Source organism: Pituophis catenifer, unplaced genomic scaffold, assembly GCF_029215685.1.
Source record: "Pituophis catenifer annectens isolate HBS135680 unplaced genomic scaffold, rPitCat1.0.hap2 SCAF_2, whole genome shotgun sequence".
NCBI classification, from domain to species: domain Eukaryota; kingdom Metazoa; phylum Chordata; class Lepidosauria; order Squamata; family Colubridae; genus Pituophis; species Pituophis catenifer.
Window position 1 is genome coordinate 40121944 of NW_027256882.1, and position 144179 is coordinate 40266122.

At 40.9% G+C, this 144179-nt stretch overlaps 5 protein-coding genes across 6 annotated transcripts; 1 reads left to right on the forward strand and 4 right to left on the reverse strand.

The window, feature by feature from the left end:
• Positions 1 to 13761: 13761 nt before the first annotated feature.
• On the reverse strand, positions 13762 to 24788 carry LOC139309403 (cholinesterase-like). The gene is made up of 4 exons (XM_070933464.1): positions 24721 to 24788; positions 20067 to 21594; positions 18295 to 18449; positions 13762 to 14149 (listed from the first exon to the last, which is right to left on the reverse strand). Coding segments are annotated over exons 2-4 (1659 nt in total). The 5' UTR covers positions 21569 to 21594; positions 24721 to 24788; the 3' UTR covers positions 13762 to 14147.
• A 3701-nt stretch (positions 24789 to 28489) lies between these two features.
• Positions 28490 to 42152, reverse strand: LOC139309404 (acetylcholinesterase-like). 2 transcript variants are annotated; one of them, XM_070933465.1, is made up of 4 exons: positions 42098 to 42152; positions 37075 to 38602; positions 35267 to 35421; positions 28490 to 28602 (listed from the first exon to the last, which is right to left on the reverse strand). In XM_070933465.1, the coding sequence occupies exons 2-4, from the start codon at positions 38574 to 38576 to the stop codon at positions 28568 to 28570; spliced, it is 1692 nt and encodes a 563-aa protein (XP_070789566.1). In that variant the 5' UTR covers positions 38577 to 38602; positions 42098 to 42152; the 3' UTR covers positions 28490 to 28567. The 2 variants fall into 2 exon arrangements, with proteins under 2 accessions (XP_070789566.1, XP_070789568.1); XM_070933467.1 differs by lacking the exon at positions 35267 to 35421 and having other exon boundaries at positions 28554 to 28602.
• Positions 42153 to 43895: 1743 nt separating this feature from the next.
• On the reverse strand, positions 43896 to 58472 carry LOC139312133 (cholinesterase-like). Its single transcript, XM_070936684.1, has 5 exons — positions 58414 to 58472; positions 54901 to 56422; positions 47527 to 47681; positions 46778 to 46826; positions 43896 to 45016 (listed from the first exon to the last, which is right to left on the reverse strand). Exons 2-4 carry the CDS (start codon positions 56394 to 56396, stop codon positions 46792 to 46794), a joined length of 1686 nt encoding a protein of 561 aa, XP_070792785.1. The 5' UTR covers positions 56397 to 56422; positions 58414 to 58472; the 3' UTR covers positions 43896 to 45016; positions 46778 to 46791.
• A 3742-nt stretch (positions 58473 to 62214) lies between these two features.
• Positions 62215 to 81084, reverse strand: GTF2H4 (general transcription factor IIH subunit 4). The gene is made up of 14 exons (XM_070936686.1): positions 81007 to 81084; positions 78141 to 78315; positions 75434 to 75538; positions 74712 to 74843; positions 73840 to 73936; positions 72640 to 72728; positions 70664 to 70775; positions 70488 to 70556; positions 68460 to 68543; positions 68126 to 68258; positions 66815 to 66945; positions 66642 to 66689; positions 65683 to 65761; positions 62215 to 63849 (listed from the first exon to the last, which is right to left on the reverse strand). Exons 2-14 carry the CDS (start codon positions 78272 to 78274, stop codon positions 63677 to 63679), a joined length of 1386 nt encoding a protein of 461 aa, XP_070792787.1. The 5' UTR covers positions 78275 to 78315; positions 81007 to 81084; the 3' UTR covers positions 62215 to 63676.
• Positions 81085 to 81164: 80 nt separating this feature from the next.
• Positions 81165 to 115640, forward strand: VARS2 (valyl-tRNA synthetase 2, mitochondrial). Its single transcript, XM_070936685.1, has 30 exons — positions 81165 to 81191; positions 82733 to 83110; positions 84800 to 84881; positions 86377 to 86477; positions 87625 to 87746; positions 88504 to 88570; positions 89244 to 89341; positions 90415 to 90496; positions 93651 to 93770; positions 93853 to 93964; positions 94686 to 94774; positions 95636 to 95726; positions 95829 to 95956; positions 96122 to 96225; positions 96741 to 96822; positions 97866 to 97942; positions 98327 to 98414; positions 98523 to 98631; positions 100872 to 100942; positions 103064 to 103189; positions 105150 to 105254; positions 106662 to 106730; positions 106827 to 106905; positions 107696 to 107823; positions 109874 to 110026; positions 111939 to 112148; positions 112298 to 112409; positions 113925 to 114106; positions 114751 to 114885; positions 115042 to 115640. The coding sequence occupies exons 2-30, from the start codon at positions 82862 to 82864 to the stop codon at positions 115111 to 115113; spliced, it is 3243 nt and encodes a 1080-aa protein (XP_070792786.1). The 5' UTR covers positions 81165 to 81191; positions 82733 to 82861; the 3' UTR covers positions 115114 to 115640.
• Positions 115641 to 144179: the final 28539 nt, after the last annotated feature.

Consider the following 144179-nt stretch of genomic DNA (forward strand, 5'->3'; position numbering starts at 1 on the left):
CTACTGAAGTTCGAATATCTAGAATAATTATTTCCTTAACTAGGGACAGGAAATATTTTTTAAAGAAATATGTATTACTTATCATTATTACATTGGTTCTCCTTGCTGGAGTTTAATGTTACTTTATGCATTTTTTTGTTTTTTTTTAATAAATAGTTTATAAAACTTACAATTTTAAAAGTTATAGTTTTCTGAAACACTATTATATTTAGCGAGCCAGCCAGTAAGTAGGTGGCATTTGAATATGTAAGATCTGGATGTTGTGGAGCTTTTTAAAGTTATGCCTTTTAAGGTGGCACATATATAAAATAACATTAAACTACAACAAGAAGTACCATTGTAATAATGCCAAATAATATTTGTTTCTTAGAATTTTTCCCTATCCCTGGTTAAGGAAGGAACTATTCTAGTTAGCTTTAGTTGTTGTGTAATTAAGCATTCATGAAATATGCAGGCAGCTTTTTGTAATATGCATACAACCTCCATATGCTTCACTAATAATTGAACTAAGGTGAGCCCACATGTAGTCCTTGACATACAACCATCATTGAGCCAAAAATTTCTGTTGCTAAGTGAGACAGTTGTTAAGTGAGTTCAACCAGCCAAATCCTGTGTGGCGGCCCTGGTGCTGTTCAAGGAGAAGAAAGATGGGTCATTGTGGCTGTGCATGGACTTTAGGGGAATGAATAGAGTTTGTGTAGAAAACGTACCCTCTTCCCCTGATGAAGGACGTGTTGAGCCACTTGACCAAGGGAAAAGATCTTCACAAAACTAGACTTGAGGGAGACATACTACAGAATGAGGATCAAAGAGGGCGATGAATGGAAAACAGTCTTCAACAGCTCATTAGGAAGCTTCCAGTTCAACGTGATGCCGTTTGGGCTCCAAAGGGCCCTCGCAGTATTCATGCAACTAATTAACAAGGTGCTGTATGACCACCTGTACAAAGGGGTTGTAGTGTACCTGTAAGACATCCTCATTTACACAGAGACAATGGAGGAGCATGTAAAATTTGTGTGCCATTTGCTGAAGTTGCCTACAATAATGCAGTATATAGCAGCATGGGGCTCACCCCATTCAAAGTAGCCATGAGGATGGAGTTTGTCTCCATGCCAGAATGCCCTCAGGAACTCCCTTCCTCAGTGAGTTTAACTGAATGGGTGGGTTCTTTGCAAAATTCATGGGGGAATGTAAAACAAGTGCTAGCTAAGGCAACAGAGACTCAGAAAAGTGCAGACAAAAAAGAGGCAGTCACCCCAGAAACTGTTTCACATAGGGGAGAAAGTGTATTTGTCTACAAAGTACACGAAATTAAAGTTATCCTGCCGAAAGCTGGGTCCAAAATTTATAGGACCTTTCCCCATAGTGAAAATCATAAACCAGTATAATCATAAACCTTGCCAGTAGCAAGGATAACTCCAGGCCTGATCATAGTGAGGTGGGAGAAACGCTACAAAGTAAAAAGGATCCTGGATTCTAGACTGTACAAGGGGAAACTCCAATACCTAGTCCAGTGGAAGGGATACCCAATGTCAGAAGCTAGATGGGTAAAAGCACATGATAGGAAGGCAGATAGATTGATAAAGAAGTTTCACAAGAAATACCCCCAGAAACCAAAAGGGCCTCCCTAGGGACTTAAGGAACCTCTGAACTCTATTAGTGTGTGTGTGTGTGTGTGTGTGCGTGTGTGTGTTTAATGTTTTCCAGATGCTTCTCACTTTCTAAGCCGGTCCAACTGTTAACTTCGAAATGGACCCATACTGCCACAGCCACCTTTTCATTTCTCAACTTGCCACATAGTGTGTGTATGTGTGGGGAACTTTGAAATGTCAGACCAGACAATAACAGATCATCCTGTGGGAACCAAGGTCATCTGAACAGGTGCTGGCCAGAGATTTGAAGGAATTACCTGGGAGACACCAGAACACCTAATTGGACAACGTGACCTGTGACAAGGAGGGAGGGGAATATCTATTCTTTAATTGTATGAAAACTGCAGGAAATAGCTAAAGTTGGTTTTGCTTTCATGCGTGCCAAAATGATGCACTCAATAAAGCTGTTCTTAGATCTGATCGTCTCGGAGTGCTGACTTGGTTGGGTTTGTCAGTCAGAACCTTGAGAGTTTATTTAAGCTGATATACTTTAGGAACAGATACAAGAAAAGCATCACACTTAATAATTCATAATTATTGTTAAGAGAAAGAACAAAGATTATACTGTGGATAGTTTGATGATAACACTCCCTCTCCACCAAATGATTAAACTGTTTGTAGCCATTCCCTGAGAATGTAACTTTGCTTTAATGAATAGTTTCATTACTACTTCACTCTTCCCCCAACATCTCTATTCTAACAACAGAACTTTGGAGTATAGTATCCAAAGTAGCATTTTAGCACAATCCAAAAGAGTATTTATATTCAGAGCTTCTGTCCAGCAAAACCACATGGAGAGAGCAGGCTTCAGCAACAACCTTTGGCCCGGACAGGAACCCCCAGCTGTTTGCTAAAACGGCCCCCAATTCTTGCAGCCTGAAGAATAAAAGAAAAAATTATGTTTTTTAGAAAGAGCAGTCCATCTTCCTGCCATTTCCTTCTCTTCTCTTTTCTATTCCCCATAATAAATCTTCCAATATTTATATTTATACTGTATATTGATCAGACACAATATATAGTACATCTTTTAACGTTCCTCCAGGGACACAGATAAAAAATTGCTGTTGCAATACTAAGATTTGGGTGAAGTTTCACTCTCTGAGCTTGTGGATGGTTTCTGAATGTTTCATTACCAGGCGAGGTAACATCTTCAGCAGAGTTGGGGGAATGTCAGTGATCTTCTGTTTAAAAGGGCTTCAGGTGTGGGTGTATCAAGTCAGGGTCTTGCAATGAGTCTTGGTGTGAGTCATCAGTGAGTCTTGTGATGGATCTTGTGATAAGGAGATTATCTCAGCCGGGGTCGATGAAGGGCTGGTGGTGTAGGAGGCCTGCGTGAGTTGGCTGAGAATACATGCTATCTCTGGCTGGCTGATTGGAATCTGGGGGCTTCTGAGGTGTTATATTTCTGCAGCTTCCTATCTAGTGTTGTCATTAATACTTTAGCATTCATGTTATGCATAGTTACTGATCTACAACTTGGCATGTTTGGTGGAGCCTTTTTTTTATTGTTAACCTTTAATAATATAGAGTTCAATATATCTATAAAAGTTCTGTATCTTTCTACTGGAACTCCATCGTGTCCAGGGTCTTCCCCTACTTTTATACAGAGATTGTACTGGGTTTTTGAGTGCTAATAAAGCTATAAAAATATTCCTCCTAGAGCAGAAGTGTCAAACTCAATTTCATTGAGGGTCACATCAGGGTTATGTTTGACTTTGGGGGGGGGGTGCGTGGCCAAGGTGGGCATGGCCAGCTCAATGTCACTTGTGTCAGGGACTCCTGTGGTGGCCTGAGTACTCTGCCAACAAAAATGGGCTCCCAAGCTGCATTCTCGGCTGCAACTGTCTCCTGCAACCCTCTGCCAGTGAAAACGGAGGTTGCAAGGGCTGCCCACGGCCCTACTGAGCTCTGTTTTTGCTGGCAGATGCACCGCGGGCCACTCCTTCACTGTTTCCAGAGTGGCCCCACGGGCCAGATCTAAGCATCCTGTGGGCTTTGAGTTTGACACCCCTGTCCTAGAGGATTAACTCAGTGATAAAGTATTATCACTGATAATATATCAGTGATCACTGATAAGATATATATATAAAGTAATATATCAATAAATATTTTTAGAAACAAATATCCCTTTTGATATATTTCACAGAATAAGAATTGCTTATTAGAAAAGCTATTGAATATTATATAACTTAGAATGTTTAAATTTGAGAGCAACTGGAACCTGGTCCAAGATTATAATGAAATGGAGATCACAAGTGAATCTACCAAAGCAAGAAAAATAATAGTCTAATTTAAAACAATTTTCAAGTACATGGTAAAAAAAAGGATATTGCTTACATTTTGTGTTTTAAAAATGTCAGTTTGTTAACTTACATTCCAATATGTGTGTTTGTAACACAGTACTAATACATTGTGGAAAAAAAGACAAGTGGATTTATTTGTTTGTTTGTTTGTTTTAAATGTCTAACTGAGAATCCTGGATTAAGTGAACATCAGCACAGATTACATATTGATAGTTTGCATAATATAGTTATGGAAAACATCTATAAAGTATTTCAGCAATGTTCTTAATGAGGCCATAAAAGGACCATAATCTGGGGCAATAGAGACTTTAGTTGTTTTTACTATCAAGAAAATTATATATCCCTCAATATCCCAAAGCTCATATTCCCATCATTTGTGGAAAGGCAAGTGATGGTTACATTTCAGATCTTCCCAATATCCGCATAAGATGGAATTTTCTCAAAATGTTCCCCATTCTTACCTCACAGGGAGAGAATATTGGCATTACCTGTTGAGTTAACCGGGACTTGTTTACACAAAAATGTCTGCAAGCGTGAGGCAACATTCTCCAATCTCTGCTTAATTTCTGTGCCATTGCTGGTGTCCTGAGAGTCAAGAGATTTGTCAAAAGCCTCCTTGTATTGTCTTCTCTGAAAAGCTTGGAATTCAAACAGGGAATAAATAAATTGAGGAAAGGAAGATATTATTATCCTGTATTCCTTTTCCTAACCCATCCTCCATACTTTCTTATTTAGTCATCTGATCATGATTTAATTCAGAACATTTTGTTCTTCTGAAGAATAGAATGGAACGTTTGAAATATATAAATAATAAGATAAAGAAGAGGTAACACTATTATATCCAGACTTAGGTGAGGAAGAAGAAGCAAGCACAAGAATGATTTGGATTTAATAATATAATTTGAAAGCACAGATGATGTCAAATTCCAACTGTGGCAACTGTTAACATTCACAGTCCCTTCCCTTTTCTGTGTGAATCAGTCAAATAGTTTCAACCACCATCTTGGCTTTTATAATATATACACATGGAGGCAAGTAATATCATGTCTACCATAAGATCACACAAATGTATGCACTGACTTAGTGGCAGGGGTGAAATCCAGCAGGTTCTGACAGGTTCTGGAGAACCGGTAGCGGAAATTTTGAGCAGTTCGGAGAACCGGCAAATACTACCTCTGGCTGGCCCCAGAGTGGGGTGGGAATGGGGATTTTGCAGTATCCTTCCCCTGGAGTGGGTGGGGGGAAATGGAGTTTTTGCAGTATTCTTCCCCTGTCATGCCCACCAAGCCACGCCCACCAAGTCACACCACGCCCACCAAGTCACGCCCACAGAACCGATAGTAAAAAAAATTGGATTTCACCACTGCTTTGTGGTATATATTTGGTCTAGTAGTCAAGACATCAGGCCAGAAACCAGAGACTGTGAATTGTAGTTCTGCCTTAGGCATGAAAGTTGGCTAGGTGACTCTGGGCCAGTCACTCTCTCTCACCCCAACCCACCTCACTGGGTTGTCGTGAGGAAAATAGGAGAAGGGTTTATTAAGCATGTTCACTGCCTTGAGTAATATATAGAAATAATAAAGGTGGGATGCTAACTTACTAATTAACTATGGCTTTTAGCTAATATCTATGATTCCTGGCATGATTTTCTAAAAAAAATTCTCTGAGGGAATGAGTGAAGACATTGTAAAATATAATAACTATAATGCCTTAATAGTGAGCAAAAATTACAAAGAAGAGAAGCTTAATGTGGTTCGGAAGAGTTATCTTCTATCTATGCCATTAAACCCTGGCATTTTGTAAGCCCCACTGGATGAATGACAGTAGGAAATCAACACCATGGGAAAGCTAAAATTATTTTGATTGAAATTGGTTATAATAACGGAATCTTGCAATTCTGATTTGGCTGAACAACCTCCTCCTCCTTATAGTTCAGTGAAGTAAGGAATTGTCTGAGTTGCTTCCAAATGTTATCTACCTATTCTTACCTTATCTGCCTGTTGCAGACTTTAAAACTATTTTAGTCCTCTTTTTTTGCGTAGGCAATATCTCTTGCATATTCTCATCAAAGTAATCTTCCTTACTTTAGATAAATTTCAAAATATTCAGAGGTTCAGGGCAGAAGGTGTTGAATTTATAGCAACTCACCACAGATACGCAATGCTATCACAGCTCCTACTAATAGGCTGATCACAAGACATCCAGCCCCAGTAATGATCCAACGATAACAACGGTATCTCAGCGGACGATCTACAAAACAACCCAAAGTTAGTGAAAGAAGTTCATTTTGTAATGATGATCAAAATTTTCTCCACACATGAAACAGTAACAATTTCCATATCTTCACTGAATTAACAAGGAGATTATCACCTTTTCTCATAACTGCGAGATATCAAAACTGACCATCTTAATAAAACAGAATAATTTATCTAGTTTTGGTTTCATTTGGAAACAGCTCCTGGACTCTGTGCTCTTAATGCAAAAAAAATGAATGTTAAGTTTTGAGGACTAGATTTAATTTTTCTATAAAAATAAATTGAAATAATTACAAATGTAAAGCAAAGGGATGGTTGTAACTTTTCTTGTACTCTACTGCACTGAAAAATTGGAAATCACTATCTTGTTTCTTTTTCCTTTTGCACTGGTCTTTATTCTATCTTTCTTGACTTTTATTTCTATTTGTATTTTATCTCAAAATCAACTTTATATACTGTGTATATATATGCATATGTATATGTATATATGTGTGTGTGTGTATATGTGTGTGTGTCGGGTGGGTTCGACTTACCTTTATTACTGGTTTGCAACGGGACCGCGTGTGCATGCTTGTTTCGCGTGCATGCATGTGCTCTTCTGCGCATGCGCAGAAGCATTTTGATGTCATCATGGTCAGTGGGCGGGGCCTCCCGCCAGTTTTACTACCGGTTCTATAGAACCAGTTCGAACCAGGGGCAACCCACCACTGGTGTGTATATAGTGTATTTTACATACTTAATTTTGAGTAGTTTAGAGAACCGGTAAATACCACCTCTGACTGGCCCGCCCCCATCTATTCTTTGCCTCCCAAGTCCCAGCTGATCAGGAGGAAATGGGGATTTTGCAGAAATCTTCCCCTGAGTGGGGAGGGAATGGAGATTTTACAGTATCCTTCCCCTGCCACAGCCACCAAGCCATGCCCACAGAACCGGTAGTAAATTTTTTTGAATCCTGTCACTGTACTGTAGATGATGATAGATAGATAGATAGATAGACAGACAGACAGACAGACAGACAGACAGACAGACAGACAGACAGACAGACAGACAGACAGAGAGATGCATAGATATAGATGATGGATGATATAATTTGACCTTTTCTCAGAATCAAGGACAAAATCTTTCATTGCTCATTGTATTTCACATTGTCAGTTTGTAACTATTTGTCTAATTTATGACACACCTTTGATCCAAGAAGCTGAGAGGTGGCTACCTGGAATTTCTTTGTGATTTTACAATCCTGTAAATCCTTCTCCAATCCCTCCATTACTCTCAGATCAGAGAATGAGAAATGAGAATTTATTATAGGCAAATTTGTGAGTCTGCCAAAAGGCCAGAATCTCCCAGTTCTTCCTTTATGCTCCTTTTATATCGTCCTGTGTTGTGCTTTTATAGCATCACCAAAATAGTCCAGATGTTTCTCAATTTCAGCAACTTTAAGGTGTGTACACTTCAACTCCTGGAATTCCCCATGCTGGCTTAAATTTGCTGAGGTTGATAAACACTGTTCTAGCAGCTCCATATTTATTTTCTGCCATCAGAACATTATCCACAACTATAATTTATTTGTTGATTTCTTGGTGTTCATTTTGCTGGCTGTTTATATGGTTTGGCAGTCTTAGGGGATTTGGGTGGGCTATTTGAGAAGAGAAAAGCCAGAGGCATTGCAGGGTGGTAGGGTAAAAAAAAATCCAGGGTAGTGTCTGCAACTATTTCAACACACACAAAAATGACAAGGCTTTGATCACTTATTTGTGCCCATTATCTTGCTTAATGACACCTTCTCTGTGGACATTCCTGAACCAAAATAAATCAGGCTAGTAATTAGTATATACTAAAATACAAAATGAAAACGTACCTTTATGGATCAGTAAACCCTTAATTCCAATTTGCATGTTTGGAAATTCATCCTGACTTGGACCCAGATATCTTATTCAGTGATCAAATATTTTCTGTCTCCTCAACCATATCCAACAATATTTTGATTTGTGAAATTGGGACCTAACTGCTTCACTGACTTTCAAATTAAAAGCTGAGATAGGCAAACATCAGATTTGCATTTCCTTCAACAGTATAATCCTGGTTGCTATCAAATTGAAGCTACTCATATCAGAGGAAGACTGCCAGCCTGTTTCCTTTGTGAATGTCCATAAAGTATCAGATACTCTCTAAAGTATCAAACAAAGGATGGACAAATGTGCTGAACTAGAAAAGCTGGCCATATTTATTTACGTGTTTTGGATGTCTTCTCAAAAGTCCTTCCAGGAGGGCAAATATTGACTGGTCTAAAATTAGCCATTCAGCCTCATAGCTGGGTGGATTGGAGTCCAGCATCTCTCAGTCCATTTAATCTAACATTCTTCGCAATGCTTCCCTCATTGCAGCAATCAAAAATATTTAGCACATGTGGCAATCAAACTAATAGACAAACAAATAGCAGAAGGAAGAACGTAGAGAGGAAGCGTGCTGTTAACCTACAGACCCAACCTTCCACATATGATTAGAGCTCTCATGAAGTCATAGTTCTTAATCTAGTTCAGATAAAATGTTATTTTACCTGGTTCCCGAGACACAGAGATTGGACTTTGCTGTTTTCTGGCTTGTATGTTAAGCGCCAAGTAGCCTTCCTCATCCTCCATTTGACGAGATGTTCTTCAGAGTGCCCTTTGAAGAATGTGGTGTGTGTGTGTGTGTGTGTGTGTGTGTGTGTGTGTGTGTGTGTGTGTGTGTTTCTGAGCCTGCAGTTCTGTGGGAGAAGCAGCAGAACAGGCCACTTGTGGTAGAGAAGCAACAGAGGGAATGAGGCCTCCGGCTTGATCATCTCTCAGCACCTCTGCTCCACTCTTGATGGCTCAATGGTGCCAATGAATTTATTTCCAAAAAAGGCTGTAAAGAAAGGTCACAGGCCAGCTCTGGTTCACTTAGCCGTTCACTTCATTTTTTTTCCCTTGGTGAGAAAACAGCCAATAAATACTGTATCAACTGGCTACAAAAATGTGCAGGCCTTTCCATTAATGCCCAAGCCTATCTGTCTGAAGAATGCAAGGTGAAAGGTGGAACTGTTAAATGCTTGCTATGCTTCAACCAAGATTAAATTATCTCAGGGTGGAAGTACCCATAAAGGGAGGAAATCCAGACATCTGCCATTCTGCCTCAAGGCTCAAACCCTCACCGTGCTGGTTCTAAAGAAAAAGAAGTGTTTGTCAAGCCAATCAATGCTTCTAATGATGCAGCCGCAACATTTATTTAATATGCTTATATTTTATGTATTTTTAAATTTATATACTACCCATTTCACTCTGAAAAAGCAACTCTGGACTTCAGATTTTAATACCTTTTTTCATTTTCCTTTTTCCTATCCACCTTCTGATCAATTATAATGACAAGATCCTTAAAGGCAAGAGAATTGCAATGTAAATTAAAAAAATGATCAAAAACACATTAAAATTGAGGCTATTTCAAATGCTAGCTATAATAAGCCTAATAAGCCTGGAGCTTTCTTAAGCCTTCTATGCATTAAGAATTAGGATTTTTATGTAGAAAAAATACATTACACCACTAAGTAAATCTTTGCTTCTCCCTCACCACCATTCTTCTTCTTCTTCTTTTTTTTTGAACAACCCCATAGGAAAAGAGAATATTTCTCTATCATGAAATTGCAAATTAGATATAAAGCCTGGAGATGTTGTTCCGTATTTCCCACATAATTTGTACTTTAGCTTTCATGGTTTTTTAGACAGTACAAAGCTCAGTTTACAAGTCTCAGTAACTGAAGCAAAACCATACAAATCACATCATGATTTACAGCTTTGTGTTAATCGTGCTGTCATATGTACAAACGTACATAATGTAGTTGTTTTGTCTTCGCATGCATTATCTTTTTATGAGAACCCACTTTACAGTTTATCTTACTATAAAATCAGGGGTGGGCTGCTGGGGGTTCGCAGGGGTTCAGGAGAAGTCCGGAAATGGGCCCGTTTCTGGCCTCCAGAGGGCCTCCGGAGCCTGGGGAGGCTGTTTTCGCCCTCCCGGAGGCTCAAAGAAAAATATCCCTCCCCCCGCCATGGTGCAGGAGGCCAACTAGGCCATGCCCACCATGGCCACGCCCACCCAGCAACTGGGCAGAGAACCCCTTGCTAAAATTTTTGAAGCCCACCCCTGTATAAAATGCTATATTGTATTAAAAGGATCCTGTTTGCTGTCTTCAGGGGTTTTTAAAGTTGCTTTGATAAAGCTATCATTAGCTTTATACAGGTAGCCTTTGACTTATGACCACAATAAAGTCCAAAATGTCCATTGCTAAGCAAGACAGTGGTTACGTGAGTTGTGCCCCATTTTATGAGCATTTTTGCTACAGTTGGTAAGTGAATCATGCAGTTGGTAAGTGAATCTGGCTTCCTCCCATCGACTTTGCTTGTCGGAAGCCAGCTGGGAAGGTTACAAATGGTGATCATGTGACCCTGGGATAATGCAATCATCATAAATAACATGCCAGTTTCCAAACACTCAAATTCTGATCACATGACTATAGGGATGCTGCAGTGGTGATAAGTGTGAAAAACAGTGCTAAGTCACTTTTGTCAGGGCCATTATATCTTTGAACAGTCACTAAACAAATGGTTGTTAAGTCAAGGACCAACTGTACATTTTTAATTCCAGGTGTCCATTCCAGTGGTGGGTTGCCCCTGGTAAATCAGTGGGAGGCTCCGCCCACCGACCCTGACGTCATCAAAATGCTTCTGCGCATGCCCCACTGTGAACAGGTAGAAAAGGTAAGTGGAACCCACCCCTGATCCATTCATATGCAAAACCCTGTAGGCATACTCAAGGAAAGGAGGGATATGGGTGAAATACAATAAACGTTTAACACATTTAATATAATAAAGTGCAATTTCAAGAGGTTTTTTCAACTAGATTAACTAAATTTTTGCTTATATGTTGGCTGCAGAAAATATGATGGTGATAGTCGTAATGATGATCCTTTATTTAAGTAAACAGAATACTGTGTTGGAAGAAATATCCATCTGGTTCAGTTCCAAGTTGGGAGAAAGGCACTGGAGACAAAATGGAGGCTGATTGGAAAGAGAGTCCTATTTATTGATGAAGCAGAACCACCAAGCACATGGTTCTGGGCAGCTGACCACATGGAGTTGAGGGTGGGGGGGTATTTATACCTTCTCTTGGGCTTTGCACTTGAACTTCCTGTTTTTGTGCAAGAACATGTATCCTATTGGCTGTTGTCAGACTCCCATGGGGCCATGTACAAATCGTAGGAGTTTGAGCTAAGCTTGGTTGAAGTTTGCTCGATACAATGAAAGGGCTTGTTGGGCAATTCCTGTTGTGGCTGAGGGATAATCCTACCTTTGTTCAGACCCTGCTGCAGGGAAATTGCTTATGAATAGAGCTACTAGGTATCTCTTTATCTCTTAAGTGCTGGCATCTGCAGTTTGCTATTAAGAAAGATGGGGGCTGCTTTTCAAGAGAATGTTTCTCCATTTCTCATCCAGGGAAATATAATATTCTGCCTTTTTAATATTTCCTAAAATATTTCATTCTTCTAGGAGAGGGGTGGGTGCTAAATTTCTACAACTGAAAACTGGAAAAGACAAAACTGGTTTGACATGTTATCTTTGATTGAATTGGCATATAACAACCTGTGCTCTTACTCAGACTTTCTGACTGCCAATGGCTTTTGTCTCATCTCTCCTTTCCCACTTTGATTCTATGAACACTCACTTTTTCACAAGTACTTCAAACAGTGCAGCTATTTCCTCAAAGAATAGAATAGGATAACTGGGTTGGAAGGGACTTTAGAGGTCTTCTAGTCCAACCCCCTGCTTAGGCAGGAAACCCTACACCACTTCAGAGAAATGGTTATCTAATCTCTTCTTAAAAACTTCCAGTGTTGGAACATTCACAACTTCTGGAGGCAAGTTGTTCCACTGATTAATTGTTCTAACTTTGTTCCACTGATTAATTGTTCTAACTGTCAGGAAATTTCTCCTTAGTTCTAAGTTGTTTCTCTCCTTGATTAGTTTCCACCCATTGCTTCTTGTTCTATCCTTAGGTGCTTTGGAGAATAGTTTTATTAATTAAATTAAATTAAAATTAATTAAGTAAATAGTTTTATTAATTAATTTAAGAAATTAAAATGTATGTAGCTTTGTGGATTGGCATTAGTTCTAAGGGGCCCAAGTGCCTCACTCTGGTAATTTGCAGGCTTTGAGATTAATAGAACGATAGTTTCAAACTTCTGCAGTTGCTGGAAATGTCTTTGGAGAGTTTTCCACCATTTACCTGATAGTCACAGAGGGGTAGAATAATGTTGAGGCACGGGAAGTCCTCCCAGGTCAGTCCCATAAGGGCAAAATTGTGACGTTGTTGAAAACACAGATTATGTGATAGGGCTTTTCCTCTGGCCTGACTAGCTGGCCAATCACATTGACTTTAATAATGCAAAGGCTGGAGGTAGAAGCCCACCTGATGAACTTACTAGGGCATGAAAGCTTATTCTTGTATAATATTCTCTCCTGTATGTGTGCAGAGCCTGTGCTGACCCCTAGCGACTGCCTCAAAATTCCTGCACTTTTCTCTGCAAGACTTTTTCACTAGAAGATGGGAACCCACTGGTCACAGTAAAAAACAACAATTTTAAATAAAAACTAAACAAGGCGTCAAGAGTATAGGAGGTGAAGACTGCAGTGTTTTTTTTATAAAAGCAGATTAACTTCATTAGAAATGAATATCAAATTATGAGGAGACATGGACATAGCAATAGCACTTACACTTATATTCCGCTTCACAGTGCTTTAAAGCCCTCTCTAAGCAGTTTACGGAGTCAGCCTATTGCCCCCAAACAATCTGGGTCCTCATTTTACCAACCTCGGAAGGATAGAAGGCTGAATCAAGCCAGTGACACTTGAATTGCCAAACTGCTGGCAGCCGGCAATCAGCAGAATTAGTCTGCAGTACTGCATTCTAACCACTGCGCCACCATGCCTCCTAATCCAATATAGTAGAGTCTACAGATTAATCTAGTATAGTATGTATGGTATGGTGTGGTGTGGTGTGTGGTATGTGTGTGGTGTGTGGTTGTATGGTGAGATGTATGTGTGGTGTGTGGTGTATGATGTGTGGTGGGTATAGTGTGGTGAGGTGTCAGTGTGGCATGTGTGGTGAGGTGTGTATATGGTGAGTATGTGGAGTAGTGCGATGTGTGGATAAACATTGGGAGTTTGGGATATGGGAATGTAATGGAGGTGGTTTCAGTAGACAGTAGCTAAGGGGAAAAAAAGTTGAAAAGCTCAACTCTTAATGCTATGAATTTCTGCTGGTGGGGCAACAGGTGGACCTATTTTTCCAAAGTATCTGGAACTGTCTGAGATCGAAACTGTTTTTACAGCACACGAGAAAACATCTCTAATTAAATGGATCATGTCCTAATTTAAGCATCCTGCTAAACTGGTTTCTCCATATCAGGATATATTAAAATGATTTTGACACCCAGAATACCAAACCTGTCCGTTTATTAGATTTAAGGATCTCAGTCCTATGAAAAAGATATGTGAGTCATTAGGTTATAGCAAAATTTGGCAGAATTCTTGTTTCCTTTATTTGTTTTTCCATATTGCGTCATGTTCTGGCATTGTTGTGAAAATAAAGGGATTTTTATCCTAAGAATTCAGACAGTATTTATTAAGAGGTACTTTTTGAGGGAGCTGGATTCACTAAAAGCCTGTCTCAAATCAAGATGTAACAAATTACTCCTAGCAATTTATTATTTTAACAGCAAAAGTGATGTGGGTTTTAGTTGTTTCCTTATTTGTCTCCCAAGTTCCCACCAGTCAGTCTCTGAAAGGACAATGGATGCTTCTGGAAGATTCTCTGGTGCAGCTTGTCATCATTTGCCCAGGCTTTAAAGATAAGTCTTGATTGATTCCTGAGAGAAATAAACACACAACCGTTATTCTGAAGCCAACAAAATGGTAGCTAGGTTTTCAAATGGTGCCTTTGAGATATGGATGCCATTTTCAAAGAGGTTCAACCTAAGTGGCAGCCCTTCATAGTAGGCCAGTTCAAGACACAGGCAAAGCAGAGATTCCAGGATGCTCTTCTGTGTAGTAAGGTAGAATAAGAGAATTTTATTTATTTTTGTTTATTATATGTATCTCGCCTTTATTATTTTTACAAATAATCCAATCCAAGGTGGAGAACATTCCCCACACACCTTCCTCCTCCTATTTTCCCCAAAACAACAATCCTGTGAGGTGAGTTTGGCTGAGAGAGAGTGACTAGTCTAAAATCTGCCTATTTATTATAAAGGTAACACAGAGTACCTTAGATGGGTTCTTGAGATTAAGGCGCCAGGCTAAAAGTTACAAGACTGTGAATTCTATTCGTAACTTTCTGGCTTTCATGGCTTAGGTAGGATTAGAACTCACAGTCTCCTGATGTCTAGCCTGGTGCCATAATCTTAACCTTAAAGGTCCACCTAAGGCAGTGGTTCTCAACCTTCCTAATGCCGCAACCCTTTAATACAGTTCCTCATGTTGTGGTGACCCCCAACCAGGGGTGGGTTCTAATTTTTTTTACTACCGGTTCTGTGGGCGTGGCTTATTTTGTGGGTGTGGCTTGGAGGTCATGTGACTGGGTGGGCGAGGCTAGCTGGTCATGTGACCGGGTGGCCATGGCTATGTGTATAGGGACTACTCAGAGGGCTGAAAAAAGTCATTTCTGACAGGTCCTCGCACTTTTGACTGGTCCTCACATTTATGACCATCCTCACATTTATGCCCGTGCAGCATTCTTAACAACCATGTCACTCATTTCACAACTGCTTCTTTTCACCATGGTGATAAGATAGGGCAAAAAACGTAAAATGTGAGGACAGTCGTAAATTCGAGAACTGGTCAAAAGTGCGAGGACCAGTCAAAAATAACTTTTTCAGCCTCTGAGTAGTCCATGTGCACAAAAGGACTACCCAGAGGGCTGAAAAAAGTGATTTCTGACAGGTCATCGCACTTTTGACTGGTCTTCGCACTTATGACTGGTCATCATTTATGCCCATTGTAGCATTCTTAACAACCGTGTCACTCATTTCACAACTGCTTCTCTTCACCATGGTGACAAGATAGGGCAAAAACATAAAATGTGAGGACAGTCGTAAGTTCGAGGACTGGTCAAAAGTGCGAGGACCGGTCAAAAATAACTTTTTCAGCCCTCTGAGTAGTCCATATGCATAAAAGGATACAGCAATAGAGCGGGATGAAGGAAGGGAAGGGAAGTTAGAGTAGGAGTGAGGGTAAGAGAGGGAGGAAGAGAGGAGGAGAGGGAGAAAGGAAGAGGAAGTAGGGAGGAGTTTGTTCTGTTTCCAACAGTATATTCAGTATCTTCAATTACCATCTGCCCCCATCAGTAATAAATGTTGTCGTATATAAAAAAACCACCCGAGTGACTTTATATTTATATTCCATATAATATCTTCTGTAGTGTCTTTCATCTAGATTATTAATTCCAACTACCGTGTTAGGGTAACAACCAGATCTTCTGCATGCCCCACCATAATTCTCGTGCCTTATAGCTCAACATATACGTAATCCGTTTTACAAAGAGTACAAAATAGAAAGTTCCAATCCACTCAGTTAGAGGCCTTCTTCCACATCCCTAAGGCACAGCACTGCAGAGATCTGTCATTCTTCTCAAAATAGTACAAGTCAATAATTTACCTCAGCTATATTTTCATTTTAATCGTCTCTTAAGTAACTGGCATTAGACTGTTGTTTAGTCTAAGATTTTTTAGTTTTGTAGGACCTGCTTCTTCTTTTCTTAACTTTTTGTGGTTTAGATCTCCATCCTGGATGCCTTTCTAGAACTTGTATATCAGCTGATTGATTTTCATGCTGGTCTGTAGCTTGATGAAACATCGCATTAAAATCCAAAGCCGCCTCTCTTGTATTTGTAAGTAATCCAGCTATAACCTTTAAAGGAGAATCCAAAAGCGACTGGTCCAAAGGAGCCTCTGTGACTTGTTGTTTTTCCATTATCTCCATCTCCATCTGCTTAGCCTGGGTTTCAGTCTCTTGTTCATTTTGCATTTCTTTATTCCCCTCCTGTGTTCCTAACACTGATGGCATACATGGAGATGTTAAATCCATTTTAAGAACCTTGTAGTAAAATTCTTCCACTTTTTCAACAGTATTTAATTGATATCTTTCTCCTTGGTATCTCAATATTATACCAACTGGAGCATCCCACCTAAATGGGATGTTTTGTTTCTTTAGCTCAGTCACCAAAAATCCAAATTGCTTTCTATCTTTTAACATCTTGGACGGCAGCTCTTTATATATCCAAATCTTCCTTCCATTCAGTTCTAAAGTAGAGTTAAAAGATTTTTGCACAATATCATTTCTTGTTCCTTTATCTGTAAAGTAAATCACCACATCTCTAGGCAACTGCCTTTGCTTTGCAATCCAAGAATTTATTCTGTAGGCCTTATCAATCTTACAGGATATCTCTTCAGGACGAACCTTTAAAATTACAGCCAGAACTTCAGCAGACTTCTTTCTCAAATCATCTCTATTATTTTCCTGTAATCCCCTCATTCTGACTGCAAATTCCATGGACCTGTATTGCATCATTGTAACTTCTTTTTCAATCCTTTGTTTTATATTATCTGCATTGTAAGTCTCGTGATCAGCTTCCTTTTTAGACTTTACTTCTGAGCTTTTGTCCTGAATATTTATCAAATCATTTTCAATTCTTTGTATTTTATTGTCCAAATTATAAATCAACTTCCTCCATTTTAGACTCTAGTTCTAAATTAGTATCTTTATCCATCTTTATAACTATTTCTGAAAAAGTTTTCAAAGCTGTTACAAACTGTTGTTTCAAATTGGCATATTTTTGTTGTACCAACTCTTTAATTTCCTGCCTGAATTTTTCAAGATTCTGGTTCACAATCTCATCATCTCTTGCCATCTCCTCCAAGACAAATTCTTTTAGATTAAAACCATTCTTCTGAGTCTGCAAATTCAAAACTTGTTCATATGGTTTGTAAATGGGGGAAAACCCCCCCCCCCGCTGCTTGTTTGTCTGGCTTTGTCAGTTTTAACGCCATCCTGCCACACAGACAGACTCTTTTTAAAGAAAAAGACTTCTCTCCAAACAATATCAATATCAAATCTCCAAGAAGAAAGAAACATAAAGTAGAAATTTTTCTTTTCAATTCTAGCCAGCGCTATTATTTCTGCTACTTTGTAGCTTGTTAAACTATTCAGGCGGAAGGACTTTCGCTTTCAGCTTTCTTCTTCTCAAGCCTCAGCCAGTCGCCATTTTAAACTTTTTTTCCTTCGCTTTTAAGATCGCTTATAAAATTGTTAGAAATACTTGCGATTTAGGGTCCAAAGTCCAGATCTCATCCTATTTGTTTAAACAATCTGTTGATTTTCATTGAATGGATTGGTCCCGTCGCCTGGCTCTGCAAAAAGCAGAGTTCTCCTGAATTCCGGAGCAGCGGTGAGCAGAATAGGGAGCCTCATCCTGCTTCGTCCCCAAGAGTAAGACAAAAACACTGGGGACTTTGCAGAGGGCTCTACCTGCCCTCGCCGGCTCTATCTCACATTTCCTTAAGGAAATGGAGTTTTTCGAGCCGTCTTTCAGCTGTAAAGGCGGCTCTTTACAGGCCACGGGGCTGGTGGTCTCGAAAGACCGTCTGACGGCGACGGAAGCCAAACCGGAAGCCCCAGGGGATTCATTATTGTTGTTGTTATTATAATTGTTGTTATCTTTATGTGAGCAACTAAGGCTTACTTAGAGGACATTACTAGAGACCCAAGTTTTGGGACGTCATGAAATATGTTTGCTCTTCAAAATTTATCATTAGCATTACAAAATTGCCCAGTGTAAAAATCAAATGAATATGTTTCAGCAAAGAGTGGCAATAAAATCAATTTTTAGAAATTGCTCTATGAATGAGATGGGCGATCTCTATATTTGATATATAAATGATATTTAAAAAAATATTAAAAACATATTTTTCATCAACCACTACTCCCTTCCAAAGGCAGAACTAATAGCTGAACTTACATGTCTCTTCAGCAGTTGAAAAAAGGCTCTTTAAAAAATCACAGTGCTCTATCACCCTTTCCTGGAATGGCTCAGTATTAAGAAGGAAGAAATTCTGCTCTGTGGCATTATAGAGTGGCCACTCATCCTTGCTGGCTGCTAACCCAGTGGGATTCCTAAGGAGGAAGAAAAGGACATTGATGGAAACTAATCAAGGTCTGACTTAAGCGGAGTACACAAAATTATCTGCTTCAACCGCAATAATATACGAGCACATAATAGACACAAACTTAAGGTAAACTGCTCCAAACTCGATTGCAGAAAATGCAACTTCAGCAACAGAGTGGTCAATGCCTGGAATGCACTAGCTGACTCTGTGGTTTCTTCCCCAAACCCCCAAAACTTTAACCTTAGACTGTCTACTGTTGACCTCACCCCATTTCTAAGAGGTCTGTAAGGGGCGTGCGTAAGGGCACCAGCGTGCCTACCATCCCTGATTTACTGTCCCCATTTATTTGTATCCTTATCCTGTATTTATAATCATGTTTATACTTATATCTGTTATCTTATACGTGTATGACAAATAAATAAATAAATATAAATAAATAAATAAAGAACCAACCTAGAAATAAGGAGAAATTTCCCGACAGTGAGAACAATTGATCAGTGGAACAGCTTGCCTTCAGAAGCTATGAGTGCTTCATCGCTGGAGGTTTTTAAGAAGAGATTAGGCAGCCACTTGTCCAGAATGGAATAGGGTCTCCTGCTGGAGCAGGAGGTTGGATTAGAAGACCTCCAAGGTCCCTTCTGTAGCTCTTTTCCAAAGAGACTGGTTTTGACTTGAGAAACTACAGCCAAGGGGAACTCCCAAAGGGGACATTGAGGGAGGGGTGGAGTTTGGTTTGGTGAAATCTCTTGTGTCTCCTCCTTGCTGATCCAAACCCAGGTAAGCTCCTCATAGACTCTTGGAACTGCCAGTCTCAATCCATTCCCCCATTCCTCACACCCTGGGCACCCTCCAACTTGTGAGTTTCCCCTTCACTACTTACTCCCTTGCAAGCCTTTGCTCTTTCTCTTAATGGTAGAGTAATACTCTGTTTCTTATCTCCCTTTTGCCTCCTTTATTCCACTTGGAGAAATAATGTACCCGGAATATGTGTGATACCACTGAACTCATAAAAGAACAATTATCTATAAATGACATTATTAAGAATCCTTAAAAATGTCAGGGCTCTTTCCAGTACAGGTAGTCCTTGACTTACAACTATTCATTTAACATCCATTCAAGGCTACAATGGAACTGAAAAAAGTGACTTAAAACTGGTCCTTGCACTTACAACTATTCCAGCATCCTCACGGTCACGTGATAAAAATTTGGCTGCTTGGCAACTAGCATGTATTTCCAATGGCTGCAATGTCCCAGGGTCACATGATCACCATTTGCAACCTTCCCAGCTGATTTTCAACAAGCAAAGTCAGTGGAGGAAACTGGATTCACATAATCATATATTGTATAAAAATTGCAGTGATTTGCTTAGTAACTGTGATAAGAAAGATTTAAAAATTGGGTATGATTCACTTAACAACTGTCTTGCTTAGCAACAGAAATTCTAGTCCCAACTGTTGTTGTAAATCATGAACTATTTGTATTAACACAACCTGTAAACATAGGCAAAGGAAGAGTGTGCATTACTTTATGGCTTCGTTGCTTTAGATATAAGGTGCATTTGTTGAATGGAAAGACTTTCTTTGGATTTAAAATACAAATTTTTGAAGTAAAGTGAACCACTTACCCAGTTCTGGCAAACTCTGCCCAGTAGTGCATCATCTTACGGCTCAGCCTGGCTTCAGCCTCTGTGTATGTTTGACTGAAAGGCAGCGTTGATTCAAGGGTTCCAAAAACGTAAGAAACCTCAACACCGTGAGTTGCCCCAATCCATTCAGGCCAAACTGACCCTGAATGGCGATGTGCGAATAAATAGGCATATACAGGACTCCCAGTTTTCCTGATATTTCCTGCAGCTTCCCTCAATGGGCATGCAATGATCCGATCTGTATAGAAGTGGGACAGAGCAGAGCGGTATTGTGCTAGGCCGTGATTTCCTTCACTGTACCTCAGTGCAATAGTCCGAATAAAATCTTCAGTTGCATTTGGCACCAACATTCTTATCCCTTTCAGAAGCTGCTCCTGGTTGATGAGATTGTGGGTGGTGTTAGGGAAAACATAGTGGACAAATGAAGCTGCTTCATCAGAGGTTTCACCTATGAGGACTGGTTTGGCCTGAATTTGCCCCTCCTCCATGAACTTTTCTGGATCACCAAGCAAAAACTCCCCATCTGTGGTTGGCCTGAAGGGAAAACTGACAAGGAAGCCACCTTTGAAGAACAGAGATATTTCATGCCGAATAAATTCAGAAATATTTTTTGTTTGCAGGCAATGCACTATGCTGACAGTATTGTCCTTGGAACAACCTAGTAGATGAATAAATTCCAGTGATTTTTGTTTGGCTTCCTCAGGAGACCTCCAAGCCCAGAAGGCATTGGCTGTTCCACTCTGGATCACCGCTTGGGCAAAAAGGTCCTGGCTTTTTGGTGCGAGAAGATGGAGATTCACACAAGATCCTCCAGCACTGTGGCCAAAAATGGTCACCCGAGAAGGATCTCCCCCAAAGGCAGCCGCATTCTCTTTTACCCACTTCAGGGCCAGCTGTTGGTCCCATAAGCCTAGGTTCCCTGGAGCAGCTGGTGGCAAGTACAGAAAGCCCAGGGCTCCCAAGCGATAATTGATGGTGACCACAATGACGTTCTCAGCAGCAGCCAAGGATGCCCCGTTGAACAACTCCAGAGAAGATGTGCCCATTAAATATCCCCCTCCGTGTATCCAGACCAAAACAGGGACTGGTGAAGAAGGTTGTGGGTGTGGCACCCAGATGTTGAGGGAAAGGCAATCTTCTGACAGTGGTGTTTTAGGAGACCATATATCTGCTTCAGGGACATCCTGGAAAATAAATTGAGGACAGGAATCGCCAAAACTGGTGGCTTCCAATGTTTGCTTCCATGGCGGATGTGGAAGAGGTTTCTGGAAACGCAACTTCCCCAGGGGAGGCTCAGCATAAGGAATGCCTAGATAGGCTGTCACAGACCCAAGGCCAGACAGGACCTGCTTGCCCTTAATAGGGCCACTGCTGGTTATGACCTCTGTATCCCCATTAGACGCAGAACTGGAGCCTAATGGAAAGGGAAGGAGGAGGAGGAGGAGGCAGCACAAGAGAGACGGGCATAGCAGACAAGGCATTGCAACAGTAGGACGAGTCGGTGGACCTGGAAAAAGTTACAACCAATATGAAATTATTTCACTTACTGTATAAGCCCACTTAATGACAATTCATAATTGATTTACTGTGATGTGGGACTCTGTTCTTGTTGAGGACACCAATGATGAGCAGGCACTGAGTTAGTCACCTTTGCCCTTCTCCATGATGTGTCTCCAAGGTTCCAGAAGAACCACTTAGAACTCATGGTTACCAATCCCTTTGCTCAGCGAATGGACAGTTTTGACACAGAATTGCTAGTAGAATTTCTCCAGGGTTCCCAATACAATTTTGTTATATATTATTTTTGTTATGGATATTATATCTCTCTAATTTATTTCGAAATCCTGTTCTGGAACTTAGTGTACCAATCCCTATCTAGTAGATAATGGCTAAGATTTAACTGAAATAAATAACAATGTAAAACGACCTGAAATCAACATTTTTATTGCTCCAATCCTGTTTTAAATCAACAAATGTACAGTTGCATCTCTCTCACAAACACACATCCTTTTTTTTTTTTAGTTCGGTATGAGATGTGATTTTTATCTGGGACCAGCCTAATTGTAGACCATCATAGTTTTGGGCAGTATTCTTTAGTTTTCCTAATCTGAAGAAATTTCCAGATTTTTTTTTTTTACTGAGCCATAAAACTGAAGTTGTTCATTTGTAAACATTCCCAAAACCCTGTTAGCCTTTCAGAGGGCCTTGAAAATATGGTTTTCCCAACAACCTTGGGAGCCTTGAGTAATGGTTATATTGTGTTTAGATTTTTCTCCCATCAGGTGGCTTTTATTTATTTCTTAAGCTTTTAATAGCTGTGTTGTACACATCATGTTCAGTGAGATGGATGGCCATATAAATCTGTTATTAAAGAAATTTTATTTTTATTTCTCACCTTTAAAAAGCCACCCATCTCACAAAAAGTGACTCTGGGTGGCATACATCCATCAATAAAAATAAGTGAAATAATTTCCACAGTACTGTAGTCCAGTGGTGAAATCTAAAATTTGTTACTACCGGTTCTGTGGGCGTGGTGGTGGTGGTAATGTGACTGGGTGTGCATGGCCAACTTTTTTTTTTTTACTTTTAAAACCATTTTTTCTACAACCTCTTTGGCTGAAGAGGTTGTAAAAAAAATGCTTTGAAAAGCCTACGATGATCCCAGCTGAGCTGTGTGATCATCAGAGGCTTTTTTTTTAACTTTTAAAAGCATTTTTTCGGCCAAAGAGGTTGTAGAAAAAATGCTTTTAAAAATAATTTTAAAAAAGCCTCTGATGATTGCGCAGCTCAGCTGGGCATGGGGGGGTGGCAGGGATTTTTGCTACCGGTTCTCCGAACCACCCGCCTCTATCGCTATTGGATCAGGCGATCCGGTCCGAACCAGGAACATTTCACCCCTGCTATAGTCCCTTCATACATAAATGCTAACCTTGATTTGTCTGAGATTCCCTTTTCTTGCCAGAGTTGGTCAAACCACTGAAAATGAATAAACTTTGGATATTTCCCCTCTTAAATTTGCCCACAGTACAGGGAGTCCTCAACTTATGACCCATAATTAACTCCAAAATTTCCACTACTAAGCAAGACAATTGTTAAATGAGTTTTGCCCCATTTTATGACCTTTCTTGCTACAGTTCTTAAGTGAATCACTGCAGTTGTTAACTTAGTTAAATGATTGTTGAGTGAATCTGGCTTCCCCATTGACTTTGCTTGTCAGAAGGTTGCAAAAGGTGATCACATAACCTTGGGACACTGCAACCGTCATAACTACATGCCAGTTGCCAAGCATCCAACACTTAAGAAGAAGGCAGACAGAAGAAAATCGGACTCTTGCAAATTATTGGACTGGAGACCACTAATGCGCATATCTTGGAGGGCAAAAATAACAACCCAGGAGATTTGAGGCCCTGTCAAACTGAAACCTAGAATTATGAAGGTAAACCTGCCCACTTTTGGTTATGTTGTGCAATAAAATTCTTTAGGAAAAAACAGTTATGCTAAGAATGATTGGATACACTTATAAAAGAGACCAGCAAAAACCTAGAAACATTAAACAAAGTTGTAAAGCATCAGAAATAAAATGGAGAGTGCTAATCTATGAAGGTTATAAAGCAATATTTCTCAGTCTTAGCAACTTTATGTTGTGTGGACTTCAACTCCCAGAATTTTGGCAGTTAAAGTCCACACGTCTTAAAGTCACCAAGGTTGAGAAATAATGTTATAAAAAGTCAGGTACAACTGAAAAGATAAAGAGTAAACTTTCAACTTCTCCTCTGAACCCAGTAACTCAGGTTTTCTAATCACCGTGGGATTTCCTATTTTCTTTCACACAAAGGCTAGCCTCAGATATATTTTTTTAGAACAGCTACATTCCCCAATCCAGAGGTGCCCAACCGCTGGGCTGTGATCCACTACCTTGAGCCTTTCGAACCGGGCCATGGAGATGGCACTCAAGCGAGCAGCATTCGTGTATGCCTACCGCACACACGGATTGTTCCTCTCTACACACACACATGCCGATCCACAACTGAAAAGGTTGAGGAACTCTGCCCTAACCTTAATATTTTCCCATCCACACTTTCCTCAGCAGGCACTCTAGGCTGCCTAACAAACATTTCTGTAGGTTTCCTGAAGAAGGCCTAACATTATTTGTCCTCGAGGAGCAAAATTCCAAAACTGAACGAATTGTCAGCTGTATAGCCAGCAATATTAGAGCAAAGCAAAGTAGAAATAAATACCTCCCGTGATGTATCCAGTACATTTACACAAGTGCTTTAGGAAATGCAATTCTATCAGCAACTACCTAGAAAAATATCCCACTGATTTTTAATGGGTCTTATTACTAGTTAAAGATGGTGGAAATTTGCAAGCATATATCTGAACCTAGACGAAATGGCAGCCCAGTATGGGCTTTCTCTTCACTGCTTTTCTTTCCCACTCTTCTTCTCTGTGTCTCAAACTCTAGCTGGCATTTCCCATTATGGCTGAAGAAATTGTTGTCTCTTTATGTATGTTTATCCTAGAATAGAACTAACTAGCCTAAATAGAATTAACCAGCTAGAAAAAAACAAGAAATTCTAGTCCCTTTTCTGAAAAAAACTGTTTTTTTAAAAAATTCTGTAGACTTACTCACTTGTCAGATTTAACGGGACTATTTGTTATTCGAAAGAAGAAAGCAGCTTCCGAGATGACCAGGCTGTATCCTGCTCACACAAAAAAATGATCATGAAAAGAGCAACTTTATATATTGCAGGAAGGTGCATTGACCAACTGGATTCTGTCCACCAAGGGGGAGGAAGTTGCAAGTATTGGCAAAAGGCTCCAATATCAAAGAAATGGAAAAGCAGAAAACGTCCTTCAAATGGGGTGAGAGAACTCTAGAGCAAAGGACAGTCACTATCTCTGGTATGCAACCTGCAGCCTTGAAAAGAGCCATTACAACATCTGTCCATATTTCAAAGCAACTAAAGAACCTGAAAGGAAATAACCGAAACCTGAGGTGACCCTAAATTGAATGATTCTAAAAATGTAGGACAGACAGCATCACCACCAGATAGATTTGCAATTGGCTGACCAACTGCACTCAGCAGGTATCATGAAAAATTGTGGGAGCTAGGTAGGTCTAGTGGCTAGCCTATTAAAAAGTAGGATTACAGGGGACATGATAGCTATCTTCCAATACTTGAGTTTCTTTCACAAAGAAAAGGGGATTGATTCATTCTCCAAGGCACCAGAGTTTTTGAATAGAATAGAATATAGAATAGAATAGAATAGAATAGAATAGAATAGAATAGAATAGAATAGAATAGAATAGAATAGAATAGAATAGAATAGAATAGAATAAAGAGAGTTGGAAGGGACCTTGGAGGTCTTCTGAACCAATCCACTGTGTCAGCCCTGAAGCCATTTTGGGAGCATCTTCAGGGCTGCCACAGTGAGGCTGGTCAGAGCTGTGGGAACCAGAGGGGGGAGATAGAGATAGCTGGGGGAATATGTAGCTATGTAGCCAAAATAACATTCTTTCCTATGGGAGCCAAGGACATCTTCAGCATGTGTTTGGAAGGCATGGACTAAAGGCAGCCAGAGTGGGGACCGTCCGTGGTCTGATTGGACCATGTGATGGACGTATGACCTGGGGGCAAGAACTTTGGATTTTGATTTGGGTGGGGAAAACCTCGGGTCCTTCAGAGTCTGGTTTTCCCCAGATGTGCCAATATGACATTCCTAATAAATTCTTACTTTGAGGAGCCTCCAGGCCTCAGAGTTTTGATTGCATTGGGTTTGTTACTTGGATCCCCGACACTTTGTTCAGGCAGGAAACCCTATACCATTTCAACAAATGGTTGTCCAATCTCTTCTTAAAAACATCCAGTGTTGGAGCATTCACAACTTCTGGAGGCAAGTTGTTCCACTGATTAATTGTTCTAAGTGTCAGGAAATTTCTCCTTAGTTCTAGGTTGCTTCTCTCCTTCATTAGTTTCCTTCCATTGCGTCTTGTCTTGCCCTCAGGTGCTTTGGAGTATAGCTTGATTCCCTCTTCTTTGGCAACCCCTGAGATATTTTTATTTTATTTTTTATTTTATATTAAATTTATATACTGCCCTTCTCCCAGGTGGACATGCCAATTGCCAAGCACTCAAATTCTGATCACATGGCCATGGGGATGCTGCAATGGTCATAAGGGTGAAAAACAGTGATAAGTCATTTTTTCAGCGCCGTTATATCTTTGAACAGTCACTAAACAAATGGTTGCTAAGTCAAGGACTATTTGTACTTTTTAAATTCCATTGATATGCAAACACCCTGTAGCCATATTCAAGGAAAGGAAAGGAGGGATATAGGTGAAATACAATAAGTCTTTAACACATTTAATATAATAAAATCCAATTTCAAAAGTTTTTTTTCAACTAGATTAACCAAATTTTTGTATATATGTTGGCTGAAGAAAATATGTTGGTGATAGTGATAATGATGATCCTTTATTTAAGTAAACAGAATACTGTGTTGGAAGAAATATCCATCTGGTTCAGCTCCAAGTTGGGAGAAAGGCACTGGAGACAAAATGGAGGCTGGAGGCTGATCGGAAAGAGAGTCCATTTATTGATGAAGCAGAACTACCAAGCATATTGTTCTGGGCAGCTGACCACATGGAGTTGAGAGTGGGGGTATTTATACCTTCTCTTGGGCTTTGCACTTGAACTTCCTATTCCTGTTCAAGAACATGTATTCTATTGGCTTTTGTCAGACTCCCATGAGGCCATGGACAAATCCTAGGAGTTTGTCTGAGCTAAGCATGGTTAAAGTTTGGTTGATACAATGAAGGGGCTTGTTGGGGAATTCCTATTGTGGCTGAGGGATAATCCTACCTTTGTTCAGACTTTGCTGCAGGGAATTTGCTTATGAATAGAGCTACTAGGTATCTCTTTATCTCTTAAGTGCTGATATCTGCTGTTTGCTATTAAGAAAGGTGGGGGCTGCTTTCCAAAAGAATTGTTTCTCCATTTCTCATCCAGGGAAATATAATATTCTGCCTTTTTAATATTTCCTAAAATCTTTCATTCTTCTAAGAGAGGAGTGGGTGCTAACTTTCTACAACTGGAAACTGGAAAAGACAAAACTGGTTTGATATGTTATCTTTGATGGAATAAACCTGTCCGTTTATTACATTTAAGGATCTCAGCTCTAAGAAAAAGATATGTGAGTCATTAGGTTATAGCAAAATTTGGCAGAATTCTTGTTTCCTTTATTTGTTTTTTTCATATTGCGTCAAGTTCTGACATTGTTGTGAAAATAAAGGGATTTTTATCCTAAGAATTCAAACAGTATTTATTAAGAGGTTCTTTATTGAGGGAGCTGGATTAATTAAAAGCCTGTCTCAAATCAAGATGTAACAAATTACTCCTAGCAATTTATTATTTTAACAGCAAAAGTGATGTGGGTTTTAGTTGTTTCCTTATTTGTCTCCCAAGTTCCCACCAGTCAGTCTCTGAAAGAACAATGGATGCTTCTGGAAGATTCTCTGGTGCAGCTTGTCATCATTTGCCCAGGCTTTAAAGAGAAGTCTTGATTGATTCCTGAGAGAAATAAACATACAACTGTTATTCTGAAGCCACCAAAACTGTAGCTAGGGTTTCAAATGGTGCCTTTGAGATATGGATGCCATTTTCAAAGAGGTTCAACCTAAGTGGCAGCCTTCGTAGTAGGCCAGTTCAAGACACAGGCAAAGCAGAGATTCCAGGATGCTCTTCTGTGTAGTAAGGTAGAATAAGAGAATTTTATTTATTTTTGTTTATTATATGTATCTCGCCTTTATTATTTTTACAAATTACCCAAGGTGGAGAACATATCCCACACTCCATTCTCCTCCTATTTTCTCCAAAACAACAACCCTGTGAGGTGAGGTGAGTTGGGCTGAGAGAGAGTGATTAGTCTAAAGTCAGCGGATTTAGTATAGGGGGAACACAGAATACCTCAGATGGGTTTTTGAGATTAAGGCACCAGAGTTAAACGTTATGAGACTGTGAGTTCTAATTCTACCTTTCTGGCTTTCATGGCTAAGGTAGGACTGGAACTCACAGTCTCCTGATATCTAGCCTTGTGCCTTAAATCTTAACCTTAAAAGTCCAACTAAGGTGCTCTGTATTCCCCTTATACTAAACATGGAGGGGTTTGTGGAATCAAAATGCAGGACCCAAAGCATGGAATCAAGGTTTGCTGCAGTATTTACTGTTTTTGTTTATGTGCACTGGAGAAATTCCCTTGAGAAAATAGTGGGAGGAACTTTTGCAGAGAAAAGGATGCTGTCAGGCTTGCCCCAACTTGGATGTTTAGGAAAGAAAGACCCTCAAATCCATTTGTAGCAAAAGGGACACTTTTATTAAAGTCAAGTCAAAGTTAACAGCTCAAGAAAAGTTGGATCTGAGTATTCCTACTTGATCCCATTTGAACGCTGTTACTATAACCAAGCTGCTGTCTTCTTCCTAGTCCGATGAAACAGAATCACCTTCGGACTTGTCTGCAGAACAAAGAAAAATGAAATATCAATATAAGGTGTACGTCTTATCACTAAAGAATCTGAATCTAGAAGTAGGATTCTGAGGATTCCATGATTCATGGCATAACATATATTTATTAAATTTTTAATATATTATTTGATATATTAAATGTTGTCACAAGTAAATGCCTTATTCTCAAATGATGGAAATGTATATTCACAGAATATCAGGGGTTAATTTATATCTCCTTCTTAATGTATTCATATGTAACCACTCCCATCCATTACTCCGCCTCACTGATATAAAAGGGGACGTATGGACCTCCCACTAGCTTCTATCTGTGATCATTCAGAGAATATAGAATGCCTATTGTAAATAAATAGTACTTTGTTTGAATACTTTGTTCCTGAATTATTTATTGAGTCTGATCCTCAAAATATTGCAACAAGCTGGTAGCAGAGGATGGTTAAACTGACTCAATAAAAATAGACATGCCTAAGAAAGGAAACTTCAAAAACAAAAGAGAAAGACCCAACACCAGGGCACACGATAAAGAGATGGAAACGGATCAAGAAATGATCGATGAAACAATGGCTATAATAACTAAAGAATCTGAAGACTGCATTACAGACAACGAAGAGGTAATCAATGAAACTGATGACCAAGAAGAGAACGAGATAGAGGGCTACGATCTCAGATCGGAGATATTGAGGCTACTGAAAAGCCAAAAAGATGACTGTAACCTCATCGCGAACCTCCGAGACATCATAAAAGACAGCGGAGCAGCGAGAGAAAACCAGATCGTGACAGCTGAATCTAAAGACCTAAAAATGGTAAGCGAATTACCTATAGATGAAAATGTAACAAAAAAAAAAGACTAACGGTCCCGCACAAAATTTTGAATGGCAGCCATCTTAGTTTCAACCGACGGCAAAAACACCAGCGCCTGAACCCAGAGGACCCTGCAAATACTCCCCCACGCCACAGACGCTTCCGGGAGCCAGAGACTACAACCAGGACAGCTTCAGCGAAAGGAAGCGAGCACCGGCCATCTCCTGGACACCCAAGGTCGAACCGGAGACCGAGTCGTCGGAAGAAGAGCTCTACGAGGGAGCTACAGCGATGAGAACCTCTCCCAACAGCTTCAGAAGTGAAATGAGCAACGCGCATGCGCAAACACACACAGACAACTACGGAAGATATGAAGAACAAAGAGAACCATTCAGACTCATTGCGAGCATACCCACACCATTCTGCAACTATCAACATTTACAAGACCATGGACAACCTCCAGTTGTAAGTAATGGAACAAATAACATTGGGAACTTGCCCAATGATTTCCCAAAACTGAGAATAGATGGTATTAATTTACAGGAATGGTGTCAACAACTTCAGGTTGTTTTTCTAAAAGAGAACTTATTATTTTTTATAACTAACCCCCCCAAAAGGCCTTGGACTCTAAAATTGGACTGCCTGCACCACAGAGCATTCTACTTATTAATATCTAGTATATCTCCTGCTATGTATCATAGTATTAAGCATAACTTGACTGTCTCAGAGATTATTCACTGCATGTTTAAATTGTTTCATAGTGAAAGTGTAGCGACCACTACAAGAATGTCTAAAGATTTCTTCTCAGCTAGGATAAAACCTGGGGTTACTGTAAGTGAACATTTAATATCTCTAAACAAAATCAGAGCAGAGCTACATTTAAGGGGAGAGATAATTTCAGATCAAACAATGAAAAGTGTTATCATTAATTCATTAGACCCATCGTGGGATAACTACATATCACATTTAGACACAATTAATTTGGGATACTTATCCATAGAAAATTTATCAAATAAGCTAATAGCTGAAGATAATTTAAGAAGAAGCCGCTGTAATACACACATAGAACATAGACAAAGTAAGAGAGTAGTATTTCAAGAAAAATATCGAGAATCAATTGAATGTTATAATTGTGGATCCAAAGAACATTGTAGAAGAGATTGTCCTAAATTTCTTAGAGAAAGACAAAAACACGACTATAGAAGCAGATATCATAACAGACAATCGTCTATTGATAGACATAGATATAGAAACTCACCTAATTTTAGAGAGCGTAGAGGGGGCAGAGATAATTCAAGAGATAGAAGGTCTGGATTATTAAATGGATTAGATAAACATAATATAACTAACATACAGGATTCAAGGGATAATGCTTGGCTCATTGATTCTGGGGCAACTAATCACACAACACATGACAAAAAAATACTATCTTCCTTTATAGAAGATAAATTTGTAATTAAGGTAGCCAATCAACAAAAAGTCCAAGTTATTGGTAGAGGAAATGTAAACTTACCCGGTCTAGGGAAAATAGAGGGGGTATTATTAATACCAGAAATACCTCATAACATACTTAGTGCAATAAAACTAAGTAGAGATTCTGACATAAATATAGTATTCTCAAAAGGAAAAGCAACACTAGAGAAAAACAAAACAAATTTGGGTAGTGTGGTAATCAAAGGGGGTCTACCATATTTAGTCATAGAAGAAAAATGGCTACACAATATTGATTCAAACATGGAAGATGACACTAACATAGAGAATGAAGACAATAGCAATAGTGATAACGAGGAACATGAAACAAATCATAATCACAAAAATACATCTATTAATGACACAATCAATAACAAAAAACCTACGATTGGAAAACCAATCCACAATGAATGTGCACATATATTACATAGAAAATTGGGACATGCTAGTTTTCCTGTAGTACAGAAAATGATTGAACATGCTGAAGGTGTTAAAATAAAAAATTGTAAAAATTATTTGGAATGCTCAGTATGTAAATCCTCAAAACTCAGAACTAATCCCAAGCCAAAAAAGGCAACAAGATCAACTAATCACATTTTTGATCTGGTACATATGGATCTAGTTGGTCCATTAACACCATCAATCACATATAGAAAACGATATTTTCTAACTATTGTAGATGACTATAGTCGTTATGGATTTGTCTATACTTTGAAACACAAAGATGAAACATTTCAAAAATTTAAAGAATTTTACAAACGTGTAGAAACACAGCATAATATTAAAATAAAACAAATCATGACAGACAGGGGATCTGAATTCATGTCAAAAGAATTCTCCCAATGGCTAAAAAACAAAGGAATGCTACACTTCACATCTAGCCCTTTCTCTGCATTCCAAAATGGAGTGGTAGAACGAAAGAACTCGACACTACAAACCATGATTAGATGTACATTAGAAGATGCTGGCTTAGGAAAACAATTCTGGTCAGAAGCATTACTATATTCCAATTATACTCAAAACAGAACTTGGTCCAGCATCGTAAACAAAACGCCATATGAACTAATGTATAATAGAAAACCCAAGATAACACACATGCACATATTTGGAGTCACAGCGGATGTACACATACCAAAACAATTGAGGCGTAAAGGAGAGAACGTATCCAGAAGACTTAGATTCATGGGATACGAAACAGGCACAAAAGGGTACAGATTTATTGATAATAACAACAAATTCATAATTTCTAGAACAGCTGTATTTCATGAACAGGCCAATTGGTCTAAAATACATCTTAATGAGATATTCCCAACTACAAAAACAGACACTGAACATCAAGACAAAATAGATAGAGAAGAACTCAATCACAATGCACATGAAAACAAAAATAAAACATGGACAAATAGTCACCCCAGAATAAAAACAGATTCATTAACAAAAAAGGAGGCAATATATCTACACGATAACGATAGCAAACCAGAAAAAACAATCAGATGTAACAGAAATCAGGTGCCAAGTAAATACAAGGATTACATAATGTGCATGAATAAGGAAACATCAACACCCAACACATACGAGGAAGTATTAAAGCTCCCCATTGAAGAAAGAAAAAAATGGGAATTAGCCATGGCCAAAGAGATGGACAGTTTGCGAGAATTAAATGTATTTACACCTACTCCTGCACCTAAGGACAAAACTATTATAGGTACCAGGTGGATATTCAAAATTAAAAATCTGGAAGAAGGCAACACATTATATAAAGCTAGATTAGTTGCACAAGGTTATGCTCAAAAGTATCCTGAGGATTACACAGACACATACTCTCCCACAGTAAGGACTGAGAGTGTTAAGACAGTTTTAGTTATAGCATCTGCACTTAATCTTGATGTCTTTCAATATGACATACAGACCGCGTATTTACACGCAAAGCTTGATAAAGAGATATATGTAAGAGCACCTCATAGCCAATACACAAACAAAAATGAAACTTGGTTATTGAATAAAAGTTTGTACGGACTAAAGCAATCTGGCAAACGTTGGTATGAATGTTTAGTCAACGTACTCAAAACTATGAATTTCAATGCCACAACTGCAGACAATTGTTTCTTTGTTAAAAAAGAAGGTGACTCATTAGAATTTGTATTAATTTATGTGGATGATATTTTATATATCGGTAAACATAAAGAGAAAAAAGATACATTTGTAACAAAACTAAATGAACATTTTTCTTTAAAATCATTGGGAAAAGTAAACAAATATCTTGGAGTTCAAATCAGTAAAACCAAAAAAGGATTTAAACTTTCTCAAAAGGATAAAATTATAGAACTCCTGAACAAATGTAATTTGAATGATGCCAAAACTTGTGATACTCCAATGCAGGCCGATTTTTTAAGAAACATGGATGAATCATCCCCTGAATTTAAAGATAATACACTTTACAGATCAGTTATTGGTTCCCTTTTGTATATATCTAATTGGACTAGACCTGATATTGCTTTACCCCTCAATCTGTTATCCAGATATGTTGGTAAACCCTTAATGTATCATTGGGAAGCCATTAAACGAATATTAAGGTATTTAAAGCACAGCTTAGACTTCTGCCTACTACTGGAACCCAATAATATTAAAGAGCCCATCCTCACTTGTTACGCTGATGTGGATTGGGCAGGTGATACTAAATGCAGAAAAAGCACCTCAGGTTATATATTTTTTCTTAACAATTGTCCGGTCTACTGGTATACTGGAAAACAAGATTTAGTAGCCACATCAACAACCGAGGCAGAATATGTTTGTTTGTCTAAAGCCTCCAATAATCTTGTATGGTTTAATGATTTATTATCAGATGTTTGGAAAAATCCTTCATTACCATTTATCATACATGAAGATAACAAAGCTGCTATTGAGATATCTAGATCTGATGCTATTGGTCAAAGATCCAGGCATATAGATATCAAATTCAAACACGTAAGACAATTATCTCAAGATGGATTTATTAAAGCCGTTCACTGCGAAACATCAGAACAAATAGCTGACATATTGACTAAGCCTTTGCCATCTAAACAACACAAATATTTAACTTCTAAACTACAAGTTTTATATTGTTCTGAATCTGAATGTAATTATTGTATATCGAATCGGCATTTAGAGGGGGATTTGTCACAAGTAAATGCCTTATTCTCAAATGATGGAAATATATATTCACAGAATATCAGGGGTTAATTTATATCTCCTTCTTAATGTATTCATATGTAACCACTCCCATCCATTACTCCGCCTCACTGATATAAAAGGGGACGTATGGACCTCCCACTAGCTTCTATCTGTGATCATTCAGAGAATATAGAATGCCTATTGTAAATAAATAGTACTTTGTTTGAATACTTTGTTCCTGAATTATTTATTGAGTCTGATCCTCAAAATATTGCAACAAATATATATATATATATATATATATATATATATATATATATATATATATATATATATTTGTTTTCTCAGGTTTTCGCGGGTGTTTGTATGTAGCTCTTTGGTTATTCGGGTCTTCTCCCACGTAAAATTGGAAGTGTCTTGGCGACGTTTCGACGAAGTCTCATTCGTCATCTTCAGGCTGGTGTTCTCGGCTTCGTGCTTCGTGCTCCTGGAAGCACGAAGCCGAGAACACCAGCCTGAAGATGACGAATGAGACTTCGTCGAAACGTCGCCAAGACACTTCCAATTTTACGTGGGAGAAGACCCGAATAACCAAAGAGCTACATATATATATATATATATATATATATATATATATATATATATATATATATATATATTATTTGATATATTTATCAAAACATTATTGTTCATCACATGGTCAGCCAGATGTTTAGACCGGATTTGACATTTTTGTCCACATACTCAGTTCTTCCCAAAAAACTGGAATGGATAGATATTTTTTGATGGTATTAAAGTTATCATTGCAGGATGCAATCTGTTCCAAATAAAGCTGCCTTTTGCAATTGACCAAGAGGGATTTTGTCAATGCCGATCGTAGTCAAGAGGTGATCCAGATGTTTTGGGATTCATTATATTGTTTTTGTTATTATTGTTGTTGTTATCTTTATGTGAGCAACTAAGGCTTACTTAGAGGACATTACTAGAATCCCAAGTTTTGGGACGTCATGAAATATGCTTGCTCTACAAAATTTATCACTAGCATTACAAAATTGCCCAGTGTAAAATCAAATGAATATGTTTCAGCAAAGAGTGGCAATAAAATCAATTTTTAGAAATTGCTCTATGAATGAGGTGGGCGATCTCTATATTTGATATATAAATGATTTTTAAAAACATCTTTTTCATCAACCACTACTCCCTTCCAAAGGCAGAACTAATAGCCTAACTTACGTGTCTCTTCAGTCTTTGAAAAAAGGCTCTTTAAAAAATCACAGTGCTCTATCACCCTTTCCTGGAATGGCTCAGTATTAAGAAGGAAGAAATTCTGCTCTGTGGCATTATAGAGTGCCCACTCATCCTTGCTGGCTGCTAACCCAGTGGGATTCCTAAGGAGGAAGAAAAGGACATTGATGGAAACTAATCAAGGTCTGACTTAAGCGGAGTACACAAAATTAGCTGCTTCAACCGCAATAATACACGAGCACATAATAGATACAAACTTAAGGTAAACTGCTCCAAACTCGATTGCAGAAAATATAACTTCAGCAACAGAGTGGTCAATGCCTGGAATGCACTAGCTGACTCTGTGGTTTCTTCCCCAAACCCCCAAAACTTTAACCTTAGACTGTCTACTGGTGACCTCACCCCATTTCTAAGAGGTCTGTAAGGGGCGTGCGTAAGGGCACCAGCGTGCCTACTATCCCTGTCCTACTGTCCCCATTTAATTGTATCCTTATCCTGTATTCATAATCATGTTTATACTTATATCTGTTATCTTATACGTGTTTGACAGATAAAAATAAATAAATAAATAAATAAATAAATAAATAAATAAATAAATAAATAACCAACCTAGAAATAAGGAGAAATTTCCTGACAGTGAGAACAATTGATCAGAGGAACAGCTTTGACTTCAGAAGCTATGAGTGCTTCATCGCTGGAGGTTTTTAAGAAGAGATTGGACAGCCACTTGTCCAGAATGGAATAGGGTCTCCTGCTTGAGCAGGAGGTTGGACTAGCAGACCTCCGAAGTCCCTTCCAACTCTGTTATTCTGATGTAGCTCTTTTCCAAAGAGACTGGTTTTGACTTGAGAAACTACAACCAAGGGGAACTCCCAAAGGGGACTGTGAGGGAGGGGTGGAGTTTGGTTTGGTGAAATCTCTTGTGTCTCCTCCTTGCTGATCCAAACCCAGGTAAGCTCCTCATAGACTCTTGGATCTCAATCCATTCCCCCATTCCTCACACCCTGGGCACCCTCCATCTTGTGAGTTTCCCCTTCACTACTTACTCCCTTGCAAGCCTTTGCTCGTTCTCTTAATGGTAGGGTAATACTCTGTTTCTTATCTCCCTTTTGCCTCCTTTATTCCACTTGGAGAAATAATGTACCCGGAATATGTGTGATACCACTGAACTCATAAAAGAACAATTATCTATAAGTGACATTATTAAGAATCCTTAAAAATGTCAGGGCTGTTTCCAATACAGGTAGTCCTTGACTTACAACTATTCATTTAACATCCATTCAAGGCTACAATGGAACTGAAAAAAGTGACTTAAAACTGGTCCTTGCACTTACAACTATTCCAGCATCCTCACAGTCACGTGATCAAAATTTGGCTGCTTGGCAACTGGCATGTATTTCCAATGGCTGCAATGTCCCAGGTCACATGATCACCATTTGCAACCTTCCCAGCTGATTTTCAACAAGCAAAGTCAGTGGAGGAAACTGGATTCACATAATCATATATTGTACTTAAAAATTGCAGTGATTTGCTTAATAACTGTGGTAAGAAAGATTTAAAAATTGGGTATGATTCACTTAACAACTGTTTTGCTTAGCCACAGAAATTCTAGTTTCAACTGTGGTTGTAAATCATGAACTACTTGTATTAACACAACCTGTAAACATACACAAAGGAATAGCATGCATTACTTTATAGCTTCATGCTTTAGATATAAAGTAATTCGTTGAATGTTGGGGTGGGGGTTCCCTTTGGATTTAAAATACAAATTTATAGAAATAAAGTGAACCACTTACCCAGTTCTGGCAAACTCTGCCCAGTAGTACATCATCTTACGTCTTAGCCTGGCTTCAGCCTCTGTGTATGTTTGATTGGCAGGCAGCATTGATTCAAGGGTTCCAAAAACAAAAGGAATCTCAGCATCGTGAATTGCCCCAATCCATTCAGGCCAAACTGACCCTGAATGGCGATGTGCGAATAAATAGGCATATACAGGACTCCCAGTTTTCCTGATATTTCCTGCAGCTTCCCTCAATGGACATGCAATGATCCGATCTGTATAGAAATGGGACATAGCGGAACGGTATTGTGCTGGGCCGTGATTTCCTTCAATGTACTTCAGTGCAATAGTCCGAATAAAATCTTCAGTTGCATTTGGCACCAACATTCTTATCCCTTTCAAAAGCTGCTCCTGATTGATGAGATTGTGGGTGATGTTAGGGAAAACATAGGGGACAAATAAAGCTGCTTCATCAGAGGTTTCACCTATGAGGACTGGTTTGGCCTGAATTTGCCCCTCCTCCATGAGCTTTTCTGGATCACCAAGCAAAAACTCCCCATCTGTGGTTGGCTTGGAGAGAAAATTGACAAGGAAGCCACCTTTGAAGTACAGAGATATTTCATGCCGAATAAATTCAGAAATATTTTTTGTTTGCAGACAATGCACTATGCTGATATTATTGTCCTTGGAACAACCTAGTAGATGAATAAATTCCAGTGATTTTTGTTTGGCTTCCTCAGGAGACCTCCAAGCCCAGAAGGCATTGGCTGTACCGCTCTGGATCACGGCTTGGGCAAAAAGGTCCTGGCTTTTTGGTGCGAGAAGATGGAGATTCACACAAGATCCTCCAGCACTGTGGCCAAAAATGGTCACCCGAGAAGGATCTCCCCCAAAGGCAGCCACATTCTCTTTTACCCACTTCAGGGCCAGCTGTTGGTCCCATAAGCCTAGGTTCCCTGGAGCAGCTGGTGGCAAGTACAGAAAGCCCAGGGCTCCCAAGCGATAATTGATGGTGACCACAATGACGTTCTCAGCAGCAGCCAAGGATGCCCCGTTGAACAACTCCAGAGAAGATGTGCCCATTAAATATCCCCCTCCGTGTATCCAGACCAAAACAGGGACTGGTGAAGAAGGTTGTGGGTGTGGCACCCAGATGTTGAGGGAAAGGCAATCTTCTGACAGTGGTGTTTTAGGAAACCATATCTCTGCTTCAGGGACATCCCGGAAAATAAATTGAGGACAGGAATTGCCAAAGCTGGTGGCTTCCAATGTTTGCTTCCATGGCTGATGTGGAAGAGGTTTCTGGAAACGCAACTTCCCCAGGGGAGGCTCAGCATAAGGAATGCCTAGATAGGCTGTCACAGACCCAAGGCCAGACAGGACCTGCTTGCCCTTAATAGGGCCACTGCTGGTTATGACCTCTGTATCCCCATTAGACGTAGAACTGGAGCCTAATGGAAAGGGAAGGAGGAGGAGGACGAGGCAGCACAAGAGAGACGGGCATAGCAGACAAGGCATTGCAACAGTAGGACGAGTCGGTGGACCTGGAAAAAGTTACAACCATTATGAAATTATTTCACTTACTTTAAGCCCACTTAATGACAATTCATAATTGATTTACTGTAATGGTGGGTCTCTGTTCTTGCTGAGGACACCAATGATGAGCAGGCACTGAGTTAGTCACCTTTGCCCTTCTCCATGATGTGTCTCCAAGGTTCCAGAAGAACCACTTAGAACTCAGGGTTACCAATCCCTTTGCTCAGCGAATGGACAGTTTTGACACAGAATTGCTAGTAGAATTTCTCCAGGGTTCCCAATACAATTTTGTTATATATTATTTTTGTTATGGATATTATATCTCTCTAATTTATTTCGAAATCCCGTTCTGGAACTTAGTGTACCAATCCCTATCTAGTAGATAATGGCTAAGATTTAACTGAAATAAACAACAATGTAAAATGACCTGAAATCAACATTTTTATTGCTCCAATCCTGTTTTAAATCAACAAATGTACAGTTGCATCTCTCTCACAAACACACATCCTTTTTTTTTTTTTAGTTCGGTATGAGATGTGATTTTTTATCTGGGACCAGCCTAATTGTAGACCATCATAGTTTTGGGCAGTATTCTTTAGTTTTCCTAATCTGAAGAAATTTCCAGATTTTTTTTTTTTTACTGAGCCTTAAAACTGAAGTTGTTCAGTTGTAAACATTCCCAAAACCCTGTTAGCCTTTCAGAGGGCCTTGAAAATGTGGTTTTCCCAACAACCTTGGGGAGCCCAGGGGAGCCTGAGTAATGGTTATATTGTGTTTAGATTTTTCTCCCATCAGGTGGCTTTTATTTATTTCTTAAGCTTTTAATAGCTGTGTTGTACACATCATGTTCAGTGAGATGGATGGCCATATAAATCTGTTAATAAAGAAATTTATTTCTCACCTTTAAAAGGCCACCCATCTAACAAAAAGTGACTCTGGGTGGCATACATCCATCAATAAAAATAAGTGAAATAATTTCCACAGTACTGTAGTCCAGTGGTGAAATCTAAAATTTGTTACTACCGGTTCTGTGGGCGTGGTGGTGGGGGTAATGTGACTGGGTGTGCATGGCCAACTTTTTTTTTTTTTTTTTTTACTTTTAAAACCATTTTTTCTACAACCTCTTTGGCTGAAGAGGTTGTAGAAAAAATGCTTTTAAAAATAATTTTAAAAAAGCCTCTGATGATTGCGCAGCTCAGCTGGGCATGGGGGGGTGGCAGGGATTTTTGCTACCGGTTCTCCGAACCACCCGCCTCTATCGCTATTGGATCAGGCGATCCGGTCCGAACCAGGAGCATTTCACCCCTGCTATAGTCCCTTCATACATAAATGCTAACCTTGATTTGTCTGAGATTCCCCTTTCTTGCCAGAGTTGGTCAAACCACTAAAAATGAATAAACTTTGGATATTTCCCCTCTTAAATTTGCCCACAGTACAGGGAGTCCTCAACTTATGACCAATAATTAACTCCAAAATTTCCACTACTAAGCAAGACAATTATTAAATTTAATTTAATTTAATTTAATTTAATTTCCAATTTATATACCGCCCTTCTCCCTGAGGACTCAGGGCGGTGTACAGCCAAGATAAAAAACATAGAATACAAATATTAAAACATTTAAAAATATATATAAATTTTGGCCCAAAAGTTAAAAAATCACAGACTAATTAAAAGAATTTAAAATTTTCTTCTTAAGCCAACCCGCCTTGCTGAAAAAGATGGGTTTTCAGGGAACGACGGAAGGCATTGAGGTCATGGATTCTCCTTATCTCCGGGGGCAACTGATTCCAGAGGGTGGGAGCCCCCACAGAGAAGGCCCTCCCCCTGGGGGCCACCAGCCTACATTGTTTGGCTGATGGCACCCTGAGGAGGCCCTCTCTGTGGGAGCGCACGGGTCAATGGGAGGTCGTCGGTAGCAGCAGGCGGTCTCGCAGATAGCTAGGCCCTATAAAAAATGAGTTTTGCCCCATTTTATGACCTTTCTTGCTACAGTTCTTAAGTGAATCACTGCAGTTGTTAACTTAGTTAAATGATTGTTGAGTGAATTTGGCTTTCCCTTTGACTTTGCTTGTCAGAAGATTGCAAAAGGTGATCACATAACCCTGGGACACTGTAACCGTCATAACTACATGCCAGTTGCCAAGCATCCAACACTTAAAAAGAAGGCAGACAGAAGAAAATCGGACTCTTGCAAATTATTGGACTGGAGACCACTAATGCGCACATCTTGGAGGGCAAAAATAACAACCCAGGAGATTTGAGGCCCTGTCAAACTGAAACCTAGAATTATGAAGGTAAACCTGCCCACTTTTGGTTATGTTGTGCAATAAAATTCTTCAGGAAAAAACAGTTATGCTAAGAATGATTGGGTACACTTATAAAAGAGACCAGCAAAAACCTAGAAACATTAAACAAAGTTGTAAAGCATCAGAAATATAATGGAGAGTGCTAATCTATAAAGGTTATAAAGCAATATTTCTCAGTCTTAGCAACTTTATGTTGTGTGGACTTCAACTCCCAGAATTCTGCGAGTTGAAGTCCACACATCTTAAAGTCACCAAGGTTGAGAAATAATGTTATAAAAAGTCAGGTACAACTGAAAAGATAAAGAGCAAACTCCTCTGAACTCCAACTTCTCCTCTGAACCCAGTAACTCAGGTTTTCTAATCACCGTGGGATTTCCTATTTTCTTTCATACAAAGGCTAGCCTCAGAAATATTTTTTTAGAACAGCTACATTCCCCAATCCAGAGGTGCCCAACCCCTGGGCTGTGACCCACTACCTTGAGCCTTTCGAACCGGGCCATGGAGATGGCACTCAAGCGAGCAGCATTCGTGTATGCCTACCGCACACACGGATTGCTACCCTCTACACACACAGCTGGCGATCCGCAACTGAAAAGGTTGGGGAACTCTGCCCTAACCTTAACATTTTCCCATCCACACATGCTTTCCTCAGCAGGCACTCTAGGCTGCCTAACAAACATTTCTGTAGGTTTCCTGAAGAAGGCCTAACATTATTTGTCCTCAAGGAGCAAAATTCCAAAACTGAATGAATTGTCAGCTGTACAGCCAGCAATATTAGAGCAGAGCAAAGTAGAAATAATACCTCCCGTGATGTATCCAGTACAATTGCACAAGTGCTTTAGGAAATTCAATTCTTATCAGCAACTACCTAGAAAAATATCCCACTGATTTTTAATGGGTCTTATTACTAGTTAAAGATGGTGGAAATTTGCAAGCATATATCTGAACCTAGAAGAAATGGCAGCCCAGTATGGGCTTTCTCTTCACTGCTTTTCTTTCCTACTCTTCTTCTCTGTGTCAAACTCTAGCTGGCATTTCCCATTATGGCTGAAGAAATTGTTGTCTCTTCATGTATATTTATCCTAGAATAGAACTAACTAGCCTAAATAGAATTAACCAGCCAGAAAAAAACAAGAAATTCTAGTCCCTTTTCTGAAAAAAACTGTTTTTTAAAAAAATTCTGCAGACTTACTCACTTGTCAGATTTAACGGGACTATTTGTTATTCTAAAGAAGAAAGCAGCTTCCGAGATGATGTTCACACAAAAAAATGATCATGAAAAGAGCAACTTTATATATTGCAGGAAGGTGCATTGACCAACTGGATTCTGTCCACCAAGGGGGAGGAAGTTGCAAGTATTGGCAAAAGGCTCCAATATCAAAGAAATGGAAAAGCAGAAAACGTCCTTCAAATGGGGTGAGAGAACTCTAGAGCAAAGGACAGTCACTATCTCTGGTATGCAACCTGCAGCCTTGAAAAGAGCCATTACAACATCTGTCCATATTTCAAAGTAACTAAAGAACCTGAAAGCAAATAACAGAAACCTGAGGTGACCCTAAATTGGATGACTCTAAAAATGTAGGACAGACAGCATCACCACCAGATAGATTTGCAATTGGCTGACCAACTGCATTCAGCAGGTATCATGAACAATTGTGGGAGCTAGGTAGGTCTAGTGGCTAGCCTATTAAAAAGTAGGATTACTTACAGGGGACATGATAGCTATCTTCCAATACTTGAGGGGCTGTCACAAAGAAAAGGATTGATTCATTCTCCAAGGCACCAGAGGTTTTTGAATAGAATAGAATATAGAATAGAATAGAATAGAATAGAATAGAATAGAATAGAATAGAATAGAATAGAATAGAATAGAATAGAATAGAATAGAATAGAGTTGGAAGGGACCTTGGAGGTCTTCTAAACCAACCCACTGTGTCAGCCCTGAAGCCATTTTGGGAGCATCTTCAGGGCTGCCACAGTGAGGCTGGTCGGAGCTGTGGGAACCAGAGGGGGGAGATAGAGATAGCTGGGGGAATATGTAGCTATGTAGCCAAAATAACATTCTTTCCTGTGGGAGCCAAGGACGTCTTCAGCATGTGTTTGGAAGGCATAGACTAAAGGCAGCCAGAGTGGGGACCGTCCATGGCCTGATTGGACCATGTGATGGACGTATGACCTGGGGGCAAGAACTTTGGATTTTGATTTGGGTGGGGAAAACCTCGGGTCCTTCAGAGTCGGGTTTTCCCCAGATGTGCCAATATGACATTCCTAATAAATTCTTACTTTGAGGAGCCTCCAGGCCTCAGAGTTTTGATTGCATTGGGTTTGTTACTTGGATCCCCGACACTTTGTTCAGGCAGGAGACCCTATACCATTTCAACAAATGGTTGTCCAATCTCTTCTTAAAAACATCCAGTGTTGGAGCATTCACAACTTCTGGAGGCAAGTTGTTCCACTGATTAATTGTTCTAAGTGTCAGGAAATTTCTCCTTAGTTCTAGGTTGCTTCTCTCCTTGATTAGTTTCCTTCCATTGCGTCTTGTCTTGCCCTCAGGTGCTTTGGAGTATAGCTTGATTCCCTCTTCTTTGGCAACCCCTGAGATATTTTTATTTTATTTTTTATTTTATATCAAATTTATATACTGCCCTTCTCACAGGTGGACATGCCAATTGCCAAGCACTCAAATTCTGATCACATGGCCATGGGGATGCTGCAATGGTCATAAGGGTGAAAAACAGTGATAAGTCATTTTTTCAGCGCCGTTATATCTTTGAACAGTCACTAAACAAATGGTTGCTAAGTCAAGGACTATTTGTACTTTTTAAATTCCATTGATATGCAAACACCCTGTAGCCATATTCAAGGAAAGGAAAGGAGGGATATAGGTGAAATACAATAAGTCTTTAACACATTTAATATAATAAAATCCAATTTCAAAAGTTTTTTTTCAACTAGATTAACCAAATTTTTGTATATATGTTGGCTGAAGAAAATATGTTGGTGATAGTGATAATGATGATCCTTTATTTAAGTAAACAGAATACTGTGTTGGAAGAAATATCCATCTGGTTCAGCTCCAAGTTGGGAGAAAGGCACTGGAGACAAAATGGAGGCTGGAGGCTGATCGGAAAGAGAGTCCATTTATTGATGAAGCAGAACTACCAAGCATATTGTTCTGGGCAGCTGACCACATGGAGTTGAGAGTGGGGGTATTTATACCTTCTCTTGGGCTTTGCACTTGAACTTCCTATTCCTGTTCAAGAACATGTATTCTATTGGCTTTTGTCAGACTCCCATGAGGCCATGGACAAATCCTAGGAGTTTGTCTGAGCTAAGCATGGTTAAAGTTTGGTTGATACAATGAAGGGGCTTGTTGGGGAATTCCTATTGTGGCTGAGGGATAATCCTACCTTTGTTCAGACTTTGCTGCAGGGAATTTGCTTATGAATAGAGCTACTAGGTATCTCTTTATCTCTTAAGTGCTGATATCTGCTGTTTGCTATTAAGAAAGGTGGGGGCTGCTTTCCAAAAGAATTGTTTCTCCATTTCTCATCCAGGGAAATATAATATTCTGCCTTTTTAATATTTCCTAAAATCTTTCATTCTTCTAAGAGAGGAGTGGGTGCTAACTTTCTACAACTGGAAACTGGAAAAGACAAAACTGGTTTGATATGTTATCTTTGATGGAATAAACCTGTCCGTTTATTACATTTAAGGATCTCAGCTCTAAGAAAAAGATATGTGAGTCATTAGGTTATAGCAAAATTTGGCAGAATTCTTGTTTCCTTTATGTTTTTTCATATTGCGTCAAGTTCTGACATTGTTGTGAAAATAAAGGGATTTTTATTCTAAGAATTCAAACAGTATTTATTAAGAGGTTCTTTATTGAGGGAGCTGGATTAATTAAAAGCCTGTCTCAAATCAAGATGTAACAAATTACTCCTAGCAATTTATTATTTTAACAGCAAAAGTGATGTGGGTTTTAGTTGTTTCCTTATTTGTCTCCCAAGTTCCCACCAGTCAGTCTCTGAAAGAACAATGGATGCTTCTGGAAGATTCTCTGGTGCAGCTTGTCATCATTTGCCCAGGCTTTAAAGAGAAGTCTTGATTGATTCCTGAGAGAAATAAACATACAACTGTTATTCTGAAGCCACCAAAACTGTAGCTAGGTTTTCAAATGGTGCCTTTGAGATATGGATGCCATTTTCAAAGAGGTTCAACCTAAGTGGCAGCCTTCGTAGTAGGCCAGTTCAAGACACAGGCAAAGCAGAGATTCCAGGATGCTCTTCTGTGTAGTAAGGTAGAATAAGAGAATTTTATTTATTTTTGTTTATTATATGTATCTCGCCTTTATTATTTTTACAAATTACCCAAGGTGGAGAACATATCCCACACTCCATTCTCCTCCTATTTTCTCCAAAACAACAACCCTGTGAGGTGAGGTGAGTTGGGCTGAGAGAGAGTGATTAGTCTAAAGTCAGCGGATTTAGTATAGAGGGAACACAGAATACCTCAGATGGGTTTTTGAGATTAAGGCACCAGAGTTAAACGTTATCAGACTATGAGTTCTAATTCTACCTTTCTGGCTTTCATGGCTAAGGTAGGATTAGAACTCACAGTCTCCTGATATCTAGCCTTGTGCCTTAAATCTTAACCTTAAAAGTCCAACTAAGGTGCTCTGTATTCCCCTTATATTAAACATGGAGGGGTTTGTGGAATCAAAATGCAGGACCCAAAGCACGTAATCAAGGCTTGCTGCAGTATTTACTGTTTTTGTTTATGTGCACTGGAGAAATTCCCTTGAGAAAATAGTGGGAGGAACTTTTGCAGAGAAAAGGATGCTGTCAGGCTTGCCCCGACTTGGATGTTTAGGAAAGAAAGACCCTCGAATCCATTTGTAGCAAAAGGGACACTTTTATTAAAGTCAAGTCAAAGTTAACAGCTCAAGAAAAGTTGGATCTGAGTATTCCTACGCAAAGTCTGCCTTTTCCCCTTCTCCCAGGTCCTCCCATCTTGACCAGTTTTAAGAGTCCAATAATATTAGGAGTTTTGGTAACAGCTTTAAGGTTTGGTGCTGCTTTGGTGGAGTTTCCCATTCCATTCTTGTGGTCCTGTTGTTGGAGCAGCCGGCCTGTTCCAGATTGACACCTCTCGTTTCTGTGATTCTGTAATCCCCCTTCCCTATGTCCCCATTCTCCCCCTCCCCGCCTTTTATGGCAGGATGCCAGCAAAATAGGCTGAAGCCATTACGATGGCATATTTATACATTTCAAAATGGAGGGGGATTTTTATTCATGCATACACATTGGTAATTAATAACCTAACTGATCTCAAGTTACTTCCTGTCCTTCTGTTAACTAGAGAGGACAATAATCTTTGTTAGAAGAAATATTTGCATCTTGAGATTCAGGGGTGCCTATGGGAAAGTTCTGATAACATTTATCACAGGACTACAAGGAGACATTCCCAATGTCTCCATTTGTCTATTAAATAGTCTCATTCATATGAAAACTGTTTTCCCCCACAAGCTGAGTTTCATTCTCATGCTTTCTCTTTCTCAGCACTGCGTAATCTTCTCTGTAAGTTACTCTTGGTGGCTCATTCCTTCCTTCCCTATGCCCAAGATCTGTATTTGTTGATTTGTTTATGCTGAGATCGAGAGGTTTCTCCAAGTTCCTCTTCCACAAAGGCCATTGGCATCTGCTTGGAGAGCTTCCATTTTACACAGCGAGGCTGAGCCACAAAAGTGCTACTTAAAAATTGTTTGGAATGCCAATGTGAAACTACGATTTAGAAAGAAGTCTAGTCCCCTTCTGAAATCATCCAACTTGATCCTATTTGAACGCTGTTACTATAACCAAGCCCTGAATTCCTACCTGCTGTCTTCTTCCTAGTCCGATGAAACAGAATCACCTTCAGACTTGTCTGCAGAACAAAGAAAAATGAAATATCAATATAAGGTGTACATCTTATCACTAAAGAATCTGAATCTAGAAGTAGGATTCTGAGGATTCCATGATTTGTGGCATAATATATATTTATTAAATATATATCAAAACATTATTGTTAATCACATGACCAGCCAGATGTTTAGACTGGATTTGTCATTTTTTGTCCACCTACTCAGTTCTTCCCAAAAAGCTTGGATGGGCAGATATTTTTTGATGGTATTAAAGTTATCATTGCAGGATGCAATCTGTTCCAAGTAAAGCTGCCTTTTGCAATTGACTGAGAGGGATTTTGTCAATGCCGATTGTGGTCAAGAGATGATCCAGATGTTTTGGGATTCGTTATTGTTGTTGTTGTTGTTGTTGTTGTTGTTGTTGTTGTTGTTATCTTTATGTGAGCAACTAAGGCTTACTTAGAGGACATTACTAGAGACCCAACTCTTGGGACATAATGAAATATGCTTGCTCAATAAAATTTATCACTAGCATTACAAAATTGCCCAGTGCAAAATCAAATGAGTATGTTTCAGCAAAGACATGAAATAAAATCATTTTTTAGAAATTGCTCTATGAATGAGATGGGTGATCTCTATATTTGATATATAAATGATTTTTAAAAACATCTTTTTCATCAACCACTACTCCCTTCCAAAGGCAGAACTAATAGCCGAACTTACGTATCTCTTCAGCCTTTGAAAAATGGCTCTTTAAAAAATCACAGTGCTCTATCACCCTCTCCTGGAATGGCTCAGTATTAAGAAGGAAGAAATTCTGCTCTGTGGCATTATAGAGTGCCCACTCATCCTTGTTGGCTGCTAACCCAGTGGGATTCCTAAGGAGGAAGAAAAGGACATTGATGGAAACTAATCAAGGAGAGAACCTTAAGGTCTGACTTAAGCAGAGTACACAGAACTATCTGCTTCAACTGCAATAATACACGAGCACACAATAGATACAAACTTAAGGTACAACTTCAGCAACAGAGTGGTCAATACCTGGAATGCACTATCTGACTCTGTGGTTTCTTCCCTAAACCCCCAAAACTTTAACCTTAGACTGTCTACTGTTGACCTCACCCCATTTCTAAGAGGTCTGTAAGGGGCGTGCATAAGCCCACCAATGTGCCTACCACCCCTGTCCTATTGTCCCCATTTATTCGTATCCTTATCCTGTATTCATAATCATGTTTATACTTATATCTGTTATCTTATACATGTTTGACAGATAAATAAATAAATATAAATAAATAAATAAATAACCAACCTAGAAAAAAGGAGAAATTTCCTGACAGTGAGAACAATTGATCAGTGGATTCCTCCCAAAAAGACAAATTAGAGACAATATAAGAATAATTTTGGATGCCTTAGAGTATTATTAAGCACATCCTGAAAAGCAGATTTTTAGATGCACAAAAAGCTTTCGACAATGTAAACTGGCGATTTATGAGACTCCAAATGGAAAAGATGGGCTTTGGTAGGAAATTCATCCAGGCAATTGAAGCCATATATTTTAAACAGACAGCAAAAATAATGATAAATGGAGAATTGACTGATCCTATTGAGATAGAAAAAGGTATTAGACAAGGATGCCCGCTGTCCCCACTGTTGTTTATATTGATTCTAGAAGTGTTAAACAGAAATATCAGAGAAGAAAAAGAGATAAAAGGTATGAAAATACGAAAAGAAGAATACAAATTACAAGCCTTTGCACATGACCTGGTCTTTATTATTGAAGAACCATTAATAACAATAAATAAATTGATAGAAACTATTGGAGAGTTTGGGAAAGTAGCTGGCTTGAAAATTAATAAAGATAAAATGAAGATAATGACTAAAATATGTTGAAAAAGCAAAAAGAGGAATTGATGGAGGCTTCAAAAATGCAGGTTACAAATAAAGTAAAATATTTGGGGATATATTTAACACCAAAATGTAGCGCACTTAAGGAAAATAATTATAATAAGCTTAAACAACAGATAGGGCAAGATTTGATGAAATGGGGAAATGTGCAGTTATCTTTGATTGGTAGGATCTCAACTATTAAGATGAATATTGTGCCTAGAATTTTGTACCTATTTCAGACAATTCCAATTAAGTTGGGTAAGGAATTTTTTGTAGATTTAAATAAAATGATATTGAAATATATTTGGCAGGGAAAAAAGGCGAGAATAAAATTAAAGTTGTTACAAGACGCTAAAGTTAGGGGTGGTTTTGGTTTGCCTAATTTTGAATTGTATTACCAAGGTGCAAGTTTAATGTGGATTAAAGAATGGATAACTTTGAGAAATACCAGATTATTGAATTTGGAGGGACATGACTTGTTGATGGGGTGGCCTGCCTTTTTATGATATAAAGGAACAAAAATACAAGGGTATTTTAGAAGACATCAGATACTTGAAGCTTTATGGTTGAATTGGGAGAAGGTCAAAAAATATCATTATTTGAAGATTCCAGTCTGGGTATCTACAATTGAAGCTTTTTCATATCCAGCAATATTTAAAAGGGACCAAATTATTAGGTATAGTGAATTATTGGATGAAAAGGGTGAACTTAAATTAAAGCAGGAATTAGAAGATCAGGGATGTAAAATGGACTGGTTTTCATATATGCAAATATTTTCTAGGTATCGAGAAGATCACAAACAAGAAGGTTTTTACAAGGTTTTGACGAATTTAGATAAGATTTTAATGGGCTCTGATGATCATGTAATTAAAAAGTTGTATGGATATTTATTAGAAGTAAAACTAGAAGAAGAATAAGTTAAAGAATCAATGATAGTATGGGGAAAATTTTTTGGTTATGGTATTGATTTAGAGAAATGGCAAAAACTGTGGTCACATAATTATAAAATGACAATATCAATAGCATATAAAGAGAATTTGTATAAGATGTTTTACAGGTGGCATTTACCTACGACGAGGATAGCCAGAATGTTCAAGAATAAATCAAAGAAGTATTGGAAGTGTCATCAGACCCCAGGATCTTATTACCATATGTGGTGGACATGCGTAGAAGCATGGACTAAGATACACATGTGGTTAGAAAAAATGACAGAGACATATTGACTTTAAACCAGAGATATTTTTATTAGGGATCTTACCAGATACATATAACAAAGAATTGCAATACTTAATTGTGAATGTTTTAACAGCAGCTAGAATTGTATTTGCTAAAAATTGGAAAGGAGAGAAGATACCTACCAATGAAGAAATTATTAAGAAAATGATGGACTGTGCTGAAATGAGTAAATTGACATTTGAAATAAGAGAACAGGAAGATAAACAATATTATTTGATATGGGATTTATTCTACCAATGGATAGAAAATAAAACATGGAGATAAATATGAAATATGAAGTGGAGATAAGAGAAATATTTCTTTATGAAAATAAACCTTGGTCATATATTGACCAAGCTTCTTGTGCTGCGAGATTCCCCCCTCTCGCAGGCCTGGCCCTCTATGTTATCGAGGGCCCACCTTAATGACGGATCTTGGGACCCCGAGAGGTGGCATGTCGCAAAAAGGGGATTGAGGGGTTTTTTAAAGACTTTTTTAATTAGACTTTTAAGGGGTTCTGAGGGTGGGGGAGGTTATGTGGGTTTGGGGGAAAACCCACGGGGGTTGGAGACCAGTCCGGCTGCTAGTAATGGTGCCGTAGGGGGTACGGACTCTGGGGGAAAGGGGACTGTTAGAATGCCCTCTAGTGAGGGCTTCTCTATTAATACGCTGAGTGGGAGGGGCAGGTATGGCGGGAGCAGGGGGCCATATCATGTGGTGGGGGCATGTGCTCGCTATCTCCGAGCGATTGCGTGCCCCGGTCCCCTTAGCTCTTCCCATTCCCCAGGCTGCTTAGAGTCTCAGCGCCCGAGTCTCCGGCTGATGTTATGTAATGCCAGGTCCGTAGTAAATAAAGCCCCCCTCATTTGTGATCTTATTCAGGAGGGGGGAGCGGACCTGGCAGGTATCACGGAGACCTGGTTGGGCCATGAGGGGGGAGTTCCCCTCGTGGAGATGTGCCCATCAGGCTTCCGTGCATTTCATCAGCCGAGAGCTCAGGGCAGGGGCGGGGGGGTGGCGGTCATTTTAAAAGAGGGTCTTGATCCGAGGGAGACCACTGTACCTCAGATAGCCGGATGTGAGTCCCTTTTTGTGAAGTGGGGTCGTGGGGTGCAGATGGGTCTGTTGATCACGTACCTGGCTCCCTGCCACGTGGCAACGACCCTGCCCGAACTCCTCAATGTTATAGCCGAGGTAGCGGCTGATACCCCCAGACTTGTGGTCATGGGGGATTTCAACCTGCCATCCATCGGTGAGACATCTGAGGTAGCTCGGGAGTTCATGGCTTCCATGACGGCCATGGACCTGACCCAAGTAATTCACGGCCCTACTCATATGGGGGGACACACTCTGGACTTAGTTTTTATCTCTGGTCAGTGGTTGAGTGGCCTTGATATAGGGGATGTAGATATTGAACCCTTGTCATGGTCTGACCACTCGCTCCTTCGACTAGACTTTCTGACCGCCGTACCCCATCGCAGGGAGGTGGAACCGACCAGGTGGTTCCGCCCCAGGCGCCTGATGGACCCTGATAGGTTCCAGATGGAGCTTGGGCCATTTCCTGAGACTCTAGCTCACGACTCGGCTGATGACCTGGTGGCCGCCTGGGATAGTGCGGCTGCCGGGGCTTTGGACCGGGTCGTGCCTTTGCGGCCTCTGACCCGGCACCGAACTCACTTAGCTCCTTGGTTCTCTGAGGAGCTGAGGGAGATGAAGCGCCGGAAAAGATGCCTAGAGAGTGGTTGGAGGGCCAGTCGTTCCGAGTCTGACTTGACACTGGTAAGGTCTCATATTAAGACCTACCTAGTGGCGATAAAAGCGGCGAAATCTAGTTATTTTGCCGCTCTTATCGCGTCATCAGATAACCGCCCAGCCGCCCTGTTTAGGGTGACCCGCTCCCTCCTCCATCTGGGAGCGCGGGAGGACCCCTTGCAGGGCCGAGCTGAGGATTTTGTACAGTATCTGGATGATAAAATAACTCAGATTCGGGAAGACTTGGCCGCCGACTGGGTTAGTTCAGACGAGATGACTGAGGCAGGCCTTGAGAGTGTTATCTGGGAGGAGTTCGATCCTGTGGCTCCCGAGGACGTGGACAGGATCTTGGGGCGGCTGAACGCAACCACATGTTTATTGGACCCGTGTCCCTCCTGGTTGGTGCTGGCTTCCCGGGAGGTTACACGAGGCTGGCTCCAGGGGATTATTAACGCTTCTTTGAGTGAGGGTGTCCTGCCGCCTGCCTTGAAAGAGGCGGTGGTGAGGCCTCTCCTCAAGAAGCCATCCCTGGATCCGGCTGTTTTGGCTAACTATCGTCCAGTCTCCAACCTTCGCTTTATTGCGAAGGTTGTTGAGAGTGTGGTGGCGCGACAGCTTCCCCAGTACCTGGATGAAGCTGTCTATCTGGATCCGCTCCAGTCCGGCTTCAGACCTGGGTACAGCACGGAAACGGCATTGGTCGCGTTGGTGGATGATCTCTGGAGGGCCCGGGATGGGGGTTCTTCCTCTATCCTGGTCCTATTAGACCTCTCAGCGGCTTTTGATACCATCGACCATGGTATCATGTTGCGCCGGCTGGAGGGACTGGGAGTGGGGGGCACCGTTTTGCGGTGGTTCTCCTCCTATCTCTCCGACCGGTCGCAATCCGTGTTGACAGGGGGGCAGCGGTCGACCCCTAGGCGCCTTGTTTGTGGGGTGCCGCAGGGGTCGGTCCTCTCGCCCCTCCTGTTCAACATTTATGTGAAGCCGCTGGGTGAGATCATCCGTGGTTTTGGGGTGGAGTTCCATCAGTACGCTGATGATACTCAGCTGTACATTTCCACCCCAGACCATCCCAATGATGCCTTGGAAGTGATGTCCCAGTGCCTGGAGGCCGTGCGGGTCTGGATGGGGAGAAACAGGCTTCGACTCAACCCTTCCAAGACCGAGTGGCTGTGGCTGCCGGCGTCCCGGTATAGCCAGCTGACGCCATCACTGGTTATTGGGGGCGAATCATTGGCCCCCACAGAGAGGGCCCGCAACTTGGGTGTCCTCCTGGATGTGCGGCTGTCTTTAGAAGGGCATATGACAGCCGTGGCCAGGGGGGCTTTTTGTCAGGTTCGCCTGATACGCCAGTTGTGCCCCTTTCTGGACCGGGACTCCCTACGCACGGTCACTCAAGCACTCGTCACTTCTCGTCTGGACTATTGTAACGCTCTCTACATGGGGCTCCCCTTGGGGTACACCCGGAGGCTCCAACTGGTGCAGAATGCGGCTGCGCGGGGGATTATGGGAGCGACGGGGCGCTCCCATGTGACTCCTCTCCTGCGCGAGCTGCATTGGCTTCCGGTGGACTTCCGGGTGCGCTTCAAGGTGTTGGTGATCACCTTTAAAGCGCTCCATGGCTTAGGGCCAGGGTACTTACGGGACCGCCTTCTGCCACCAATAGCCTCCCACCGGCCGGTTCGCTCCCACAGAGAGGGCCTCCTCAGGGTGCCGTCGGCCAGACAATGCCGGCTGACGACCCCCAGGAGGAGAGCCTTCTCTGTGGTGGCACCTACCCTATGGAACAATCTACCCCCAGAGATACGAGTGATCTCCGACCTTCGGATTTTTCGTCGGGCCCTAAAAACTCATTTTTTCCAGTTAGCCGGTCTGTCTTGATTTTAGGGTTAGTTTTTAAAATTTTAATTGACAAGTTTTAAATTATGGGCCAAATTATAAATTATTTTAACTTTATTTTTAAACTGTGATGTTTTTGTATAGATGTTTTTATCTTGGCTGTTCACCGCCCTGAGTCCGAAAGGAGAAGGGCGGTATAGAAATTTGAATAAATAAATAAATAAATAAATAAATACTTTGAAGATGGGATTGCACAAAAAGATGTTAACCGATTGATATATTGTCTCTAATTGTTTGCAATGATGATGTTTTTATGTTTTATTTTTGTTTTAAAATAAAAAACTTTTTGGGGGGAAAAAGGGGAAAGAACTTTAAGGTCTGACACAAAATTATCTGCTTCAACTGCAATAATACACGAGCACACAATAGCTACAAACTTAAGGTACGACTTCAGCAACAGAGTGGTCAATGCCTGGAATGCACTACCTGACTCTGTGGTTTCTTCCCCAAACCCCAAAACTTTAACCTTAGACTGTCTACTGTTGACCTCACCCCATTTCTAAGAGGTCTGTAAGGGGCAAGCATAAGTGCACCAGCGTGCCTACCATCCCTGTCCTACTGTCCCCATTTATTTGTATCCTTATCTGTTAAGGAATTTGCAGACCAACCCTCATTCTCTTAATGGTAGAATAACGCTCTGTTTCTTATCTCCCTTTTGCCTCCTTTATTCCACTTGGAGAAATAATGTACTCTGGAATACGTGTGATACCACTGAACTCGTAAAAGTGAACTATAAGTGACATTATTAAGAATCCTTAAAAATTTCAGGGCTGTTTCCAGTACAGGCAGTCCTTGACTTACAACTATTCATTTAACGTCCATTCAAGGCTAAAATGGAACTGAAAAAGGTGACTTACAACTGGTCCTTGCACTTACAACTATTCCAGCATCCTTACGGTCACGTGATCAAAATTTGGCTGCTTGGCAACTGGCATGTATTTCCAATGGCTGCAATGTCCCAGGGTCACTTGATCACCATTTGCAACCTTCCCAGCTAATTTTCAACAAGCAAAGTCAGTGGAGGAAACTGGATTCACATAATCATATATTGTACTTAAAAGTCGCAGTGATTTGCTTAATAACTGTGGTAAGAAAGATTTAAAAATTGGGTATGATTCACTTAACAACTGTCTTGCTTAGCAACAAAAATTCTAGTCCCAACAGTGGTCGTAAATCATGAACTACTTGTATTAACACAACCTGTAAACATATGCAAAGGAATAGCGTGCATTACTTTATGGCTTCATTGCTTTAGATATAAAGTACATTTGTTGAATGTTGGGGGCGGGGGCTCCTTTGGATTTAAAATACAAATTTATAGAAATAAAGTGAACCACTTACCCTGTTCTGGCAAACTCTGCCCAGTAGTACATCATCTTACGGCTCAGTCTGGCTTCAGCCTCTGTGTATGTTTGATTGACAGGCAGCATTGATTGAAGGGTTCCAAAAACAAAAGGAATCTCAGCACCGTGAGATGCCCCAATCCATTCAGGCCAAACTGACCCTGAAAGGCGATGTGTATATAAATAGGCATATACAGGACTCCCAGTTTTCCTGATATTTCCTGCAGCTTCCTTCAATGTGCATGCAAATGCCCGATCTGTATAGAAGTGGGACATAGCGGAACGGTATTGTGCTGGGCCGTGATTTCCTTCAATGTACTTCAGTGCAATAGTCCGAATAAAATCTTCAGTTGCATTTGGCACCAACATTCTTATCCCTTTCAGAAGCTGCTCCTGGTTGATGAGATTGTGGGTGATGTTAGGGAAAACATAGTAGACAAAAGGAGCCCCTTCATCAGAGGTTTTACCTATGAGGACTGGTTTGGCCTGAATTTGCCCCTCCTCCATGAGCTTTTCTGGATCACCAAGCAAAAACTCCCCATCTGTGGTTGCCGTGAAGGGAAAATTCATAAGGAAGCCACTTTTTAATAACAGAGCTATTTCATGCCGATTAAGTTCAGAAACATTTTTTGTTTGCAGGCAATGTACTATGCTGATATTGTTGTCCTTGGAACAACCTAGCAGATGAACAAATTCCAGTGATTTTTGTTTGGCTTCCTCAGGAGACCTCCAAACCCAGAAGGCATTGGCTGTCCCGCTCTGGATGACTGCTTGGGCAAAAAGGTCCTGGCTTTTTGGTGCGAGAAGATGGAAATGCACAGAAGATCCTCCAGCACTGTGGCCAAAAATGGTCACCCGAGAAGGATCTCCCCCAAAGGCAGCTGCATTCTCTTTTACCCACTTCAGGGCCAGCTGTTGGTCCCATAAGCCTAGGTTGCCCGGAGCAGCTGGTGGCAAGTACAGAAAGCCCAGGGCTCCCAAGCGATAATTGATGGTGACCACAATGACGTTCTCAGTGGCAGCCAAGGAGGCGCCATTGTACAACTCCAGAGAAGACGTGCCCATTATATATCCCCCTCCGTGTATCCAGACCAAAACAGGGACTGGTGAAGAAGGTTGTGGGTGTGGCACCCAGATGTTGAGGGAAAGGCAATCTTCTGACAGTGGTGTTTTAGGAGACCATATCTCTGCTTCAGGGACATTCCGGGAAATAAATTGAAGGCAGGAATTGCCAAAACTGGTGGCTTCCAGTGTTTGCTTCCATGGCGGATGTGGAAGAGGTTTCTGGAAACGCAACTTCCCCAGGGGAGGCTCAGCGTAAGGAATGCCTAGGTAGGCTGTCACAGATCCAAGGCCAGCCAGGAACTGCTTGCCCTTAATGGGGCCACTGCTGGTTATGACCACTGTGTCCCCGTTAGAAGCAGAACTGGAAACCAGTGGAAAGTGGAGGAGGAGGAGGCAGCACAAGAGAGAAGGACATAGCAGACAAGGCATTGCAACAGTAGGACGAGTCGGTGGACCTGGAAAAAGTTACAACCGATATGAAATTATTCCAGATTTTTTTTAGTGGGCCATGAAGCTGAAGTTGTTCTGTTGTAAACATTCCCAAACCCCAAAACCCCGTTAGCCTTTCAGAAGGCCCTGAAAATGTGGTTTTCCCAGCAACCTTGGGGAGCCCAGGGTGAGCTTGTGTAATGGTTATATTATGTTTAGATTTTTCTCCCACAAGGTTGCTTTTATTTATTTCTTAAGCTTTTAATAGCTGTGACTTTGTTTAATTGTTGGTTGTACACATCATGTTCAGTGAGATGGATGGCCATATAAATGTGATGAATAAATTTTATTTTTATTTCTCACCTTTAAAAGGCCATCCATCTCACAAAAAAGTGACTCTGTGTGGTATACAACCATCAATAAAAATAAATGAAATAATTTCCACAGTGGAGAAAGTAATTGAAAAACAGCTTTCTACTACTGCAGTCCCTTCACACATGAATGCTAACCTTGATTTGTCTGAGATTCCCCTTTCCTGGCAGAGTTGGTCAACCACTGAAAATGAATAAACTTCGGATATTTCCCTCTTAAATCTACAATCGTTTCTATAACTATATACAGTTGTGAAAATTAGACACTTTAAAAGAAGGCAGACAGAAGGAAATCGGACTCTTGCAAATTATGGGACTGGAGACCACTGATGCGCATATCTTGGAGGGCAAAAATAACAACCCAGGAGATTTTAGGCCCTGTCAAACTGAAATTTAGGATTATGAAGGTAAGCCTGCCCACTTTTGGTTATCTTGTGCAATAAAATTCTTTAGGAAAAAACGGTTATGCTAAGAATGATTGGAGACACTTATAAAAGAGACCAGCAAAGAATTCCAACAAACATGATACTGTTTAAAACCTAGAAACATTAAACAAAGTTGTAAAGAATCAGAAAAAAATGGAGAGAGCTAATGTATAAAAGACTATAAATCAGTGTTTCTCAGTCTTAGCAACTTTAAATTGTGTGGACTTCAACTCCCAGAATTTTGGCAGTTAAAGGCCACACATCTTAAAGTCGCCAAGGTTGAGAAATAATGTTATAAAAAGTCAGGTACAACTGAAAAGATAAACTTTCAACTTCTCCGTTGAACCCAGTAACTCAGGTGTTCTAATCACCGTGGGATTTCCTATTTTCTTTCATACAAAGGCTAGCCTCAGATATATTTTTTAGAACAGCTACATTCCCCTAACTCAGGGGTGTCCAACCCACTACCAGGCCTTGAGCCTTTTGGAACCGGGCCGTGGAGGTGGCAGGTGAGTGTGTGAGCATGCACCCATCCCCACTCACAAGAGCAGAGTGCGTGTGTGCCTACCGCATACACGGATTGTTACCCTCTACACACACACACGCTGATCCACAACTGAAAAGGTTGGGGAACTCTGCCCTAACCTTAGTATTTTCCCATCCACACATGCTTTCCTCAGCAGGCATTCTAGGCTGCCTAACAAACATTTCTGTAGGTTTCCTGAAGAAGGCCTAACATTATTTGTCCTCGAGGAGCAAAATTCCAAAACTGAACAAATTGTCAGCTGTACAGCCAACAATATTAGAGCAAAGAAAAGTAGAAATAATACCTCCCATGATGTATCCAGTACAATTGCACAAGTGCTTTAGGAACTACAATTCTATCAGCAACTACCTAGAGGAATATCCCACTGATTTTTAACGGGTCTTATTGCTAGATAAAGATGGTGGAAATTTGCAAGCATATATCTGAACCTAGAAGAAATGGCAGCCCAGTATGGGCTTTCTCTTCACTGCTTTTCTTTCCCACTCTTGTTCTCTGTGTCTCAAACTCTAGCTGGCATTTCCTATTATGGCTGAAGAAATTGTTGTCTCTTTATGTAAGTTTATCCTAGAATAGAATTAACTAGCCTAAATAGAATTAACCAACCAGAAATAAACAAGAAATTCTAGTCCCTTTTCTGAAAAAGACTGTTTTTTAAAAAAATTCTGCAGACTTACTTGTCAGATTTAACGGGACTATTTGTTATTCGAAAGAAGAAAGCAGCTTCCGAGATGATGTTCACACAAAAAAATGATCATGAAAAGAGCAACTTTATATATTGCAGGAAGGTGCATTGACCAATTGGATTCTGTCCACAAAGGGGGAGGAAGTTGCAAGTATTGGCAAAAGGCTCCAATATCAAAGAAATGAAAAAAAAAAACACAGAACTTCCTTCAAATGGGGTGAGAGAACTCCAGAGCAAAGGACAGTCACTATCTCTGGTACGCAACCTGCAGCCTTGAAAAGAGCCATTACAACATCTGTCCATATTTCAAAGCAACTAAAGAACCTGAAAGCAAATAACAGAAATCTGAGGTGACCCTAAATTGGATGACTCTAAAAATGTAGGACAGACAGCATCACCACCAGATAGATTTGCAAACATCTTCAGGGCTGCCACAGTGAGGCTGGTCGGAGCTGTGGGAACGTGAGGGGGGAGATAGAGATAGCTGGGGGAATATGTAGCTATGTAGCCAAAATAACATTCTTTCTTGTGGGAGCCAAGGACGTCTTCAGCAGGTGTTTGGAATGCGTGGACTGAAGCCAGCCGGAGTGGGGACCGTCCGTAGTCTGATTGGACCATGTGATGGATGTGTGACCTGGGGGCAAGAACTTTGGATTTTGATTTGGGTGGGGATAATCTTGGGTCCATCAGAGTCGGATTTTCCCCAAATGTGCCAATATGACATTCTTACTTTGCGGAACCTCCAGGCCTTGGAGTTTTGATTGCATTAGGTTTGTTATTTGGAACCCTGACACTTTGCTCAGGCAGGAAACCCTATACCATTTCAGACAAATGGTTGTCCAATCTCTTCTTAAAAACTTCCAGTGTTCCAGTGTTGGAGCATTGAAAACTTCTGGTGGCAAGTTGTTCCACTGATTAATTGTTCTAAGTGTCAGGAAATTTCTCCTTAGTTCTAGGTTGCTTCTTTCCTTGATTAGTTTCCATCCATTGCTTCTTGTCCTGCCTTCAGGTGCTTTGGAGAATAGCTTGATTCCCTCTTCTTTGGCAACCTCTGAGATATTGAAACACTATCATGTCACCCCAGTCCTACTTTTCATTAAACTAGACATACCCAGTTCCTGCAACCATTCTTCATATGTTTTAGCCTCCAGTCCCCTAATCATCTTTGTTGCTATTCTCTGCCCTCTTTCTAGAGTCCCAACATCTTTTTTTACATCATGGCAACTAAAACTGGATGCAGTATTCCAAGTGTGGCCTTATCAAGACATTATAAAGTGGTATTAACATGTAATCTTGATTTATCCCTGTTTATGCAGCATAGAACTGTGTTGGCTTTTTGGGCAGGTGCAGCAATTGTCCACTAGGACTTCAAGATTCCTCTCACAATTATTACTATTGAGCCAGGTAACACATGGTTTTTTTCTTGACTAAATGTAGAACATTACCTTTTTCACCATTGAATGTCATTTTGTTAGCTAGTGCCCAATGTTCAAGTGTCAAGATCCTTCTGTATCTTAAGCCTATCTTCTAGAGTGTTGGCTATTCCTGCCAGCTTGGTGCAAATTTGATGAGTTCCCCACCTATCCCACCATCCAAATCATTGATGAAGATGTTGAAGAGTACTGGGTCTAAAACAGAGCCTTGGGATACCCGACTGCATACTAGAAGAAATTTTCTGATAGTGAGAATGGTTTATCAATGAAATAGCTTGCCTCCCAGAGTTGTGGTTGCTCCATTAGTGAAGGTCTTCAAAAACTGATTGGAGAACCATTCAACTGGGATGGTATACATTTTTCTGCCTTGAGGAAGGGTTGGACTAGAAGACCTCTAAGGTCTTTTCCAATCCTATGATTCTAAGTTCTATGTCAATTAATTTGTTTTTAAAAGTCTTATGTAGAGATCACACTCTCCAACCTGATACAGAACTATTAATGCTGATGATCTGATCTCCATTCAGTTGTGGACTCGCCTTTCAGCACTGCCATTCCAACCATATTTCAATGGCTGGTTAATGAGATTGTTGTGTGCAGCCTGAATAAAAGCTTTACTGAAATTGAGGTACATTCCAAGTCTTTTCTCAATCAGAGTAGTTACCTTGTCGAAGAAGGAGCAAGATTTGTTTCACAAAACTGTTCTGGGCTACATTTTATGAGATAGGCCAGAAAAATAGTATACAGGGTTTAATGCCTTTCCAGAAGATCAAAAGGTGAGAGCAAACCTCAATTCAGGTGGGGTGATAATCCATAGAGTGGGGCTCCCCTTTTAGGCCTCATGGCCTTGCCATCCTCAGGCTTCCCCCAGCCCAAGGACGTCTGAGGCTCCAGTTTGCAATATGCCTTCAGCAAAGTAATGTTGGCCTACTGGTGAGAAAAGGTGGCACCCTACAAATGCAATTCTGGCATGTGTACAACCAATATTAGGTCAGTTGGATCTCCTCCCATGATAGCAATGTTTGCCATCAACCGGGTCAATGGCAGTACATTGATCCTTATAAATCCTTTACATAAGCAGTCTTGTGTGTTTGGGTGATTAGTATTAGATTATGGTATTCCCTGTGACACTCTATGGAAGCAAAAGTTGGAATTGGAAGAAGCAGGATAAGAACTATTGACATTTTTGAATTTTATGTTGGAGAAGATTCCTGGGACCTGGGGCTACCATGGTCAGCCAGGAAAAGAAACCAATGGATTATCGAGCAAATCAACCCAGCATTCCCACTTGAGTGACCTGGATCAAATTATTCTACTTTAAAGGAGAATAGTTGTAGCTCAGTATTGATGGGAGTCATCCTTGAGTCGTCTCTGAGCTTGGTTGTTTTCTTGCAGACAAATGGCTGACTTGTCAGAGTGCCAGTCAGAGGACATGATGAAAACTCTTTAATTTTGCAACTTGTGGACTTAACCATAGTTTCAATTGATAACCTGTGACTAACTTAGACCAAGCCAAGTCCAAAAATACTAGAGAATTCCTGGGAGCCTGGCACTGTGACAAATCGGCCATCAATAGACACATAAGTAACTTCTACCTACTGTACAAAAGATAATCTCGTTGAAGGAGGGCTATTCAATTTTAATACAGATAGCCTCTTTGGCACCTCTTTCAAACCACTGGTCCTCTCTGTCCAGATTATGGACTTCGCTATCTTCAAAAGAGTGGCCTTTGTCTTTCAAATGCAGATGGACTGCTGGATCTTGTAAGGCAGATGGACTGCAAGATCAGTCAGAACTGAAGAAGCTTCTGGGATGACCAGTTCAAGGTCACCCCAGCTGATTTTCATGGCTAAGGTAGAACTCAGAGTCTCCCAGTTTCTATCCTGCTGCTTTAACTAATAGACCGAGTTGCCTTTCATATCACCACCTTCCTTGCTTAATTTTCATAGAATGGCCCATCTGTTTGGGAAGATGGTGGCTTTAAGCTCATGGCTGATCATTTCAGAAGGACTGGTGGACAGCAGAACATACTGTAATTCCCACATTCTGGCCAATCAAGGAAGTGAGGGAGACTGGCCTAGCTGAGAACATTTCCCAAAGCAGATGGACAGGGGAGCTTATATAAAGTTATTGTAAGTTTGCATCACAATAGGAAAAATTCACTAAAGCAATTTGGCAAACCTCAGATTGAGGAAGGAATTCCCTTTCTATGATATAAAACCTGTATCTATGAGAACCAGAGATAACTAAGAATTTTATTAGCTGTCTGGAATGCGAACTTCTGGATTATTCATCTCTAGCAATTGCTACATTTGCTAGCCTTATTCTTTACTTTAGAATGACAGACCCTCTGAGTACAGGGATACACCCAAGGTACTTTATTTCATTTTATTTTTTAAAAAAATCATTTTAATCTGTTTGATGTACATAAAAGTTTCCCATTTCCTCTTTATAATCACCCATAAGCCACCTAGCGCAGCTTCCCAAGTATAAAATATACCATTTCCTCTGCAATGTTTGGAGATGCCAAATTTAGGATGAAGAATAAAAACCTGAAGATATTCCCACAATTTCTCAACTGGTTTTAATTCAACATCTGAATTTCAGATAAAAGAGGTGGAATGAGGAACTGTTGACTTGACCTGTCCATCTCAATGGAGGTTTCAACTGTGCGTACGGAATTCAGCAAGTTCACCAATATAGGACAGATTGGTGAACAGGTTATCAGCTTAACTTCAACAGAAGACTTCAACAGAAGCCTCCCTCCCAGGTAGAAGAGGAACAAGTAAAATCACAGCATCTTCATGCTGGAGTTACAGCGTTGAGTCACGGTGAAACATCTTGAGTATTTGGCTCTGGTTTTTAAAAAACAAATGGCAACTTCATGATGGAATATCAAATTGGTATCAAATTAGGCAAATCACAAGATCAAGATAGGGTGATTTGATGTGCTGAACACATTATGTTAGGGCCAAACTAATCATAATATGGGTTAGTGCAATGTGTAAACCCAGCTTCTGCATACAGATCTGTCTTCATTCACACATGGATAGAAAAACACCTTGAATCACCCCTATAAAAACACATGTCTTATTAGAACAAGGCAATTTGAATGTAAGTTGTGCTTTGTTACTAATTAGCAGTTTCTATAAAACTAAAATGAAAGGCTGTCTCTTCTTTCTGTACCTGTTGAGCTGAGAGGGTCAAGCCATTTAAAGAATAAAAAATTGCTCAACACTTTTTTTGGACATCCTTCTTCAACATGTTGCCTTCCAGATATACTGGGCTCCAATTTCTATCATTCAGATCCAGACAGGTCTCAGGAAGATGGCCGCAAGGGTCTAAATAGTTGGATGGCACCAGGTTGTAGATAGTCTGATACTAGAACTCCTTTGCACCTTGAAGATTCGGTATTCAACCATGCAGGGAACATGCTCTCAATTTTAGTAACTTTTCACCAACAAACTTTCTGGACTTTTAGTTTGTTGAGAGGGCTTTGCCCCTGCTATTTCTATTTTTTCAAAGCATTTCATTGGATTTCTAATCTATTTCAGTGCCAGTGTTATCCCAGTTAGGGTGTAATTCCTACCAGAGAGAGTTGATGGAAAGGTGACGCTTAGACTGAACCGATGACCATTTTTGTTCTTTTTTTAAAAACAAGTTTCGAATCTCTTTTTGGCTGAAAATGGATAATCAGTTGTTTTCCTTCTCTCCGCATGTCTTGCATCCACTCAAAGTAAATGGGAGGAAAGATATTCCTGCCTTTCTTTCTGGTCCACTTTCCAACAAGCATGATCAGAAGAACACGGAGTGCGATCAATGTCATCAGGAACTGTGTTTCTGACGCTTCCAGAAGCGTTTGACGTCTGAGTGGCCGGCGGGAGTCACCACCATGAGACGCTTAATTGGGTTCTCAAAAACAAGGACCCCAAGTTCCTTGGCATGGTCACGGAGCAGCTCAAAGTCCACCTGGGATAAGAACTGGTTGTATAGGACACCTGTGGGAAAGAGTTGGAGAAACAGATGAACAGGAAGGCATGCAAGGAGAAGCTGCTGGAGAAATAGAAAGAGACTGGTGTGGAAAAGAGCCCGGGGCAGCAATATGTGGCTAAAGAGGAATAAGGATGCAAGAAATGGGGCATATGAAGACAAGCAGAACCACAAATAACAGCCTCTTTATATCCCCCACTTCGGACATCAGAGCCAACTCCTGCATTTAAAATAATAATCATGACAGCCCTTGTAACTGCTGTGACCCAACCACAAAGAATATGGTTTCTTAGCTGTATGCAGAGCCTTAGACATGGTCCAGAAAGTAGGCACTTTCCTGGAGAAATTAAAATTCACATTTTAATTGCAATTTCATTTTAACAAATCCAACTTAGAATTAACTGGAATTTCCTGACAATGAGAACAATCAATCCAGTGGAATGCCTTCAGAAGTTGTGAGTGCTCCAGCACTGGAGGTTTTTAAGAATAACAGAATAACAAGAGTTGGAAGGGATCTTGAATGAGATCTAAACTCTGACCAGGAAGTCTATGAGGCTAAGGCAGGGGTGTCAAACTCAAGGTCCGGGGTCCAGATCCAGCCTGTGGGGTGCTTAGATCTTGCCTGCGGGGCCGCCCTGGAAACAGTAAAGGACCGGCCCACAGTGCCTCTGCCAGTAAAAATGGAGCTCGGGAGGGCCTCACGCGGCCCACCTGAGCTCCATTTTCGCTGGCAGAAGGTTGCAGGTGACCGTCACAGCCGAAAACAGAGCTCATGAGGGCCACGTACGGGTCTCCAGAGCTCCGTTTTCACTGGCAAGAGGGTTGCAGGAGGCCGTCACAGCTGAAAATGGAGCTCGGAGCCTGTTTTCGCTGGCAGAGCGCTCAGGCCACTACAGGTGCCCCCGACACGAGTGACATCAAGCTGGCCACACCCACCCTGGCCACACCCACCCTGGCCACACTCACCCCAGCCCCACAAGGTCAAACACAACCCTGATAAGGCCCTCAATGAAATTGAGTTTGACACCCCTGGGCTAAGGCAATATATTTGGACCATGGCAACTTTAAGACGGGTGGACTTCAACTCCCAGAATTCCAAGCCAACAAGGCTGGCTGTGGAATTCTGGGAGTTGAAATGCACCCGTCTTAAAGTTACTAAGGCTGAGAAACACCCGTCGAAGTAAAGCTAAAGAAAGTAGATCTGAAGGTGAGCAAAAAGTGGAGTCAATGACCAAAGCTGGTGCTCCTCTGATATATAGGGGGTCCTTGATTTATAACCATTCGTTTAGTGACCATTTGAAGTTACAGCAGCACTGAAAAAGTGACTTAGGACTGTTCCTTACGCTTATTGCTATCACAGCATCCCTATGGTCACAGCAAAATTCAGGCGCCTGGCAACCAGCATGTATTTGTGACAACGCAACATTTCAGATTCATGGGATCTTCATTCGCAACCTTCCCAGAAGGCTTCAGGCAAGCAAAGTCAAGGGGGGGGGTCGGATTCGCTTAATGACCATATGATTCACTTTACAACTGCAGTGATTTGCTTTAAACACCAGGGCTTTAAAAACAGGTCATAAAATTAGCTGCAACTCACTTAATAACTGCCTTGTCTAGCAATGGAAATTATGTTCTCAATTGTGGTCGTAAGTTGAGGACTACAACTATATTGCACTAAAGATTAATGCCCGGATGGTCAGGCTAATGGCTGCATTGGGAGAGGAGACCAGGTTGTGGAACTTGCCAAACTATAATTGACCTAATTTGACATCCTATTAGATTCTTCTCATGGTTATCGCTTCCTCTCCTGACCATCTGTCCCATCTCTCGGAGATGCTCACCCTCAGAAAAGCGAAGTCTGTCCCGTTCCAACTCCCACAGCCGGATCTGATCTGTGATTGTGGGGGGCAGCACAGGGGTCTGTGGGGAGGAGAGTGGAAAAGTTAGAGACCGCAAAGTATTTATTTCCTAAAGAGCAGGAAACAATTTCCACACTGCATTTTCCTCTAGAACTGACAAACACCTACGTTACCTGAACCTTTTAATCCAGGGGTCCAGAACCCCGAGGCTGTGGCCTACTACTGGACCACGGCCTGTTCGCAACTAGGCCGCGAAAAACATCAGACGAGCGCATCTGTGTGCACAACTTCCCTTGCACGAGTGGTGGGAGTTTTCATCTCATGCGAAGCTCCCCTCATGTCTGGTGTGTGTGTGTACCTGCCGCTCGCACAAATGGAGCTGTGAGCACACCCACCACTCGCACAGAACCATCCCTCTCCCCCCCACTTCTGCACAGGGTACCAAGCTGGAAAGGTTCGAGACCACTGTTTTAATATTTCATATTTGGGATCAGGGTTAAGTCTCGTATTGGGCTTTTTCCCCAGAAGGCTTAGCAATCTTCTTTTATACAATATAATTTCACAGACTTTTACAGTGTTTTATTTATGTCTTTTAGGTTTTGTATTGTGTTTATTTTTTTAAGATTGTAAGCCACCCAGATTTATCCTGTGGAAACATGGGTGGCCAATAAATTTTACAAATTAAAAAAAAAAATGGTTCAGGTGCCAATAACTTGCAATTTTTTTAACTGACACTGGAGCAATATATTTTTAAAAACTTACCTTTGGGGCTCTGGGGAAGCTGGTTGGGATGGCTTGGGTGCTGCGTTACTTAAGCTAGCATAAAGATTGCACCAGCTTTATTAAACAACGAATAAACTGTTACAAAAGGCAACGTTTTTCTTGGATGCCCTGATCGCCCAGGTGTCCTCTCCCTTCATCTCCTGTAGCCATTTCCTCACCTGTTTCAGCATCACGGCGTGAGCTCTTGTCCGTAGGAAGTGAATGATCTGTAGCAAAAGAGGATCATGAACCTTGGCACATTTGGGATTTCGTCATTAAAGTTTTAATCTCCACCCAACCAACCGAGAGAAGCAGAGCACAACTCCAAAGTCCTCTTTAAACCTATCTTCACCTGATCGGCCGTGATCCCATTGGCAATGGCCTGCTGTGTGCTCTCCCGGGTGACTTGCGCCACCACCAAGTTAGGGAAGCGATACAGCATCTCAGAGAAGAGGGCAATTAGTGCAATCTGTAGTTCTGAATCTGGAAGTAAGCACAGAGAGGGAGGGAAATGCAACATTAAAAAAAAAGATTTCTCAAGCTCAGCCATTTTAAGGTGTGCAAACTTCAACCGCCAGATTTCCCCAGCCAACGTGGCTGAGGCAAGGAATTCTGGGAGTTGAAGTCCATACATCCTAACATGGCTGAGCTTCAGAAATAGTTTTAAAACACATGAGCAGCCTGGTGTCCTTTAAATAGATTGGTGTTTCTCAACCTTGGCCATTTTAAGATGTGTGGACTACAACTCCCAGAATTCCTCAGCCAGCAATAACCCCCCCCCCCACCAATCCAAGGGGGCAAATTATCATATTTTTCGGACTATAAAACACACCTACCTTTTTTGGTGAGGAAAACAAGAAAAAGAAATCTGCCTCTGCCTCCCAGCAATTTTGCCTCGTTGCAGCAAACAGCCTGCTTTACTTTCATTTTTGTTTTCAGTATAGCTTGATTAGCACAAGGGAAAAAAAATCTCCTCCAGCAATTTACCTTCTTGCAACAAGCAGCAGAGGACCAGGCAAAACAGCTGAGAGTCAGGAGTCTGATCTATAGGCTGTGCTGAAGCTGAAAGGAGCTGGTTTTTTTGCTGTTTGCTGCAAGGAGGTGACTGCTGGGAGGCAGAGGCCAAAGGGTGGGGGTCAGTGTGTTGGCGGGGCTACATTTGGTGTATAAGAATGTAAATTTTGTGTGTAAATTTTTACCCCCTTTTAGGGGGGAAAAAGGTGCGTCTTGTACTCCGAAAAATACGGTAATAATTAATTTTGGATTACGTTTAATCTAAAAGATGCATTTTCAAACAGGGATGGAAAATAAGCATTTTCAAAGAATGGAAATTTCCCTGCTTGGAAAGGCAAAAACCTAGCAGGGGTGAGGGGCAGGTATTTAATCAGGTGGCCCCCACATTCTTTTTTTCAGATGTTGAATTATATCAAGACAGCCAAACAATTTAAGAAATATTGTCCTAGGTCAAATAAAGAAAGCAATCCTGGCTAAATACGCTTTCCCCCAATCAGTAAAGCAAAATCTCAGCTGTCTTCTGTTATACAACCAAGAGAATATTTTTTTAAAAAATGGGCAGCTTCCATGCTGCCACACTGATTCCCAATTATGAATTAGAAGAAGAGGGATGGGCCTTTGAAGAATAGAAATCGGTGTGGCTTCAGACCTGTATATGCATAGATCCTGTAGTTGGTCTCCACCACGATGAAGCCTTGGTTATGGGTATCCACGGTGGTACCTGAGATGCCGGAGGAAAGATTAATAGCTAAGCGGGTGGGATAGTAACGCCTGGATTTTCTCTGCAAAGAAAGAAGGAAAGATATTAGCAACAAGTTTGTGGCAAGTTCAGAGCTGTCTGACAATTTATCTTTCAGAAGACAAACCTACCATTTTAGCTCACAAGATCCTTGAAGAAGTCCTTAATACCTCTAACATCTGACAATTTGTGTTTTTTAAAACTCTGGTTCAGCTCCTCATATAATCCCCCTAGTGTGTTGTACCTTTCTTTGAAACACCAGGCCAAATTCCCGGAGATGCTGAAGGAAATTCAGAAGTGAATCACTCATTCCTTCCACGGAATAATCCTGAGAATAAAGAAAGTGGAAAAGAATTAATTGGCAGGCAAGTATGTTGCGCAAACATCTTGATTGGTCAATGCTTGAGAACCAGTAGATGAATTGCTATGATCAGCCAATCAAATCACATTGAGAGGCCATGAAAGAATTCTTTTGCTGATTTACCTGTAAGAGTCATCAATGGAAGATGCACTTATTAAGGGGTGAATGCTCTGGGCACGTGTCATTCATGGTTTGTTTCTTGAACCATTAAGCTATGCTTGTGATGCCATAATTTAAATTGAGCATTTAGCAAATGCACCATTTCTGCACTGAACTAATGTCTGGTTTTTAGCCATTGGCTCCAATTTTCTAGGTTCTACGCGTGTAAGATCCTGTGCCTCTCAACATCACCCCTCAAAGTCTATTGTTTAGCTTAGTAATTTAATAATGTGTGCAATCTAGATGTGAGACTTTAATTAGGGTCAGTTCAAGGAACATGGTTACCCCTAATCAAAGCCAGTATGCATGGCTTCATGAATCAACCTTGTGTACAACAATCCTTTCATTCATAAGAAGCCAGGTTTTCTGTTATACTCATAATATCTGCTTTCTTCATTTCTATATTCTCACTTTTTCTCTGGAAGCTTTTGCTATATGAGTGATTTTCTTCTAATGTTACCCATACAACAAAAACCCTGTAATGTAGGATTCAGGCCAAGCTTCAATGATTGGTTCAGAGTGATCCACTGGTTTGGTGATCAAGCAGACTTGAAACAAAATCTCCTTTAAATTTAAGTCTGTCTCCTCTAGGTTTACTTAAGAGCCGTGGTGGTGCAGTGGTTAGAATGCAGAACTGCAGGCTAATTCTGCTGACTATTGGCTGCCAGCAGTTCGAATCTCACCAGGCTCAAGGTTGACTTAGCCTTCCATCCTTCCGAGGTGGGTAAAATGAGGACCCAGATTGTTGGGGGCAATAGGCTGAGTCCGTAAACCACTTAGAGAGAGCTGTTAAAGCACTGTGAAGTGATATATAAGTCTAAGTGCTATTGCTATTAAGCCACTACAAATGGAGACTGCCAATCCCCATATTCAAAATTAAGCCTACTGTTCTGTTCTATAGAGGACCTTGCCCAACACTGATACATAGATAATAAACACAAGCCATTTCATTGACATGACAAGTTGTCGAAAGTGATCTCTTGAATCTCAGTGTGAAGGGCTACGAAGCCTTCACAGCAGGGGTGAAATGCTCCCGGTTTGGACTGGATCACACGATCCGGTAGCGATGGAGGTGGGTGGTTGGGAGAACCGGTAATAAAAATCCCTGCCCCCCCCCCATGCCCAGCTGAGCCGCGCGATCATCAGAGGCTTTTTTTTTTTAACTTTTAAAAGCATTTTTTTTACAACCTCTTCGGAAGAAAAAAAAATGCTTTTAAAAGAAAAAAAGCCTCTGACGATCAGCTGGGATCGTCAGAGACTTTTAAAAGCATTTTTTTAACAACCTCTTTGGCCAAAGGTTGTAGAAAAAAAAAAAAAAGTTGGCCATGCCCACCCAGTCACATTACCCCCCCACCAAGCCAGTGGTAGTAACAGAACCAGTAGTAACAAATTTTAGATTTCACCACTACTTCACAGATACCAAAGAAGCAGTTGCAATTGGAATATTTCATATTCTACTGGGATATTTCAAAGGTCACCCAAAACGATCAGAGTGGCTTATTCATGTTTAAAAAAATTACAAGAAAGGGATGATATTGTAAACAATATGGAAGGGGATGAATGGAGAGATTTCCCCAAGAAGATGGTCCAATTACGGGACTCGTCTTTTCCATACTTTTCCTTTTACAGTGTGTTCTAAACTTCTTCAGAGCACCACAATAGCAACAACTACTCTGCTCAGTTATTGTCTTGATATGTAGCCCAACTTCTCACCAACGTATGTTGCTGATAGATAAAGAAGTTCCTTCTCACCTTGCCAAGTGTGGAGAAACTGAGCTGAAAGAGGAAGGAAAGAATCTCCACCAAGTCCATGCCCCTGGTCTGTAGAGTGATGCAAAAAAAAAGGTGGGGGGAAGGGAATTAGAAGCAGAAACAGGAAATGGACCAGAATTGAGATGGCAAGCAGTCAGGTCACTGTTTCTCCTCACCTCCGCTGACTGGAGATACTGGAGCATGAAGTACCACAGCTGTGATGAAGTATCCAGCAACAGGAACTGGAAGCCAGAGGATGTGATGCAGGGAGGTTCCCCAGGCTCACTACTAGGAAGAAGAGGGGTAACTCAAGAAAAAAATCCAGAAAAGAAACATTTGATCTTAGTTTTGCAAAATTGTACCCAATTTCTACATAGTTCACACTGATGATGGCTGCTGTTCCCTGATGCTACAGGAGATTGATATGCTGTGTATCCTGCCATTATCTGAGTGTTCATGCCTGACAAAATAAGAGTCTTGGAAGGGACCTTGGAGGTCTTCTAGTCCAACCCCCTGCTCAAGCAGGAGATCCTAGACCAGGGGTCTGCAACCTTAAACACTCAAAGAGCCATTTGGACTCGTTTCCCACAGAAAAGAAAACACCGGGAGCCACAAAAGCTGGGTGGGCCACAAAACCTGGCATGCAAAACACCAGTCTCCTCACTTTACCTAGACCAGGGGTCTCGAAATTCATGGCTGGCTAGGGAATTCTGGGAGTTAAAGTCCACAAGTCTTAAAATTGCCAAGTTTGGAGACCCTTGATCTAGACAAGCCTGACTAGGATTTAAAAAATGATACCTATCCCTCAGTTGCTCAAGACCCCCCTGCTAGGATGGTCCTAACCCAGTGATGGCGAAATTTTTCAGCACCGAATGCCAAAAAGGTCGTGCAGAAACGTCGCTCGCGCTCACTGAGGCCGCGATCCGGAAAAGCCGAAATTCCGGGTTCTAGCGCGCATGCACGCCCAACGATCAGCTGGCTGACACGCATGCACATGCCGGTTTTTGGCACTGCCGTGCACGCAAAGGGATTGTGCTCCGGAAAAGCCGAACTTCTGGGTTCTGGCGCGCATGTGCACCTGACAATCAGCTGGCTGGTGCATGTGCACACTGTTTTTTGGCACTGCCGCGCATGCAAAGGACAGTTGATCGTCGCACGCGCATGTGTGCCAGAAACCTGGAAGACAAACAGGCAAGGCCGCGTGTGCCAGTCGACATGGCTTCGCGTGCCACTTTGGGCACATGTGCCATAGGTTCGCTATCACAATCCTAACCCATAGTTTGAGAACTTTTGCACTACATTATGATCAGAGGGTAAAAATGTTGTCTGAATGCTACCCCTTTGGTTTGGTTCTGCAACCCAGCAAGACAGACACAGACTTCAGAGGATAATTAGAACTGCAGAAAAAACAATTACTATCAACCTGCCTTCCATTGAGGACCTGTATACTGCACAAGTCAAAAAGATGGCTGTGAAAATATTTACAGACCCCTTGCATCCTGGACATAATCTGTTTCAACTCCTATCCTCAAAATGACGCTAGAGCACTGCACACCAGAACAACTAGACAAAGAACAGTTTTTTCCCGAATGCCATCACTCTGCTAAACAAATAATTCCCTCAACACTGTCAAACTAGTTACTAAGTCTGCATTACTATTAATCTTCTCATTGTTTCTATCACCCATCTCCTCCCACTTATGACTGCATGACTGTAACCTTGTTGCTGGTATCCTTAAGATTTATATTGACTGTTTCCCTATGACTATCATTGTACCTTATGATTCTTGACAAATGTATCTTTTCTTTTATGTACTCTGAAAGCATATGCACCAAGATAAATTCCTTGTGTGTCCAATCACACTTGGATGCCAACAAAGAATTCTATTCTATTCTATTCTATTCTATTCTATTCTATTCTATTCTATTCTATTCTATTCTATTAAGTCTAGTCTAGTCTAGTCTAGTCTAGTCTAGTCTAGTCTAGTCTAGTCTAGTCTAGTCTAGTCTGCACAGCAGTTCTTTTTCTTCTAATGTCAAATCTGAGGATTCTCAACTGTTCTTAAAACAGACACTGGACTTTTTTTTTTTTAAGGCTGGAAGAGATACTTTGGGAAGGTAACTGCATGTCTGTCTCTCCCTGAGACACTTACCTCTTCATCAGGCCAGCTTCAATCAGCAGTTGAGCCAGGTCCTGACTCACCGCTGCACTAGGAGAGCCTACCATGAAATGCAGGATGACCTAAATGGAACAGTGTGGAGAAAGAAAAGAAAACTGTGGTCTCTGTGGAACTATGTCCACAATGGTGTTTGGTAAAGTCACTTCATTGTGTGCTACATACCATATACAAAGGCCACCCAGTCACTGGAGACTCTACAAATGATTGCAATTCCACTCATGATTCATCATCATGTCTATTGCTTTGTTGGGCAGAATTCTAGGATAGAATTCTAGGAATTCATTGGGGGATCCTGGCTTGTTATGGCAACTACTCTCAGTTGAAACTTGGAAGTAATAGACAACTGCAAATGCTACTAAAAGACCATAAGACCACATTAGATAAACGGAGAGTTAGTAAGGAATTGAGAAACACGGATGCCCATCCTAGGCCTGGTGAAAAGGAAACACAATAGTAGTCCATCATGAATGAATTCAAACAGGAAGATTCAGGAGCTTAATCCTCCATAGAAGGAAACACACCATTTTAAATACTCTGATTCCAAGGAAACTTAATTTTTTCACCACAAAATCTTCTTTTTGCATGATTAACCTGCTGTTTTCCCAAAAAGAAGGCTTTTGAACTAAATCCAAGGAAGGCGAGGAAGAGTAGTCTTGGTGATTTTACTGGCAAGAGGTGGGAGAACACTGCAACAAAGTCAATCATTTGAAGATTAATACAGGTAGTCCTTGACTTATCATCACAACTGAGACCAGAATCCCTGTTGCTAAGCAAGGTGGTTGTTAATTGAGTCACACCCAATTTTTTGACTTTCTTTTTTGCTATAGTTAAGCAAATCACTGCAGCTAAGTAAATCATAGAGTCGTTAAGTTAATCTGGCTTTCCCCCATTGACTTTGCATGCTGGAAGCCAGCTGGGAAGATTGCAAAGGGCAATCCTCTGATCGTGGGATGCTGCAATCATCCTAAATACATGCCAGCTGCATGTATGTAATTTTGATCATATGACCATTGGGATGCTGCAACAGTGATATGTGTGAGAGCTGGTCATAAGTCACTTTTTTCAATGCCGCTGTAACTTCAATCAGTCACCAAACAAAAGGTTTTAAGTCAAGGACTACCTGTAAATACATCCATAACAAATCAGGTTGCTTAGACAAGGCAAAATGCTCACCTCCCACCTTTCTTCTGCATACTTGTCCAAAGATGGGACATCTCGGGCATGCTTATCTGGGCCCAGTTGGCTGGTATCATCAGACCAGGCCTTACCTCTGTGGGCACAGAATTGAGAAGTAAGAAATTCCATTACTATTTATAGGCTGTAACTTAAGGATAAAAAGGTAAAGGTAAAGGTTCCCCTCGCACATATGTGTTAGTCATTCCCGACTCTAGGGGGCGGTGCTCATCTCCATTTCAAAGCCGAAGAGCCATCGCTGTCCAAAGACGTCTCCGTGGTCATGTGGCCGGCATGACTAAATGCCAAAGGCACACAGAACGCTGTTACCTTCCCACCAAAGGGGATCCCTATTTTTCTACTTGCATTTTTTACGTGCTTTTGAACTGCTAGGTTGGCAGAAGCTGGGACAAGTAATGGGAGCTCACCCTGTCATGCGGCACTAGGGATTCGAACCGCTGAACTGCCGACCTTTCGATCAACAAGCTCAGCGTCTTAGCCACTGAGCCACTGCATCCCCATGTAACTTAAGAATAGCACTGACTAATGTCCTATTCAGGAGTAAGGATTCGTAAACCAGATAATAGGCCTTCTGTGGGTATTAAATGCAAAAACAATTCCTACAAAGGAATTATTGAGCCTGTGATTTGCACCTCTATACCTTTGGGACAACCATGACCTGGATGGTTGAGAATCTCCATAGACATTTGACCTATTAATAGCTAGTTTTCTCCCTTTCTGTGAAGTGGCAGGATCCCAAAAACACCCCTTTCAGAGAACTGAAATTATCCTCATCTTCAGCCAGTGCAGTAGTTTCTGTGATCTTCTGCCTTCACTCTCCAACCTTAAGAATCTGGATGGCCTTCACTCACCCTCCCAAGAGAGCAATGCGCAGGTTTTCTTTGAAGATGGGGTTCAAGACGATCCCTTCGAGGCCTCCTGGGAGCAGCTGGGTGTGCCAAAGTCGCAGTCCCAGTAGGATATCCGAGCTCTCCTCTTGTTCTCTGAAACACCAGAGCCCATCATGAATTTAGGAAATGTAGTTCCTTGATTAAGGTAGTTATCATAGTTAGTTAAGTTTAAGACAATTAAGAGTAATTATGGTAGTTCCTTGATCAAGGAACTATCAAGAAGAAAACAACACTCCTACCAACACTGACAGGGCAAGCCACTGTATATAAACAGAGAGTAAATCCCACTCCTTTCTAGCACTGATGGTATTACCTAGTTGGGTAATGAAATGTCTAATGAAGCTCAGAGAGCACCAAGGACTCCACAGGTCAACCATCCTCTACAAATATTCTCTTCTATTATTATGTTGCTACTGTTGTGGCTTTTGAGGTTTTTTTCTTATTTTAATCCTAATATGTAAAATATCTCAAGCTGTCATTGTAACTGAGGCTGTGAACAAGTTTATTAAATAAATGAACACAAGCTTTATTTATACCAGCCGGGCCATGTTTCTGCTTATGGACTATCTCAATGCAACGTACACTTTTAATCTTACGATGTTCATTTGAGCAGTAATCGTATTGGAGTTTTTGTTTTCTTTTTAAACTTTGCTAGACGATCAGGGCTCAAGCTCTAAACTTACTTGACATATTCCTTCTTCACCCACAGGGCCACGGCTGCCTGGCGAAGAGGCTGTTCCAGAAAAAGCATCCGCATGACATAATTTTTGGCTAACCCAGGCAGTTCCCTGAGAAGAGAAGAATGTAAGATCAGTGTCACGCACAAGATATGTTTTTTTTGTTTTGAATAGCCAGTCGTGGTCTGCCAAAGTCTGTGTCAGCTGCCACCTCAATGCTTGCTTGCATTTCGGTGACATATTGCTATGAACTATGGGGAGGGGAAACCCAAAAGTGAATGAGACTCTTTGAGACTTTGCTTCAAGGTCACACGACATACCAGCTACATATCGCCCTGAGCTTGGACTGGCCATTACAAAAATATCCTTTCTGAACCTCACTGCTTGCTTGTGTGTGTGTGTGTGTGTGTGTGTATGTATGTTATTTTATTTTATTTATTTTATTTTATTATTTTATTATTTATTTTATTTTATTTTATTATTTATTTTATTTTATTTTATTATTTTATTATTTTATTTATATTATTTTATTTTATTATTTTATTTTATTTTATTTTATTATTTTTTTATTTTATTTTATTTTATTTTATTTTATTTTATTCTATTCTATTTTATATTTTATTATTTTATTTTATTATTTTATTTTATTATTTTATTTTATTTATTTTATTTTATTTTATTTTATTTTATTTTATTTTATTTTATTTTATTATTTTATTTTATTTTATTTTATTTTATTTTATTTTATTTTATTTTATTTTATTTTATTTTATTATTTTATTTTATTTTATTTTATTTTATTTTATTTTATTTTATTTTATTTATTGGATTTATATACCGCCCTACTCCCGAAGGACTCAGGAGCCACAGAATAAAACACATAAATACAAAATTTAAAAACAGAATAAAACCGAATTAAACAATTTGGCCAAGACAAATTTAAAACACCCAATAATTTTAAAAACAAATTAAAATTTACATTTTAAAAGGGAAAGATTTAGGCCAGGCCGGCTTGATGGAATAAAAAAGTCTTGAGAGCGCGACGGAAGGTGCGCAGATCCGGGATCCTCCATATCTACGGGGGGAGCTCATTCCAGATAGTAGGTGCCCCCACAGAGAAGGCTCTCCCCCGGGGGCCGCCAGTTGACATTGTTTGGCCGACGGCACCCGGAGGAGCCCCTCTCTATGAGAGCGTACCGGCCGGTGGGAGGCTATTGGTGGTAGCAGGCGGTCCCATAAATAACCAGGTCCTAAGCCATGGAGCACTCTAAAGGTGATAACCAAAACCTTGAAGCACACCCGGAAGACCACCGGGAGCCAGTGCAGCTCGCGCAGGAGAGGTGTTACATGGGAATGCCACGTCGTGTATGTGTGTGTGTGTATGCAATGGGAGTTAGCTAAGTGGGGGGGAAGGTTAAATTTAGGGATTTTGGTGAGCGATGCTTAGTTCTACCCATGCACTACTGCAATGCACTTTTCTTCTAAGAAAACCATACTTTTCTCAACAAATGGAGTCAAGGGTTGTTTCTATTTAGAGCAGGGGGGTCAAACTTGATTTCATCTGGGGGGCAGGTGGTGGCGGACAAGTGGGCATGGCCAGCTCGACATTACTTGTCGAGGTTCCGTTTTCAATTGTGACGGCCTCCTGCAGCCCTCTGCCAGTGAAAACTGAGTATGCGGCCTCCCCGGGCCTCCCTTTTGGCTGGCAGAGGGCTGCAGGAGGCTGTCATGGCCAAAAATGGAGCCCAGGCGGGCCTTGCGTGGCCCCCCTGAGCTCCGTTTTCGCTGGCAGAGGCACCGCAGGTGTTCTGACCCAGCCTTAGCAGAACCAATACACAAACTCCTTGTCCCGAAAACCCTGTTTATTTAATTACTGTGAATTCATGGCTTTCACACAGAAAAGTCCAGGCAATAATCCTTCCAAGGGTTAATTGCAATAATAGACCTTATCAGTCTTTAGATAATTGCCAGGCCGGGAGCTTCCAGTTGCAAAGCTGTAAATTAATTCCTGGCAATAAGTTTCTGAGGCACTAACCAAGATAAGCAAGTCTTCCTAAATAAATCCAAACGGTTGTCTCCCACTACGCCACTCCCCTTTTGCTTCTATTTATTCCCCAGCCAGGGAGGGGCCATTCAGTGTCCAGGTATGCCTTTCTTTCCTGATAATCAATTATTCTCCTCTCCTGACAGCTCTGCCCATATGTGCATCTGGAACAGGCCCCAGCTCTTCCTCTTCCTCGCTTATCTCCAATTCTAAATGCAGCTGGGGAATGTCGGACGGCCCTGGCTCCATCTTTGCTTCTGATGCAGAGCCTCCATCAGAGCCTTCCCCAGACTGCAGGACTGGCCCAAGTTCCTCCCCAACCTCCTCATTGTCCAAGTCTGCTGCCAGCTCTGCTGCCAGCTGGCGGGCCACAACAACAGACTGGTCCTTCACTGTCTCCAGGGCGGCCCTGCGGCCTGGATCCATTCCCCAGGCCTTGAGTTTGACACCCCTGATTTAGAGGTTTCAATGGTGGCAGGTTTGATAGTCTATTCTGCAAAAACCCTAGGTTCAGCAATCTGGAACCAGGAGCAACTTATTTATCTACAGTATAAAATATGGCTTCAGATACATGGGGTTAACCTACTTGCATTTTTATCCCTGATCTGACCCTCAGCTGATACGAGGCCTAAATTCTAATACTTGAGGACAGGTGAGATTCTCACTTACCGAAGGACAGCAAGGCAAGTGGCAGGGTGATTATACAGACGATCCAAAATTCCTGGGCTGAGACCCCGCAGGTATTCATGAAGGTTCTTGCATTTCAGCTGAACTCTCTGGAGTTTCATCAGTGACTCCGTCATGACAGCTACCCTTCATCACTGGGACATTTTTTCTGCAAAGGCTGTGATAGTTGAAAGATAAAACATCTGGTGAATTCAGTAACACAGTATGTTCACTGTGGACGGAACCAGCACTGTGATAAGCACAAAAACCACATTTTTTAGGAAAGTCTATGAATTAAAACACACACAGAGAAATCTGTGGTATAATATTTAGGATCACCTGGTAGTCCTCAGCTTTTAACCATTCGTTTAGTGACCAAAATTACAATGGTATGGAAAAAGTGACTTGTGACCAGTCCTCACAGTGATGACTATTGCAGCATCCCCATGGTCCTATGATCAGAATTTTGGTGGTTTGCAACCAGTTTATATTTATGATGGTTGCAGTATCCTGGGGTCATGTGATCGTCATTTGCAAATCATTGTCAGCCAGCTTCTGACAAGCAAAGTTGATGAAAAAAACAAGATTTGCTTAACAACTGCAGTGATTCACTTAACAGCCAGAGCAAAAAGGCCATAAAATTGGACAGAACTCATTTATAACAATCACCTTTCATAGCAATGGAAATTCTGGTTCCAATTTTGGTCATAAATTGAGGACTACCTGTACAGCAAAATTCACACAGTGGTAATAAGGGGGAATCCATTTGCAACGTCTTGACAGACTTGACTTTTTCTAGGCTAATTCCCCGTGAGGAAAATGCCCCAATAAACAGCAAATGTTTTGTTGCCTGAGTGTTCTCCTTCTGTTCTTACTTCCGGATGCAATATGGCAGGTGAAACCTTCCACCGCCGAGAAGTTTTAAATTTAAAACAGATAGTCTATAAAACACAAGGTACAATTTGTATGCAAAAAAGCTCCCTGACAACTTTTGGCTGTTGGGTTTTTTTTCCTCTCAAGAAGAGAACTAGAACTAAGGATCTGCTTGCAGATTTTCCTATTCTAAATGCCGTGACTTTATATGCCATCAAATCACCCATGACTTTCCAGTTCAATAGCTTGAAGACTGTTTAATTCAGTGTTTTTCAAACTCAGCAATATGCGTGGACATCAACAGTTTGGGGAATTCTGGGAATAGAAACTCCCACATCTTAAAGTTGCTGAATTTGAAAAACACTGATCTAATGCGATTTAAAAATTTAATGCCAGAATAGCCCCATGCTTTGAAAAGCAATTAAGACCTGACTCTTGGCGTCTCTTCAAGACTTGTCAGGTTAACTTTTATTATTTATTGTAACAAAAACAATATTTCATCTTTCAAAAAGAAAATTTAAAAAACTAAAAAACAAACTACGAAAATAAGACCCCGTCTTATATTTTTTGACCCCCGAAATAAGTGATTGGCTTTATTTTTGGGGAGGTCTTATTATTTTGGGGCATGTGGAGGAAACCAGAGAAAAAGGCAAGGACCGGCTGTGCATGCATTTAAATATTTTCGGGGAGGGCTTATTTTAGTGCATGTACTCAAAAGCCCGATTGGGCTTATTATCAGGGGATGTCTTATTTTAGGGGAAACAGGGCAAGAAGGGAAAGAAAAGACCCCCCCCACACACACACACTAATATCTTATACTTATCAATAGCCACTGGATTTGCTATTATAATCTAAACAATGTATTATTGTAAGAACACAGAATCTCTGCCATAGAAACACATGTTGCTGCATCCTTTGATCAGTACAAAATATTGCCTTTTCTCAAAACAGACAGATCACAACCCTTTCTTTACCTCTTGAATAATACCACTGTTCTAATTTCTCAATACGATTCTTTTTGCACCATGCCCCACTCTATGCAGGTAGTCCTCAGTTTACAAGTTCATTTAGTGACCGTTAGAAGTTACAAGGGCATTGAAAAAAGAGACTTTGTGACTTACAACCTTTGTAGCATCTCCACGGTCACATGATCAAAATTCAAGATGCTTGGCAACTGATTCATATTTATGACGGTCACAGTGTCCCGGAGTCATGTCATCACCCTTTTGCAATCCTCTGACAAGCAAAGTCAAGGGAGACACCAGATTCACTGAACAATGGTGTCACTCACTTTAACAACTGTGGCAAGAAAGGCTGTAAAATGCGGCAAAATTCACTTAACAACTATCTTGCTTAGCAATAAAATTTTGGGGCTCAATTGAATTTGTAAGTCAAGGACTACCTGTACAGCCACAATGCGGGAATGGATGGGTTAATTTGTTCCTAATTAAGTGTTGTGGTTACAATATGGGAAGCTACATAAATCGTTTAAGATAGATAGATAGATAGATGAATTTATGCATGAATGGATGACAGATAGATACATGATTAGATAAAGACTAAACAAAGAGCCAGACGTTAGACAATAGGCATAAAAGAGAGACTTCCGGCAGGGGAAAAATCTGTATATGAATTGTTGCTAACGGTGCCTACTTGGTGCATTTTGGGATCATATATTTTTATACGTTTTCTTTTTCAATCGGATTGCTGCGTCGGGTATATACACCGGTCAGAACTTCTTAGGACTGGAGAGGCTTATCAAACATAAATACATTCGGTTTGTGATCTTCCTACCCTTTCCCATGTTGGCACAACAAAACGTGGCGCTCCCTTCGCCAGGATCTCCTTCTCCGGAGACCCCGGGATGATGCCCAGGGCTGAGAGAAGCTCCTCCAGGGCTTTATTCTTTGACGGGGCGGCGTTGCCAACCCGCTCCTCCGATTTCTCCAACCCGGCACCTGCGGGGCGCTTGCATGTTCCGACCCAAAGGACTCACCTTCACCAGGAGCGTATCGGGGAAGGGGACGGGGACAAGGATCCGCAGCAGCGGCTCCACACCAGCCGGCCCTCCCGGCGAGCAGGAAGCGATCGGCTCACTCCACCTCTCGGCGTCGGCTCCTTTTCCTGTGTGAGTTGCATGTCGGGAGCGCGGAAAAAAAAAAAGGCCCGGGTTGCAAAGAGGTAAGCTTGGTTTTGAATGTGTCCTGGATCGTGGTTTTGGGGCGGTCTAGATTAGGGGGTGGAGGAAGGAAGGCGTGTAGTGCATTCACAGTTACAGAGAGGAACGGGGCGTGCAAAACTAGTGCAAAACAGGGTTCTGGGAATCACAAGAATGTAGTGTTGGGGGCGAGGGGAATTGTGTGAACCTCTTAATTATTGGGTTTTTTATTTTTATTTTTATTTTTTTTAATTTGATTTATATGCCGCCCTTCTCCGGAGACTCAGGGCGGCTTACAATGTGCTCAGCAGATGTTGTGCTCGGACGCTACCATCCCTGGCTGTGTTGGATAAGGCGCATGGGATTTGGAGTCCCCCCCCCCCCGTTTTCTATTCCTAATCCAATCTCTAATCCCTAAATCCTGTCTTTGGGATTTTCATTCTTTTGGCATACCATTTTTACTCCTTTTCTGCTCTCTGCGTTACTTATTCAAAAGGGAATAAATATGCGGGTGTGTTTTATATTTATAAATATGTATATGCACATAAAATGATTGCCTTAGGATAGAGTGGGTTTGAGAACTAACTGAGATTAGTTTGAGGTCTAATCTCAGCGATCTGGAAAATCAAAATGATTTGACAGCCCAGGTTGAAAAATAATACAATATTAAAGTTTCATCAAATAATCCTGAGAAGCGGTAGTGGCAGCAAATGTGTCAGTCCGGTCAATATCAATTAAGCGGTACAAATAAAAGTTTATTTTGAAGTCCTCCATAATTTTTAAAAGTGGAAAGGGGTCCTGACAGAATAAAGTTTAAGAAACGCTGTCTGCTGGTAAGAAAGTAATTTATGATAATTCCATATAATTATAGTTACAGCCCTCAGATCATGCAGCTATTTACTGTGGCTACCTGACACAGACCAATAGATTTTGAAGGGAAGAAAAATAGATCTCTCTCTCTCTTTCTCCTTTTCTTCCCTCCCTCTTTCTGTTTCTCTTACACAACTAAATCTTACTATCGCAAAGGTGCTTTTTCAAGAGGCAACTGGACTTTCTGGTTTTTCTTTGAAGACGTTTTGCTTCTTATCCAAGAAGCTTCTTCAACTCTGACTGGTTGGTGGGGAATGGAAGGATTTATACTCCTTGCAAGACAGCTGGTCATTTGCATTCTTTTTAGAGAGTCTTCAAGGCCACCCAGATGACAAGTGGGACATTTAGTAGAAAGAGATGATATAGGGCATGAGTATTTTCCATTGATGTAGAGAGCCATGGAGATGGTCTTGAGGAAGCTATTCAAAAGTGATTGCAAAATGAAAAAGGACAGAAGTCTGCCTTAAGTCCTGGGAAAGGAAAAAAAAATATTAGGCTGGTTCCCCCCTGACTCTCTAGGAGTGTAAGAGGATGGGAAGAGAAAACATCAAAAGACTTGCACGATTCTGTTCCTTAATCTTAACTCTATAGTTTTTTAAAAAATTTGTAGGATCTGTTTTCTGATCTGGACCAGTGGCCCACAACCTTTTGGGCAACCTTATTCATATGATTTCTTTGGTATTTATTTCTGTAGGCCCCATCGGCAATATAAGGGATGGAAAAGTGACTATTGGAAGCATGTGCGTTTGGAACCAAAGGGAGAAAAGTGGTGTGCCTTTTTACTACACGTGTGCAAGAGGACTAAGCACACCTACATTCAAACATGCCTTCAGCCCATCTTAATTCTGCCTCCCATCGGAATATGTCTGTTCTTTGCCGTCTGCTTCTCTGGGCAGAGAAAAGGCGCTGGGATGGATTTGGTGGATGGAGGAGGAGTTATTCCCAAGGAAGTAAGCCCGATCTTAATAAGCAAGTGGGGAAAATGGACCATCTAAAAAATAAAGAACAGAGACAAAAGCGGTTGTGGAAGAAGATGGAGGCTATTGAAGCTCAGATGGCTGCTGGGCCCAAGGTAAGACTGCTTAACAGGAACTGATGTTCGGTTATTAATTTGTTCAAAACTAATGGCTTGATTTTTAAAAAAACATCATCTCCCTGTCAAGGCTAGGATGAATTCTGCTTTGTTGTTTGTAGAACGCACCATGATTTTATCACACTGATGCTACAGTTGTGGCATTCTGGTTACTGGCTGCTACAAATATTGGTCGTCAGCTGTTATTCAGATCTATCTGTACTAGACCTACACAGAATCCCTAGTAAATACAAAGCGGTAGAGAGAGAACAATAAACAGCAATACATTCCCCTGATAACTATACAGTGCATTAAATTAATAAATAAGGCATCATTAATCTGTACAATAACACTATTCAAAATATCCAAGTTATACGCAAGTTCGAAAGAAATTGGTCTTCCAAAAAGTCATGTAGAAGAAGAAGAAGCAGAGCCTGGGGGGTGGAGTAAGGAGAGTTATTGGTCTGGAGTCATTAGGTTGCCACAAGTGATCCAACCCCATTTGAATTCCATGATTCTTATCTGGCACCAATTTAGTACGGACCATTAATTGACTAAATTCTTCTGTACAGGTTTGAGCAATAAATCTTCCAAATTAGAACTTAACATATGATTCTGATCCTTTGCACCTGACAGGTCACCATAGGGACCAATCAGATAGAAGTTGTTGCTATCACGTTTTTTGGCCCCTATGGAGGTTGAAATCATATCATCAGCCTTAAGACCATGTCTAGGCCTTGGGAAGATATCTTAGGCAGCAGGGCAGCTGCTACGTACTTAGGATCTGTCAGGCTCTAAAAACCAAGTAAGACACATGGAGTATCTTCAAAGTATTTTCTTTATTGTTCCTCACCTATAGATAGAAATCTTGCCACATTAAAGCAAATTACTTACATCATTAAAAACCTACTCTAAGAGCTCCTAGAACTGTCTTGCCCCTCTTGCCCCCCCCTCCCAAAACTATCTCAATTTTGCTGTCTCTTGGTCCTCTGGAATGCAGCCCCACCCTCCTGGGAATCTACCACCTTCTACTGCTGATGTCCAATATCTCCTATGGTCCAGCTTGTCAATTGATTGATGCCATCATGATCTGAATATATTATGGGGCGATAAATTTGTGGTGGATTGATGGTTATATTATTTTTAGGATTTTATAACTATCACAATGATTTAAAAATGATATTTTATTTTATTTTAGTATTTCATTGTTTACCATGGGTAATTTAACACATCATGGTTAACTGCCATGTGTTTGCATTACACAAGCCAAATAAATATAAACCAAGGTAGTCCTCGACTTGCAAAAGTTCTTTCAGTGACCATTTGAAGTTACAGAACTAGAAAAAAGTGACTTATGACCATTTTTCACACTTACAACTGTTGCAGCATTCTTGTGGTCAGATCCTTGGCAAGTGACTCATTTATGACAGTGTGTGTGTGTGTGTGTGTGTGTGATCACTTTTTGCAACCGTCTGACAAGCAAGGTCAGTGGGGAAGCCAGATTCACTTTACAACCATGTTACTAACTTAACAATTGCAGTGATTCACTTAACTGTCTCAGCTACAGAAATTTTGTGCTCAATTATGGTTCTAAGTCGAAGACTACCTGTAAATAAATAAGAAAAAGACTGCTTCCTCTTTTAAAAAATTTTTACATTCCCCCCTTTTTATTTCCCCTCCTCTTTGAAGGAACCTTCAAATCAAGACAAGACCCTTTCCTCAAAAAACATCACAGAATATGACATCCCAACTATAGCCGGACAGAAAAAAGGTAGGATGGAAATAGCTTGGTTCAAATGGGCTTCCAGGATTTTCCTTTTTTTAAATGTTGTTAAAAAGAAATTTAGCTTGTATTTCTTTGTGGAAGAGGTAACTGGTGGCTAACATGGAATTTTGGCTTTCTCATGGGCTAGTAAAAGAAAACGAATAGACAAGAAAGGAATGGAGCTGTGGTATAGCCAGGATTGGATCTAATGTTGAGATCCATTCCACTTTTACTGTCTCCATATATTTGTATAAATTCCTCTTTGTATGTTTGGCTGTCAGATTATTAGGCAGTTGATTAGAAAAATATCACTTTTCCTGCTCCTATTTTATCCAGACTAATTTGGGAAAGCAGTTGATTTGATACCCCCATTCTAAACTCATAGTGGTGTACAAAAAAACAAAAATGAGACTAATGTGTCCTTTTTAATGTGCAAAGAATTCTTTGTCCCATAGAAAAGGAATGCATAGGCCAATCACAGGAAGTTTCATTAATTTTTTTTTCAGAGAAATGTTTATTTCAAAGAGTGTGTCAAATGAGTAAGAGAATTTTTAGAAGAAAATGGCAATCAACCTTAAAACCTGGTTCTGTTCCCACATCTGGAATTAATTTCTTCATTAATATATCTGTGGGGGTCCTGGTCGTATGGTTTATCATTTTGGTTGTTTTAGTCCAGGCTGCCTATTTCTCTGTATTTAATTGTATTTCTAAACTTTGTATTTTATCTAGAATCTAGTAGAGTGGGCAACTACAACAAATTTAATAATTTGATTAACTTAAGTTTGAACATCTAATACATGGGTGTCAAACTCAAGGGCCGGGGCCTGGATCCAGTCCGTGGGATGCTTAGATCTGGTCCACAGGGCGGCCCTGGAAACAGTGAAGGACTGGCTCGCAGTGCCTCTGCCAGCGAAAACTGAGCTCGTGAGGGCTGCACACGGGTCCTCCTGAGCTCTGTTTTCTCTGGCAGAGGGTTGTAGGAGGCCGTCCCAGCCGAAAATGGAGCTCAGGAGCCCCTTTTCGCTGGCAGAGCGCTTGGGTCACCACAGGTGTCACCGACACGAGTAATGTCGAGCTGGCCATGTCCACCCTGGCCATGCCCACTCCGCCCCCCACCCCGGTCAAACACAACCCTGATGTGGCCCTCCATGAAATCGAGGTTGACACCCCTGATTTAATGAATTTTGTGGCATTAAATTGTCTATGGGGCCTGATTTTATATATACCAATATTTTAGCATATTTATATGCTCAATTAGCATACATGGAGTTATACTTCTATTTTGTCATGCTGTTAAAGATCTGAGATTCTATCCACGTGTTCTCCAGATGTTCTTGTCTTGATCATCCTTATTAACATCTGAAAGCTGAGAATTTTAAAATGGTGGTTTCAGGGTCCTTTGCTTAGTTTTGCTGCACTCATATAACAAAATTTTGGACAGACAGATTGCACAAGCGCATGTTTTAATTATGGGACCTTAGTGTGATTTTCTTTCCCATAGATACCTCAGCCCCTTTGCCTGCCTCCTATAGTCCACGCTATGTTGAAGCTGCTTGGTATCCTTGGTGGGTGAAAGAAGGTTTTTTTAAACCAGAATGCCAGGTAAAAAAAAAATGTTTCTGTAAAATTATTAATATTAGTCTTTCTTATGAGCAAGTGTTCAAACTTTTGATAGATTAAAAAGTTGTTAAAACTTTTTTCTTCCTTTTCTCATAATAGTAAATATTTGAGTCCTCCAATCCAATTGACTGAGGCAGTGGTGAAATTCAAATTTTTTTACTACCAGTTCTGTGGACGTGGCTCGGTGGGCATGGCAGTGGAAGGATACTGCAAAATCTCCATTTCCACCCCACTCCAGGGGAAAGATACTCCAAAATCCCCATTTCCTCCCCACTCCTGGGGGAAGGATACTGCAAAATCTCCATTCCCAGCCCATTCCATGGGAAGAATATTGCAAAATCCCCATTCCCTCCCCACTCTGGGACCAGCCAGAGGTGGTATTTGCCAGTTCTCCGAACTACTCAAAATTTCCGCTACCTGTTCTCCGAACTACTCAACATTTCCGCTACCGGTTCTCCAGAACCTGTCAGAACCTGCTGGATTTCACCCCTGGACTGAGGATAGAAGAAGCATTTCACATGATGTCTCATGCATTTGTGGCATTCCTTTGATATGATGAGTCAAACAGACCCCCTTTGTGGTCATGTGATTTGCATTTTGGGTATCCAGCAACCGGACTGCATTTATGTCCATTTGCAGCATCCCACAATCATGAGACTGCAATTTACGACACTTTTGTGCCAAAAACCAACTTTTACTTCCAGTTTCCCTCAAAAAACACCCATTGTGGACTTGCTTAACAACTGTTCCAAAAAAGTGTTATAAAATTGGATTGGTCATATAATGACTTGCTACTAGCATGATTTATGACCTAGCTACTAGCATGATAATTCCTGGCTCAATTACAGTCATAAATCGAGGACTACCCATACAAATTTGAATTAAATGAGTTAAGAATGAAGTTTGTTCTTCACCCAGGAATTTCTTCTGTTTCTCTGTGAATAGTATTTTCTGTGGGAAATGCTAGCCAAACTGTTTTCATGCTCAGTTTGTAAACAAACTGGAGAAGAAGGGTCCTTCCCTCACATTTTTAAAAGTTTCAGGGTTTGTAGTACCAGCATGGAACCTCAATAGGATGGTATGGAGGCGAATTCAGACCAATGCTAAATCCAATTCCTCTTTTTGACAGCAACACCTGCCCCACAGGAAGCCAGAAATGTTTTCTATCTCTCTCCCGCCACCTAATATCACAGGATCCCTTCACCTGGGGCATGCCTTGACTGTGGCTATTGAAGATGCTTTGGTACGATGGTAAGTATGTTTCTGGAGACTTGGGAAATGGCTGTGCAGCTCTTCTAGCATTAATAGTGATGGACCTCACAGGCTTTAAGTTCATTAGTGATGCGTTTAGTCATGCCATATCACTGAGAAATATAGGTATCTACAAAAAGACTGACAAAAACCAAAAAATTGGCACTACTCCTGAGAAATTAGAGTCATGTGGTTGAATTGCTTTTATTGGCAATGATTTGGCTTCAATTTCAAGTGAGGGATAACCTACAGAGCCGAGGTAGAGCAGTGGTAGTGCAGTACTGCAGGCTATTTCAGCTGATTGCTAGCTGCAGTTCGGCAGCTCAAATCTCACCAGCTCAAGGTTGACTCAGCCTTCCATCCTTCCAAGGTGGGTAAAATGAGGACCCAGATTGTTAGGGGGAAATATGCTGACTCTGTAAAACCACTTAGAGAGGGCTATAAAAGCACTATGAAGCGGTATATAAGTGCTATTGCTAGTGCTATTGCTATTCCTTAATTTAGTGTTTCTTCTTGATCTTGCCAAGTTTAAGATGGGTGGACTTCAACTCCCAGAATTCCCCAGCAAGAATTGGAGTTCACCCATCTTAAATGTAAGTTTGAGAAACATTGCCTTAGCTGACAGCAGTACTTTTCCCTTCCCATTCCTCTGCATTTTGGGCATTTCTGTTTGAATCTGAAAGCCATCTAAGGATTTGGAACTTTTAAAGAAGAGAGTTTAATTCTAGATTTTTTCCCCCTTCTTGATGTGTTCCAGGAGACGAATGCAAGGCTATCGAGTTCTATGGCTTCCAGGTTCTGATCATGCTGGAATTGCAACTCAGGTGAGAATCAGCAGTTCAAAGCAGAATCTTTTAATCCTGACTAACCATGGAGCAGTCTTCTGCTTCCTGTAAGGATTCTAATCCTTTTAGAATTAACTGGAAGGATTCTTGGGATGGAAAACGGTATGGATGTGAATTAATTTGCATATTTTAACTCTGAATCAAACCAGAAAACATAAAAAGAAATCTCAGCACATTTAAATATACAGGTAATCCTCGACTTACAACCATTTATTTAGTGACCAAAGTTATAAAACCACTGCAGAAAGTGCCTTGTGACTGTTTTTTTCACACTTATGACTGTTGCAGCATCCCTATATTCACATGATCAAAATTGCAAAGACGCTTGGTAACTGGCATGCATTTATGATGGTTGCAGGATCCTGGGATCATGCGATCACCTTTTGTGAGCTTCTGACAAGCGAAGTCAATGGGGAAGCCAGATTCACTTGACAAGTGTGTTACTAGCTTAACAAATGCAGTGGTTCACTTAACAACTGTGGCAAGAAATGTCGTAAAATGGAGCAAAATTCACTTGTCTTGCTTAGCAATGGGAATTTTTGGGCTCAATTGTGGTCATAAGTCGAGGCCTACTTGTATACTCTTTGAATAGATTCTTTGTCTCACTTGTGAGTCTCTCACAAGTTTTTATGTTCTTTCTTCATCTGACCAGGCAGTGGTAGAAAAAAAGATCTGGAAAGAACGGGGAGTTTTACGGCAAGATCTCTCACGTGATGAATTTCTCCAAGAAGTTTGGAAGTGGATCGAGGAGTGAGTATTAGAGATGAAGAGGCTGCAATGTTTGGATGGAACTGGGGGTGACAATTTTCTGAACTAACAATAGTCTCTTGAAGCAGGGGTCCCCAACCTGTGGCCTTTTGGCCACCGGGCAGTGTGAGTGGCTGGCATGTGCGCTTGCACCGCCCACATGTGCTAGCGTTGCGAGCATCACGCAACTGTGGCTGATTTGCGTCGAGCGCATGCTCGCAGCCCCGTTCATGCATTTGCAGGTGTGCATAAAGGTGCTTGCTCCTCTCCCCCCCCCCTCTGGGCAACCCCAGAAAGGTTGGGGAACTTCATCTTAAAGGTTTAAGAGAGCCAGTTTGGTGTTGTGGTGAAGATGCTGGCCAGAAACCAGGAGACTGTGAGTTCTAGTCCCACCTTCGTCATGAAAGCTGACTCTGAGCCAGTCATTCTCTCTCTCAGCCCAACCCACCTCACAGAGTTGTTGTGGGGAAAATAGGAGGAAAAAGGAGTATTGTAAATGTTTGCTTCCTGGATAAATAAATAGATCTCTTTTTTGTACTTACTTGAGGAAAAAATATTTTTAAAAATTTTAACACAAAACTTTAGCATTTTAATTTTTTATATACTGTTTTGTATTTTGAAGTTTTATTGTACCTGCTTAGGGTCCCGCTGTGAGGGGAGATGGGCAGTTTAGAAATGTGAAATATAAATAAATAATGCTGTGGAAACTCTTTTATGTCCTCTTGGGTCTGCATAAGGTCAGCGGGGAGTGGGACTATCTGTATCTGGCAGGTGGCTAATTCTGGCTTAAGGATAGATTAGATAGGAATGATTTAATGTTAAGATTACATAGATGAATAAATTAGTGGTTTTCACCTTGAGTAATTTTAAGGTGTGTGGACTTCATACTGGCTGGGGAATTCTGGGAGCTGAAGTCCAGACCTCTTAAAGTTGCTAAGCTTGAAAAATACTGAAATAGATTGTTAAACGTAGGAACTGAGCAATTTATCTCTGAACAGTTAACGCTGTCAAATGCTTTGTATTTTTCTTTGTATTTCTGACCGAAAAAGATTTATTTTGTTTTTCTGAAATATCAGGAAAGGGAATGAAATATTCAAACAGCTGAAAGAGATGGGAGCATCTTTGGACTGGGACAGAGCTTGCTTTACTATGGACTCAGTGAGTAGTTAATATCTTCACAGGCAATTTTTTTCTGTGGGTCAGGATTTCTATATTCTTTCCTCACGTTCAGAGAGCCAAAACACAGCAAAATCTTGATTTAAAACTTAGCAGATTTAGTATGTAGCAGACAAAATTGTATCTGTCCATGGTAAGCTTTGCAGTATATAAAATACACATGCACCCAAATAGTTTGACTTACAACCATAATGGAGTCTGTCGGTTATGATCATAAGTTAGGATGGTTATAAAGTGAGTCACCTACACGACTGACTCATTTGCAGCAGTCGTTAAGCATACATGTTGGTCGTAAAGTGAATAGCTCACTCATGAAGTGAATGCTGCAGTTGTTAAGACAACCTGTTGTATACTATGGTGTGGTTTTGCCAAAACCTGGAAGTAAATGCTGGTTTGGGGCAAAAAATAATGTAATAACTTGTGGTCACATTACCACAGGATGTTGTAAAAGGCTATAAATGCAGGACAGTTGCCAAGTGTCTGAAACACGGTCATGTGATGTCACTGCAGGGTGGGAACTGGCTGTCAGAACTGAATACCTTATTGGGGTGTCCATCCTAACTTCAAATGGTCATTAAACAGCCGGTCACAAGTCAAGGACTATCTGTAAATGTCCATTCTCATTTTGTACAGGCCCAAAGTGTAAAAACTCCTGCATGGATCAGTATCTTGAAGTGGTGGCTTGCATGTTCCAATGATAATGATTTAGTGGTCCAAATTTCATAAATACAGTGCCTGAAAAGCTCTGGACCAAATTGTGTGGTATTGTTAAAAATAAAGCAATTAAAAATACTCTACATTATAAGAAACAAAAGAAGACAAAAATGGCTGTCTAGTGATACTCTGAGAATAGCTGAGGAAAGGAGCAAAAGTCAACAGCGACAGAGGAAATTTTACCAAAGAATAGAATAGAATAGAATAGAATAGAATAGAATAGAATAGAATAGAATAGAATAGAATAGAATAGAATAGAATAGAATAGAACAGAACAGAACAGAACAGAACAGAACAGAACAGAACAGAACAGAACAGAACAGAATAGAATAACAGCATTGGAAGGGACCTTGGAGGTCTTCTAGTCCAACCCCCTGCTTAGGCAGGAAACCCTACACCACTTCAGACAAATGGTTACCCAACATCTTCTTAAAAATTTCCAGTGTTGGAGCATTTTATAAATGAAATTCCATTCATATTTCATATTCTACTTAAGGAATCACTTTCTAGTCCCATTTGTGTCTCAAATTGAGTATTTTCTGTTTTGGAATTTTGGCAGGGGCATTAAGACTATGTTGTGCCTTAATTAAATTAAATTGCTCACTACCACCAAATTGAATTAATTTGGTGATACTGAGCAGTTCCATGTTGGGTGGTTTTTTTTTTTAGAATGATCATCTTCTTAACAATAGAATCAGAAGTTATGTTATTGGCTTCAATGTTGAATCTTGGTGTAAAAATATCCAGGTTCAATTCCCCAGAGATATATCAGCTTCATTGGCTGACTAGTCCCCCTTTTTCTATCTCCCTTTTATTTTGAAAAGGAGGAATATGCAGGAAGTACGCATACATATTTCAAATATACAGGAAAATGTTTATTAAAATAAGCCACAGAGCCTCTGCTAACATCAGTTCTTTTGAAGGGGAGAAGTTGACTTTCCATTTGTAGCTTGGAATGAAACTTTTTCATTTCAGAATTGGTCCTAAGTGCTTTTAATGGAGTCTTTGTGACTACGGCATTGATTAGGAATCAGTAAGAAGGAATTCCGTTTTTTATTTACGAGGTAAATTAGCCTTTATTATAATGTTTTTCAACCTTAGCAATTTTAAGATGCGGACTTCAATTCCCAGAATTCAGCAGCAGCATGGGAATTGTCAACCATCTTGTTGGCATATTCAGCAAAAGAAACTTCTTTTTTTTTTTTAACCAAGAGTATAACTTTACTGATAGACCCATACAGGTACAGAAGAAGGGAAGTTAACACTGAGGTTTTTGCACAAAAAAACCAATATAATTAAATGTCTATGGAGATTCTCAGTCAACCAGGTCATGGTTGTCTCAAAGGTGCTCTTTTTCAAGAGGCAACTGGACTTTCTTGTTTTTCTTTGAAGGCATTTCGCTTCTCATCCAAGAAGCTTCTTCAGCTCTGACTGAATGGTAGAATCCTTCCATTCTCCACCATCCAGTCAGAGCTGAAAAAGCTTCTTGGATGAAAAGTGAAACGCCTTCAAAGAAAAACAAGAAAGTCCAGTTGCCTCTTGAAAAAAAAGCACCTTGCTGTATTTTTTGGAGTATAAGACCTTTTTTCCCCCAAAAAGAGGGTGAAAATCTGGGTGTGTCTTATACTCCGAATGTAGCACCGCCCAGCTTCTCAAACTGAGGTTTCAGAGGCTGAAAAAAGCACCAGAAATGAAGCTTCAGAAAAAAAGCCTCAGAAACAGAGCTTCAGAAAAAAAGCCTCAGAAACAGAGCTTCAGGAAAAAAGCCTCAGAAACGAACCTTCAGAGGCTTTTTTTCTGAAGCTCTGTTTTGGAGGCTTTCAGAGGCAGAAAAAAAAAGGTTTTTCTGAAAGGGAGTTTCAGACATTTCAGAGGCAGAAAAAAAGCAAGGCACAGAGCTCACAACCAACGAACCTGTTGCTAAAATTCACCTCTGAGAACAGCTGATTGGAGGTATCCCGGGAGGCTGATCCACCCGCCAATCAGCTTTTTTCTTATTTTCCTCCCCAAAAACTAAGGTGTGTCTTATACTCCGGTGCGTCTTACACTCCAAAAAATATAGTAGTTAATTTCTTCTTTTCCCCACTTGAGCCACCCATTGCCCATTGTCCACCAATCCGATTGTTTTTGGGGAAAACAGTCTGCGCCTTTGGAAGGTTCCCATCGGAACAGCCTTGAAGTACCAGGATCTTCTCAGGCTGCAAACGACTCACATAAATTCCTCATTTCCCTCCCAGCTCCCAATACATTCCAACCATTCCTTTCCCCGCTCCCTTCGTTTTTGTTGTCAAGTTGTGAGTAGAGGTGCCTTAAGACTCAGCCTTGACATGAATTCTGGGAATTGAACTCCACACCTCTGAAAGTTGCTGAGCTTGAAAAAGACTGGGTTTATTGTAACAATCCTCCTCCTCTTCTTGTCCAGTGTTTCTCTCAAGCCGTGACAGAGGCCTTTGTGCAACTCCACGAACAAGGCCTGATATATCGAGACAGGCGCCTGGTGAACTGGTCTTGTGCCTTGCAGTCGGCCATTTCTGACATTGAGGTAAGTGGTTGGAGCAGAGCCCCAAATAAGCACTTTTGGTAATATTTAGAGACTACAAACTGATAGATTGTGTTCCTGGCAGGTGGAGAATAGACAGATAAAAGGACGGACAAAGCTCTCTGTGCCTGGGCTTGAGGATAAAGTGCTGTTTGGAGTATTGGAGACATTTGCTTACAAAGTAGAAGGAGAGGAAAGTGAGTTGGCCTCTCTGAGGCATGATGATAACCTTAATCATTGCTGAAGGCCACAGGCAAATGCCCCGAATAATGTTTGTTTGTCTATTTACTGTATTTTTGGAGTATAAGACACACTTTTTTCTCTCCTAAAAAAGGCTGAAAATTTGGGTGCATCTTATACTCTGAATGTAAGCCTGCGTGGTGCCCGAAATGGCTACCTGGAACAACTGCTGCCTTCTCTTACCCCTTCCGTGCTTTGTCTGCTTTAGCCACTGGAGCTCCCTCTTAGGATCAGCTGTGCTTTTGAAGCTGTTTTTCAGCCCCAATGTGAGCAAAGCAATCTTCCGTGCTTTGCCTGCTTTTCTAATTGCTGTTCCCTCCGATGATCAGCTGTGCTTTAGAAGCTGTTTAGAAGCCCCAACTATCTCCAGCTTCAAAACCAGCAAGCAAACAAATGTGCTGAAGCTGACCAGGCTAAGGACTAGCCAGATGAATACCTGGTAGGCAGAATTTTTTTTTTCCTATTTTTGTCTCCAAAAATTAAGGTGCGTCTTATACTCCGGTGTGTCTTATACTCAAAAAACTACGTTATTTGGTTTTTATAGCCAGTCATCTCAAAGAAGTAACTTTGGATAGCAACAATCAGAAAAAAAAAGGCAGTTACAATAATGTTGGACGACTCTTTTTAATTTATCCATTTTTCATTCCAATGACACTTATCTTTCTTTGATGAAAATAGGCATGGAACTTCCTGTATCTACCACCCGCCCTGAGACAATGTTCGGTGATGTGGCCGTCGCCATTCACCCAGATGACTCGCGCTATTTGGTAAGGCTCTTCTGCCCAGGTCCTCCTTTTTGAGTAAAAGGAAGTTTTGGTCCATCCTGAGACCAGATTTAATGTTACTGTATCTTGTAACTGTAATGGCTTGGATCCTTTTCTTTCTTTCTTAAGGAAAGACAGAAAAATAAAGGAAGCCATCTTGAATGATAGGGTTATGTTTGAGATCCTTGACCAGGAAGGACATAAGTAGGAGGATTTCTATCTCCTACTCCCAACTTCTTAGAGTACAAAAGATTTGGGGAGATATATGGCGTGTGAGGAGGGAGAAAAGCTGGAATGTTGGTGTGGGAGTGTCAGAAAGGAAGTATTAAAGTATTAAACTTTTGGGAACATAACATGTCATTTTTACACTTTAAATAACCCAAAACTGTATGATGTCATTTAGTGATTTGTCCTGAAATTTTGCCCTGTGATTTTGGAACATACAAAAACTGCCAAAAGAGATTCGGGGAGCCATATATAAACTCTAGATCTCAATTGAGCCATCCTTACTCTAAAGCAATGTTTTTCAACCTTGCCAAACTTTACGATGCATGGACGTCTAATCCCAGAATTCTTCAGCCAGGAAGATGCTGAGGAATTCTGGGACTTGAAGTCCACGCGTCTTAAAGCTGCCCAGGTTGAAAAACTCTGCTTTAGGAAGATCCTGAAAAATCAGTGCCCATAATACTGGCCTTTATTACTTTATAGCATAAGATGGGATAAAGCAGCTTTGTGTATTCTACCCTGTTGAGTCCATGGGAGGCCATATTGTCACAAAGTTTTGCCCATCTATTTATTTCAGGCAGAACCCTTTGACCCTACACGTATATGACTTGAACTGTCTTTCTGGCATGTTTTTGGCAGCACTTGCATGGCAAGAGTGTGTGCCACCCATTCACCGGACGTCTCCTTCCTATCATTACGGATCCAGCAGTGGAGATGCAGATGGGCACAGGTGAGAAACATCTCTTTCCCACCTGACAGAAGCTAGATGTTGGTGAGGTAAATGCTTGCCTTGAGAGATGCCTCTCAACTTGGGCTTCACACCATCTTTCAGGGGCTGTGAAGGTCACTCCAGCACACAACCACGTTGACTACAAACTGGCCCAGAGGCACAATTTGCCGCTTATTTCAGTTATTGCAGAAAACGGCACGATGACTGCAGAATGTGGAGAATGGGTGCAGGTAAGACCATTTTTGGAATTTATAATGTTTCTGTTATGACTCAAAACAGCTGAACATGTGTTTGGGGGGGGGGGGGTTGCCTCTTTTGAAGAGGCAGCACAACCAATTGCCGTAGTAAAATAGATGCCACTGAGTTGGTTTGGACATGGGTGGTTCCTTTTTCAGGGACTGCATCGATTCCTGGCTCGAGAGAAAGTGTTGGCTGCTTTGAAGGAGAAAGGACTCTATCGGGGTGCTAAAGACCATTGCTTAGTCCTTCCTGTTTGCAGGTAATGGGACCCTGAAATGTTTATATTGGGCTGTTCCCCTTTGCCTCTCTCCCTTCAGGGTCATGGGACAGATTTTGTGGGAAGCTGCCAAGTAGTTGCGGGAGGTCAGAGGGTAAACATTTGACAAAAATACATATTATATAACATATCATATATTAGCACTGATGATATTACGTAGTTTGGTAATGAAACGTTTGCAAGAAAACCATCAAGCTCAGAGAGCATCAAGGACCCCATAGGAACCTTAAATGTACTTTGCAAAGGTCTTCCAATGCCATACTTAGCTTTAATTGTACAATTCAAGCATCCTTATGTTTATTAACCTTTTAGAAGTTGTACTGATAATGTAAGCTTCTGTCCGCCTTAACTTTAAAGGTTTAACTCCTCTAGTTCCTAGCTTTGTATCATTAACTGTACTCTGTTTTCATTTCTAAATTTTTGTAGCTGCCTCACATTCTTATCCGAATGGAAAGATGGGGCCTAAATAAAATTAAAAGTAATTTTTTCTCTCATAGCCGCTCTGGAGATGTGATTGAAATCCTCTTGAAGAATCAGTGGTTTGTCCGAAGTGAAGCCATTGCTCAAAGCGCCTTAGAGGTAACACTCCAATTCAAGGATGGACAACTATGGCAATTTTATGACCTGTGGACTCCAACTCCCAGAATTCCTGAGCCAGCTGTAATAGTCTCAGGAAATCTGGGAGTTGGAGTCCACAGGTCTCCATTTTTGGGGGGGAGAGGGGGTGTTTGAAGAATTGGTGAGCCTGTCAATGTCTTTTTATTTTGAGAATGAATCTGCAGGTAGTCCATGAATTATGACCATAATGGAGCCTGCCCATTACCATCGTAAGTCATAATGGCCAGAAAATAGGCTGTCCACATGACCAACCCAATTTTATGACCTTTGTTTTTTTGCAGTGATCATTAAGCAAACGTGGTAGTTAAATGAACCCATTGTTTGCTATGGCACATTTTTTCAGAAAACTGGAAGTAAATGCCGGTTTTCGGCAAAACTGTTGCAACATGCAATCACATGACTATGGGATGCTGCAAACAGCTATAAATGTGGCTGTATTGCTGAGCCCAAAGTGCGGTGATGTGACCACAGGGAGGGGTGATTGTCAGAACTTTGGATCTGGATCGTAAGCCCTCTTTTTCAGATCCGTTGTAATTTTGAACTTGATTATAAATTGAAGACTACCTGTAATATATTTGTACGTGGCAGCCATGTTTGTTTTATCTATGGTCTGTTGGAAACGCCTGTGGCTTGATTTTAAAGATTATTTACTATCATAGCAATCAAGTCCAGACATACTGCTAAGCTAAAATAAAACAAATGCTATTATAGCTTCTTGTGACCTCTGATTCCAGTCATAGAAATTAAAGCTTTGCTGTAGAACAGGGGTCCCCAAACCTGGCAGCTTTAAGACTTGTGGACTTCAACCCCCAGAATTTTCCAGCCAGCATAGCTGGCTGGAGAATTCTGGGAGTGGAAATCCACAAGTCTTAAAGCTGCCAAGTTTGAAGACCTCTGCTGCAGAGGTATATGACAGTGTTAAATTGTATGGGTCATAAATTCATTTATGAAAAAGATAAACAATAGATTCTATAAGAATTCACCTATCCTGTTTATCTCCCAAGGCTGTGGAATCTGGATCTTTGAAGCTCATCCCCCAATTTTATGAGAAAAACTGGAGGACGTGGCTCTTGAACATCAAGTAAGACAAGGGAAATCTCCCATCAATGGTTTGCGTATTCTTTTTATTACCCTCTGCTTGGCTGGGCGGGATTTGTGTTTTTTGAAGATTGGTTCAGCATTGTAACCTCCGTGTCCATTGTAGGTAAACAATGGCCTTCATTAAATAGTTTATTGGCTTAAATTATTCTGTGTTTGGTCACCACTGTTCAGTCTTGTTGGTGGTAGAATTGCATGGTCTCTTGAGCTCAGCTTTTGCAGCTGTTTAGAGATTTCAACTCGAAGGAAATTATGCAAAAGAATTATCTTAGTTTAGGGAAGACCCAGCTAGATGATCTAACATGATGCAGCAGAGTTTCTTATCTTCTTAAACTCCTCATGCTGTCTTTCTGGTGTCCTTGCTTAGTGACTGGTGTATTTCTCGACAACTGTGGTGGGGTCATCAGATTCCAGCCTATCAGGTCATGCTTCCTGAATCACCTGACCTAGAAGAGGTAAGCATCAACTTTTCTGATTGAATGAATACTTGGGTGAGGGGGAAGGGGGAGATGTCTGTTTCTCTCAGCCACCATGCAGCTTATATTCCTCTGTATGCATTTCAGCAGAAGGAGAGCGATGGTTTATGGGTAGTGGGCAGGACAGAAGCAGAAGCTCGGACGAAAGCAGCTGGCTTGCTGGGAAAATCTGAACAGCAGTTGGAGCTGGTGAGAGGTAAAGTAACAATATAGAAGCTTATAGGTAGTCCTCGCCTTATGACAGTTCGTTTAGCGACCGTTCAATAGTACTGAAAAAATGACTTATTGACTTATTGTGACTTATGAGCATTTTTTACACTTCTGACCATTGCAGCATCCCTGTGCTCACGTGATCAGAAGTTGGATACTTGGCAACTGATTCATATTTATGAAGGTTGTCGCGTCCCAGGATTCATGCGATCATGTTTTCCAAATCTTTTTTAAAAAAATTTTAATATAATAATTCCATCTTCAATTAAACAATGTGTCGTCCGGGTACAAATACCTTTGTAAATTGATAATTAAGACGTACAACAATATTCATTACATTAGCATTCTATAATATTAAAATGATAATATTAAACATAATAATCATAATATTTACTTCTCTCTCTTAACATATCTTCTTTATTTCACTCATCTTTTTCTTGTTTCCCTGTTTCTAACTTCCGTTTTTGTTATCTAACCATTGATAAAATAAGTCTCATGTCATATAATATTCAGTTTGTTCTTTCTCCTTAATTGCAAGTGTTAATCTATTCATTTCTGCACATTCTAATATTTTCCTGATCACACTCTCATCTGTGGGGATTGTTTTGCAAATCTTCTGACAAGTCAATGGGGAAGCAGATTACCTTAAAATCTGTGTTACTAACTTAACAACTGCAGTGATTCACTTAATAACTGTGGCAAGATAGTTCATAAAACAGGGCAAAGCTCACAACAGTTGTCTCATTTAGCAACAGAAATTTGGGGCTCAACTGTGGTCATAAGTTGAGGATTACCTGTACATTTCTGTGAGGAAAAGAGACATTTGCATTCCCAGGAAGCCGTTTTAATGAGTATTCACAAGAGGCCTCTGAGTGGAATTAAAAGTGCTAGTTTTGACCTTAATGCCCTTTATGGTTTGACTACAAGGTACCTCAGAGGCTACATTCTCACTAGAAATGATCTACCTAGTACATTCATCATGGGGAAAACTCTTGGAGATCACATGTTTTTTTGGCAAGATTAGAGGAGCTGAGTTTTTCTGAATGGCTCCAATTATGTGAATGTCAGGCTTTGCCCCAATATGATGGTCTTGTCAAGTGTTCCGAATAACGCATCCACCAAAAGCAGAACTCTGAGGCAGGTAGCTTCCTCAAACAACATGTTTATTGGATACACCATATTGGCACAGCTAGTGAAAACCAACTCTAAAAGTTTCTGCGGTTTCCCCCTAATTAAAAGAGCAAACATTTCCCCTCCTAGGTGTCACCAGTCACATTGTCCAATAAAAGTAGCTGGCAGGCTGCTTGGTCATGCCTCTCCTTCACTTGCCACCTGTTGGGATGATCTTAGTTCCTACAAGAAAACTTTTTGCTTTGACTGGTAACTGGTCTATCCCCCCTTTCAAAGTTTGTGGCAACTATGAGGCAGGAAAAGATGACTTCAGCCAGATTCCCTTCAGAGTTGACAGGCTTGTAGAGAACAAGGAAGATGATCTTAATGAAGACCTACCAAAAAAGGGCTGAAGCATAGTTTCAATCCAGAACAGCCTGAAGTAACTTGGACAGATACCTCCCTAATTCACCAAATTATAAGAAGGAGGAGGAGGTATAGCCCAATCAGACTTTTAAGATTCTGCATAATCTTATAATCTCATATTTTTAGTCTTCCTGTGGACTTGATTTCCTGGTCTGGTCTAGCTGCTGACATGGCCTTCTGAAAAACATTACACGTATAACTGCTTTGGTGATGATTTATTTATTTATTTAATTGGTTTTATATGATGCTGTCTTATTGGCATTGGCTGGTATCTAATTGTGTTATTTTTCTTTAATGCTATGCTATGTGACATGTATAGTGATATTGATTATAATTTAATTACAGTATGGATTTGCTTTTACCATCGATGGTTTAATCTTGTGGTGCTGGTGTGGTTTAGACTTTTTAATGCCTCTATTATTTATATATTCATATTCTCCCATAGCTGCTTTCATTAAAATATTTAATTGAACCCTGCTGAGACTTTCTCCCAAGTTTGTTAAGACTGGGGGATGCAGTTAGAAATAGGAGAAAGGGAAGACTTTTCAGAACTGGCCCCTGTTGCCTTCCTGAAGCTGGATACATTTCTAGGAATCATTTTCCACAAACATCTGGCTCCACTGAGTCTTTTAGAATCAAAGGGGCTGTGAGATGTTTTTAAAGGCAAAATTTCCATTTGCTCTTCTCTAGATGCTGATGTCTTGGACACTTGGTTCTCCTCCAGCCTTTTCCCTTTTGCTGCTTTGGGCTGGCCCCACAAGGTGAGTAACCTTTGGAGAAATAGAGCAGTTGGTTTGCATTGACCATATTTGTGATAGTCTGGACAGGAAACCAAAGCTATGAATAGTAACAATATCTTTAGTTTAACGTTACGGTAACAATCTTGCAAGCCTTCTCCCCTCCTTTGCCTTTGCTTTCCAGAGAAATAGGGAGGGTCCCTTCTGAGGCGCTTTGCCCATCCCCATTCATTCTGTGGGTTGAGATGTCTCTTATGGGACCATTGCCCAAGCTGTAGTTTTTGCTCCTGTCTCCCAAAGTTATTTTCACTAGGCTACATCCAGCTTTCCTACATATATACCTTATTTTTCGGAGCATAAGACACACCGGAGTATAAGACGCACCTTAGTTTTTGGGGAGGAAAATAGGGAAAAAAATTCTGCCTACCAGGTATTCATCTGGCTAGTCCTTAACCTGGTCAGTTTCAGCACATTAGTTTGCTCGCTGGTTTTAAGGTTAGGGCTGGTTGGGGCTGAAAAACAGCTTCTAAAGCACAGCTGATCTTCGGAGGGAGCAGCAGTTAGAAAAGCAGGCAAAGTGCGTCAGGGCTGAAAAACAGCTTCAAAAGCACAGCTGATCATCGGAGGGAGCTCCAGTGACTGAAGCAGGCAAAGCATGGAAGGGGTAAAAGAAGGCAGCAGCTGTTCCAGGTGGCCATTTTGGGTACTGTGTGTTGTTATATTCAGAGTATAAGACGCACCCAAATTTTCAGCCTCTTTAGGAGGGAAAAAAGTGCATCTTATATTCCGAAAAATACGGTAGGTATATTGGATCACAACTCCCATCATCCCATCATCCCTGACTCTTGTTCAGGCTCACTGGAAATTATACGTGCGAATCAAACTCCCTCACTTCTTATCCATGGCTGTCGGCCTTTCTGGGTGGAATGTGTGAATTGGAATCCACAATCCAGGATAAGTTGTTTTGGCAACAACATGTTCTGCTACTGGCTGTTTCTGATAAATCCTTCCCAGAAATGATAAGAGAGTCAGAATGTTTGAAGTGGGTGGCATTTTGGCACTCAATTGCTTTCCCGTGAAAATTGTCACAATAGAAAAAAAGCATGTTTTAAAAACTTTGGTAGAGAAGGATTTTGCAGCTTTCGACCAACCTGGCCCCTTCCAGATCTGATGGGACTGGAGCTGCAAGAGACCCTGCCCACATAAACCCCACACCCAAGTCTGTCCTCTTTCTCTTCAGAATCAAGCCAAGAGTTGAATTGCTGGTCTTTCCATTTCACTGTTTGGGCACGGAGATTTAGGCTTGATTCACCCATCATGGAAAACCATAAGTTGGTTTAGCTAGTTTAATGACTGAGCTGGAAATCGCTGGGCTGATCAAGAATGTGAAGACATCAACCAGTTCGTTCTCACAGGGAGGGACTACTCAGGGTACCGTCAGTCAAATTATGCCGACTGGCGACTCCCAGGGGGAGGGCCTTCTCTGTGAGGGCTCCAACCCTTTGGAATGAACTGCCCCCGGACATACGGAATATCCCTGATCTCCGTGCTTTCCGCCGTGCCCTCAAGACCCTGATGTTCCAACAGGCGGGGCTGAACATATGAACGTGTGAATGATTTTTTAAATGTTATCTAATTCTGGGTTTTATTTAATTGACCAAACTAAGTAATAATTTTAATTAGCAATTTTATGATGTTTGTGTGTCTATATTTTTCTTGTCTGTACACCGCCTTGAGTCCTACGGGAGAAAGGCGGTATAGAAAGAAAGAAAGAAAGAAAGAAAGAAAGAAAGAAAGAAAGAAAGAAAGAAAGAAAGAAAGAAAGAAAGAAAGAAAGAAAGAAAGAAAGAAAGAAAGAAAGAAAGAAAGAAAGAAGAAAGAAGTGTGCTAAAAAAAAAGAAGTGTCTTCTTTCTCCAGTCTGGATTTTTAGGAGTGGGTGGACCAATTGCATCAGTGGGAGCAACAAGTTTCACAACATTGGGGCAATCACCCCAAAGTCTTGCTCCTGGGTTCACTCTTTTCACTTCTTGTGAACATGGGAACTTCAGCAGATGCTCTCTAGATGATTTCCCAAGATGGACCTTGTGAATAAGGTGTTCCCTAATGGTGACAGTGATCTCAGAGGCATCTCTTATTTCCCTCAGACAGAAGACCTCCAGCAATTCTTTCCCAACAACCTTTTGGAGACTGGGAGTGATCTTCTATTCTTTTGGGTCGCCCGGATGGTGATGCTGGGAAAACAGCTAACCGGAGAACTGCCTTTCTCTCAGGTGAGGGCTGGAAGCCAGGTGTCTTGCCTTTTGGAGCTTTTGGGCTTCAGGGACCTGAGGGCACAGTAGTAGGAATACCCAATAGAGAGTTGGGAGCCAAAGTATCCATTAACATCGAGAAGCTTTGTTTAGTCTTAGCAATAGCACTTAGACTTATATACTGCTTCACAGTGCTTTACAGCCTTCTCTAAGCGGTTTACAGAGTTAGCATATTGCCCACCAACAATCTGGCTCCTCATTTTACCAACCTTGGAAAGATGGAAGACTCAGTCAGCCTTGAGCGTGGTGAGATTCGAACTGCCAAATTGCAGGCAGTCAGCAGAAGTAGCCTGAAGTACTGCATTCTAACCACTGCGCCACCACTGTTCTTAGCTAGGTACTTGGTCACGAGTTCGTTGCAAAAAATCAAATCCAGAAAGCAAACACAGGTAACTGATTCAGCAGGATTCATTAACTTCTCTTTATATACAATATAACACATGAAAATAAATTTACAATACCAACAGCAGATTCTTCCAATGTGATAGAGAGGAGAGATTGCTTTTCAGTTTCTTTTTAGAGTTGAGCACAGGGCTAAGCCACGCCCAGACCTCTTGCTTAAGTTTCTGTTTCTAAACAGCCCTCATTGGCTGATCCAGTTGCTATGCCTATTCATTGGCTGACCTTGTTACCATGTCTTCCCAGTCATGAATATTCTGACATACTTACTAGTTAATACTGTGTTCTCCTTCGCTGTCTGCATTTTCCCCGTTGAATTCCATTTCTTAATTTTTCTGTCATTCTGAAATCCCTCCTGTTTGGGCTGTTACGTTGATTGACATCCCCTGTATTTGTCACACTGGATTCAGCTTAGATTGTTATTTAGATAGTCCTTGGCTTATTATTGGTCGCATAGTAACTGTTTGAAGTTTGAAGGCCCCCTTCATGATCACATGACTGAACTTTAGACACTCGGCAACATGGCTGCATTTACAGCCATGTGCAGCATCCCATTATTACATGACTGCAGTTTATGATGCTTTTGCCAAAAACCAGCACTCCTAGTTTTCAGCAAAACTGCGCACGTAACAAGCCACTTTAAACAAGTTTTTTTAAAAAATGACAGCAATGTTTGCATAAAAACCACAGCATCTGCTTTACGACTGCCACATTCACTTAATGGCTGCTATAAAAACATCATAAAATCAAGATTGGCCATGTGGCCAATCTGTTTTGCGACCATAGCAACATATGATCATAGTGGGCAGATTCCATCATAGTCCTATGTCAAGGATTACCTGTGTTGTACTTTGTCACTTTAGATCATAACTAGGGGGCTATCATGACCCTTTATAGTCTTCCCAGTTATATGGTGTAAATTAGAAATAAAGAATTCAGTTTGATTGCACTCCACCAGCTACAGCCAAAGTCAGTGAAGAATTATAAAAACCATAGCCTAAAATAGGGAACCTCATATTGTTTACCTCAGTTTTTGTTGAAGAACCGTAATACATCCACTACAGGATAGGCAGTTTAGTTGGGGCTTTAAATATCCAGAATGTAGCTTATGACAAGGAGTCATAGTTATACAAATTATTTGGAGAAAATCATGTTCCTTTCTACTGTTCAAGCACTCCCACACTCCTAGAGTAGAGGATGTGATCTTAAGTTACAGGATGGCAGTTTTTCCTCGTATGTCAGGAGGATTTTCTTCAAGTATTTGTTCATCAGTGCAACCAATTAGGTAGAGAGCTGATGGACTTCTCTCTTAGATGTCCTTGATATACAGAAGACACACAGCCATTGTTTAGAGAAGTTTGAACTTGGATTGAGCAGAAGGTAGGACTTGGTCACCTAACTAAGCTTGGTTACATCTCAGTTCTAGGATTTTACGAATTCTGTGTCTGAGAAAAAAGAATCCAAGGTGAAGATTTTTAGTACAGTTTTGTGCTTCATCCTGTCGTCTTTGTCTCTGCTTCAGGTGTTCCTTCACTCCTTAATCCATGATGCTCATGGCAGGAAAATGAGCAAATCTCTCGGGAACGTGATTGACCCTTTGGATGTTATTCATGGGGCCTCTTTGCAGGTATTTTGCTTTTATTTATTTATTTACTTATTTATTTATTGAATTTATATTGCCGCCTGTTCGCCCATGGCAACTCTAGGCAGCTTACAGAATATAAAACCTCATTTAAAACAATAAAACTAATAAAAAGAATCAAATAAATTAATATAGTATAATATAATAAAATCATAATAAAATTACCCCCCGCCCTGCGCCCTGGTGACAGCAGATCACACGAGCCATTTAATGGGCTCCATCCCTCTCTGGGTTCCCTAGGCCCTCTGGCAGAACCAGGTCTTTAGCGCCTTCCGGAAAAGTATTAGAGTGAGGGCCATTCTAATCTCTGGGGGGATGATGTTCCAGAGAGAGGGAGTCACCACAGAGAAGGCCCTTCTTCTGGGTCCCACCAGGTGTATCTCCCTCAGGGATGGGATCCACAGCATTCCCTGCCTCCCCGCTCTGATGGGTTAGGTAGATGTGAGGACATTTAAGAGTTTCCTTTGTAGTCTTCCCTTTGAGTTTAAAAAAATCCTCCCAACTGGGCTTATTTCAACAACAGCGGATATAGGATTATAGTCTGGAGACTCAGAATCTTCTTAAGGGAATGAGGAATGCTTCTGTCAGTGTTCCAGAACAACCCAACTCCAAGTAAAAACTCTGAGACATCTTAAGTATCTTTAAGTACCTTTAAAGTACGTGGGGGCTTATATCTTGAAAAACATGAGAATGATGCTGCCTGTTCTGTCCCCGTACCAAGCACACATCCAACCAGCCAGCCGAGGGTTAAATAAACTCTTCAAACACACAACGTCAGTGATAAGGAACTTGGCAGCAACTCCGTGGCTGCCTGCCAAGAACTTTTACTCCGATAACACAGGCAAAAATACACACAGTTTGAATAGTCCAGTTTGTAATTAAATCCACAGCAAAATAGGTGTTGTGTCCGAAGGTGCAAAGTGCTTCGCCAGAGATTAGCTTTGTCCGTCCCAGAGTCGGAATGGCCACCACACTCCCTTTTATAGCCTGTAGGGTGTGGTCCAGTGACTCAGCTTAATCTCTGGCACGCCTCCTTTTCTGCTGCGCACGCTTGTCTCTCTGACGCTGGCGTGAGACCAACCACAATGTTTCTTCGTCCCTATCCGATGGCTCGGAAACACCTGGCTCCTGGCCAATCTCTTCACCTTCGGGAGACACCTGAGGCATTGCCAGAGAGGAGGGTCCTGGAGAGGGAGGCCTGGCCGTCTCCTCTCCTTCATGTTTGGAGCCTTCTTCCTCCGATAAGATAGGCTCGGAGGACGGAGCCACAACACTGCCAATATTTTTGGTGCTATGATTTTGGGGAAAGGTTTTGGTAGCCTGTAAAAATGGGTTTGGGTTGCATGAAGGTGGCTTCCTGTCAGTCACTGGCTGCTTCTATTCCTGTTTCAGGTCCTACAGCAGAAGCTAAAGGACAGCAATTTGAGTCCACGAGAGCTTGTCATCGGTTCAGAAGGCCTGGTAAGCCCTTTTCTTTTTTGTCCCCACCCCACCTCCACCCCTCTCTATTCCCATGGCCCTTGTGATCTCACTTCTCCCCTCTCTGCTCCCTTTCAGATGCAGAATTTTCCTCAAGGAATTGCTGAAAGTGGCTCTGATGCACTAAGGTTTGCTCTCTGCCATTACGATGCCCACGGTGAGAAATTCATTCATTCAGTCCTTCTCGCATGATGTTGAACTGTTGCTGGCCCTTTAAGAACTCCTAACAAGAATAACGAAACCAGGAATTTATTATTGACTTGGCTATTGGTCAAACTCTCAGTAGTTGGCCAACCAAGCAGGCTAGAATGATACAGATTTTGGAAAAAGTTTCTTTCGTGCTGGTCTGGTTGAAAATATAACCTTGAAAATTGTAAGGGTGAAGTCCCATCGAGACATACATTGAATTCATTAAGGTGACCCTTCCTTCCTTCCTTCCTTCCTTCCTTCCTTCCTTCCTTCCTTCCTTCCTTCCTTTCCTTTCCTTTCCTTTCCTTTCCTTTCCTTTCCTTTCCTTTCCTTTCCTTTCCTTTCCTTTCCTTTCCTTTCCTTTCCTTTCCTTTCCTTTCCTTTCCTTTCCTTCCTTTCCTTTCCTTTCCTTTCCTTCCTTCTTCCCTCCTTCCCTCCCTCCCTCCCTGCAGTAGAAGTCCATATATCTTAAAGTTTCCAAGGCTGTGAAGTACTGCCTTAACTTTTACATCAAGCTGGCTTTCTTGCAACAAAGAATCTCCTGTTCATTTATTTAGATTTAAAGGAGATGTAAAAGAGTCAGAAGAATAAGGAAATCTGGGGTGTCAGCAGAGATATTGTGGGAGGAATCAATAGGCACCATGTAGTTAGTCCTGAGTTCATGATATAATACAACTACTGGTTGTATAAATTAATGACAACGGTCTATTATAGGTGCGCTTGAAAATTTAGACTCTACTTAATTTATATCCCAACAGGCACCAGTATTAATCTAGATATGGCAGACATGGAAAAAGCCTCCCATTTCTGTAATAAGGTGTGGAATGCCCTAAAGTTCACTTTTGCAGCCTTGAGGGAAGACTTTGCCCCTCTGGATCCAGAGCAGGTAACTGGGTGTGACAACTATGATAAAATTGTGGGAAGATGTTTAAAAATTGCACTGTTTTTTATTGTGTGGGATGAAAGCTCAGTTGAGACATTGGTGACCCCTATATCCAATTTAGGTAATATTTCTAACCTTGGTTGCCCAGATGGTGTTGAAGATCATTGGATGTGGTCAAGAACTAAGAAGAGGCATAGATAAATAAACGTCAGGTCCCCAAATATTGTGGGTCTTCTGAACTTTGGAACTCCTGGTGATGTGGATAACTATCTCATATAACAGAATAACAGAGTTGGAAGGGAGCTTGGAGGTCTTTTAGTCCAATCCCCTACTCAAGCAGGAGACCCTATACGATTCCAGACAAGTGGCTGTCCAATCTCTTCTTCAAAGTGATGGAGCACCCACAACTTGTGAAGGCAAGCCATTGGCACAGTAGTTAGAATGCTTTACTGCAGGCTACTTCTGTTGACTGCCGGTTGCCGGCAGTTCAAGTCTCACCGGCTCAAGGTTGATTCTGCTTTCCATCCTTCCGAGGTCGGTAAAATGAGGACCCAGATTGTTGGGGGCAATATGTTGACACTGTAAACTGCTTAGAGAGGGCTGTAAAGCAATGTAAAGTGATATATTAAGTGCTATTGCTATTCCACTAGTTAATTGTTTTCACTGTCAGGAAATTTCTCCTTGTTTCTAGGTTGGTTCTCTTCTTGATTAATTTCTATTCATTGCTCCTTCAAATGCTTTGAAGAATAGGCTGACCCCCGTCTTCTTTGTGGCGCACCCTCAAATATTGGAACACTGCTATCATGTCACACTGCTAGTCCTTTTTTTCATTAGACTAGACATTGATTATTGCATTAGAAGTTAATTATTAACTCCTGACAGTTGTTTGGAAGCTGTGCAAGTGGGGAACTGTGCTTCTGCTATGATTTACCAGATAAACACAACTTAGAAATGACCATATCTAGAGTTGGCCAAGAAATTCCAGTCTCGGCATCTACCATCTTTAGCACAACTACAGTGATGGAGAGCAATTAGGTGCAAACTAGGGGCTGCATTATAGAAATCTGGAATGTAGCATTTTTTCCATATGGGTGCAAAATAGTCCTTGATTTATGACCATAATGGAGCCTGCCCATTATGGTTATAAATTGAGGTAGCCATAAGTGCACCATCACGACCCAATTGTGACCCTTTATCCAGCAGTCATTAAATGAATCACCAAGGTCATTAAATGAATCCATGATCATTAGTGCAGGCCACAGTTTAAGCATTTTTTTGCTGAAAATCCTAAGTAAATATCGTTTTCCAACAAAAACGTAAATAGTCACTTGACCACAGGGCACTATAAACGGCAGTAAATGCGCTCACATGACCATGTAGGGCAAGGGGATGGCCATTGGAACTTCAAAACCAGGTCATAAATACCTTTGGATGGTCTGTCATAACTTTGAGCAACCAGTCATAAATTGAGGATGTCAGCGCTCCAAGTAATGCACCCATTGAAAAATAGAACTCCGAGGCAGGTAGTTTCCTCAAAGAACAATTTATTGGACACATCATATTGGCACAACTGGTGAAAACCGACTCTGAAAGTTCCCGCAGTTTTCACCTAATTAAAAAATGAAAGTTTCCCCTTTCCCCCAAGTCATCAGTCACATTGTCCAATAGGCCGGTTGCTTGATTACTCCACCACTCCTCTCCCAGCCACCTGTTGGAATGACCTTGGTTCCCACAGGAAACTTTTGACTGCAAAGCCCCAGCTATCTATTTTCCCCCCTCCCTGTCCCCTCTTCTGCCTTGTGGCAACCCTGAAGCCACAAAGATGGCCTCAGCCAAGTCCGCTTCAGGGTTGACAGAGGACTGTAATGTAATGATCCCACTTTCAAACTTGTCCTTAAAGAGAAGTAAGAGAAGATCACATATGATCCTCTCTTAACTCTATACTTATGGCTTCTGTGCAGTCAGTTTTTATCCCACACAATCTTCCTCCTATACCTTCATTAATACCACAAAGGCATCATGACTCTGAATTATCTTTCTTTATGCCTTCCAGGTCCTCCCAAGCTTTCCGATGGACCAGTGGATCTTGAGCCGACTCTATCACACAGCAGAATATTGTGCCCAGCACTTTGAGAACTACAAATTGCATTCTGTGACCAATGCTATTTATCTTTTCTGGGTGCAAGATTTTTGCAGTACCTATCTGGTGAGTTTACTATTGATTCAGGGTTCAACAACTCCCTTGCTGTCGGAGGAGCTTAGTTTGGCCTAGGAAAGCATGCAGGTGTCAGGGTTCCAAGTAACTCCCCCAACGAAAGAAGACTCTGAGGCTAGAAGTCCCTCAAAGTTCCATTTTATTAGAGATGTCATATTGGCACATCTGGGAAAACCCGAATCTGAAAGTTTCCAGGTTTTCCCCACCCAAAGGAAAGTCCAAGCCCTTGCCCAGCACCCACAAATCCATCACATGGTCCAATCAAAGCACCATCCCAGCTGGAGATGCCTCCCAGCCACTCGCCTCCAGGTGCAGGGCAAGATGTCCTTGACTCTCTGAGAAAAGAATGTTATTATGACTACATATCACCCTTGCTCCATACAATCTCCCCTCCCAGTTTCCCACAGTAGTAATTGTGGCAGGCCTGAAGGCCCAATGCAAAAGTTGGCTTCCAGGCCTGACAGCAGGTTGATGTTAAGAAGGAAAATGCACAGAGAGTCCAAGAATTTGGGGGATTTGATTTTTTTTTCATGTGAGATTCCTCATTGGAAGCCCACATGGAGTAAAGATAGTCCTCCATTTACAACCACAATTGAGCCCAACATCTCTGTTGCTAAGCGAGACAGTGGTTAAGTGAGTTTTGCCCCATTTTATGATCTTTATTGCTGCAGTTGTTAAGTGAATCACTGCTGTTGTTAGGTTAGTAACACGGTTGTTAAGTGAACCTGGCTTCCCCCTTTGACTTTGCTTGTCAGAAGGTCGCAAAAGGGGATTACATGACCCCGGGACACCGCAACCGTCATAAATATGAACCAGTTGCCAAGCGTCTGAATTTTGATCACGTGACCATGGGGATGCTGCAATGGTTGTTAAGTGTGAAAAATGATCCTAAGTCACTTTTTTCAGTGTCATTGTAATTTCAAGAGGTCACTAAATGAAAGGTTGTAAATTGAGCACTACCTGTAAGTAGGTTATTCTACAATATGTTGGGCTCTTTTCATGTGTATTTACTGAAAGACCTGGATGTGTTGGATGGCAGTGCCCAGAAGGGGTGTCTTATGTTAAAACGGGCTTCTCTTAAGCTGATGCCAGTTCCAGGAGTTGTGATCTAAATCCTGCAGAGCTCATTGGTGTGTGTGTGTATGTGCTAAACCTTTCATGGGCCCTCAAGTTTTAGAGCTCCATGTAATGACCCGGGGCATGGCATGGAAGCAACACAGCCAGAGAACAGGTCTAACTCCCCTTTATTGCTCCAACTTTGCCCCCAAACGTCCCCACATTTACTACAAGTCCTGGAGCAAAGCTCTCACATGCACCTTCAACAGCCTCTGGCTGCGAGTAGTCCGGTAAGCAAGGTTTGCAAACCAATAACCAGGGCCAGCAGTCCAGTTAGCATGGGCAGCAAAAGAGTAACCAGAGCCAGAAGTTCAGCGAAGTAGGCAAAGCAGGCAAGCCCCACAAGACAGAGCACAGTAATCTCCAGACCTTGGCAAGTGCACACAAGCCTCCACAGATTCAACGCTTGTTCCCGACAAATGCCCCTCCCACCGGCATCTCCTTACATCTCAGTCCCCAGGTGTGCCTTATGAAGGGGGGCAGGGCACTCTCCTTCCTCGTAGCCGGCTCAGTCTGCGTTGTTCCTGCCTTCTCTCTTCTCTTCTTGCTCTAGGATCAGGAGGGGGTGATCCCTGCTCATCGCCTGAGCTCTGTCTCTCCTGCTCCTCCCTGTCTACAAGCCTTTCTGATCCTGAAAACTCCTGCCCTTCCCCAGTTTCCTCCTAAGCCAACGGAGCCACCCCTCGATCTCTGTTGGCTCCTATTCCAGCTCATCTTCTCCCACAGATTCAGGCTCCGATGGGGGCATGACACTCCCGTCACTAATGTGTTGGCTCTCTCTTCCAAGGAATCTGTCAAGCCCATCCTGAGGAGTGGAGATCCAGTTCATCTTTTGCCTACTCAGCAGACTTTGTACAGTTGTGTAGACCTGGCTCTGCGCCTCTTGTCTCCCTTCATGCCTTTCCTCACTGAGGAGCTGTGGCAGCGGCTTCCCAAGACAGACCTGGAGACGTCTCCTAGTATCTGTGTAGCCAGGTACCCAAGCCCTGAACATTTGGTGAGTCCAACTTTCACATGGAAGCTCCCTTGGTGGCCTCCATTACTTGGGGCATATCTAGTTCTTCCTGGAATAAATTACAGTGAAGTTCTAGAATTTGACAGCACAAAAAATATATCTTTTCAATAGCAATTTTCTTCCACTTCTAGAGACATTGGTGTAACCCTGAGGAAGAGGCAAATTTCTTGTTAGTGCAGCAAATTATCCAAGTGATACGCTCCATGAGGGCAACTTACCTGCTGACCAAAGCTCGACCAACAAGTGAGTCCGAACTCTCTATTTTCTATCAAAGCTTGTAGATATGTGGAGTCCCTTCTAACAGGGTATCACATGGGTAATACTTCATGGGTAGCACATAATCTTAAATAATAAATAGATAATAAATAATAAACAGCTCTGAGGCAAAAGTAATAAATGAGAGCCCCGAGGATGGTAGACTCAGGCATTGGTGGGATGCTGTAGGTTTAACAACCGGTTTGGTGATTGCGTGCTTTGCCTGGTTGCCAAGTGCCCGGAGTTTGGTCACAACCATAGGGAGAGGTTGCCAACCAATCAGTCATAAGTTGAGGACTATCTGTAATGCTATTCCTCAATTAATGCAGTATGGTGTAAACATAACTTATATTCACTGGGAAACCAGAAAAAAAAAATAATGTGACTCATTTAAAAAAAAAAAACATTTTTTTAATTGGATTTTTTTTTTAAAAAAAAATTGATTTATATGCCGCCCTTCTCCGGAGACTCAGGGCGGCTTACAATGCGTTAAGCAATAGCCTTCATACTTTGTATATTTATACAAAGTCAGCTTATTGCCCCCACAAACTGGGTCCTCATTTTACCTACTTTAAATGGATGGAAGGCTGAGTCAACCTTGAGCCTGGTGAGATTCGAACTTACAATAATTGCAGACAGCTGATGTTAATCACAATGCTATCAGTCTGCTGAGCCACCAGGATTATAGAATAAAATACAAAAACAAATAGTAAATCACAGTGGTGAGGAAAAGGGGAAAGACAAATAAAGAGGGGAAGAAGAAAAGAAAAAGAAGTGTTGACTTTCAACTCTCTCTGTTGCAATAGAATAAAGCATTAACATCGAACCTCAAACTTTTTACTTTTCCATAGTAATATAAACTAGCCATTTCTACAAGAACAAATCAATCTAATCAGTAAAACCCAAAATCAAAGTTTTATTTTTTTTTCCACCTCAAGCACAAAGTCCAGAAGCAGTTTCCATGTAGCAACAAAAGTACTTATGTTCTTTTCTTTGATCAAAACGCTCAATTTAGCCATCTCTGCCAACTCCATCACCTTCTGTAGCCATTTCTCCATGGTGGGAATCAAAGTGTCCTTTCATTTTTTGTACATACAGTAGTCTTGGTGTTGTCAACATATAAAATCAAAGTTCCAATTTTTTTCTCTTTTTCTTGTGGGAAAAATTATATGCACTGGGAACACACACACACACACACACACACACACTGACTCTCTTGTGGTATTTGCTTTTTTGCAATGATCTGGAATGAAACTCACAATATCTCTTGAGTTATGCCCGGGTTTGTTGCAAAGGTAGGCAGAAGATCAAGACTTACGTTTATTTGAGGAGGAAAGTTTCTCCTTCCAAAGTTTATTAGAAATTTATTTATAGACTTTATAAAATATATCCAAGTAAGGGTAATAACAAGGTTCCCAATCAAAAGTATGTTGGTTTCTTCTTTTCTTGGGGTCTTGACCTTGAAAGTGGCAGTTATAGTTAATTTTTTCTATTTGTTCCCAGTATATCTGGCTTGCTCAGAAACAGCCCCCTGGGCTGCCTATGAGAAATATCAGGAGCCGTTACAGACATTGTCTTTGGCTGGATCTGTGAATCTTCTCCCCAATTCTGAGGAAATAGAGCTACCTCTGAACTGCCTGGCTGTGAAAGTCAATGGTCATACTAGCGTTTATATGGATGTGCAGGTGGGTTACAATTTAGCATATTACTGGCTTCAAGATTTATGGGGAATCAAAGAAAGGAGGTGACTGAAAGGACTGTAGAAAGTTTATGGCCTCTCATCAGGGAACATGTATAGGCCAGTGCCTCATAGATAGATGATAGAAGGATGAGTCAACCTTGAGCCAGTGAGGATGGGTGGATGGATAGATAGAGAGATAGATACCATAGAGAGATAGATACCGTGGATGGATGGATGGACAGATGGATGGATGGATGGATAGAGAGATAGATACCATAGAGAGATATATACCATGGATGGATGGATGGATGGATGGATGGATGGATGGATGGGAGAGAAATGAGAGAGAGAGATACTGTAGAGAGATAAATACTGTAAAAAGATGGACACCATAGATGGATGGATGGATGGATGGATGGATGGATGGATGGATGGATAGACAGATGATAGATAGATAGATAGATAGATAGATAGATAGATAGATAGATAGAAAGATAGATAGATAGATAGATAGATAGATAGATAGATAGATAGATGATAGATAGACGATACAGAGATAGAAGGACTATAGATGGAGAATGGGGTGTTTAGAAGATGGGTTATATCTTCCACTACAGGTTTTTTTCTGATTTCCCCCCCTCATCCTAGGATTTGGTGGATCCTCACAAAGAACTCCTCAAACTGACATCTCGGCAACAGAAATTAAAGCAACAGCTGGAAAATCTCACAGAAAAACTTCAGAAGCAAAATTCCTTAAAAGCCAAAATGAATCATGAGCAAAAGGTATCAAGAGCTTCATGCTGAGATTCCTGATTTCTTTGGTTCCACTGGCCCAGTTGATGTTTTGAGAGCATGTCATATAGGGCTCAAAGAAAGCCATTGCCATGAGGTTAGCAAGGCATGGCCCACCTACTTACTTAACTCTCTTTTTCTCCACAGATTTCCTTGCTTCGTTCACAGCTGCAGCACATAGAGCAAGTGCTTGCCACTTTTCAGAAAATGGCCGAATAGCAGGATGCTCAACTGACTAAGGAGACCTAGTAGATTTACCCTGTTCCAGATAGCAGAACTAACTCCAAAGCAGAGGATGCTGAGCTTGAGGGCAGATCCTGGAAGGTTCACAAGAGTTTAGGCATCACCTTCTGTGGTGGGAATTGATCTTACAGGGTTTGTTGGCACCAGCTCAATTTTAGAAGCATCAGTGATGATGGAAGCTGAAAAAAATATTAGAGCCATCATAGTGGCATCTGCCATGAAATCTTTTTTTCCATATCAATGTATTGCTTAGAAATTGTTGGGATAGATTATTTGAACAAGGATATTAATGTCTGAAATATGTCATAGTTTATTGCTCTAATTCTCTAATAAAGGGGAAATGGGCACTGTATTTTTCCCGTACGGATAATTTCCTTTCCATTAGCAGGGATGATCAAAAGGGTAACATTTTGGGGCCTTTTGACTACACAGTTCAGACTGCTTCACTTCGCTTGGCGTATAATATTTTTTGGTACCCTATTAAAATATTTATGTTTTTAAAATGCTTACTGTTATGATACGTTATGTTATATATAAGTTATGATATGTTATGTGAAGGGACATGGTGGCTCAGTGGCTAAGACGCTGGGTGTGTCGATTGAAAGGTCGGCAGTTCAGTGGTTCGAATCCCTAGTGCTGCGTAACGGGGTGAGCTCCCGTTACTTGTCTCAACTTCTCCCAACCTATCAGTTCGAAAGCACGTAAAAAATGCAAGTAGAAAAATAGGAACCACCTTTGGTGGGAAGGTAACAGCGTTCCGTGTGCCTTTGGCGTTTAGTCATGCCGGCCACATGACTACGGAGACGTCTTTGGACAGCGCTGGCTCTTTGGCTTTGAAACGGAGATGAGCACCACCCCCTGGAGTCGGGAACGACTAGCACATATGTGCGAGGGGAACCTTTACTTTTACTGTTAGAATTTTTTTTTAAAAAAAGAGGGTTGGTTCTCCAAGTTGGAGTCTATGGAGATCCTTTATTGAAAGGCAAAGGAGTTCAGGACCATGGACAGTTCACTCCAGCTGGTCATAAAGCCAAGCTGTAGTTGGAGAGTTGACCTGATACAGAATGATCTTGACTTAAGGGCGCGCAACTTGGGTGTCCTCCTGGATTCACGGCTGAGTTTAGAAGATCATATAACAACCGTGACCAGGGGGGCATATGCCCAGATTCGTCTGGTCCGCCAGTTGCGCCCCTATTTGGACCGAGATGCCCTATGCACAGTTACTCATGCACTAGTTACCTCCCGTGTTGACTACTGTAATGTTCTCTACATGGGGGTGCCCTTGAGGACCACTTGGAGGCTTCAACTGGTACAGAATGCGGCCGCATGGGTTGTGATGGGAGTCCCAATACTCCCATGTTACACCCCTCCTGCGCGACTTGCATTGGTTGCCGGTTGCCCTCCGGGTGAGATTCAAGGTGCTGGTGATGACCTATAAAGCCCTACATGGTTTAGGCCCAGGATATTTGGCGGACCATCTGCTGCCAGCAACAGCTGCCCATCGCCTGGTGCGTTCTCACAGGGAGGGCCTGCTCCGGGTGCCATCAGCTAGACAGTGTCGGCTGGCGATCCCTAGGGGTAGAGCTTTCTCTCTGGGCGCGCCCATCCTCTGGAATCAACTCCCCCTGGGGCTCCTGTTGGCCCCTGACCTTCGCACCTTCCGCCGCGAATTAAAAACATGGTTGTTTACATCGCCCAGCCTGGACTGAGAGGGTTTTTAGAGTTTGGGGGTTTTAATATAACTTATATACCTACATTATGTGTTTTATAATTTTAACTGATTGTTTTATTGTTGTGAGCCGCCCTGAATCTTCAGAGATAGGGCGGCATATAAATTTTATTAATAAATAAATAAATAATAAATAAATAAAACTCACTTAACAAACGTCTCCCTTAGCAATATAAATTTTGGGCTCCATTGTGGTCGTAACTCAAGGACTACCTGTATCCTGGGTTGTGAAATTTTGATCTCTGCTGCCATCTAGTGATTGCCTGAATTTTTATAGCTCAGATCTGAGGTTTTCATATCTGTGTGCCTGTCAGGTTCCTGTGGTTTTCCTGGTGAGGTTTCAGAAGTGGCTTTCCACTGCCTCATTCCTAGGGCTGAGAGAGATTGACTGGCCCAAGGGCATCCAGGCAGCTGACTTCATGCTTAATCTGTATTAAAACTCATTAAAACATAAGCCTGGCACTTTAACTACTACATCAAACTGGCTCTTAGATGTGATAGCCCTGCTCTAAAATACAAGCAATGTCAACCTCTCCTTCATCACATTTGAGCTACATTTAATCAAAATGATGTTAATTAATTGTGGGATAGTGCCGTCTGTCAGGCAATGTCGGCTGGCGACCCCCCGGGGAAGAGCCTTCTCTGTGGGGGCACCCGCCCTCTGGAATGAGCTGCCCCCAGGGATACGACTAATCCCGGACCTCCGGACCTTCCGCCGGGCCCTGAAGACTTTTTTATTTCAGCAAGCCGGGCTGGGTTAAAAAAAATTTTTAATTGGTGAATTTTATGGGTAACGGGGTTTTAAATTGGAGAAGCCTAAGATAATTTAATTTTGTTTTAATGTATTTTAATATTTGTATTGTGTGTTTTTAATTTTGGCTGTTCACCGCCCCGAGTCCTTCGGGAGAGGGGGCGGTATAAAAATTTAATAAATAATAATAATAAAAAATAATAATAATTTATTGCTTTATTGGATTTTTAACTTTGCCTTTGTTACTTCATTGGGTATGTTTCAAACCAGTGGTGAAATCTGAATTTTTTTACTACCAGTTCTGTGGGCATGGCTTGGTGGGTGTGGCAGGGGAAGGATACTGCAAAATCCCCATTCCCACTCCACTCCTGGGGGAAGGATATTGCAAAATTTCCATTCCCACCCCACTCTTGGGCCAGCCAGAGGTGGTATTTGCCGGTTCCCTGAACTACTCAAAATTTCCGCTACCAGTTCTCCGAACTGCTCAAAATGTCTACTACCAGTTCTCCAGAACCTGTCAGAACCTGCTGGATTTCACCTCTGTTTCAAACCCAGAGACACCAATAACCACCATATTACTCCTCTGCATCTTTCCAATTGGCCAACGAAGGATTTGATGTCACAATTCCTTGTATTTGCATACGGGTGGAAGGATGGACGCCTCATAGATACATATTATGAAGCTCTCCAGCTGCTACGTCACAAGGCAGTTGTATTTCTCTAGCCAGCCAATCACACCTGTCCTTCACCAAATCCAATTCCCAGAGGTGGCAAGAGGACAGACGCCTTTGTCCCTAAGCCCCAGAGCTGGCAGCGAGAAAAGGAAAATGGCTGCTGCTGCCCAAAAGGGAAATAAGAAGAAAGCACAGCGGCTTCCAGGAGGGAAGACCCCATGTAAGTTAATACAACCCAAGGAGAAGAAACCAGAACTCAGACAAAGCAAACAGGACCAAAAAACACCAACTGTGAGGCCGGGGAATAAAAGGAAGGAGATGGGAGAGGCTTCCGGTTTGCCTGCGCCTAAGACGTCTCGGTTGGGCCACCAAAGGAAAGCTCGCTTGCCTGCGAAGGCCAGTGGGAAGGCAGCTCCCTCCACCAGGAGCGGGGCCACCCGACAGGCCTCTTCCAAAGCTAAAAGGACAAACGTTGGCAGGAATCTCTGTTTCTTCAGTTCCAAAGACCTTCAGTATGAAGTGAACGAGTTAATGCGCAAGGAACTGACCGCACGCATGTTTTCCAGCAACCCGCGTGGCCATCACTGACCAAGCTGTACCCTTTTTCTTCTTGGGGCCCGTTGAAGCAGACACTCAAGGCGGGGAGGAAGAGAAAGCATCAACTGGCCAGAGCAAAATCCCATCTGAGAAGATCTGACGTTTCGATTTAAGGTGCCTAGAAACCCAACCATCTTCTAAGTCTCTAGAAATTATTTTGTCGAGCTGCAGCCATCCTTAGAACTCACAGTAATCTCCCCCTAAATGCAAGAGAAGCGCATATTTACCCAAATAACTTCAGAGAAAAACGTTCCACTTATAGAGAAGGTCCTTCTTTTCACTGGAAAAAAAAATCCTTTTGCTTTAAGGACACTTGGATTTTCAAACGTTATATAATTTTTTCAAGAAAGGAAACACTGTGAGTTATTTTCATGCTAATAAAATGGGATTTTAGAATGAGTCCGTTTACGTCTTTATTTAACTTTCCACCAATAAAATGTTGGAAGAAATATCCTTCTGGGTTCAGTTCCAAGTAGGGAGAAAGACACTGGAAACATGGTGGCTGCTTGGAAAAATGATTTTAATGGTGGACAGAATCACATGCCTTGATGATGTTTGGTGAAGAAAAAAGGGAAGAGAAGCTGAGACTGCCTGAGTTTTATACCCTCTCTGTGGTTTTGAATTTGAGCTTGTGTTCTTATTGGTTGTCAAACTCCCATGGGGCCATACAGGGGTAGGTTGTGTTTTTGAGTCCCAAGCTTGGTTGAGCCTTGCTGGGTGATGATGTAATGAAAGGGCTTTGGGCAATTCCTGCTATGGCTCTGCCTGAAGGAGGTAGATCTTTGTTATGTAGAATAGACTGGCCCAGGCCTTAAATGGCCCATTGAGAAAGGTGGGGGAGGGGGCTGAGTTTTTGCCTGTCTTTTAGGGGAAATATTCTGCCCTTTTAATAATATCTCCTAAAATATTTCATTTTTCTAGGAGAGAGGTGGGTACTAACTTCCTACAAAAATATATGAGTTTTTGCTGCAGACATGGCATGGTTTATCATATTCTTTCTCTCATCTTCTAAGAAAATATTCAGGGTAATGCATTGTGCATAGTGAGAATGTAATTAAAAATAGGCTGATATTTATTCCTCACTATATTAAGACTTTCTATTACCAAATAATCTTGTCCCGGACTCTAAAGTATACATTGTGAATAGGACTACTAAGTTTGTAAATAAGGCAATTGAGCTAAGAACCTGTTATATCAACAGATTGGGGTATCCTGTAAAGGTGACTTATTGATTCTTTTTATTTATCACTATGTATTTTATTACTGTATTTTCTTTTATCTATTTACCCTGAAATTAGATTCTCTATTTTATTTTTGTTTTTTTGTTTGTTTTGCTTTAATTTATATGCCGCCCTTTTCCGGAGACTTAGGGTGGCTTACAATGCGTTAAGCAATAGCCTTCATACTTTTGTATATTTATACAAAGTCAGCTTATTGCCCCCACAATCTGGGTCCTCATTTCACCTACCTTTGAAAGGATGGAAGGCTGAGTCAACCTTGAGCCTGGTGAGATTTGAACTTGCAGTAATTGCAAGCAGCAGATGTTAATAACAGTGCTTTAGTCCACTGTACTACAGGCTCTTTTTAATATAGTCGTAGGGATTAATCAATTAATAAACTATTAAGTAGGTAAATAAAATAAATTATAAAATGCTAAAAACCCTAAAGTAGCTTCAGGACAGGGGTGGGTTCTACCTACCTTTACTACCAGTTTGCAACGGGACCGCATGCACGCTTTCGCTTTGCTCGCTCGCGTGTGCTTCTGCAAATGAGCAGAAGCTTCTTGATGACGTCGGGGTCGGTGGGCGGAGCCTCCCGCCAGTTTTACTACCTGGAGTAACCCACCACTGCTTCAGGACAAACTGTTTGGTTTAACAGAACATATTAGGAACAGCTCAGCTTTTCTTTTACAAACAGCCACGGTATAATTTTACAAAATAGATTATTTCAGATATGCGCATTCTCTCTTATACATGACTTAAATAGTTACAAGATCACCAAATCCTGTAGGATTTACAGTATGTAATCACATCTTTCAGCTTTTATGCATTCTCAAGAGAATACACCAAGAGCTCACGCATTCTCACCTCTGACCTTGCAAGATCTTTTACAGGAATTGCGGCATCTCCTGAGATTTTGTAATCTTGCCACATTTCTAACATTTATTTTTGAAAATCATATACAGTAATTCTGTGAGTCCATAGCAGGGGTGAAATGGTCCTGGTTTGGTCCAGTTCGCCCGAACCGGTAGTAAAAAAGGCTACTGGTTCACCGAACCGGTAGTAAAAAATGTAGAAAAAAAAAGTTCCGACGATCAGGTGAGTGACACGCGATCTTCGGAACTTTTTTTTCTTTTTTAGCATTTTTTTTTTACTACCGGTTCTCTGGAACCGGTAGTAAAAAAGCTTTTAAAAAGTAAAAAAAAAGGCTCTGACGATCAGAGCTGGGCCGAATCGGTTGTAAAAAAATGCTTCTAAAACTAAAAAAAAAAAGGCTCCGAAGATCACGCGCCACAACTGATCACATACCCCACCCCTGCGTGCTGTTCTACTTACCCATGCTTCCTTTTGGCATGCACTGCATGTGCGCGTGTGACCATGCGTACCTCACACTGCACATGTGCACATGCACTTTGTGTTTGGCACGCAGCGCGAATGCGCACCCAGCAGACTGGTAGTAAACTGGTTCAGATTTCACCACTGGTCTGTAGGTGTCATTTTGGAGCATTGTGAAGGACTGAGCAAATATATTCCATATGGTTGTCTCCTGATTTTTGTCACTCATCGATCATCTAGTTTTTAATGTGCTGTAGAGGTTTTTGCCACTAGTTGACCAAGATCTGGACTGAGACCAACAATAGTCAATGTCTTATCCACCCCAGGATGATATTAAGTGTTTCTCAACTTCGATTATCTTAAGATGTGTGGACTTCAACTCCCAAAATTCTCTACCCAGCAAGGCTGGTAGGGGAATTTTGGGAGTTGAAGTCCACATATGTTAAAGCAACCAAAGTCAATCAATCAATCAATCAATTAATCAATCAATCAGAATAGAACTGGAAGGGACCTTGGAGGTCTTCTAGTCTCTTGCTCAAGCAAGAGACCCCATACAATTTGAGACGAGGTTGAGAAACACTGTTGTATATAAACACTCCAAAGAGGACAAGTCAGGTTCTGTCCTGAATCAAATAATCCTCCTCATCCTTGCCTCTGTATTGAGCAATAAAGAGCTCTTAACAACAAATGGTGGTATTTGCTGGTTTTTTTTTTTATAATCATCAGGTGTGCTTCCTTCAAAGTCCAGGAAAGAATGACCCAAACTCCATTGTTTATAGAGAAAGGTACTTTTACTAGAAGATGAAGTGAACGCATCCAAGGAAAGCTGGGATTAAAAGCAATAGGCACAAAAATTGCATATAGAAAGCATCCCCTCCCACTGTCCATCGTAAATCACCCAATCCAAAGGTCTCCCCAGGGTCAGGTGGAAGCACGTCTGGCAGCGTCATCAATCAGGAATGCCACGACAGTTGGTCCGATAACAACTTCAAAGATTAACTTTCGTTTCTTCCTCCAGCACGCTTCCCCCCCAAGCCCCAAGCTCTCCCCCCCATCACTATGGCAGCCAAAGCAGGAAAGGTGGAGGTTGACAATAATACTCAGAATCTGATGCTTATAGCAGAACCAGACCTTATAGAGACTACCAAATAGGTGAATGGTCTTTATCCTTCCCATTTGTAGCTTCAGGTGTTTATGACTATTGTTAAATTGTTCCTGCAGCAAATACCAGCTTTGAAATAATGATATTCAATGGAACTATAACATGGAGGGTAGAATTAAACATGCATTTTCCCCACACAATGGATCTAACATGGATGGGAAGAAAGGATGTTTGTTCTTTAAAGCACATCTTAAATATAACGTGGCTTTTGTGCTATGCCTTAAGAAAGTTCAAAACATTCTTCCTGGACACCCTTTTTTTGAACTATTACCATCTGGCAGACGGTACAGGACAATAAAAACAAGGATCAATAGGCTGAAAAACAGCTTCTATCCCAGGGCAGTAACTATATTGAATTCTACTGCATAGTGCAATATTAATGCAATATTGGTTTCAATTCAATTGTATAGAATGCGAAGAAGGTGTGTTTGTGTGTTTTATTTTTTTATTATAATGTACACTGAAGACGGCATTTAATTTCATTGTACGAGGTGCAATGACAATAAAGTAAAGTAAATATTTCTGCTATACAAAAGGTTCAATATGCTCCTTCCATCTTTGGTCTTCTTTGGATCAGTTACTCCTAGGGATAACCCCATACCAATAAACCAAAATCAAAAGGCTTAAAATCATACCAAAACTTTATTTATAGTCCAAGACCAAATACAAGGCTTAAAAACAATCCTTGAGAACACAACAATAATGAGTAATGTTGATTTGGGACAAACGATATCCATTCCATTTTTGCTTTGCTTTTCCATTTTCCAGGTTCTCACCATCCACGCACAGCCACAGGCTGTGAGGACAAGCCTCCTCAGGACTATACTGGGCTTCAGAAGATTAATGCCACCCATGCAACTTTGACTCCAGAAGCCATCCATAAAAAGATAACTTGCCCAACAACCACCCCCAGTTCAATAGCCACAATAAATGCCAATGAAACTTACAATGCCACAGAAAACGCACCAGAGGCCACTAATTTACCCTTCTACACCTCACCTAATAGCACTGGTAAGTCACTCAAATAGGTCTGAGTTGGAATTGTGATTTAAAATCCATTTTTGGTGCAAATAATGTTTGGTAGTATTCTCCTTCTCCTTAGAAGTATGGCCTTCTAAGTGCCATGGTTCAATTGATGGATGGAATTCTCACAAAACTCTCAGTTCCTTACAAACTACATTCTGCCATGGAGAAATATCAGACCTCATCTTTCCTCCTAGTCTGCAAGTTCTCATTCTACGTTATCTGGATGGAATAATTTGAATAATTCATGTGAACATGAATCTGTGATATGTGATGAGCAGAATATACTCAGTAAATAATTAACACTGAAAAGGGAGTAAGATAAGGATGTATAAAATCCTGTCTGTTGTTGAATTTACTTATGGACAAATATATCAGGAAGCTGGTAGTGACATTAAGAGGTGTTTCAGCTAAGGATATGTGTACACCTTTATATATAGATGATGCCATGCTGATAGCTGAGAGTCTTAATTATTTGCAAGGAAAGCTAGCCGAATTGTATGATGCAACAAGAGTATAGATGTGAAAATTAATGCATTATTAATGCATCAAAATCCAATTTAGTTGTCCTTTCAGAGAAAAATGAGTGAATGATTGCAATGATTAATAAGTAGAAAAACTAGCAAATAGATAAATTTTTAGACTTCTGTAGAATATTTATCATAGAGGAACATGGATGGAGAAAATTTAAGATGCAGAGATTCTGGTAGAAAGTAGATAGTAGGTAATTGAAAGAAGCAAAATTGCTGTAAATAAAAATACGCTTCTATTCAGTTATATGGAAGTCAGAAATTAAGACTTTCTATTACCAAATAATCTTGTCCCGGACTCTAAAGTATACATTGTGAATAGGACTACTAAGTTTGTAAATAAGGCAATTGAGCTAAGAACCTGTTATATCAACAGATTGGGGTATCCTGTAAAGGTGACATTGATTCTTTTTATTTATCACTATGTATTTTATTACTGTATTTTCTTTTATCTATTTACCCTGAAATTAGATTCTCTATTTTATTTTTGTTTTTTTGTTTGTTTTGCTTTAATTTATTGCCGCCCTTTTCCGGAGACTTAGGGTGGCTTACAATGCGTTAAGCAATAGCCTTCATACTTTTGTATATTTATACAAAGTCAGCTTATTGCCCCCACAATCTGGGTCCTCATTTCACCTACCTTTGAAAGGATGGAAGGCTGAGTCAACCTTGAGCCTGGTGAGATTTGAACTTGCAGTAATTGCAAGCAGCAGATGTTAATAACAGTGCTTTAGTCCACTGTACTACAGGCTCTTTTTAATATAGTCGTAGGGATTAATCAATTAATAAACTATTAAGTAGGTAAATAAAATAAATTATAAAATGCTAAAAACCCTAAAGTAGCTTCAGGACAGGGGTGGGTTCTACCTATCTTTACTACCAGTTTGCAACGGGACCGCGTGCACGCTTTCGCTTTGCTCGCTCGCGTGTGCTTCTGCAAATGAGCAGAAGCTTCTTGATGACGTCGGGGTCGGTGGGCGGAGCCTCCCGCCAGTTTTACTACCTGGAGTAACCCACCACTGCTTCAGGACAAACTGTTTGGTTTAACAGAACATATTAGGAACAGCTCAGCTTTTCTTTTACAAACAGCCACGGTATAATTTTACAAAATAGATTATTTCAGATATGCGCATTCTCTCTTATACATGACTTAAATAGTTACAAGATCACCAAATCCTGTAGGATTTACAGTATGTAATCACATCTTTCAGCTTTTATGCATTCTCAAGAGAATACACCAAGAGCTCACGCATTCTCACCTCTGACCTTGCAAGATCTTTTACAGGAATTGCGGCATCTCCTGAGATTTTGTAATCTTGCCACATTTCTAACATTTATTTTTGAAAATCATATACAGTAATTCTGTGAGTCCATAGCAGGGGTGAAATGGTCCTGGTTTGGTCCAGTTCGCCCGAACCGGTAGTAAAAAAGGCTACTGGTTCACCGAACCGGTAGTAAAAAATGTAGAAAAAAAAAGTTCCGACGATCAGGTGAGTGACACGCAATCTTCGGAACTTTTTTTCTTTTTTAGCATTTTTTTTTACTACCGGTTCTCTGGAACCAGTAGTAAAAAAGCTTTTAAAAAGTAAAAAAAAGGCTCCGACGATCAGAGCTGGGCCGAATCGGTTGTAAAAAAATGCTTCTAAAACAAAAAAAAAAAAGGCTCCGAAGATCACGCGCCACAACTGATCACATACCCCACTCCTGCGTGCTGTTCTACTTACCCATGCCTCCTTTTGGCATGCACTGCATGTGCGCGTGTGACCATGCGTACCTCACACTGCACATGTGCACATGCACTTTGTGTTTGGCGCGCAGCGCGAATGCGCACCCAGCAGACTGGTAGTAAACCGGTTCAGATTTCACCACTGGTCTGTAGGTGTCATTTTGGAGCATTGTGAAGGACTGAGCAAATATATTCCATATGGTTGTCTCCTGATTTTTGTCACTCATCGATCATCTAGTTTTTAATGTGCTGTAGAGGTTTTTGCCACTAGTTGACCAAGATCTGGACTGAGACCAACAATAGTCAATGTCTTATCCACCCCAGGATGATATTAAGTGTTTCTCAACTTCGATTATCTTAAGATGTGTGGACTTCAACTCCCAAAATTCTCTACCCAGCAAGGCTGGTAGGGGAATTTTGGGAGTTGAAGTCCACATATGTTAAAGCAACCAAAGTCAATCAATCAATCAATCAATTAATCAATCAATCAGAATAGAACTGGAAGGGACCTTGGAGGTCTTCTAGTCTCTTGCTCAAGCAAGAGACCCCATACAATTTGAGACGAGGTTGAGAAACACTGTTGTATATAAACACTCCAAAGAGGACAAGTCAGGTTCTGTCCTGAATCAAATAATCCTCATCATCCTTGCCTCTGTATTGAGCAATAAAGAGCTCTTAACAACAAATGGTGGTATTTGCTGGTTTTTTTTTTTTTTTATAATCATCAGGTGTGCTTCCTTCAAAGTCCAGGAAAGAATGACCCAAACTCCATTGTTTATAGAGAAAGGTACTTTTACTAGAAGATGAAGTGAACGCATCCAAGGAAAGCTGGGATTAAAAGCAATAGGCGCGAAAATTGCATATAGAAAGCATCCCCTCCCACTGTCCATCGTAAATCACCCAATCCAAAGGTCTCCCCAGGGTCAGATGAAAGCACGTCTGGCAGCGTCATCAATCAGGAATGCCATGACAGTTGGTCCGATAACAACTTCAAAGATTAACTTTCGTTTCTTCCTCCAGCACGCTTCCCCCCCAAGCCCCAAGCTCTCCCCCCCCCCCGTCACTATGGCAGCCAAAGCAAGAAAGGTGGAGGCTGACAATAATACTCAGAATCTGATGTTTATAGCAGAACCAGACCTTATAGAGGCTACCAAATAGGTGAATGGACTTTATCCTTCCCATTTGTAGCTTCAGGTGTTTATGACTATTGTTAAATTGTTCCTGCAGCAAATACCAGCTTTGAAATAATGATATTCAATGGAACTATAACATGGAGGGTAGAATTAAACATGCATTTTCCCCACACAATGGATCTAACATGGATGGGAAGAAAGGATGTTTGTTCTTTAAAGCACATCTTAAATATAACGTGGCCTTTGTGCTATCAGCACAAAATGTCACATCCATCACAAACAGCATCATCTCTCATATGCTCCAGTTATTCTAAATTGCTGAAGTATGGTGACACATGCGCTTCCCTATCTAATAAGCAGTTACATGGAAGACAGCCAGACAGGGCTTGCCAAACGTGAAGCAAACATAATAAATATCCATTTTTTTAAAAAAAAAATGATAATTAGATCTTATCACAATGGGATTTATCTTAAAATATAAATTATTATATTAACTAGTTAAGGGAAATGCATACATTGGGCAGGGTTAACCATATGTTATAACTTCAAAATAGAATGAAAGAAGAAAGGAAAGGAAGGGAAGGAAGGGAAAGGAAGGAAAGGAAAGGAAAGGAAAGGAAAGGAAAGAAGGAAAGGAAAGGAAAGGAAAGGAAAGGAAAGGAAAGGAAGGCTTGGACAATTATCCCAACATTCCAAGAAGTTTGATCTATTATTATATTAAATGATATTATATCCCATATATTATTTGTATGCCTTTTGATCATAAACTCTGGGCAACTCACAGCAATCAAGATAAAATAAGCAGAAAAGCAGAAACATAAAATTCAACAACAGCAAAATCTGTCAATAAACATAACATTAACATACATACAATTAAAATATAGCCCAAACATCTCCTCCTTTGACTTTTTCTTAAAAAAAGGTTGAGAGACAAAATCAGCAGCCTATTGAAGGCTGTCAGAAATGGAATATTCCTTCCAGTGTTGGCCATCCTTTATGAGTGAAAACTTCACAATTGTTAATTTTTTCAGTAAAATCCAGCCACTGGAAATGTAATCAAACTTAATATATCTACTTTTATACTATGGTGCACCTGGTGTAGATTTATGTCCATAATCTCTGAATTTCAGTCCAAACCGCACTCATAGGACACAAAGAATGTTCCAGCTGCAGAATTACATTTCCATCAACAGGATGACTGCATCTAATCCTTCCTAAACATTGTGGAGGTGTTGCAATAATAGTTTATAAATACCAGCTTATATGGGAGTTTGCTGAAGAAGAAGTAAGGTGTTTTCCTATTGTCACATGTGAAAAAGTTCCACAACTTTAAGAAGGGAGCATAAGTCAGCACATGATTTCTACGCAGAAGGACCTACAGTCAGTCTTCAACATCTCCAGATTGGCCTGGAAAAACTTCCAAATGGCTTCACTGGAGTCATGGAGAACATGGAGAACATGGAGTACATCACTAGAGGTTTTGAAGAAGAGATACAGGCAGCCATTTGTTGGAAATAATATAGGGTCTCCTGCTTGAGCAGGAGATTTGACTAGAACAGGGGTTTACAACCCCTGGGCCATGGGCCACTACTAGGCCTGTTTGGACCATGCTGCACGAATTTATCTTTTCTCTTGTGTGAGTGGAGCTGTGCACACCCATGCAGCCCAGTCCCCCACCCATTGGGAGACTAATGGCAGCAGAGTGTTTGCTGGCTGCCAGAAAAAAAGCCTAGAAACTAGTGGATTGTGATTTTACTGAACTAGGGCTGCATAATATCTTGGTTTACATAGGTAGAACCTGGCTAAAGATATATCTATCTATATCTATATCTATATCTATATCTATCTATCTATCTATCTATCTATCTATCTATCTATCTATCTATCTATCTATCTATCTATCTATCTATCTATCTATCTAAATGTATATGTATATATATATATATATATATGTATATATATATATATATATATATGTATATATATATGTGTGTGTGTGTGTATATGTGTGTGTGTGTGTGTGTGTGTGTGTGTGTGTGTGTGTGTGTGTACAGTTAATATCTCGGGTTTCTTCCCGTGAAAACTTACATACATACATACATACATACATATATATTTCTTTCTTTCTTTTTCATAGGTTTTATGTGTATGTCTCTTTAGCCAGGTTCTACCTATGTAAACCAAGATATTATGCAGCCCTAGTTCAGTGAAATCACAATTCACTAGTTTCTGGGCTTTTTTTTTTTTTTTTCTTTTTCTGGCAGCCAGCAGACACTTTGCTGCCCATTGGGAGACTAAGATAGATCTAGTTCAGCCTTATAAGGCCTCATCAGTTAGCCACACCCTCATCTCATGTATCCTCCCTGTAAAGGTACAATATTTGTTTTTCTTTCTTTTTCGTAGGTTTTATGTGTATGTCTCTTTAGCCAAGTTCAAGGGTCTGCTGGCTGCCAGAAAAAAAAAAAAGCCCAGAAACTAGTGAATTGTGATTTCACTGAACTAGGGCTGCATAATATCTTGGTTTAGGTAGGTAGAACCAATCAATCAATCAATCAATCAATCAATCAGAATAGAGCTGGGACGGGACCTTGGAGGTCTTCTAGTCTTTTGCTCAAGCAAGAGATTGCTCTTCATTGTTTCACATCAGTTATAGAGAGTTCTATAAGAAAACAATTCCGAAGTAATTCCGAAGTACATAAGGATTTCACATTAAGTGGGATAGAGAAAAGAAGAAATAAGAACACCACGAAAGAAAAAAAAAGATTGGCTGAAGATGGACCAGATCACCAGGTCTATTTAGAATGGGAGTTTGTAATGTTCTCTTAGTTTTAAAATAAAAAATTATATATTGTGTGAACAATTGTGTCGGTGTTGATAGAATTATGGAATTATTCCAGACATGGATGATTAAAACATTTTTTGGGTGAATTATTCATCGTGTAACCTATGTGATCAAGCCAAATTTTTTAGCAAAGACTATGGACAGTGGTCTGTTAAATTAAGAACCATCGGCTCAATATACACCTAGAGAATGCATGCTATTTCCTATGTAAATATACAGATAACCTGTAATTAAAACAGAAGAATTATTGTAAATAACTGCAAAAACAAAAGATGAACCTCCTTCTTCCTGCTAGACTTCTAAAACACCAGAAAGGTACAGAAGAGCTTTCTGTAGGGATGATTTATTTATTTATTTATTTATTTATTTATTTATTTATTTATTTATTTGATTTGATTTGATTTCTATACCGCCCTACTCCTGAAGGACTCAGGGCGGTGCACAGCCAAACAATAAAACACATACATACAAAATTTAAAAGTAGAATAAAATCAAATTAAATAATTTTGGCCCCGACAAATTTAAAACCCCAAACTTTTAAAACCAATTTAAAATTGAATGTATAAAATACTAAAAGATATTTAAAAATTAAAAATCTTTTATAAAAGAGGGAGAAAATTAGGCCAGGCCCGCCTGGTGAAATAGCGGTGGAAGCTTTAAAGCGCGGTGGAAGGTGCGCAGATCCGGGATCCTCCGTATCTCTGGGGGAGCTCGTTCCAGATAGTAGGTGCCCCCACAGAGAAGGCTCTCCCCCTGGGGGCCGCCAGTCGGCATTGTTTGACTGACGGCACCCGGAGGAGCCCCTCTCTATGGGAGCATCATCATGATGGGATGATGATGACCTTAGATGATGTCAGCAATATTCCTGTATTATGGTGCTCTCTGAGCTTGGTTGTTTTCTTATTGATGTTTCATTACCAGTACTTATCAGCAATGATGATGCTACCTAGTTTGGTACTGAAACGTCAATAAAACAATCAAGCTCAGAGAGCATCAAGGGCTCCACAGTTCAACCCCGATTTACAAATATTCTCTTCTGATCAATGTATATTTGGAGTTTTTCTGGAAATACTCTGCATAAACACCCAAAACGGTTACCCCTTTTTTTGTATCTTGTTGTCTTTTATTTGACATTTTATGGTTACAAATAAATGTGCCAAGAGCCTTGGTGGCACAGTGGTTAGAATGCAGTATTGCAGGCTAATTCTACCGACTGCCAGCAGTTCGATCCTGACCGACTCAATGTTGACTCAGCCTTCCATCCTTCTGAGGTTGGTAAAATGAGGACCCAGATTGTTGGAGGCAATAGGCTGACTCTGTAAACCACTTAGAGAGGACTTGAAGTGGTATATAAGTCTAAATGCTATTGCTATTATTAGCAGCCCTGAATGGGTTATCAGCACTAAAATAATCATAATCATAAGTTTATTTTGTCAAGCATATATAAGATAACAGGTAAAAGTATAAACATAATTTGAATACGTGAAAAGAGTAAGTAAAAATGGAATATTAGGACAGGGACGGTAGGCACGCTGGTGCACTTATGCATGCCCCCTACAGACCTCTTAGGAATGGGGTGAGGTCAACAGTAGACAGTCTAAGGTTAAAGTTTTGGGGGTTTGGGGAAGAAACTACAGAGTCAGGTAGTGCATTCCAGGCATTGACCACTCTGTTGCTGAAGTCATATTTTCTGCAATCGAGTTTAGAGCGGTTTACCTTGAGTTTGTGTCTATTATTTGCTCGTGTATTGTTGTGGTTGAAGCTGAAGTAGTCATTGACAGGAAGGACATTGTGGCAGATAATTTTATGTACTATGCTTAGATCAGATTGAAGTCGGCGTAGTTCTAAGTTGTCTAAGCCCAAAATCTGAAGTCTGGTGGCATAAGGTATTTTATTGCGGTTAGAGGAATGGAAGACCCTTCTCGTAAAATATCTCTGGACTCTCTCGATTGTATTTATGTCTGATATGCAGTGCGAGTTCCAGACAGACAAATATATGTGATCCAAATAATTGTGTACATAAATATGTCCTAACAAAGAAGGAATCAGAACAGAAAAATATGATGTGCTTCCTGACTTTCAAATCTACAATTCTAATATAAGGATATGCACATATAAACAATTTAACACTACAAAGGGCATGTAAATCTATCTCCCATTTCTCCTATCCATACATGGCTGTGATGCCCATCTTTATCAACAGCTGAGGAATATTGGAGGTGTAATCATGATGCATTGGAAGGTACTATGTTGGGCTGAGTTGAGTCGGTCTTATTTATTTATCGGCATCCCGATATAGTCAGCTGGTGCCATTGCTGACTATTGGGGGTGAATCTCTGCCCCCCACAGAGAGGGCTCGCAATCTGGGTGTCCTCCTGGACACACGGCTGTCTTTAGAAGAGCATATGACGGCCGTGGCCAGGGGGGCTTTTTATCAGGTTCACCTGATTCGCCAGTTGCAGCCCTTTCTGGACCGGGACACCTTGCACACGGTCACTCATGCCCTTGTCACCTCCCGGCTGGACTATTGTAATGCTCTCTACATGGGGCTCCCCTTGAAGAGCACTCGGAGGCTCCAGCTGGTCCAGAATGTGGCCGCGCGGGTGGTTATGGGCCCAACCCATTGTGCCCACGTGACACCCCTCTTGCGCGAGCTGCACTGGCTCCCAGTGGTCTTCCGGGTGCGATTCAAGGTGTTGGTCACCACCTTTAAAGCGCTCCATGGCATAGGACCCGGGTACCTTCAAGACCGACTTCTGCCACCAACAGCCTCCCACCGGCCAGTTCGCTCCCACAGAGAGGGTTTCCTCAGGGTGCCATCAGCCAAGTTATGTCAGCTGGCGACACCCAGAGGGAGGGCCTTCTCTGTGGGAGCCCCTGCCCTGTGGAATGAACTGCCCCCGGAAATGCGTAAGATCTCCGACCTCCGTGTATTTCGCTGTGCCCTCAAGATCCTGCTGTTCCGCCAAGCCGGGCTATCAATGTAATGATTTTTAAATTGGGTGTTTTAAATTTTTGGGGTTTTAAATCTGAGCCGAAATTATTTAATAATTTTAATTATTTTTAACTGATGTCTGTCTTTGTGCTTTTAATAGGCTGTACCCCGCCCTGAGTCCTTCGGGAGAAAGGCGGTATAGAAATAAAATTATTTATTTATTTATTTATTTTTATTTCTTTGGGGGGATCCAGAGGGATTCGAGGTTGAGAGGTACATCCTTGCCTCTTCAGCATTGACATCTCAGTGCCTTCTCACCAAGACTGAAGTGAAGCCACCTGGGAAGCAATCTCATTCCCTGCCCTTGTTATCCTAGGCATTCTTGAAATAGCAGGTAATAAGGTAGTGGTGAGTTTTTATAAAGACCGGGGCTATATACAGAAAAATAATAATAAGACACTTCAGGAACATGTTTGTCATTTCCAGAAACACCCATAATTCAGTTCAACTTGGATTCATTCCAGCTTGGTTATTAATCACACTGTTAATTTTTGCCTCTGTAATTAACTGCATGGGACTAACCTACACTGCAATTTAATGCATCTGAACAATATTTCTTTCTCTCTCTCTCTCTTTTTTCCCCAGCTCTATCTTTTCCATTAACTGACGGAAGATGACCCAAAAAAAATCCAGATTTACAAGTGTGTTTCAGGTCCTTTCCTGTTTTAATGCACATATATATGCATATTTTGATAAAATATGACAAATGTTTCACGCATTAGACACTTATTTTCTTGAAGAGGTATTGCTAAATTAGGAAAGAATTGGCTGTTGCAATCACTTATATATAAAAGGGTTGCAAATATTACAGGAGACTTGCCAGAAATTGACTGCTGCACCCAAGACCTCTGCTCTCGGCACTACTGTTCTTCTATGGAGAAGAAATGGAAATGCTTGAAGGACCCTCCTTGGATTCTCTGTATATTTACTCTCTTGTTCCTCTGTGTAGCAGGTGAGCATCTTTGCCCCACGTTATTTGGATCAAGTCATTTGGACTTTGCCAACAGTTGAGGAACATTTCAAAGTTTCAAAATTACTTGTGATGCTTAAGTTTTCACTCTCAATAGTGAAAATAGTGTCCCTTCATTGTTGGCAAGATCCAATGTTTCTTCACCGGGAGTCAGAATCCAGAAGAAGATACAGCTGTGAAAAGGTGGGAAGCAGTGGTGAAATCTGAACCGGTTTACTACCAGTTTGCTGGCTGCACATGCACAGTGCACACCACGCACCAAATGTGAGGTGCGCACACGCAGTGCATGCCAAAAGGAGGCATGTGATAAATAGAACAGCACACGAGGGGGGGGGGTGATCAGCTGTGGCACGTAATCTTTTTTTTTTTACTTTTAAAAGCATTGCTTTTTAAAAAAATTTAAAAGTCTCTGATGATCGTGCTGCTTAGCTGGGATTGTCAGATGCTTTTAAAAGCATTTTTTCTACAACCTCTTTGGCCAAAGAGGTTGTAGAAAAAATGCTTTTAAAAGGCCCTGATGATCCCAGCTGAGTTGCCTGATCATCAGAGGCTTTTTTTTTCTTTTAAAAACATTTTTTCTATTCAGCTGGGATCGCCAGAGCCTTTTAAAAGCGTTTTTTTTTTTACAACCTCTTTGGCCAAAGAAGTTGTAGAAAAAATGCTTTTAAAAGTAAAAAAAGCCTCTGATGACCGCATGGCTCAGCTGGGCATGGGTGGGGGAGGGGGGCAGGGATTTTTGCTACCGGTTCTCCGAACTACCCGCCACCATTGCTACTGGATCGGGCGATCCAGTCCGAACCGGGAGCATTTCATCCCTGGTGGGAAGTTGAGAATTTCCAACAGAAAACAAAAAGTTCATGGTTAATTGAGCCCCTTGCTGCCATTTTGCCTGAATCTTTCCCTGCCTGAATGGATGACCATTGAAATCGTATTAGCTTGGCAAAATGGATGAGAGAAAATGTATTTGATGAAAGATGTATTTCTACTCCAGAACTTACAGAACGGGGCCTCCTGAATTGGCAAAAGGGCTATTTTATTGGAAATAGCTGAAGTGCAGAATTTCCTTCCTCAGCCCCTAGTGCCAAAATGAAATAATGGGAGGCATTTGAAGAAGGATAGATGGTTAGAAAGAACCACCAGAGAGTCTCAGTTTGGGAGAGGTTGCTAATGAAGAAACTCTCTTTCCTTAGTGCCTATCTGTAGATCTGGACAGAAGAGCCCTCACCTCATTTTCAAGTACACTAAACTCTAAAAAGCAGAGGCTGTTCATTTTTTTAAAGTTATCATTGTCAAGGGCTTCTGGTAATTCGATATTTCCTCAGCTCTCTTGGATGTTGACATTTGTGTGGTGGGATTCATCTCCAGGGGGGATGAGTCTGCCTATTGAGATGAGGTAGACTGGTTGCTTTTGTGGTGTGGAGACAATAACTTGGTCCTTAACACATTTATTTATTTATTTATTTATATGCCACCCTTCTCTGGAGACTCAGGGCAGCTTACAATGCGTTAAGCAATAAGCAATAAGACCAAGGAGCTTATAGTGGACTATAGAAGGAATAGATCAGACATCCAGCCCTTGCTTATCAATGGAGACCGAGTGGAGCAAGTGGCCAGTTTTAAGTTTCTGGGTGTTATCATAAAAGAGGACCTGACCTGAGGCACTCACATTGCAGCACTGGTCAAAAGGGCCCAGCAGAGATTATACTACTTGAGACTTCTCAGGAAACAACTGAATGAAAAACTGCTGGTGACCTTCTACCACTGCACCATAGAGAATATTTTAATTTACTGCACCTATCTATGGTTTTTCAGTTGCACAGTGGCAGATAGGACAGCACTCCAGAGGGTCAACGTCATTGCCCAGAGGATCATGGGTTGCCCTCTCCCCTCTTTGGAAGAGCTTTATAGCTCCCGTTGCCTTTAGAAAGTTCAAAACATTCTTAAAGATCCATCTCATCCTGGGCACTCTTTTTTTGAACTATTACCATCTGGCAGACGGTACAGAACAATAAAAACAAGGACAAATAGGCTGAAAAACAGCTTCTATCCCAGGGCAGTAACTATATTGAATTCTACTGCATAGTGCAATATTAATGCAATATTGGTTTCAATTCAATTGTATAGAATGTGAAGAAGGTGTGTTTGTGTGTTTTATTTTTTTATTATAATGTACACTGAAGACGGCATTTAATTTCATTGTACGAGGTGCAATGACAATAAAGTAAAGTAAATATTTCTGCTATACAAAAGGTTCAATATGCTCCTTCCATCTTTGGTCTTCTTTGGATCAGTTACTCCTAGGGATAACCCCATACCAATAAACCAAAATCAAAAGGCTTAAAATCATACCAAAACTTTATTTATAGTCCAAGACCAAATACAAGGCTTAAAAACAATCCTTGAGAACACAACAATAATGAGTAATGTTGATTTGGGACAAACGATATCCATTCCATTTTTGCTTTGCTTTTCCATTTTCCAGGTTCTCACCATCCACGCACAGCCACAGGCTGTGAGGACAAGCCTCCTCAGGACTATACTGGGCTTCAGAAGATTAATGCCACCCATGCAACTTTGACTCCAGAAGCCATCCATAAAAAGATAACTTGCCCAACAACCACCCCCAGTTCAATAGCCACAATAAATGCCAATGAAACTTACAATGCCACAGAAAACGCACCAGAGGCCACTAATTTACCCTTCTACACCTCACCTAATAGCACTGGTAAGTCACTCAAATAGGTCTGAGTTGGAATTGTGATTTAAAATCCATTTTTGGTGCAAATAATGTTTGGTAGTATTCTCCTTCTCCTTAGAAGTATGGCCTTCTAAGTGCCATGGTTCAATTGATGGATGGAATTCTCACAAAACTCTCAGTTCCTTACAAACTACATTCTGCCATGGAGAAATATCAGACCTCATCTTTCCTCCTAGTCTGCAAGTTCTCATTCTACGTTATCTGGATGGAATAATTTGAATAATTCATGTGAACATGAATCTGTGATATGTGATGAGCAGAATATACTCAGTAAATAATTAACACTGAAAAGGGAGTAAGACAAGGATGTATAGAATCCTGTCTGTTGTTGAATTTACTTATGGACAAATATATCAGGAAGCTGGTAGTGACATTAAGAGGTGTTTCAGCTAAGGATATGTGTACACCTTTATATATAGATGATGCCATGCTGATAGCTGAGAGTCTTAATTATTTGCAAGGAAAGCTAGCCGAATTGTATGATGCAACAAGAGTATAGATGTGAAAATTAATGCATTATTAATGCATCAAAATCCAATTTAGTTGTCCTTTCAGAGAAAAATGAGTGAATGATTGCAATGATTAATAAGTAGAAAAACTAGCAAATAGATAAATTTTTAGACTTCTGTAGAATATTTATCATAGAGGAACATGGATGGAGAAAATTTAAGATGCAGAGATTCTGGTAGAAAGTAGATAGTAGGTAATTGAAAGAAGCATAATTGCTGTAAATAAAAATACGCTTCTATTCAGTTATATGGAAGTCAGAAATGGGTATGTGAAAAAAAATTAAAAAGTAAGTACAACGAAGTAAGAATGAGGTACCTAGAATGTGTGTTCTGAAACAAGAATAACCCTAGAACAAATAGGAAAAAAGAAGGAATTAGTCAACAGTATTTGTAGAGGAAGACAAAGTTTGACTGGATATTGTTGATAAGAATTTGAAAGGATTGATGAGAAGCTTAAAGAACATGAAAGTATGAAGCTGTGTATGAATATGCTTGAAAATGGTAGAAAGTTATGGAGAGATTTAAGGACTGAAATTGGTATACAATAGTTTTAGTTTTATTTCTTTTCTATATGCCTTTAATTTGCTTTGCTTACTATTTATGACTTTTTTTTTGCACTTCACATATCACTGATGGATTATAAATGATAACACCCATTTATTCCAGAAGTGATGGGTATTCCAGCAATTTGTGCATTATCTTTTAGATGCTCACAGAATGACTACTACATAACCTGGTGCAGAATCTTGCCTAATCTTGCCATGTATTGACTATATCCATCTGTCCATCTCCAATCATTTTGGCTCTCTCCAAGCAGTTGTTTTAAATATTGCAAGCAGGGGTTGTGAAAAGCTCAAACTCATCTGGGTCTCAAAATTCAATATTCTGGTATTCTCATTTATTTTGACTAGAGTTTCCTTCACCTTCTGCTTGGTCCATTTGGCCATGGTTGAACAGTCAACCAGTCAGAGGGTTTCAAATTGAGCTGAAATATGAACTGAGCTCTGCTTTTTCTCTGTGATTGGTTAACATTTTGCTAAGCAGAAGATCTTTCCCTTCTAGAGACATCCTCCAAAGTCCTTGTTTTTAGTCTCCTATAGAAATCCCATGGCTCAGCGGTTAAGATGCTGATCTTTATTGGTTGGAAAGCTGGCAGCCCAGGTTCGAGACCCCAGCACTAGGCAGCTGGGGTGAGCTCCTGTCTTTTCCCCAGCTCCTGCCAACCTAGCAGTTCGAAAGCATGCAAATGCAAGTAGAGAAATAGGTACCACTGGTAACAGCGCTCCATGAAGCCATGCTGGCCACATGACCATGGAAATGTCTTTGGACAGCTCTGGCCTTGAAATAGCCTTGAAATGGAGATGTGCACTGCCCCCTATAGTCGGTAATGACTAGTGGAGTAAGATCTGCAGGAACCCCTTGACTTCTTTTTTTTTATAGAAATCAAAACATACCAATGATTTTAACCTGCTTGATTTCTCCTTCCTTTTTGAAGCTATTCTACTGTATTCCTCCTCCCTTAAGTTTGCTCTTTTAAAGTTCCAGCTTAATTATTCCACTGAGTACTTCATCATTATTGAATAGTTCTGTGAAAACTGGAGGAAGCAGAGCCACATTGTAGGCGAGATGGCGGCATACAGATTTAAAATAAACAAACAAACAATGATTTGATAACTATTGCTATATAGCTGACGTGGCTACCAAAATCATAGAATCATAATAACTAAGTTGTGCAGGTGGGTGGTTCCTAGATTTCAGGAAGTAAAAAAAAGGAATGGACGATTTTTAAAATACATTGTTTTATTTCATTCTTTTGTTCCCTACAGACAGCAATGTACCATCAAATCCCACCTGTTTGCAAGGCTGGGCCATTTTTCTTATCTTCTTATCTGCCCTATTGGCAATGGTCCTCCTAGCTGGTCTCCCAGTTATGGTAAGTGACCCACAAACACCTGCTCAAGAATATGCCTGGCTAGGTGGCTCAGTAGCTAAGACGCTGAGTTTGTCGATCAGAAAGGTTGGCAGTTCGGCGGTTCGAATCCCTAGTATAGGTCTCCTGCGTGAGCAGGGGATTGGACTAGTGTATTATTAATTGTCTACACCATCCATCTTACTTAGGTGGTTTACAACAGCGTCATAAAACAATATATAAACACCTGAATAAAAACTGAGTTAAAAAGAAGTTAAAATATAGAAGTTAGAAGTAAAAGTCAAAGTTAAAAATTCAGAAGGCTGAAAAGAAGATTAACAAGGGAGCAGGAGTGCCCTCAAAAACTACCAGCCCATTCCAGGGTTACCTCATACTCTTACCGTGTTCCGCCGAAAATAAGACCCTGTCTTATATTTTTTTTTGAACCCTGAAATAAGCGCTTGGCCTTATTGTCATGTGCTCAAAAGCCTGATTGGGCTTATTATCAGGGGATGTCTTATTTTGGGGAAAACAGGGTAGATCCCCATGCTAATTGGTAGAGCCAGATCTTAATTTTTGTAATTTTAAATTTTAATCGTTTTTTAATCATTTAGCATTTTAAATTTGAATAATTTCTTGCTGCTGAGGTTAATGAGTTCCCACCATCGTAATAACACAAATTAAAACTGTTTGTGTTTGTGTTTGTGTTGTCCAGCTCTGGTACTTCTTCCATCGCCGACACTTACGGGCTCAGCAACCATGTGCCCGATATAACCACAAAGTCTATGTGGCTCCAGAGGAACAAAGCTTACCGCTAGAATGAATGGAGATGAAGAAGAAGATCCAACCCCAAGATCTCCAGTGCGCCAACTATTTTATGACACAAACTAGACATTTGTTTTCAATTCATTGTTTTCAAGGCAACGACAACAAGACATGGAAGCTCAGGAAAGTAGACATGTTTTTGCAGAAAGCTGATGTGGAGATGTCTTCAAGCCATTGGCACTTTGACTGTTGATGGAACCCATCAAGTACCAATCCCCGCCTATCTTCTGCTCCCTGTACGTGAACATAGAGGAAAAATCCATCCTAGTGTACCTACACAGGAACTTTATCTTTATTTAAGATCAAAAATATTTCAGAAGTTGCCTCCCCTTATTTTTCTTCTTGATGATGGAATCAGGAGATCATGGTAACCTTGCTGGGAAATGAGGCTGGGTGCTGGGTGGAGAAGAAGAATCCTTAAATGTTGGGAGAGCAAAAGATAAACATTATTGGGCAGATGGAGAAGGAAGCACGTACGGCATTTCTGCCCCCAAATGCAGTTATGTAAAGGGTAGGAATTTAGGATTAAAAGGCATTATTATTTCATACTCTAGGGGAGAATAACTGGGGAATGGGTAATCCTGTTCTTTTTGCACCTTGGAATCGGTGTTAATCAGAGATCGTACTCAGCAGGTTCTGACCAGTTCTGGAGAACTAGTAGCAGAAATTTTGAGTAGTTTGGAGAACCAGTAAATACCACCTCTGACTGGCTCCGCCCCCATCTATTCTCTGCCTTCCGAGTCCCAGCTGATCGGGAGGAAATGGGGATTTTGCAGTATCCTTCCTCTGCTACACCCACCAAGCCACGCCCACAGAACCGGTAGTAAAAAAAAATTATCCCACCACTAACCACCCAAAGCATGTGGTGTTTTACAAAGCAAATGGAGCATCAACAATATATTTTGATCCTAATAAATCAGTGTAAGAATTGTTTCTTCGATTAGAGGGATTTCACATCATTCCATCTAAAGCAAAGGCCAGCAGATTAAACCCAACACCAAAGCAATTCTATACCAAGGTTTTAAATTCAAAGATTTTCCTCTTCCTGGAAATCTGGTAGGATGGGGTATAGAATGGGACAATAAAAAGGGTGGTTTTTTTTAAATTGAGCTTAACCCACCAAAAGACAAATAAACAACACAGAAAGTTATAAAGAAAGAAAGAAAAACAAAAGGGAACTCTCTGTTGGTTGGATGGGCAGTATTATTGGGTAGGGCAGATCCTGTAACTTGTCAATGATTCATACACTTGGGTGGCATGTCCATGATTCTATTAAAGTGTGCCTTGTTGTTGTTTTTCTCAACCCCTCTAAAATGTGCCTTCAAACTTGCAAGATTCTGTTCCTATAACTTTACAATAAAAGTAATATTGACCTACATAACTTTGGTTTCCTAGTTTGGTCTACTTTGAAGGGTTGACAAAAACCCATCCATGAAAGGAACGTGATAGGTTTTTGCTTCCACAGCATGAGTGAAATGGGTAAAGAAACAGGAGAATCCACCACTCAGTCTGAATGGATTACTTGGACATTGCTGTGGTCAAAGTGGAGGAAGAGTTTGAAATACAAAACAGATTTCTTCCACCAGGTTCATGTCTATCTACTGGGCCCACCAGAGTCAATCAGCTTTGAGCTGCAGTGCAAAAGTGCCTTCCATTTCTCACAGAAATATCCTATCAGACTGATACAAATCAAGAAATTCAGCAAAGCATTATCAACCAATCAAACAATTATCAATTACTGCCATAAGGACAGATAAAATAAAATATCTAATAATAGAACTGTTACTTAACTCTATATACAAGTGCCCTCAACTTATAACCATAATGGAGTCTGCCTATTATGGTCATATGTCATGATGATTGTAAAACAGGTCATCATGTGGATGAGCCGAGGTGGCGCAGTGGTTAGGGTGCAGTACTGCAGCTACTTCAGCTGACTGCTATATCAGCGGATCAGCGGATCAAATCTCACCGGCTCAAGGTTGACTCAGCCTTCCATCCTTCTGAGGTGGGTAAAATGAGGACCCAGATAGTTGGGGGCAATATGCTATTTAGTATACTGTCTTTGGTGTAAGCCGCCCAGAGTCCTCGGAGAATAGGCGGCATAGAAATATGAATAATAAATAAATAAATAATAAATAAATAATAAATAAATCATGCGACTAACCCAATGTCACAACCTTTTATTGCGGCAGTTGTTAAGCAAATCACCAGGGTGGTTCAGTGAATGTGCGGTCGTTAAACGAAGTTATTGTTTGTTATGGGGCATTTTTGCCAAAAATTAGAAGTAAACACCAGTTTTCATCAAAAATATCATGAATCACGATCGTGTGACTGTGGGATGCTGCAAACGGCCATAACTGCACTCAAAATGCAGTCACATGACTGTGGGGGGGGCATAAGTACCTATGTGGAACAGAGGTTTCAGCAGGTTCTGACCAGTTCTGGAGAACTGGTAGCAGAAATTCTGAGTAGTTCGGACAACCTGTAAATACCACCTCTGACTGGCCCTGCCCCCATCTATTCTCTGCCTCCCAAGTCCCAGCTGATTGGGAGAGAATGGGGATTTTACAGTATCCTTCCCCTGGAATGGGATCGGAATGGAGATTTTGCAGTATCCTTCCCCTGCCACCCCCACCAAACCACGCCTACCAAGTCATGCCACGCCCACCAAACCATAGCTACAGGACCGGTAGTAAAAACTTTTGAAACCCACCACTGATGTGAGGGTCTGCCATAACTTCAAACAGTCACTTAGTGGTCGATCCTACATTGAAGACTACCTGTATATAACATTGCTTCTCAGTCTTCTCAGATCAAGAGTAGCATCAGGAAAGCAATCAATATTAAGAGAGAATTCAGAAAGCAGTTTTTGTTACAAAAGTCAGGATCCATGATATTGGTCACGAAAGGCTAACTAAGAAAGCCATACTAGAAATAATAGTTTCTATAGCTTGGAGTCCACCTAGTCAGGAGCAACAGTTAGTTCGGAGGGAGACAGGAAATGGGAGAGCTTCAGCTAAAGAAAGGAAAAAGCTGTGGAGCAGGGGTGGGTTCTAAAATTTTTTACTACCAGTTCTGTGGGTGTGGCTTATTTTGTGGGCGTGGTTTGATGGTCATGTGACAATTCTTTAGGATTTAGCAGAGGTACTGGTCTACCAGGCTTTTAACTGCTTGCAGAGCTGTACCTGTCTACCAATTTGTTCTTGGAGTGTTCCAGTCTATCCATTTGTTTTTGGAGCATTCCGGTCTACCAATTTTTTTTGGAGCGCACCAGTCTATCCATTTGTTTTTCGAGCGCACTGGTCTACCACCACACTGCCTTTTAACACTGATCAGCTGTAGGGTGGCCCTTTGAAGCCCCGCGGCAAGAGTTTAAACAGTTTTTTTCCTTCTAGCCGATCAGCTGGGACTCGGGAGGCGGCAAATAGATTGGGGGCAGGGCAAAATAAAAGGTAAGAATAACGCGGTGGAGGGCAGCTCCCAAACAAAGAGAACCGTTTCGGTGACATCATATCATCACCGCTACCGGCTTGGCCGAACTGGCCGAACCGGGAGGAATCAACCACTGCTGTGGAGTGAACCACAAATATAGAGTAAGGTACAGAATAAAAGGACTATCACATATGTAAAGAGGTATAGAATAAAATAATACAGGTAGTCCTCAACTTACAAAAGTTCACAATGTTTGAATATTCAAAAATTTGAATGCTCACTAAATGAAAAAGTTCGTTTAGTGAACATTCAAAGCTAAAATGGCACTGAAAAAAGTGAGTTGTGACCATTTTTCACACTTAAGACCTTTCCAGCATCCCTATGGTCACATGATCAAAGTTCAGACACTTGGCAGCGAACTCATATTTATAATAGTTTCAATGTCCTGGGGGTCATGCGATCCCCTTTTGCAACCTTCTGACAAGCAAAGTCAATGGGGAAGCCAGATTCACTTTATAACCATGTTGGTAATTTAACAATGGCACTGTGGCAGGAAAGATCATGAAATGGGGCAAAAGTCACTTAAGAAAATGTCTTGTTTAGAAACAGAAATTGTGGACTCTACTGTGGTCATAATTCGAGGACTGCCTGTATAGAATAAGATAGAACAGGGGTCAGCAACCTGCGGCTCTGGAGCCTCATGTGGCTCTTTCACTCCTCTGCTGCGGCTCCCTGTCACTCAAAATATGCGTCACAACCGCCAATGTGCAACACCCGCCGGCACGTGATTTATTGAGCTTTTCAACCCCCGGTAGGCCAACCATGGATAAATCCAAGAAAAGAAAAAAGTTTCATAAGAAAACAGAATGTTTAATTCAACTACATATGTTAGTTTTGTGGCCGCTCAAGAAATAGTCAG

Bases quoted from the DNA above. Each gene is read 5' to 3' on its own strand.
- VARS2 (XM_070936685.1), top strand. From the start codon at position 82,862: ATGCCTTCAGCCCATCTTAATTCTGCCTCCCATCGGAATATGTCTGTT. The intron at 94,775-95,635 runs GTAAGGCTCTTC...TGTTTTTGGCAG, and splicing joins CAGATGACTCGCGCTATTTG to CACTTGCATGGCAAGAGTGT. The intron at 110,027-111,938 runs GTGAGTTTACTA...CTCTCTTCCAAG, and splicing joins ATTTTTGCAGTACCTATCTG to GAATCTGTCAAGCCCATCCT.
- LOC139309404 (XM_070933465.1), bottom strand. From the start codon at position 38,576: ATGCCTTGTCTGCTATGCCCGTCTCTCTTGTGCTGCCTCGTCCTCCTC. The intron at 35,422-37,074 runs GTAAGTGGTTCA...CTTCCTCCTTAG, and splicing joins GCAGAGTTTGCCAGAACTGG to GAATCCCACTGGGTTAGCAG. The intron at 28,603-35,266 runs GTAAGTTAGGCT...TTTGTTCTGCAG, and splicing joins TTCAAAGACTGAAGAGACAC to ACAAGTCCGAAGGTGATTCT.
- GTF2H4 (XM_070936686.1), bottom strand. From the start codon at position 78,274: ATGACGGAGTCACTGATGAAACTCCAGAGAGTTCAGCTGAAATGCAAG. The intron at 68,259-68,459 runs GTACAACACACT...CTTTCTTTGCAG, and splicing joins GCCTGGTGTTTCAAAGAAAG to AGAAAATCCAGGCGTTACTA. The intron at 66,690-66,814 runs GTGAAGATAGGT...CTTTTGCTACAG, and splicing joins ATGGGATCACGGCCGATCAG to ATCATTCACTTCCTACGGAC.
- LOC139309403 (XM_070933464.1), bottom strand. From the start codon at position 21,568: ATGCCTTGTCTGCTATGCCCGTCTCTCTTGTGCTGCCTCCTCCTCCTC. The intron at 18,450-20,066 runs GTAAGTGGTTCA...CTTCCTCCTTAG, and splicing joins GCAGAGTTTGCCAGAACTGG to GAATCCCACTGGGTTAGCAG.
- LOC139312133 (XM_070936684.1), bottom strand. From the start codon at position 56,396: ATGCCTTGTCTGCTATGTCCTTCTCTCTTGTGCTGCCTCCTCCTCCTC. The intron at 47,682-54,900 runs GTAAGTGGTTCA...CTTCCTCCTTAG, and splicing joins GCAGAGTTTGCCAGAACAGG to GAATCCCACTGGGTTAGCAG. The intron at 46,827-47,526 runs GTAAGTTCGGCT...TTTGTTCTGCAG, and splicing joins TTCAAAGGCTGAAGAGATAC to ACAAGTCTGAAGGTGATTCT.